At 44.6% G+C, this 132056-nt stretch overlaps 1 protein-coding gene, 2 long non-coding RNA genes and 3 pseudogenes across 3 annotated transcripts; all 6 read left to right on the top strand.

Moving 5' to 3' along the window:
• Positions 1-16768: 16768 nt before the first annotated feature.
• Positions 16769-29349, top strand: SERPINE3 (serpin family E member 3). The gene is made up of 8 exons (XM_035108668.1): positions 16769-17027; positions 18646-18882; positions 22541-22738; positions 23700-23898; positions 25550-25650; positions 27410-27496; positions 28373-28456; positions 29306-29349. The coding sequence occupies exons 1-8, from the start codon at positions 16769-16771 to the stop codon at positions 29347-29349; spliced, it is 1209 nt and encodes a 402-aa protein (XP_034964559.1).
• A 14295-nt stretch (positions 29350-43644) lies between these two features.
• LOC132591856 (opsin-5-like) lies at positions 43645-45925 on the top strand (annotated as a pseudogene).
• Positions 45926-71177: 25252 nt separating this feature from the next.
• LOC132591872 (uncharacterized) lies at positions 71178-73119 on the top strand. Its single transcript, XR_009557281.1, has 2 exons — positions 71178-71249; positions 72590-73119. It is a non-coding gene; the product is annotated as an uncharacterized LOC132591872 (long non-coding RNA).
• Positions 73120-75435: 2316 nt separating this feature from the next.
• Positions 75436-78726, top strand: LOC132591855 (opsin-5-like; annotated as a pseudogene).
• A 21421-nt stretch (positions 78727-100147) lies between these two features.
• LOC118078937 (opsin-5-like) lies at positions 100148-127847 on the top strand (annotated as a pseudogene).
• LOC118078938 (uncharacterized) lies at positions 116527-120174 on the top strand. Its single transcript, XR_009557280.1, has 3 exons — positions 116527-116630; positions 118155-118288; positions 118940-120174. It is a non-coding gene; the product is annotated as an uncharacterized LOC118078938 (long non-coding RNA).
• Positions 127848-132056: the final 4209 nt, after the last annotated feature.

The following is a 132056-nucleotide window of genomic DNA, read 5'->3' as shown; positions in this document are numbered from 1 at the left end:
TTTAATGTTTGATGTTTTATTGTGTTTTTAATACTGTTGGGAGATGTCCAGAGTGGCTGGGAAAACCAAGCCAGATGGGTGGGGTATAAATAAATAAATAAATAAATAAATATTATTATTATTATTATTATTATTATTATTATTATTATTATTGATGCACCCCCAAGTCCTCATCTTGTAAGCTAAAGAAGATCTTCTCTCTGTATCTATTCTGTTTAGGTTTGGCTCTAACTTTTAACTTGTTGATGGTTGGAGCACTACACTTAAAGTGGGGCTGTTTTTTTTATTTATTTTTGTCTGATTGGCTAGGATGCTGCCTTTGAGATAGTGAACATCATGTGTGCTGGACCAACTTCCAATAGAGAAAGGTTGACTCTCCCTAGGTGAGCAGTAGGGAGAGGATGTCTGCAGGAGAGATATGGAAAGGAAATAAAAAATTCTTGTTTTTTTCTGATCCCACTGAATCATTTTTATTTAGTGGGTCTATTTTTATGTAAGCAACTATTGGCTACTTATTTGTTATTTGTTTTTTATTTAAACACTGGAGTGTTTTTTTAAAGTGAAAATTAAGTGGATGGAGTGAGAGTGATGTAAGGAAATCATTGAGTAATTGTGCTTGTGAGGACTGTGTGTTTAGATTAGTTTTCTGTTGTGTGGATGTGTAGTTTTGTGTGGATGTGTAGTTTAATTATTTCACTTGTCATATTACCTGATTTTTTAAAATGTTTATTTAAAAATGATATACTGTATTGTTATTATGTTGCATTTTGAGATACTTTGATAAATTTGTGTGGTATGGTTTGTTTTGTGGCTTTTGTTGTTTTATGTACATTGCCTAGAGATATTTATTTAATTACTGTATGTTACTTAAACTGTGGCATTGTGATTATGATTATTCATAGTTTAATTTAATTATTGTTAGATTTTGAATCTGAAATTTGTATTTATTATATTAATTCCTTTTTGTTGAGTTTTTCTAAGCCACTTAGCGATTTCTGCTGAAATCCTAAGCAGTATGTAAATTAACTAATTCAATAAAACTCTTGAATATACTTTAGATATTAAACTTCTACCATCCAATTAAGACCTCAAGACAATTATTGTTCTTGCTCATTTTGTTTTCTAATACTTCTGTATTGTCATATAACGACTCTACGCTTTCCTGTTGAATGAAATCTTATTCCAGCAGACCTCATTTATATTTCCCTGGTTTTCCCCAGACGCCTTTTGTTTTTGTCACAATTCCTTCTATTTGCTTCTGAATTTTTCTATATTTATTCTCATACACTAAACCACAGATCCTAGGGCTTGCCGATCAGAAGGTCGGCAGTTCAAATCCCTGTAATGGGGTGAGCTCCCGTTGTTTGGTCCCTGCTCCTGCCAACCTAGCAGTTTGAAAGCACCTCAAAATGCAAGTAGATAAATAGGGACCACTACCGGTACAGCGGGAAGGTAAATGGCATTTCCGTGTGCTGCTCTGGTTCGCCAGAAGCAGCTTAGTCATGCTGGCCACATGATGAGCGCTGCAACCCCAGAGTTGTTCGTGACTGGACCTATTTATGGCCCTATTTCCCAGTACTCAGTACTGTGAATGTATTACCTATTTATCTACTTGCATTTTGATGTGCTTTCGAACTGCTAGGTTGGCAGGAGCTGGGACCAAGCAATGGGACCACACAAAAATAAGGCTTCGTTGAACAACAATAATAAATAACAATTTGCTGTTGTTTCAAGACACCCCAGGTCAGCTGCATAATAGTAGGGCTAGCCCTGCAAATTTTTTCTATATCATACAAAAGACTGCGTCAAATTACCAATAATCCTGGGGAGGAAGGAGCCCTCATAAATTAGTAATAGTAATTGAACCAGAATACAGAAACTGTTGAGGAATTTTACTTACTTTTTCTACCAAGTAGCACCATAGCTGCCAAGTTCTCCCCCTTTTTTAAGGGAAATTCCCTTATGCTGAATAGGCTTCCTCGCGAGAAAAGGGAAAACTTGGCAGCTATGAGTAGCACAACCCATTTTTATGCCTTTTATTCCATGATTCTTATGTATTATGCATGCATTTACTTTTGATTTATACTAGATTTGCCCATCTGCCTACTGTGAGTAGCACCATGTTTTTGTTTTAAATATCCTTGGTGTCTGCACCATAGTTATTTCACGACACGTCTGGTAACTTGTGCATAGATTCAAGACAGTTCGTTTCAAGCAGTCATATATTCCCTTTCCTAGTGTCTAATTTCTTCTTCTTAACAAATTACATGGAAACATACATGATGCAAAGAAACAAAACTAGGAAAATGTTGTTCTTCCTTAAATTATATTACATTAATACAAGTGGACTAAAGAAAACAGCCTGTAATGCATGGGTGTCAAACACAAGGCCCGGGGGCCAAATCCGGCCCGCCAGACCTCGTCATGTGGCCCGCCGAGCGCCCCAGCCAGCGGGACCCAGCAGCGGGACCTTGCTGCTGAAGCGCCGCGCCGACAAAGCGCCGACAGACAGCTGGGGCTGGGGGGGGGGTCCCCTTCACACTCTTTTCTGGCGCTGAATCAAGGCGGCGACCCCCCCTTCTCTTTCTTTCTTCCTCTCTCTCGTTCTTATTCTTTCTTTCCCTCTCCTTCCTTCCTTCTTTATCTCTGTCTTCTCTCCCTCTTTCTTTTTCTTTCCTTCCTACTCTTCTTTCTCTCACCTCTTTCCTTCCTCTCTCCCTCCTGCTCCCTCTTTTCTTCCTTCCTTCCTTCCTTCCTTCCTTCCTTCCTTCCTTCCTTCCTTCCTTTCTTTCTTCCTTCCGTCCTTCCCATCTTTCTTCCTCTCCCTCATTCTTATTCTTTCTTTCCCTCTACTTCCTTCCTTCCTTCTTTCTCACTTTCCCTCTTCTCTCCCTCTTTCTTTTTCTTTCCTTCTTTATTCCCTTCCTTATTTCCTACTCTTCTTTCTCTCCCCTCTTTCCTTCCTTCCTCTCTCCCTCCCACTCCCTCTTTTCCTCCTTCCCTCCTTCCTCTCTCCCTCTCCTCAGAAACATAGGATGCTGCTTTATACTTCTGGCCCTTAAACCCTGGAACCAGGAGAGCAGCTCCAGTGAGTCAACCTCAGCCAGTCCCTTTGGTGAAGGGTGGTGGCTCACTGGCAGAACATCTGTCCTGCATGCAGAAGGACCCCAGCATCTCCAGGTACTAGTAGCTCTGCAAAGGTCCTGCATGAAACCCTAGCGAGCCTCCACCACCCAGTGCAGTTACCAAAAATCATTTTTCAATAAATTGTACAATAATTGTACATTTGAATATCTACTTGCCATTATTCTGACTATGTTTCTGCTTTCAGAGCTAGTTATTACTTACATTATTACAAAAAAACTGTAATAATTGAATGCAATGACAATAATTTATGATAATAAAGAGTGGACACATAGTCCTACAGATACAACCGGCCCTTTGAGGGTGACCAAACTGCTGATGCGGCCCCCGATGAATTTGAGTTTGACACAAGGCCCGGCATGCTAATGCATGGGGGAAGAGGTTTTCAAAATAATACTGTGGTTTCTCTTCAAATCGTATAAATCCTTCTTCACCTAAAAAAATATATGATTCTATCAGCAGAACGTCAGGCTTCTGTTGTTCCCAATAATTAAGGGGACAGTGGTCTTAAAGATATTAAGGTAGCAAATGTCGACTACTTGTTTCCCCCCCCCCCTAATTCTTATGTCTACACAAAGGTCATCCATCTCCCATAGCTTTTCACATTATGCAAGGAGACCTTTAAGGTACTTAGTACTTTCTGACCTCTAGTGCCCTATTTACACACAGAGACAGGCAGTCAGCTTGAATTAATCCGACTCTAATTAAACCACACACTTCTGAAATTTGCTCATTGCAGAGTAGTGTGCTACCAGGTACATAGAGGTAAAGTGATCTGGATTATCTTACCAATGCACATGCTTCCTGGAGGCAGGTCTAACTTCTGCTTTTGTGAGCGAGTTTTAAAACTGGAAGCCTGGAAATTGTTGTATAAACCCATAGCCTCAAGTAACCATGGAACCATCTCTTCCTATAGCCCCCTTTGTGTGTGAAATCTGGGGTGCCCAAGTTAGAAATTCTCTTTCCAACCCATCCACATTTCTTAGGAATATGTTTCCTTTCTTCTGCCTCTTGCACTAAAACACAATATCTTCTTTTTCTTCTTTTTCTCCACTAGTGCATGCCAGCCTTTCTTTACACTTTCTTGTTACGTTACAGGCTGTTTTCCTTACACTACCTGTATTAATATAATGACCGCTCCCCACATCAAATGGGGGGAGCCTTTTTGCGTGGTCACGCTCAGCCCCCCCCCCCAGATCCCAGTGCGGCTCCTGGTAGTTCGGGCTGGCCTCATCCTCCCCAGGCTGGATACCTGGAAGTCTACGCCTACCTCATAGTTCAATCACCCAATCCCGCCTGGGGAGGGACTGCCCTGCCCACACAACAGAAGGTGAACCTTGCAGTGGAAACTCGGTTTATGAACACCTCGGTTTATGAATTTTCTGTTTACGAACGCCGCGGACCCATCTGGAATGGATTAATTCACTTTCCATTACTTTCAATGGGAAAGTTCGCTTCAATTTATGAACGCTTCAGTTTATGAACAGACTTCCGGAACCAATTACACCCATGCTTTGGGTTAAGTACGCTTCAGGTTGAGTACTCCGCGGACCCGTCTGGAACGGATTAATCCACTTTCCATTACTTTCAATGGGAAAGTTCGCTTCAGTTTATGAACGCTTCAGTTTATGAACAGACTTCCGGAACCAATTGTGTTCATAAACTGAGGTACCACTGTACTTGCAAAGCGGCAGTTGGCTCCAGAGCTATGATATGATATGGGAGAACAACATTACAAGAATGAGAAAATGAAATGCTGCTCCAGAGAAGCTGACACGGAGCAATGGATTCAAACTACAAGAAAGAAGATTCCACCTAAACATTAGGAAGAACTTCCTGACAGTAAGAGCTGTTCGACAGTGGAATTTGCTGCCAAGAAGTGTGGTGGAGTCTCCTTCTTTGGAGGTCTTTAAGCAGAGGCTTGACAGCCATATGTCAAGAATGCTTTGATGGTGTTTCCTGCTTGGCAGGGGGTTGGACTGGATGGCCCTTGTGGTCTCTTCCAACTCTATGATTCTATGAAATGAAGTTAAACAGCTCTTCTAACACACTTCTTGCCTCCGATCTAGAACTTGCAGGTGTCACACAAAGCTGAATGTTGGAAGATTCAGGGCAGATGAAAGAAAATATTTATTTGCACAGTGCATGGTTCAACTACGGAACTCCCTTCCACAGGAGGCAGTGATGGCCACCAACCTAGATGGGTTTAAAAGAGAATTTGACAAATTCATGGAGGAGAAAGCTGTTGACTTCTAAGCATGATGGTTGCGCTCTGCCTCCACAGCTGGTGGGCAGCCATGCCTCCGAATACCAGCTGCTGGAAACCACAGGAGGGAAGAGTTCTCTTGTGCTCAAATCCTGTGTGAGGGTTTTGCCCAGGCATCTAGTTGGCCCCCATGAGAACAGGATGCTAGACTAGATGGGCTAGTGACCTGATCCAACAGGCTCTTCTTATGTTCTTGGGCTCTTAGGGTGGTGCAACATGGCAGGTGATTGTGGGCTCTGTTATATATATGTTATACATGTGGTTTTCTTGCTTTACAAAAGTACGCGTGTTATGTACTGAGCTGAATCATAGAACAATAGGATCCAGAATCAGCAGTCTGATTGGTCCGCAGGAGCCACCCAATCCAACTCCAGGTGGAAGTCAATCCGCAACCTGATTGGCCTGCAGGAGCAGCCAATCAGGCTGCTGGCAGAAGTGAATCCACAAACTGATTGGCCCACAGGTGTAGCCCTGAAGTAGCCAACCACGCAAAGCCCATTGTGTAAATAATGTATATAAGCAGATGGTTTTGGGAAAAGGGCATTCTTCTTCTCTTCTCCTTGATGACTACGAGCTGAATAAAGAGCATGAAATTCACTCTCGACTCAGAGTATATTTCAACGTGCATTGTCTCTTTTTTCAGGTTGTAAAGTCTTAAGCATCCACACGACACCCTCCTCAAAATGCCATCCCATATTCCAACCCTCACCCCATTTAATCTGGATTTACCAGTTTTATATGGGGGGGGGGGAACTAGGAGGGTTTTCTTCAAAACCAGTAAGTGCTAATTAAATGGAAAAAAATAACATGGAATGACACTTTATGGAGGACAACACCTAGTTGACCTTGTGCAAAAGCTGCATGTGTGAGCAGAACAGACTCCATAATAAATTGCCATGTGGAAGGGCTCTGACATAGGTGAGGATCCGCTCCCAGGATCCAACATCAGACAAAACGTGCATGGTATCATAGGAACATCTTCCTCAGACAGCAGACACCATTCATTGGGACACTGGAAAGTTTACTGTGATTGTCCCCATCCTAACGAGACTTGGTGCAGTGATGGGAATACCCTCCCCCCCAAAAAATCCCTACATCTATCTTCCTACGCCAGACAAATGACAGGAAGATTTAAATTAACTAATAGTGGCTCTTCCATTGAAACACTATTTTCCTGGCCCTTTTGACACTTGTCAGCATAGATGAAACCAGACATGCAAAAGGAAAACAAGTCCCACGCTATGGTATGAAGGAAGAAGGTGGGAGATTGCATGAGAACTCCTCCGGATTTCCTTTTCCCCTTCCTTTATTTGCATCCTTCCCCACCACCAGCTTAATTTATAAGATGAAAGATGCTCAAAACTTGCCCAGTGGAGGAAGCCAAGCCCTGGTGCCTTTCTTTAAAAATGGTTTTCATTCATTCATTCATTCTATTCCCAGCCACCCTGGCTCTCAGCCAAGGCCCAAACAAACTCACAGGTCACCCCAAATTCTCTCACAATGCAAAAGGGTCCCCTGAACCTGCTGACCTCACTCTAGTTTGGCACTTTAGGACTTTAGGACAGGCAACAGCGTCTGCTGAAGGCTCCTCTGGCTGCCCATGTCCGTGTCCCATTCAACAGCTAAATTGTCTTCACACTCCCAGTTCCAGGCTGCAGCAGGATTGGTGCATTTGGGGATGTGTGCTGATGCCATATAGGACTCCCTCCACTTAACTGTTCCTTCTCTGGCCCCTTCACACCTCTCCTTTCCTAGACGTAGCTACTCAGAAAGACATAACCAAGAGTTGAAGCCACTGACAAACTGTCTAAATTAATTTCCATGGTCAACTCCTGATATGAAAGACTCCTGCATTTGCAGCAGGAAGGAAAGGATGAGCTCGATTTTTGCCTTTTATTCTAAACTAAAAGATATAGGTCAGCATCATGGGGGGGGGATGGAGAAGCATTGCAGTTTCTGGTTTAGTGGTTTAATAACTTTCTACAGTGGTACCTCGGGTTAAGAACTTAATTCGTTCTGGAGGTCCGTTCCTAACCTGAAAACGTTCTTAACCTGAGGTATCACTTTAGCTAATGGGGTCTCCCACTGCCGCTGCACTTCTGGCGCACGATTTCTGTTCTCATCCTGAGGTAAAGTTCTCAACCCGAGGTACTATTTCCGGGTTAGCGGAGCCTGTAACCTGAAGCGTCTGTAACCCGAGGTACCACTGTACATGGTGGTAAGAACCTTTTTCAGCCTGAAAATCACATGCTTTAGTGGGGAACCTTGAAGGCCCCACAGGTACAGTAGACTGATGGACGTCACTCCACCCAGGCAAGCAAGAGGCATTATTACAGTTCAAGAACACATCCTATCAGGTAAAAGAATTGGAAGTAGGTGTGGAGCAGAACCAGTGAGGGGTGTGGCTTGAGGAAGGTCCTAAGGGCCAGATGGAAAATCCTGGAGGCAGTGGCAGAGGGGGGGGGGCTGAGAGCAAGCGGGGGCGTGGTGCGCCACCCACAGGGTGGCATGGCCTGTGTCCTGGTGGCATGGCACGCTGCCTGTGGGGCCGTGGCGCCCAGCGCGGGCAGGGGGGACAGCCATGATGGCACCCCACTGGGATCATGCTGCTGGGGGTGGTGTGCTTCCCCCACACTCCTCTTCCTCCACCAGTGCCTAGAGGGCCACATCTGCCCCTGGTTCTGATATTCCTCACCCCTGATCCTCATTTGCCATTTTGTGCTTCCTGGATCCCCATTTACAGGCCAATATTTGCTACATTTCTCCTTGAGTTTATATACTTGTTGGATAGCATACCCTCCAACATTTCTCCAATGAAAATAAGGACATTCTACCGTAGGGAAGGATGCAGGTGGCGCTGTGGGTTAAACCACAGAGCCTAGGGCTTGCTGATCAGAAGGTCGGTGGTTCGAATCCCTGTGACGGGGTGAGCTCCCGTTGCTCGGTCCCAGCTCCTGCCAACCTAGCAGTTCGAAAACACGTCAAAGTGCAAGTAGATAAATACGGACCGCTACAGCGGGAAGGTAAACGGCGTTTCCGTGTGCTGCTCTGGTTCGCCAGAAGCGGCTTTGTCATGCTGGCCACATGACCTGGAAGCTGTACGCCGGCTCCCTTGGCCAATAATGCGAGATGAGCATGCAACCCCAGAGTCGGTCACGACTGGACCTAATGGTCAGAGGTCCCTTCACCTGTACCGTAGGGAAAAGCGGGACATTCCAGGATCAAATCAGAAACTGGGGGGGGGGGGCTTCTGTAAATCTGGGACTGCCCCTGGAAAATAGGGACACTTGGAGGGTCTGGGATTTTATACGTTCATCTCTGTATGAGATACAGTTGAACTATGAAATGCTTTGAAATGAGACGACGATTTCTTTTAAGGATTAAAAATACAATCAAGTTAAAATTCTGGGGTGGGGAATTGGAATGCATATGTCCAGAATGCTTTGATGGTGTTTCCTGCTTGGCAGGGGGTTGGACTGGATGGCCCTTGTGGTCTCTTCCAACTCTACGATTCTCTGAATTTTATACTAGAATTTTTGAGTTGTGGCAGCCTCTGATACTGATGCACACTTCATCTTAACATTTCTTCAACAGCATTTGTGACAGCTATCTTTCTTGCAGCTTTCCTTATATAATTTACCAGGCATTTACATAATTACAAATGTTTGTCCTGTCAGCGTTCCTTGGAGTTTCACAGCTTATTTCCCAGATAAGGTCATAATCTTCTTTCTGTGACATCACTCTGGTCACTGCAGCTAACACTGTGATGTCACCAATGCTGGATTATCGCATTGAGTGGGTCATAAGCTGCAGGAGCAGATCAACTCCGAAAAGTAAAGAGCTTGCTTTGACGTAAATGTCTCTCGTAATGAAAGATGATGGAAAGGAGGAGGCTTACTCACCCCTTTGCCTCCCACAACATATGATAGCGGAAGATTGGCCACCAATAAAACTTTCCCATGATGTATCTGTGCTTTTTTGTTGGTCTCCAGTTCTTTGCATTCAGGCTGCTTTCTTGTTCTCGGCTTTCCTGAACTTCAACTCCCATCAGGCCCAATGAGACCATGGCCAATGATCAGGGATGATGGGAGTTGTAGTCCATCAACATATGGAGGGCCACAGACTCTCCATCCCTGCTATATTGTCAGGGGCTACTTCTTAGGCAGCCAAGGTGTGGAGTGTTAAGCTGTGGGTAGACATCGCAGATGACACAGTGATTTCTTCAAGAAGCTCTTTATTTGATAGCTGAAACAGAACTGAACTAAATTATAGAGGCTGGCTCAAACAATGTATCAAACATAATTCAAAGTTCCCTCCTAAAGTTCCCTCCTGAAACAACTGCCAAGGACCTGAGGGAAAACTAAAATACATAACATGGAGCTTCCAGCTTCTAAGAGCTGTGGGCGCTATTTGTAATGTTTTGCCTTTCATTCACCCTCACCTGCAGAAATGGGTGGTGATGACAACCTGGGGTGCCAGGTCTCTTGTGCCCATCAGTCATCAGCTGGACTGTGCAGTTTCTGCTACCAGTTACGGCAGGCACCCCCAAACTTCGGCCCTCCAGATGTTTTGGACTACAATTCCCATCATCCCTGACCACTGGTCCTCTTAGCTAGGGATCATGGGAGTTGTAGGCCAAAACATCTGGAGGACCGCAGTTTGGGGATGCCTGAGTTACGACTTCATTTATGTGCGGGTGAACAAAAGAAGAGAGCATGGCTTATGTTGGAGTAGGTCCAATGGGCATTTCACTAAAAGGGAAGCCTCCCTCTCTTAAGAAATTTAATCCTTTCTGCAGCTATTATTAATTCCTAAACAGGACAGTGCTGAAAGCCCCTTTTTTCCTTTGTGTCTTTAGGCATAATATGGAAGATCCGGGAATGTTAATCTAGGTCAATAAATGAGCTAGTTGAGGAATGCCATTACTTTATATACAGATGGAGGGAAAAGTTTGCCTAGATTTTTTTTTTTTTAAAAAAAAGAGTAATTGGGGTTTTTAAAAAGACATTCCTGACAGAAACTGTTCTGAATGTTTCCAGGTGGATTCTCTCCATGTGCTTGTTTATTTATGTATACCCTTTGTTGACTGCCCAGACCTCTCTGGGTGGTCCACACAGAGTTGAAACAATACACATTTTTCAATCCCTCCAAGTGTCCCTATTTTCCAGGGATATCCCTGGCTGAGAGAAGCCATCCTGCTTTCTGATTTGATCCTGGAAAGTTCCACCTTTCCCCAGGGTGTCCCTATTTTTATTGGAGAAATGTTGGAGGGTATGGAGTTATCCGACCCCCAAGTCGTCTGAAGGCAATCCTGTTTAGAGAAGGGTTTAAAAAAAAAGTTTAATGTTTTATTATGTTTATTATGTTTTTATATATGTTGGAAGCTGCCCAGAGTGGCAGTATGATATGTGGGGTATATGTGGGGTAAAATTATCATTATGGAATAGGACGTCCCTATTTTCATCAGAGAAATGTTTGAGGGTATGATAAACAATGAACATATTAAAACTACAATTTTAAACCTTTAAAATGTCAAAGCAAAAACAAAAAAACCCCAGCCCATCTAATTTCCTGCCTAAAATTGTGATCTCAGAAAGCCACCAGGGAGGGGCCAGGAAGAGATGGTACTCTCAAGGCAGAGATACTGAAATCACCTGCACCAAATCCCAGATTTGGAATGAAGTATAAAAACAAATAATGTGCCAGGGTAACTTTTCTTGCTGAGGATTCTGATGTTCTAAGTAGCACTTCTGTTGTAAAAATACTACCTCTCTATGCCTGTTTCCAGCGCTGGGTTTTTTATCCTTGTTCAACGGACATCCAAAATGCCCTATGTATCCTGTTCTAAAATCTTACTGTTTGATATGGTTTCTCAAATGGATTGGAGTCCTTGAGCCTCTAGTCAAGGCGTGAACACCAGTTGCATAATGACCGCTCCACACATCAATGGGGGCCGACTTTTGCGTGGACACGCGCAGCCCCCTAGTCCCAGAGGCAATTCCCTGGTAGTTTGGGGCTGGCATTGCCTTCCCAGGTAGGATGCCAGGGGTCTCCGCCTACCCAAGCCCAGCGTCCAATCCTGCCTGGGGAGGTGTTGCCAGGGGATGGCCAGGTAAGGGGAGGGACTGTCTGGCTCACACAAGAGAATTTGAATCTTACCTCCAAGCACCAGTCGGTTCCAGAGCTTCTCCCACCCTCCACACCCTTCATTCATGTTCTTTTGCAGGTTAACCTTTTCTCTACAGGTTCACAGGCGCTGCTACGTCAAGGCCGCTGTTGAAGGGTCAGAAAGGAATTTCCCTGCATTGGCAGGTTTCGCCTTTCCCGTAGCAATACGTCACAACTTTGGCAGTGTCAGGCCTTGGGCAGAATTCTTTGGCAATTTTTCTAGAGGGAGGGGCGTGAGGCGGAGACCTCACCCCCTTTGCGGTAACAAGAGCGGGGTATTGGGGGAAGCCTTGACCATGCCAGTAGGCGTCATCACTTCCCCCTTCCAGCGGCAGTGAACGGGGGTGGGTGGGCTCTCTCTGCTTGAACATATGTTCTCCAGAGCCAGCCCCAACCCCCATAGATGTGGATAACCCCGAAGCCTCCCAGAACCCTGGCTGGGGACTGGGAAGGATAACGCCCAATGCCTGAGGCAAGGTCTCCCTACATCTGAATCTTAATAAAGTTGTGGCCAATTTGAATCCCATAGCACGTTGTTATGTGTCTTTATTCCGCTCAGCGGGTCACCGGGGGGGGGGTTGGGGGACTCCGCATCACATCCCTGGCCTGTCAATGTCCCACTAAGGAAACCATGCTGATGTGAACAGCTATTGGGAAAGAGTTGCGAAACACACTGAGGTGGGATGGGAATTGAGCTCTAAGACATTAAAGTTCAAACACCCTAATACTTGGGGGTGACCAATGTGGTGCCTTCCAGATGTTAGTGGAGGAAAACTCCCTTCATCCCTGACCATTGGCCATGATGGGAGTTGTGTAGCCCAGCTAGAGTGGCAGCCATTGTGCACAACTTCCAGAGGTGTCTACTGGATCATGCGTGTGGCATTGTCAATGATGTGTGAATGACACAACTCTTCTCTTTGTCTCCCTCACCGTGCCACACACAGTCTAAAAAACATTCTTGATGTACCACCCAAGCATGGGATTGCTCTTAGAGGCCCCCAACACGTGGCAAACTTGAGTAAAGCTAGTTCTCCCCTTTCTTGACAGCAGTGTGCTCATACCACAAACCCAAGCATGCTGACTAGGAACTAATTTCCACTGGGGTCAGAAAAATTTACTCCCAAGTAGAGCTATTTAGGAGGCTCAGGCCCACAGGTGCACTTTTGTGAGCAGGCGGCCACTTTCTGACTTAGTGAAATATTCATGTGTGAGAAAAGACAAAAAGTATACTGTGTCTATATATAGATTTATTTACATATTACATTTTGTCTGTATAATTCTAAGCACCATATCATGGGTTTCCTGGTGGTCCCCCATCTGGGCATTTCAGCAGACCCACCAAGTGTCCCTATTTTCCAGGGACAGCCCCAGATTAACAGAAGCCATCCCAGTTTCTGATCTGACCCCAGAATGACCCTCTTTTCCTTAAGACGTTCCAATTTTCATTGGAGAAATGTTAAAGCATATGGAATTCTGTGACCCCTGAGCCAAGGAGATAAGTAACTGTCCAACCTTTAGAAGACATCTGAAGGAGAGGGGTAATGTTTAATGATGTCGTTGTATAAATTGGAAACTTATTGGAAACTCAGAATCGTCAGCATCATAATGGAATAGGACATTCCTATTTTCATGCGAGAAATGTTGGAGGGTATGAGACATGTATAGGAGATAGCTAGTGCTCAGTAGGTGCAGGAACAACTGCAGCTGGAATCCAAAGGAATAGGCACATTTTGCATATTTATAAAAAGTTGAAGAAAAGTCATATGAGAAAACTTAGTAGTGTCACTTAATAGGAGCAGTGCTTGTGCCTGCTAGTTTTCTCGGGGCCCAGGGCTGCTGGGTCACAAGGTTCATTGTGACACCTCCCTCTGCTGGCTCATTGGTCACCAGAGTGCTAAAAGGCCTAGTGATCTCCTATGGTGCGGTCATGTTGTGTGGATGCCTGATGATCATCTTCCAAAGCAACTACTCTATTCCAAACTTAAAAATGGAAAGCGTAATGCTGGTGGTCAACAAAAGAGGCTTAAAGACCGCTCCAGTTGGAAGTACAGCCTTTACCAAAGGTGTCATGGGCTTTGAAGACACTCGAACTCAGGACGCGAGGGAGAAAGGGAGGGAAAGGGAAACAGAGGGATGGCCCAGCGGCGCCAGGGAGAGAAAGTGCCATTTCGCCATTGCATATGTCAGAGGAGCTGAAGAAAATCCCAGGAAAACATGAAGGGAATGCCTATTTCCAATGATACATTCAGTGTATATAAGAAAGTCTCTAAAACAGTTATAATTGCTAGCCTTCTCTTCTTTTTCATTGAGATGACATCATCCTAGAAGACCTGGAGGAAGAGCAGGGGCCTTGAAGTTGTCCATCATCTGTGAGCAGCAGGACAGCAGACTGAGAAGAAAGTCTTCCCTGCTAGGGTATAGTAGCCCAAAAGTGGAAAACACAAGAGATACCGACGATTGAGGAGTGGCAGACGAAAATGATAGACTATGCAGAACTAGCAAAGATGACCTATGGAATTTGTGACCAAGGAGAAACAAAGTACCAACGAGAATGGAGTAAATTCATTGACTATATGGAGAGGAATTGTAAGAGTTTAAAGACACTTGTGGGACTGAGATAAATCCTACGACGTTAGAAGGAATAACATAAGAAACTGTGGGATAAGAGTGACCAACAAAACCCAGTGAAGGGAGGGAGGGAAGTCATAGCTCGGCAGAGCGATTGAAATTAAGATTAGGAGATATAGGTAAGACTAAAATTAAGTGTTGTGTTGTTTTTGTTCTGTTGTTTTTGTTTATGTGTTGTTTGTATTTGGGAAAATTGAATAAAAAAATTTATATATAAAAAAAGTCTTCCCTGCTAGGGTGAGAGGCGCTGTGTTTCCATTATGCTAATTCTTTCTAAATTTGCATGTGTGCATTGAAACTAGCGTATGCAAATCTGTCCCCCCATTTGGCCACCCTGATACCCCCTCTTCTTTCTCTTCCAATAAAAAAAACCAGAAACAATTAGCCAGAGCCAAAGAATGGCAGTGGGGATAATAATTTAGGTGAACCGCTTTCCTCTTTGTAGTAAAGACTTTGTAGTAAAGGTTTGGGGTGAGGGGCCATGCGGCTCCTTGGAAATTGCAGAAGGGCTGTACCACGGGGGTAGGCGGTCAGATTGACATACAGAAAGCCACAGGTTCAATTCCCAGCATCTCTGGATAAGACCAGAGGAAGCTACCTTGTAGTTCCGGGATCAAATCAGAAACCGGGGTGGCTTCTGTAAATCTGGGGCTGTCCATGGAAAAGAGGGATACTTGGCGGGTCTGAAATCTCTCCTAGCTCTGCTTAGAGATGCTGGGAGTTTAACCTGAGATCTTTCGTATGCCAAATGGGTGAGGGGACTGTCCCCTGCCTGAAATGGTGGACAGCCACTGTCTCTGCAGTGCTAGGTGGAGCAATGGCATGATTTAGTGTAAGGCAGCTTCCTAAGTTTCTAACTCGTTTTGTCTAGAGTGGCTGTTTCCACCAGCCGACCTCCGTCCAGATAAGCTTCGTGTCTGGCACACAGCAGGCATGGTTTTTCCTTCCATTAGGGAATGAGAAATCTATGGAATGCATGGAAAGAGAAGCGGGAGGGAGGCCAGTGATACTGGAAGGTGATACTTTTCTCAGTTGAAGCAGGTCACACGCCTACGGAGGCTTGAATGGTGCTTGCTGGCTCTTTCTCCATCAGTACCTTTTTGTTCCTTGCCTGGGATTTGCTGGGCAGTTACATGCCTCCTCGCCTGGCTCCATACAGAGCCCATGGGAATTTGGACAGGGTGGTACAGACATCGCCGACAGAGACCACGATCGCTGACTATCCCTTTCAGGGAGGTCTTATGACTAACACCCCACTTCTTGATATATTAAAGAAGCGGGTAGACCTAACACACGGCACCGGTCTCAGCTGAAACAAAGAGAAAGGCATTGCACTGCAATCCGAAAGAAATTGCGGTGAGTAAGTCTTCGGAGCTTATTTGCTCACTAGAGAAAAAGGGTTGCGGTGGTAGACGTCTGTGTATAAAATTCTGGAACAAAACAAGACATTGTGTTTCTGAACACAGAGAACCACTGAGGTTGTTTAAATCTAGCTGGTGAGTCGGATTTGTTCGTTTGCCTAGGAAGATTTAAAAGTAATATACATTAGAAGTCCTTGTACAGTCTATAGCTGAAAAATAGCTACCTTTGCATTTTCCCTGTTCTACAACTTTGTCTAGCTTAAGGACTTTTAATAGACTTTTATCATGCACATACCAGAGTTCAGTAATAGTGAACATTTTTCCTGTTTTGTATCTTTTGTTTTCTAGGATCAATATAGCAAAAACAACACACACACACACACACACACACACACACTCTCACACACACAACTTTCTTTGTACCATTTAAAAAACAAACAAATTCATATCTTGCTACTGTGTACAACCTGACTGACCAGACATTCTGGCCAACATTCCTTATACCTGATACATGGAATGGAGTGAGAACCTTTTTGCCATCACAGATCTTGGCATTTAATAATCAGTAGGCTGGTGGCGCTGTGGTCTAAACCACTGAGCCTAGGACTTGCCAATCAGAAGGTCAGCGGTTCGAATCCCCAGGTCCTGCCAACCTAGCAGTTCGAAAGCACGTCCAAGTGCAAGTAGATAAATAGGTAGTGCTCCGGCGGGAAGGTAAACGGTGTTTCCATGCGCTGCTCTGGTTTCGCCAGAAGCGGCTTAGTCATGCTGGCCACATGACCCAAAAAAACTGTCTGCGGACAAACGCTGGCTCCCTCGGCCAATAAAGTGAGATGAGCGCCGCAACCCCAGGGGTCCTTTACCTTTACCTTTTTAGCCTGGTACTCACAGGCAACCAGAAATTCCATACAGGCGAATGAATGGACTGATGGAGAAGGGATGGAGAACATGCCCCTTCTCAAGTGGGCTGAGAGAGGAAGGATGCTTCCTCCATTCCAACCAGCATAGAAACACAGCTCTCCACCTTTCCACTGTCGGCCCCTGAAGGGCTAGTAAGACTTTTTGCAGGCTAGTAACTTTGGTGGGATATTCACAACGCTGTGTTCGTATTTGGTTCGATTGTCATTTCTGTTGGTGACTGACTTCCCCCATTGCTGGTTGCTATGCAGAGTTGAGGCCATCTTCCGGCAGATCTGCCTTCATGCTGTCCTTTCCCATCACAACCCTCCTTCTGTCGCTTGGTTCCTCGGACGTCGGAGGCTGCGAGCACAACCATGAACCACAGAACCTGAACACGGAGTTTGCCCTCACTCTCTACCAACGCTGGGCAGAGCTCAACCACGGAACCAACCTCGCCATTTCCCCAGTGAGCGTGTCTCTTTCTTTGGGGCTTCTGCAGTTTGGGGCTCAAGGGAGGACATTTGCCCAACTGCAGCATGCTCTGGGATACAGCACTCATGGTAAGGCAACCTTCTAAGAAACAGCTTTTTGGTAATGCACTGGCTGCTGTCATGAACTTCACCTTACTGCTTGGACTGTCCTGGGGGGAAGGACATAAAAACAAAAGCAAGTCATACAAGGGGACTTACTTCTGAGTTAACCCCCTTTCATGGCATTCTCTTCTCTTCAATGGGCTTTACATGTGCATGCTACACCTTTAAAGTACATTCTTCCCTCAATGGATTCTGGGCACTGTAGTTTACTCCTCACAGAGTTGCCAGTCCTAGCAACCCTTAACAAACTGCAGTGCCCAGAATTCATTAAGGAAAGACTCTGCCTCAGGGGTTGGACTAGATGACCCTTAGGGCTATAACTCCACAATTCTATGAATGCACATGGAGCCATGTATGGGTGTGTGCTGAAAGTTACCCACACTTTGGCTCTGTTGAAATCATTAAGTCCCATTGATTTATGAAAGCGTGGCTAGATTACAGCACAATCCTATTCATGCCTACTCAGAAGTAAGCCCTGTTGACTTCAACTTGGGTTACTCCCAAATAAGTCGGTACAGGATTGTGGATTCGTATCAACAGGGGAGGGGGCTTTTGATTTAACTGTCTCACCTGCTATGGACAATTTATTGGAAAAGTGACTTGACAGTATAAACTTAATGATGTCTACTCAGAACTAAGTCCTAGTTTGTTCCATGGGGCTTACTCCCAAGTAAATGGGCAAAGAAGTAATTACATGGCAAGAATGTAAAATGAATGTAAAACGAAGAGAATAATCTCAGAATAATTATTACCACTAATATTGTGGTAGCATCCAGCACAATCCTATATATGTCCATTCAGAAGCAAGTCCTGTTGAATGCAGTGGCTCTTACTCCCAGGTAAGTGCAGTTTGGATTTCACCCTTAGTAAATCCGTTTTCAGTCAGTGGTCATTCATTCTATCACAGCCCCTTATTTGCTCCCCCCCCCCTTTTCTATTTTAGCCTTATGGTTATAAATTGGCCATTCATAAATATGGATTGTATTAATCTACAAAAATTTATGAATGTGTGCAATAGTAACTACCGGTAAGCTTATAAGGCACGGTAAACAAGTAAGAACTACCGGGTAATCATGGGTGTAGCCGGGAGAGCAGGGGGGTAGGTGCCCCCCTAAATCAAGTAAATAAATAAAAATACTTATCTAACTGACCAATCGCACTACAGATAGTTTAGTTTTGCCCCCTCCAACATAAATCCTGCCCCCCCAACAAAAAATCCTGGCTATGCCCATGAGCAGGAGGTCTGAAGGATGCAATAGATTGTTAGGAGCAGTGCTTTTTTCTGGGGGGGGGATGCAGGGGGAGGCATACCCCTAAACATTTTGTGAATCTTCATACTTTTGTCCATTTACTGTATTGATTTTTCCCAATTTGAACTATAAAATGGTGGTTTTCTTGAGTCAAAATGAGAGTACCCCTAAACATTTATTTATTTATTTTAGAAATAAGGCACTGGTTTGGAGGAACACTGCCTCAATCCCTTAAATGGTCATCTAAAGATCACGGGGCTGACAGTTAAGAGCATTTTTCATCCCACTATTTGTCCATTGTCTAAGAGATTGATAACAAATTATTTTGTTCTTAGATCAGGACGTACAAGACTTCCTGCGCACTGTGTACAGAGAAGTGACCAACTCGAGCCAAAGCCCTGTCGTAGCACAGCTGGCCTGTGCCCTCTTTGTTCAAGCCGGAACGCATCTTTTGCCGCCGTTTGTTCAGCATGCCACACTCTGGGCAAACAACACAGTACACCAGGCTAACTTCAGTGAGCCTAACAGGACCACAGCTCAGATAAATGAATGGTTTGCCACAAGCACTGGAGGTAAAGTGACAATGGCAGTTATTTAAATGCAGTTTTTAAGTGCAGAACTTTAGCACCAGGACTTTGAGATGTCAGCTAAGCAGACTGCAGGGCACCTTCAGTCTGGAACCCAGCTTGATAAGAAGCACATGGGGAGACATTGCAAGAAAAGGTAACAGCTGCTATCATGGTAGGAATATGAGAAGCTGCCTTTACCGAGTCAGACCACTGGTCCATCTAGCTCAGTATTGTCTTCACTGGTCGGCGGCACGTTTCCATGATTTTAGGCAGGATTCTCTCCCACCTGTATGTCCCCAACTCTATTTGAATAGACTACAACCAAACAGGAAAGCACGTCTATTTCTGAATATCATTTTCAAATGTTGTTGTTGTTGTTGTTGTTTAGTCGTTTAGTCGTGTCCGACTCTTCGTGACCCCATGGACCATAGCACGCCAGGCACTCCTGTCTTGCACTGCCTCCCGTAGTTTGGTCAAACTCATGTTCGTAGCTTCGAGAACACTGTCCAACCATCTTGTCCTCTGTCGTCCCCTTCTCCTAGTGCCCTCAATCTTTCCCAACATCAGGGTCTTTTCCAAGGATTCTTCTCTTCTCATGAGGTGGCCAAAGTATTGGAGCCTCAGCTTCACGATCTGTCCTTCCAGGGAGCACTCAGGGCTGATTTCCTTAAGAATTGATAGGTTTGATCTTCTAGAAGTCCATGGGACTCTCAAGAGTCTCCTCCAGCACCATAATTCAAAAGCATCAATTCTTCGGCGATCAGCCTTCTTTATGGTCCAGCTCTCACTTCCATACATCACTACTGGGAAAACCATAGCTTTAACTATACGGACCTTTGTCGGCAAGGTGATGTCTCTGCTTTTTAAGATGCTGTCTAGGTTTGTCATTGCTTTTCTCCCAAGAAGCAGGCGTCTTTTAATTTCGTGACTGCTGTCACCATCTGCAGTGATCAAGGAGCCCAAGAAAGTAAAATCTCTCACTGCCTCCATTTCTTCCCCTTCTATTTGCCAGGAGGTGATGGGACCAGTGGCCATGATCTTGGTTTTTTTGATGTTGAGCTTCAGACCATATTTTGTGCTCTCCTCTTTCACCCTCATTAAAAGGTTCTTTAATTCCTCCTCACTTTCTGCCATCAAGGTTGTGTCATCTGCATATCTGAGGTTGTTGATATTTCTTCCGGCAATCTTAATTCCTGCTTGGGATTCATCTAGTCCAGCCTTTCGCATGATGAATTCTGCATATAAGTTAAATAAGCAGGGAGACAATATACAACCTTGTCGTACTCCTTTCCCAATTTTGAACCAATCAGTTGTTCCATATCCAGTTCTAACTGTAGCTTCTTGTCCCACATAGAGATTTCTCAGGAGACAGATGAGGTGATCAGGCACTCCCATTTCTTTAAGAACTTGCCATAGTTTGCTGTGGTCGACACAGTCAAAGGCTTTTGCATAGTCAATGAAGCAGAAGTAGACGTTTTTCTGGAACTCTCTAGCTTTCTCCATAATCCAGCGCATGTTTGCTATTTGGTCTCTGGTTCCTCTGCCCTTTCGAAATCCAGCTTGCACTTCTGGGAGTTCTCGGTCCACATACTGCCTAAGCCTGCCTTGTAGAATTTTAAGCATAACCTTGCTAGCGTGTGAAATGAGCGCAATTGTGCGGTAGTTGGAGCATTCTTTGGCACTGCCCTTCTTTGGAATTGGGATGTAGACTGATCTTCTCCAATCCTCTGGCCATTGCTGAGTTTTCCAAACTTGCTGGCATATTGGGTGTAGCACCTTAACAGCATCATCTTTTAAAATTTTAAATAGTTCAGCTGGAATATCATCACTTCCACTGGCTTTGTTATTAGCAGTGCTTTCTAAGGCCCATTTGACTTCACTCTCCAAGATGTCTGGCTCAAGGTCAGCAACCACACTACCTGGGGTGTACGAGACCTCCATATCTTTCTGGTATAATTCCTCTGTGTATTCTTGCCACCTCTTCTTGATGTCTTCTGCTTCTGTTAGGTCCTTACCACTTTTGTTCTTGATTATGGTAATCTTTGTACGAAATGTTCCTTTCATATCTCCAATTTTCTTGAACAGATCTCTGGTTTTCCCCATTCTATTGTTTTCCTCTATTTCTTTGCATTGCTCATTTAAGAAGACCCTCTTATCTCTCCTTGCTGTTTTTTGGAAATCTGCATTCAGTTTCCTGTATCTTTCCCTATCTCCCTTGCATTTTGCTTGCCTTCTCTTCTCCGCTATTCGTAAGGCCTCGTTGGACAGCCATTTTGCCTTCTTGCATTTCCTTTTCCTTGGGATGGTTTTCGTTGCTGCCTCCTGTATAATGTTACGAGCCTCCATCCATAGTTCTTCAGGCACTCTGTCCACCAAATCTAAATCCTTAAACCTGTTCCTCATTTCCACTGTGCATTCATAAGGGATTTGATTCAGATTGTATCTTACTGGCCCAGTGGTTTTTCCTACTTTCTTCAGTTTAAGCTGGAATTTTGCTATAAGAAGCTGATGATCTGAGTTACAGTCAGCTCCAGGTCTTGTTTTTGCTGACTGTATAGAGCTTCTCCATCTTTGGCTGCAGAGAATATAATCAATCTGATTTCGATGCTGCCCATTTGGTGATATCCATGTGTAGAGTCGTCTCTTGTGTTGTTGGAAGAGAGTGTTTGTGATGACCAGCTTGTTCTCTTGACAGAACTCTATTAGCCTTTGCCCTGCTTCATTTTGAACTCCAAGGCCAAACTTGCCAGTTGTTCCTTTTATCTCTTGATTCCCTACTTTAGCATTCCAATCCCCTGTAATGAGAAGAACATCCTTCTTTGGTGTCATTTCTAGAAGGTGTTGTAGGTCTTCATAGAATTGGTCAATTTCACTTTCTTCAGCACCGGTAGTTGGTGCATAAACTTGGATTACTGTGATGTTAAAAGGTCTGCCTTGGATTCGTATCGAGATCATTCTGTCATTTTTGAGATTGCATCCCATTACAGCTTTTGCCACTCTTTTGTTGACTATGAGGGCCACTCCATTTCTTCTACAGGATTCTTGCCCACAGTAGTAGATATGATAGTCACCCGAACTGAATTCACCCATTCCCTTCCATTTTAGTTCACTGATGCCCAGGATGTCGATATTTATTCTTGTCATCTCATTTTTGACCACATCCAGCTTACCTCTATTCATGGTTCTTACATTCCAGGTTCCTATGCAATATTTTTCTTTACAGCATCGGACTTTCCTTTCGCTTCCAGGCATATCCGCAACTGAGCGTCCTTTCGGCTTTGGCCCAGCCGCTTCATCAGCTCTGAATCTACTTGTACTTGTCCTCCGCTCTTCCTCAGTAGCATGTTGGACGCCTTCCGACCTGAGGGGCTCATCTTCCAGCGTCATAACTTTTATATGCCTGTTGTCTTTGTCCATAGAGTTTTCTTGGCAGGGATACTGGAGTGGCTTGCCAGTTCCTTCTCCAGGTGGATCACGTTTAGTCAAAACTCTCCACTATGACCTGTCCATCTTGGGTGGCCCTGCATGGCATAGCTCATAGCTTCTCTGAGTTATTCAAGCCCCTGATCCATGAAGGGGTCATTTTCAAATACAAGTGATCAATAATGTGACCTTTGCTACAGGATTAGCCTGAATGCCTGTTCTCTCTTTTCCTTTGCAGATGGAGAAACAGGTTACCTATCCTTGGAAACTCTTGATTCCCCGCTTAACCAGATAGCTGTGGTGAGCGTGATGTCCTTCAAAAGCACTTGGCAAAGGAAATTCACCTTCACAGACACTCAGATCTTGTCCTTTACAACTACAGAGGGCCTCATCCTGAAAGTGCCTACTATGTATCTCAGCGCAGAAGTCAACTATGGTAGTTATATTGGGGATGGATACAAACCACACAGACTGCACAATGCTGTCCACATGCAGTTTCTCGGCTGAAGCAATCTGCAGTGCATACAGAGTATCATAGAATCGTAGAATTGTAGCATTGGAAAGGACCCCAAGGGTCATCTAGTTCAACCCCCTGCAATGCAGGAATCTCAGCTAAAGCATCCAGGACAGGTGGCCATCCAGCCTGCCTCTGCTTAAAAACCTCCAAGGAAGGAGAAAACAATGGTGAAAGTTGTGCTCCTCTGCCCGTTTCCTCTGCAGCTGCAGAGGTGTGTGTTTTTGCTTATTGAGATCTAATGGACCCAGAGCCTTAAAAATCAGGCCTGTTTGACAGCCAAAAGATTTTATACTGACATCCGAGGAGAGGTGCAAATGGATGCAAATGATGGATATGTTGCATAGTTATTATCTTGCGTGTGTCATTGTGATGCTTCATTGGAAACTTTGTAGTTTGAGTTAAAGGAGAGAGACAAGAGAAAACCTCACTCCACATATTTCCCTTTCCTTGGTCTGGCTTGTGGTTGTAACACTGAGCTTTTAGGGAAATAACGAAGCCTCACTTACTCTGGGAGCAACCACTTCTACCTTTCGGGGAAAGAGCTGTCACTCTCAGAGTAAACAAGAGCTGCCTGTTTCTCAAAACATCTGCTATGCTTGCCACTCAACTGTATGAGTTGTGCATTGCCTTCACCTTGAATTGGCTTCATGACCTTGTAGTGATATTCTGAAACTCAGAATCCTATTACTTTGCATTGCCAGCAGACCTTTGAAAAAGCCAAAACGGCAGAGAAGCAGCTACAAAAGCAGAATGCAGGCATGGAAATGCTAATGTTGTCTTTTTTTTGTTGCTGTCATTACTACAAAAGTGCTTTCCGATTAATCTTAACCGCTGAGTGACTTGAAGAGTCCTAAACACACATTTGTTTTCCAAAACACAGGTGAATTCCTACTGGACTCTCTGGAACGGATCAGTGTGGTTGAGTTGCCCTACCTGGGGGAGGCAGTCAGTATGTTTGTGGTGCTTCCATCTGACAGGAGAACATCTCTAGCTGAGACCGAGAGATACCTCTCAGCCCAAAACTTCCCACTGTGGTCCAACAGCTTGAGAAGAACAAAGATGGACCTATTTCTCCCCAGGTAAAGGTTAGATGTACACACCTTTGCCTGGCCTTTTTGGATCATTATACAGTCATACCTCAGTTTAAGTACGCCTCAGTTTGAGTATTTTCAGTTTAAGTACTTCATGGACCTGTCTGGAACGGATTAATCCACTTTCCATTACTTTCAATGGAAAAGTTCGCTTCAGGTTAAGTACGCTTCAAGTTAAGTATGGACTTCCGGAACCAATTACACTCATACCTCGGGTTAAGTACACTTCAGGTTGAGTACTCCATGGACCTGTCTGGAACAGATTAATCCACTTTCCATTACTTTCAATGGGAAAGCTCGCTTCAGGTTAAGTACGCTTCAGGTTAAATACAGACTTCCGGAACCAGTTGTGTTTGTAAACCGAGGTACCACTGTATTTGGTTGTGGAGAGGGGAGGTGTGGGTATGCGTGAACACAACTGTAGGCGTAGGCAACATTATTATGAACAGGAAATGGTGAATAAAGTTGGGGTGGTTGGAATTGTAAAAAAAACAGAGGAGGAGAAAACTAGCTTTTATGAGAGTCAGTTGGGATGAGAGGAGAGGGGAAAAGAGTAGAAGTGTGAGGCACATAAATCAGACTCTCTAAGGCTTTCCTAATGGCTCCTTTAGTTTCAAACCATTTAGCAGACTTGTAAGTTGGGTTTTAGGTTAGGAACCAGTTTAGAAAACTGGCAGATGAAATGCTTTTGCATTCTCAGAGTTGAGACAAATAAATAAGCTGTGCAGACTAAATGTCATTTTACCTCAGCAACATTGGTAGTACAGTGGTACCTCTAGTTACGGACTCAGCAACATTGGTAGTACAGTGGTACCTCTACTTACGGACTCGATCCATTCCGGGGTGCCGTTCGCACCCCGAAAAGTCCGTAACTAGAGCGGCGCTTTTGCGCATGTGGGAAAGCACAATAGCGTGCTTCTGCCCATGCTTGAAGTGCGCAGAACGCTTCTGCGCATGTGGCGAAACCTGGAAGTAAACACTTCCGGGTTTGCCGCGTTCTTATCTTGAAAAGATGCAACCCACAGTGGACGCGACATGAGGTATGACTGTAGTCATAATGCATGTAATTTCCACATTATAGAAGCCAACTCAGAATACAAATGATCCATAGGAGCCTTGCCAGAAAGTAACTGGATAGTAACTGGATAGCTTCATGCCTGCATCCTCTTGCATACATGATGAAATCCCATTCTGGGTGGCACTTCGCTAGCACATCTTATGGTTCCATCATAATATTACATTGCTTTGTTTTTCTGTTATTGTTTTGTTTCACTGAATAAAGAAATATTGTATTTCTCAACTGATGGCTATGATAAACTGCTGGGGTGAAATTGGTCTTTTGAGAAAATGCATACAAATTAAAGGAGTAGCCTACAGCATCAAAATCTGTGAGTGAGGACGGAAAAGAGATGCAGTGACCACCAGTGTGGCTTAGTGTTGTGGGAGTGCTTCTGATTTTGTCCCTGGGTGCAATTCTCCTTCTGATTTTGAGCCCTCGTTCCCTGAAGAACAGGAGTCTCAACCCAGGGTCACATAAATTGCCATGGCTTTATTCCTGTAAACAGGTGGGTTACAATAAAGAGCAAAACAAAGAAAGGGGCAGTTTGCATGTCTAAATGTCCACCCATCACCATTTCAGGTTCAGAATTGAAAACCACTTGGACCTGAAAATGGTTTTGCCTACATTAGGAATTACAGACATGTTTGATCCAACTATGGCCAATTTTAAAGGGATTTCAGGTAAGTCTCACACGTGGATGTTGTTAGTGGATTGTATCCCCTTGTCCATTTTGTGGCAGCGATTCAGGGCAACAGGTCTTTCGAACTGGAAAAACCAAAGTCAAGGGTCCGCAGGGTTGGGCATCTCCTGAGGACCCACATCCCAGCAGAGGACCTCCTAACCAGAGCACCTCCTTTCCAGCTAGTTGCCCCCTTTCACTCTAGTTCAGACAACCAGGGTAAACGCCACTACCTGCTTGTTTCCTCTTGGCTTGTCCAGCAAGCGGAGGGAGCCTTGCTGAATCAGCCCCAAAGCCCATCTCACTCAGCGTTCTGTTCCAAGCGTGGCCTCCCAGATGCCTATGGGGAGCCCACAACCAGTCCTCTCCCTCTCAATATCCCCAGCAATTCAGAAGCATTTTGCTATTCCACCTGGAGGTAATAGAACCACGGAGATCATCTGCAGGAGGGCCTTTGGTCGTTCGCCGAGTTGGCAATGTTCATTTTACAACGAGAAGAAACCAAGTCTTTAGTGCCATTGGCCCAATCCTGTGGAACACGCTTTCTGTGCCAGTTTTTAAAAAGCATGTGTGACGAAATGTTCCACTCTCTACTACTAAAATGCGACACAGGAATCCAGGGGTGAAACCACCCACCCTCTTTTCCTGCCGCCTTAAAATAAACCCCTTTTTACTTGTGGGTTTCTTAGTAAAGAGTGTCTTCCAGCTTATGTGGCCTGGTATCTTGAGAAACTCTAGGCTGTTGGACGGAATAACCTCTTGCCTACAGTAAAGGGTCTCCCTCAGTTTGATTCCCCACTGCAAAAGTTTGCCCTTTCCACTCTGGCAACTTCGTAGCACCCAGGTTATCCCCCTAAGCCTCCTCAGTGTAACTCTAAGACACAAACTGTCGCCTCTATTCCTGAGGTAAATTTTGTCCTCTATTGAGCCACCACTGCTGTGAGTTCTGATACCCCGCTGGAACAATAAAGACGATTCTTCTTGGCAAAAAACAGATGAAATTTTATTATCTTAAAACATAGTAGTGTCTTTATCGTTTAATGTGTTTATCAGCTGTGTTTCATTTGTACAATAACTCTGTCAAACATTTAACCTCAAGCTCTCCTAAACCACATCTACATTCCCACTCTCCTGACCTCTCCACTTTCTACACATCACACCACTCCCTCCCCCTCTCCCTAACTGACCAAACCGACACTCCCTCCTTTTAAACTGGGAACAGTCCCGCCCCCATCAGAATGTTATGTCAGTCAGGCTGGAGGTGGATTAACTCTTTTCCAGCCAGGTAGGAATAAACATTTCAAAACTGTGTCAATTCGTCACAGCATGCTGAAAACTTTTCTGCTCTACCAGGCATATGATATGTAGGCAATTAAAACTACATCCCTCACAATGTTCTACTGGGTCGGTTTTTAATTTCTTTTTGCTTTTAACTTTTTATGACTTTATCATTGGGCTCCATGTTTTTATATTGCTTTAAACCACTTTCAGATACAGCAGTATATACATATTTTTAATAAATAAAATTTTAGTAGCCACTGAAGGCCTTATTTCCCATCAATTTGTCTAGTCCCTTTTAAACCATTCAGGTTGGCAGCCACATTACATCCTGCAAATCAGTTCCATCTTTCCCTGTGTTCTGAATCTTGCACCATTCAGCTGTACTAGACAAATAAGATTTCCAGTATTGAGATGAAAGTAAGCTTTGTATTGGCTTTGGGTTGACAACTTGAATGACTCGTAATGGTTTTCTTTGCTAGAAGAAGAACATCTTTATATCTCAGAAGCCACCCACAGAGCAAGGATTGAAGTGACGGAAGATGGAACAAAGGCCTCAGGCACTACAGGTAAACCAGGTGGAGATGGTTCTTGCAATAGCCTTGATAACCAACATAGGCTGATGATTTACATTTATTCCATTCCTAAACCCGTTGCCCTTCAGTCCCACAGAACTACCGGTAATTCCTCCAGGCATGCAGTTTGCCAGTAGAAGGTTCTGAGATGTTATGTCCATAATGCTTGCAAGCAGTATAGGGAGGAACTTACCCAATTCAAACTACAGTCCAAACTCCACATCCGATGATTAGTGGGTTCAGCATGAGTTCATTGCCAAAGAGTTATTTGTCAAGTAGAATAGTGCAAAGGTGGGATGGGCTTAGGGCAACTGCACAAAAGTGCGTAGCTTGATAACAAACATGCATGTTCTTCGGCCTGCTGCCCATCTCCTAAAAACCTATGCAAAAAATTGTATGTGAGGATAAGAACAAAAAAGCCACCCTGTTACCTAGGCTGATATTGGCAAACCATTTCTGGTGTGGTCCATTTCACAAGCAAGAAAGCTCGTCTTCTCAAGCCTCCCTCCCTTCAGAGGATGAAATTGGCTACATCAGAAAGCATACCTCCATGAGAGGTTTCCAACTTACCACGGGAAATAACAGACAAGGATCTACATAGGTGCAAGGGCCCAGCCAGTAGGGTATCCAACTTGTGAATATTCCCAGCATTTGACGATATGGGCTGCAAATATATGAACCAGGAAGAGGCATGGTTTTCATCAGCCATGACACCCACATTCCTGCAGTTCACCTCAACAGGTCGAGGGGTGGGGTGGCACCAACCACGACTGATCAGGACAGACATTTATTTCAATGCTAGCGTGGTAATTTTGACTTCTTGTGAGACTTCTGGCACTCCATACTTTTCCCCCTTTTTTAACCATACAGCTATGGTGTTGCTAAAACGATCCCGGGCTCCTGTCTTCAAAGCTGATAGACCTTTTAATTTTCTCCTTAGGCAAGGCAGAACAGGTAAATATCAAGTAAATTTATCCGTAGAAGTTATTATGTTGATAGCAAAATGCTATTGCCTTCTTTAACACACTATATAGCTTGGAAGTCCATAAACGTTCACAAAACCAAAGAAAATGAACATTGGGGATTGCTTTCTTGAAAGCATCACCACACCAAAGACAATGTGCCAGGCATGGGTGTAGCCAGGGAGGCGGGGTGGGGGGAAGCTGCCCCCTCTAAATCAAGTAAATCAATAAAAATACTTAATTAACTGACCAATTGTGTCACAGACAACTCGGCTCTGCCCTTACCCCCCAAATAAAGCCTGCTCCACAATAAATCCTGTTTACACACATGGCTCCTGGTATCAGTTTTCCAAATCCAGGATGGTGCTTTCAAGGACACAATTTCAGCCACATTTATTCTGATCCTTAGGAAGAACTACACTTTCTCCCCATATATCCTTACCAAATAAATTGATTGCATTTGCCTTTTCAAAGCAGGTTAAGAGAATCTCCTATTCAAACCGTTTTCTTCCTTTTATTGTTGTTGTTGTTAATAAAAATTTTAGACCACCCTTAATCCGTAGATCTCAGGACGGTTCCTTGGTTAGCTGTTATTCCTTTTGTTAACCCAGTTATATAAATATACTGTAATCTTATATAATTTTTTGTCTAGAAGTGAAGGCTGCTAATAAACATCTTTTCCCATTCCCAGTTTCCAAATGTGACTGAATTTCATTAATCACCTCCACATCCCCTCCCCACCCTGTTCTATAAAAATACCGTAATTTAAGTTGCATCAGTAGGAGCATTTATAAAATGTAGTTGAAGAAACTAATAATAATTTCTTTTTCTTTTTTTACAGGTTCAATTCTGTTTATAGGAAGACTTACAAATCCTACTGAGTAAACTTGTCCTATCCATGCTTCCATATATCTGCATTCCCATAAAATTAAAAAGCATTAATAGGACGTTTTAAGTCTTGTGACTATCAAGAGAAAGCTGTGAGAAAATTAGGGCTGTAAATAAAGAGAGATTCTTATTGTCATTTCTGTGGTGGTTCTGTTCTGTTACAGCAGTTTTAAGACTTCTGAAAAATGCCTTAGGGCTCCTGCGTTCGAATCCTGCTTGTGGGTTTCCCTCAGGCATTTGGTTGGCCGCTGTGAGAACAGGATGCTGGAGTACATGGTCTGATCCAAGAAGCTTTTCAACAGCTTAGCCCAGTTGGTTAGAGCACAGTGCTGATAAAACCAAGGTGCATTGCAGGAGGGTCGGACTAGATCAGGCACCCCCAAACTGCAGCCCTCCAGATGTTTTGGCCTACAACTCCCATGATCCCTAGCTAACAGGACCAGTGGTTGGGGAAGATGGGAATTGTAGTCCAAAACATCTGGAGGGCTGAAGTTTAGGGATGCCTGGACTAGATGATCCTCAGGGTCCCTTCCAACTCTACAATTCTATGATTCTTGTTTTCTCAAGCTACCCTGGTGTCAGCCAGGTGTGGCCACTCAGTTTCGTCAAGTACTTGAGGAATTGCAGCCTTTCATAATAGGATTACAGCTGATGGGCAGCAACAAGCCTCTCCTATCTGCTGGGATTGCCAGGTGGCATATGCTGTGCCTGTTCAAAGATGCCTGTTGCTTACAGGTATAGCCATTTAATGCAGGGCCGGCTCTAGGTAGAGCCCCGGTGGCGTGGGGTGCCAGGGCGCCGGGCGCTGCACAGTGAAACCACACCGAAGCCATGCTGCGCCCTGCAAGGGCGGGGGCACAGGAGCGATCTCTGCCCCTCAGCGCCAGGGCGCCCGACCTGCTCGAGACTGCCCTGATTTTATGCTAGTTTGCATAAGGGAGTTTCTACCCAAAGTATCTGCCAGAGAAATAAAGGATCTGGAAAGGTTTACCTCGCTCAGAGCTGCCAAGGCTGCATCACTTAGGAAGATAATACTCTTTAGTATTTCGTATCCATCTCTTAATAAACAACACAACAGGGTGTCCTTTCAACCAACTTCCGATGATAGAGAGGAGCCAAGTTTCGACAATTTATTTAGCCACTTTTGACTTTGACAAATTTAAGCAGGTGTGTTAAGTCTCTAGGGCCTTAATTATGTGCTCATTTATTTAAGGAGGCGGGGGTGGGAGTCTGCACTCAATTCAGCTTCCTTCCGCTCTGGTTGCTTGAATAGAATTGTGGCAATTTTTCTTTTCTTTTTTTTTTAAAAAAATGATTTTATATGTTTCCCTCCCTGCCGCCCAATGGTTTTAATGATTTTTTTCAGGATAGGAGGAGGAGAGATTATAATTAGGTATCATTTTAAAAAGACAGGGGGATGTGTGAAAAGGGAACTGTGTGAATAGCTTTGTTTAAAGGTATTTAAAACAGGCAGAAATTCAAGCCCATTGTGCAGGGTACATAAACATTGTATTTTTAAAGCACATTGGAAGCACATCCTTTGCCTTAAAGAATTCTGGGTATTGTAGTTTACCCCTCACAGAACTACAATTCCCAGCAGCAGCGCCCAGCATTCTTTAAGCAGGAGAAATGTACTTCAAATGTTTGTAACCACAGCCTGAGTCTTCTCCATGGAGGGTTGAAGCTGTTCATTTTCTTTCTGTTTGAACAGCCTTGAAAGGCACAACAAAATACCAATGGAGAGTTTATGCTTTCACCATTTTGGGGCTCCCCAAGCAGAACCTGTCACACACCCCACACCCCCTATGCTCTTAAAACCAGGTATAAAATTAGACGTTGGCCACAAGGTTCCTTCACTGCAGGGGGTTGGACTAGATGACCCCGGGGTCAGGGGCGTACCCAGCATCCGGCAGGTTAGGGCTCCTGCCCCTCTCTAGAAGCAATAAAATTAAAATAAAATAAACACCCGACACGGCAGCTTGCCGACCAGCTCCCTGAAAAGCGGCTCCTGCCCCTCCCTCCCCGCCTGACTGTCGGGCAAGGCAGCGGCTCGAGTCGGGAGAAGCAGCCTCCGCAAAGCTGCTGTTCTCCCTTTGGCTCCTTCCCTATCTCGCAGCCCCAGCGGGGCTCCTTCCCTCCCAGAAAAGTGGCTTCCCCTCTCCCTCCCCACCCGGCAAGGCAGCGGCTGGAGTTGTGAGCAGCAGCCTCAGCAAAGCTGTTCCTCTCCCTCCCTGACTCGCTGTCAAACTGAAGGAGGTTTTCCTGCAAGCTCTTCCTTCCTTCTTCTTCTTCCTCCTTTTTAGTTCACTTTGGTCTGGCAATTTGTGAAAATTATTACTGTATGATAAATGGCCTCAAAAGTTTTGCTTTTTAAAATATCTTTTTTGCAGCAGCTCCTCCTGTGCCCAGCCCATCGTTGTTCGTTTGAGCTCAACAGCCACATAAAGAAGGAGCTGTGAGCTCAAATCCAATTCACACCCCAAGTAGTAAAATAAAAAAATTCCTTCAGTAGCACCTTAAAGACCAACTAAGTTTTTATTTTGGTATGAGCTTTCGTGTGCATGCACACTTCTTCAGATACCCATGCACACGAAAGCTCATACCAAAATAAAAACTTAGTTGGTCTTTAAGGTGCTACTGAAGGAATTTTTTTATTTTACTTCGATCCAGACCAACACGGCTACCTACCTGTAACCAACACCCCAAGTAGATTTGCCTGGGGGCAGGGATTTAATTTGCATCTTGCAAATCCCTGACATTCTTTTGTTTCAAAGGAAGAACCTGTGTATTTCAGTTCTTCACCTCAAAGAAATGCAAGCCCCTCTCTTGAGCTGGTTTAGGTATCCAAAGCTTGCCAAATTATAGCAAACTGTTATTGTCCTTTCTTAAGTGCTCCTCTGGTTCCTGGTTTATGCTTTCTGGGCTGTAGCTCAGTATAGATCAACTGCCTTGCATTGCCCTAGGACGGTTCAGTTGCAGGCATGTCCAGGTAGAGTCAGAAACTCTGGAAAGCTGCTGCCAGTCAGTGTAGACAATACTAAACAAGATTGACCAATTGACTTAGTATAAAGCAACTATAAACAAGCAGCTAAGCAGTTTACATTAAATAATAGGATGAATGGTTGACTCAGTGGATCATGTACCTGTGAGTACCATATTTGCAGTTTATCAGGTAGTAATTGACAGCATGTACACGGAACAAAACTGAAAGGCTATGTTGCTGAAGGTTGGGTCTATGAGAGCATACTTATTGCTATGGCAGCAAAGCACATTATTGGCGGGGCGGGGGAGTGACCAATATGATCCAGGGGTTGGAGCAATTCCCCTATGAGGAAATGTTACAAAACCTGGGGCATTATAACTTTTTTAAAAAAGGCAAGTAATTGGGGGTGGGAATGAGAGATTTTTATCCTTCTCATAATACTAGAACCAGGGAATATCCAATTAAGTGGATGTGAAATTCAATCTATTTCAGCATTTTAACTTTTTGTACGTTTTAAAGTGGGGGGGGGGGAATCAAGTTTTGTAAGAACAGAAGGCACCCCACCTATCAAGTCTTTGCTGGAGAGAAAATATGTCTGAAGATCTGCATATGACCTTCTCCACCTGCCCCCCTTATTTCTCTTCTTCCCAGGAGGGGTGAGGGGTTAAAATTAGGAGCTGGGTTTGATTTGATCACTGGCAGTTTATTAATCTTTAAATCCTACCTAAGATAAAATGAATCAGCCCTATAGATAGGTATAGATAGATCCCCAGCCAAGCTCTCCTGGGCAGCCCCATTGCCACTGCAGAGCACTCCTTCAGCTCACCAGGTCTCACCTGGTGAATGGGGATTGGGCTAGAGGGTGGTTTGGCAGGGCACATACCAAACTTTCTGTGGGATGGCCGCCCCTGGAGCCCTTTCCAGTGACTGCCACAGAGAAGCCTGTTTTTATATTTATTGGAGTATTTTAATCATAGGATCACAGAACTAGATGGTTGGAAGGGACCCCTGAGGGTCCTCTAGACCAACCCCCTCCAGTGCAGGAATCACAGCACAAGCATCTCTCCCAAAACAAGTTTGCTCTATCTTTCCTGTGAACAGCCCTTCAGATACAACAGAATCATTCACATAGTTGGATGGGAACCACCAGGATCATCTAGTCCAACCCCCTGCAATGCAGGAATATTTTGCCCAACATGGGGCTTGAAACCACAACATTAAGAGTCTCATGCTTTACTGACTGAGGTTTGTTTATGTTTCCTGTTTTATTTTCCCAAGCAGAGATAATGTGTAAGCGTGGTGTCAGCTCCCTAAAAAAAGGTCAGTTTCACCTGGGCTCCGTAGCCCCGCCCACATTCCCACTTCGTGGCCCCTCCCCTCCCGTGTCTTGGCCCCGCCCCTGAATGACCATGGCTTGCCCCCCCCTAGTTTTGATCCTGGGTACGCCCCTGCCCGGGGTCCCTTCCAATTCGACAGTTCCCTGATTCTGCCTACGCATTTGTTGCATGCATGTGTTGTGCTTTCTAGATGCTCATGTAAAACACTTTGCATGGGCACACTTCCAATTCGACAATTCTGTGATTTATTGCTGCATCTCCACGTGTTGCCCCTCCACTTATTGCGAGGTATTTCAATGGAAAGAGGAATTATACCAGGGATGCTCTCCCCATTTTATGCTGCGAACCGTCTAGAGATCTTCCGACGAAGGGCAGAATACACCTTTAAATCTCTGTGGTGCAATGGTTCAGTGCGTCTGTTAACCAGAAGGCTGGTGGTTCGAGCCCACCCAGGGATCCCTGCATTGCAAGGGGTTGGACTAGAGGACCCTGGGGGGTCCCTTCCAACTCAAACTGAATAAAGGATAATAAAAGCTGCCGTTCAGCTTCCTCTGAAGCTTTTTTTTTTCCAGGGGGTGGGGCGAGGGCAAGGAGGCGCGGCTGCCTCCAAGCACAGCGAAAAGCAACCTGGAAGAGCCTTTCAAACAAAACAGGGCAAGGCGCGGACGTTCCTGCCCAACGCCTGCGGGAAACCGCGCTCGGGAGCCGGTTGGTGGCGTTGGAAAGCCGTTAGCCTCGTCTCCCTTGGGCGCCGCCCTCCCCGCTCCTGCTCGCCCCAGGTGGAGCCTGGCTCTCCGGACCCCGCCGTGCCCTGGTGCCCCAGGAGGGCGGCTGCCTCGGGGAATGGTGAGCCGGAAGGACGGGGCGCTGGCCGGGCGAGAGGGGGTCGAGGGCGCCACCCTCCCGAGCAGGCTGGCATGGCCGCAGGGGGGCGGAGGAGGCGCAGGGCGGAAGGGGCGCAGCAGGGGCGGCAGCGCCAGGCTCCGTCTCTTGAGGCAGCAGCCTCTCCTTAGGTAGTGAGGTCCAGGTGTCTGAAGTTGGTGATAGACTGGATGAGGCCTAACAAACTGAAAGTTAATTCAGATTGGTTGGTGGGAAGCCATCTGCTGAGCCTGTTCTGGATGGGGTTTCGCGCACCCATCCTTGAAAGAGAAGATTTGCACCTTGATGGTGCTTGTGAGTTTGGCTATTACAGGATGATGAACCAAAGGTAGCAGCGGCCAGTAGTTTTTTTGCCCACTACACCAGCTGAACAAACTTTTAGCCACAGAGATGCATACCACAGGGACCTCAAAATTGGACTACTGCAATGCATTCCACGTGGGGCTGCCTTGGAAGAGTGGGCAGGGTGCACCATTTCCCCTTCTTCCAGGGGTGCCTCCTCCGCCGGGAGAGGGAGGGTTCCCTTGGCCAGGACTTCTGCGATCAGCATTCCCCCCCCCCCCACACACACACCATGGACGAGTGAAGTGAGTGAAGACAAGGATGATGATGGGTATTTAAAATTCTGCAATTCTCAATTTCTTCTCTAAAGGACATAAGATGTTATTGTTAAATACCAAGGTGATTTTTAAAAATGCATAAAATTAACCCTGAAAAACTTTTGCAATAACTGAACTTTGTAAACTTTTTGTGGAATAAGCATTAATTTTTAGGACAATGAAGTTGTAATGTTATTCTTTTAAAAAGCACCTTGAGTTTACAAATTATATTGCGTGGGAAGTGTAAATAATATGAACATGATTACCTGACAGTGTGGCACTTTTAGAATCTACTTTATGTTGTCATTAAAAAGTCAGTTTTAAAATACATATTAAGAAGTAAACTACCACCATCAAATACAGTAAGGCTAAAATGTTTCTCCCCTAGCCTTCCTCATAGCAAAACCATCCAAAACGTCATCAAAATTTGTTTGTCTAAGTTTGTCACTTTCAGTGTACAGAATGCTCAGTGCGGACAACCTCTCTTGAGACATTGTGGCCCTTAATTCATTTTTTTTTTTTTGAGTCTTGAAAAACTCCTCTCTCCTGAGCAGTTAGTGACCATAAGGCTAAGAAATAGCTGCAAGGTTGCTTCCACCTTTGGAAAGGCCATCTGAATTTTTTCCTTGTATATAATTTGATAAAGTTCTGCATGAGACAGAGAATGCTCTGCTGTAAAACCTATGGCTTCGTCTCACATGCAGGTGAAAGTACAAAAGTTCATCAATAAGTTTCAGGTCAATATATTCTGGGTACACTTTCATCAACTGTTCAACACCTTGCTTAATTTCTTCTTTAGATGCTGTCAAATTAGCAAGAATGGCAAACAATTGTGCAACATCATTTTACACAGTGTTTCTTTTTAAATTGGTCTCAAGTGCATCTAATATAGGAATAAGAGATTTTAGCTTAAACCTACCCCCCGCCCCACAGTGAGCCGGGGAGAAGGGAAACTCTGCTGCCCCTGCCAGAGGTGGCGACAGGATCAGCGCCCCGAAAGCGCTCCTTTCGGGGCACTCTTTCCACCGCTGCCTCTCGCAAGAGCAGGCTTCCTCCCCCCCCCCTTTTCTCTCTCCTTTCTTTCTCTCTCTCTCTCTCTCTCCCACCCCTTCCTTCCTTCCTTCTCTCTCTCTTCCCTCCTTCCCTCTCTCTCTCTCTCTCTTTCCCTCTCACCCCCTCCTCCCTCCAACCCTTACACACACACTCTCTCTTTCCCTCTCACCCCCTGGGGGGCACCAGAAAGTGATCTGCCTAGAGCGCAAAAAACCCTAGCACCGGCCCTGGTTGGCTAGAATATATGCAAACAGTTTGTAATCATTGGGCCTATAATTTTTAACTAAAGTTATATCTGAATCTTGTTTTGGTATTAATGTTATATAGGCTTCTTTCCATGTTTCTGGGACTTCCCCTGTTTTTACAATCTCATTCATCATAACCTTTAAAGGAATCACAAGCTGTTCATTTAGTTTTTTTATAATACTTTGCTGAAATTCCATCTGGCCCTGGAGATTTACCTGTCTTTGCTTGGTTTATTGCTTCTAATAGTTCCTGCACTTAGTAGGCATTTAGTAATGTCAGCTTTCCTTCTTTTATTTTTGAAGGTTACCTGACCCTTGAGCTGGGGAAGGCTGTGCAGCTGGTTGTTGACTCTGGGCCTGCTGGCTCCGGATTCTGAGATGGAAAATTCTGAGGTGTGCAGATACTCAACAGCCTAGCTTGTCAGGGCAAAAGTCCCTGCAGGTCTCTGCGGTTAGCAGAAGATGGAAGTTCTAGCCAAATACAGGAGCAAAACAGTGGTCAGTAAACCACAATCTTTATTGTTGTGCAAGAGGTCCCCACACAGAGTAAGAACCCCGAACATGGGTTACAAGCTCTTTGAAGACCATCCCTCCCTACCCTGAATATATTTCCAGAACCATAATTGATACATCGCTGATACATCATCATCATCATGTCACAAGGAGGGAGGGGAGTCATGAGGTTACCCAAGTTCATAAACTTGCCCCAGTTATCAGATCAAGTTCCTAACACCTTAAGTACCCACCACCTAAAGAACTATTCATATTTTTGCCTTCTGGCCTTCCCGAGGATGGGCTGTGGGAAACCCATCAATGGATGTTCATTGTTCCCCTCAAGGGAGGCATGTTCTGTACTTGACTGTATATCCCAAGGATTATGGAGAGGGTGGTATCCAAGTTGAGTACATGACCTCTCGCTTAAAGGATTACGGAGGAAGGCGATGTCCAAGTCCACCTTTCCTTTTGAAGCAAAATGTCAGGTTAGTAAAAGGTTAGTAGTCCATCAGTCCTGGGACCCAGGTGGCGCTGTGGGTTAAACCACAGAGTCAAGGGCTTGCTGATCAGAAGGTCGGCGGTTCAAATCCCTGCAACGGGGTGAGCTCCTGTTGTTCGGTCCCAGCTCCTGCCCACCTAGCAGTTCAAAAGCACATCAGAAGTGCAAGTAGATAAATAGGGACCGCTCCGGCAGGAAGGTAAACGGCATTTCCGTGTGCTGCTCTGGTTCGCCAGAAGCAGCTTTGTCATGCTGACCACATGACCCGGAAGCTGTCTGTGGACAAACGCCGGCTCCCTCGGCCTATAGAGCGAGATGAGCGCTGCAACCCCAGAGTCAGACACGACTGGACCTGATGGTCAGGGGCCCCTTTACCTTTACCCTTTTGTCCATCAGCAGGTCAAGTACAAGGGGATACAATTTTGACACTTTCTTGCAACAATGCAACAAGTTTTGCCAATAGAAACCAGAAGGGATACAATTTGCGAGCTTTCTCCATTAACAGTGCAAAGGCTTATTGTCCAGGGGTTTTGAGGGAGGAGAGGTGTTGAGAGGTGACAAAAATGATTTCCAATAAGTGCCCCCCTTCCCCCCCTTTATTTGCATAAGACGTCCTTGAGTCTATACTCTGAATAGTGACACCAGGGACCTAGAAGGGGCAGGGCTTGTCAGCCCAACCCCTGCACAGTCTCATCAGGGCTGGCCTTAAGGCAACTGGAGTAATTTCGCCAAATTGGGTCCCGCGGGCCACACCAGATTGCATATTCATGCATTTTTGTAGATTCATTCAATCCATATTCATGATGGCCAATTTATAACCATAAGAAGGGGGAAACCCCAATAAGAGGCTGGGATAGAATGAATGACCACTGGCGGAAAACTGATTTACTAAGGGTGAAATCTTAACTGCACTTACCTGGGAGTAAGAGCCACTGCATTCAGCAGGACTTGCTTCTGAGTACAGTCATACCTCGGGTTGCGTTCGACACAGGTTATGAACGTGCCGATCCTGGAACATACCGGGTTTTGGCATGTGCATGTGCAGAAGCGCTAAATCGTGCTTTGTGCATGCGCAGAAGCACTGGATCGCTCCACGTGCATGCGCAGATTTGGCGCTTCAGGTTGCGGGCCATACAGGTTGCGGACAGGGCTCCGGAATGGATCCCGCATGTAATGAGAGGTACCACTGTATATAGGATTGTGCTGGATGCTGCTACAATATTAGCGGTAGCAATTATTCTGATTCTTCTCTTCATTTTACCTGCCATTCTTACATGCAATTATTTCTCCGTCCATTTACTTGGGAGTAAGCCCCATGGAATTCACAAGGACTTAGTTCTGAGTAGACATCATTAGGTTTATACTGTTAGTCACTTTTCTTTGCATTAAATAGTCCATAGCAGGTGAGACAGTTAAATCAAAAGTTGCTCCTTGTTGATATGAATCCACAATCCTATACCCACTTATTTGGGAGTAACCCCCATTGAAGTCAACAGGGCTTACTTCTGAGTAGACATGCGTCGGCTTGTGCTGTAAATTAGCCACACTTTCATAATTTAATGGGACTTAGCTAGCTGCGACTAACTGATTTCAACAGAACCAAAGTGTGGCTAACTTTCAGCACACACCAATACATGGTTCCATGTGCATTGACAGAATCATATAATTGTAGAGTTAGAAGGGGTCTTGGGGTCATCTAGTCCAACCCCTGAGGCACAGTCTTTCCTTAAAGAATTCTGGGCAATGCAATTCCTTAAGTGTTGCTGGGTCTGGCAACTATCTGAGGAGTAAACTACAGGGCCTAGAATTCTTTGGGGGAAAGAATGTAAAGGTGTAGCATGCACATGTAAAACATGAAAGGGGGTTAACTCAGAAGTAAGTCCCCTTCTATGACTTGCTTTTGTTTTTTTATGCTTTCCCATCCAGGACAGTCCAAGCTGTAAGGTGAAGCTCACAACAGCCTGAATTACTTCTTTCTATCAACAGATCACAACAGCCTGCACTGCTCACTGAAATGCTGTTTCTCAGAAGGTTGCCTTGCCATGAGTGCTGTATCCCAGAGCATGCTGCAGTTGGGCCAGTGTTCTCTCTTGTGCCCCAAAGAAAGAGACACGATCACTGGGGAAATGGCGAGGTTCATTCCGTGGTGGAGGTCTGCCCAGCATTGGTAGAGAGCGATGGCAAACTCCATGCTCAGGTTCTGTGGTTCAGGATGTCAGTATAAAAGCTGTCCTGCGCTTGATCTTCCTCCAAGTCTTCTATTATCAGGTCATCTCAATGGAAACGAAGAGAAGGCTAGCAATTGCAACTGTTTTAGGAAGTTTCTTATATACCCTGAACATATCCTTGGAAATAGACATTACCTTCATGTTTTCCTTGTTCTTTCTTCCTGCTGCCATCTTCTTCCAGATTGGGATGGCAGGAGGTCTGCAAAGCCTACAGGGAAACAAAGAACCACATGGGATATGTTTTTTTTCTGCACCTCAAAACAGGCCTCAGACAGTTGATCCATTGTCCTCCGTTGAGCCCCAAAGAAAGAGACTGGGGAAATGGCGAGGTTCATTCCGCGGTGGAGCTCTTATTTTCTTCTCAAGCTGTTGGACCACAGCGGGAAGCTTCTGAACATAGACATGGAAATAAACATTACCTTCATGCTTCCTTTTGTTCTCCATCAGAGGGGCAGCTCTACAGGGAAACAAAGAGCCACATGCGATAAGATTATTTATCTACACCTCAAAATAGGCCTCAGACAGAGACCACATGGTCTGAGGGATAAAAAAGGTTGCTGACCCTTCCTCTTCTAAATCTTCCAGGATGATCTCTTCTGAAAGGAAAAGAAGAGAAGGTGGGGTTAGACTTTCTTACACACACAGCCTAGAAAAAGAAGAAGGAAAATGTGATGAATGGTGGAGCCCTTATTTCTTCTCAAGCTGTTGGACCACAGCAGGAAGTCTTGGGCTGAGAGGTAGAGCTCTTCTGAAAGGAAAAGAAGAGAAGGCTGGCAGTTAGAGAGACTTTCTTATATACACTGAACATATACATGGAAATAGACATGACCTTCATCTTTGCTTTTCTCTGTCACGGGGGAGGAATTTGGAGCCTACAGGGAAACAAAGAGCCACATGCCATAAGATTATTCATCTAAACCTCAAAATAGGCCTCAGACAGAGACCTTTCCTAAGAAACCTTAGGGACTGGGTGCAGGGTCTTACCTTTGGGGTTTTTTGGAAGACGGTACTATGGCGGGGTAAGGCGGAGGGGGTGGGGGAGGGGGTGGGGGAGGGGAGGACTGGGGCATGGGGGAAACTTTATTACGCCGGAAGCGAAATACGCGCCTGAACCTAGAAAACCTAGAAAAGAAAAAGCAAAATGCACTGAGACAGGATTTTAGTTTAAAGGTTAATGGGCAAAATTTAGGCCACAACTTAATTGATTGGAAATAGACATGACCTTCATGTTGTCCTGCGCCATCTTTCTCCACGTGAGGAAGGGAGGAGGTATTTGGAGCCTACCGGGAAACAAAGAGCCACATGCGATAAGATTATTTATCTAAACCTCAAAATAGGCCTCAGACAGAGACCACATGGTCTGAGGGATGAAAAAGGTTGCTGACCCTTCCTCTTCCAAATCTTCCACGATGAGCTCTTCTGAAAGGAAAAGAAGAGAAGGTGGCAGTTAGACTTTCTTAGATATGGAAATAATCATTACCTTCATCTTTCCTCTTCTGTTTCACCGGGGAGGAATTTGGAGCCTACAGGGAAACAAAGAGCCACATGCGAGAAGATTATTCATCTAAACCTCAAAATAGGCCTCAGACAGAGACCTTTCCTAAGAAACCTTAGGGACTGGCTTTTGGGTTTTGTGGAAGAGGGTATGGCGGGGTAAGGCGGAGGGGGTGGGGGAGGGGAGGGGGAGGACTATGGCATGGGAGAAACTTTATTTCGTCGAAGACGAAAAACTCGTCGGATCCTGGAAAGCCTGGTTTCTGCATTCATGAATCTAAGCGCACTATCATCACAGAATTCAGTTGTGCATCAAGGCGTTGGCGCCCCCCCCCCCAATAATAAAAACGCACTGAGACAGGATTTTAATTTAAAGGTTAATGGGCAAAATTTTCTGGAACAGGGTATGGCGGAGTAAGGCGGAGGGGGAGGTGGTGGGCGAGGGGGAGGACTCTGGGATGGGGAAAACTTTGTTTCTTCTTCCTAGGCGAAGAACTCCTCTCAGCCTTGAAAGTCTAGAAAAGAAAGAGAAATGGGTCTCACAGCTTGTACTCTCTAATGCCTCTGAGCTCAAGAGGAATTCACTATCATCACAGAATGCAGATGCTGAGAGACATCCTACTTACATGTCTACCTTCTTCCTGTAACAAACGCGAAATGATCCAACCGTAGGAGCTCGCCAGGCCTTTTTGCACTCTGGTGACCATTGAGCCAGCAGAGGGAGGTGTCACAATGGCTTCTGTAAAACAGGGGCTGTCCCTGGAAAATAGGGACACTTGGCAGGTCTCCTGAGGTGCCCAGATGGGAGACCACCAGGAAACCCATAATATGGTGCTTAGAATTATACAGACCAACTTATTCCTTAAATAAATACATATATATATATAGACACACTGCCTTTTTGTCTTTTCTCACGCAAGAATCTTTCACTAAGTCCGAAAGAGGCCTTCTGCTCACAAAAGTGCACCTGTGGGCCTGAGCCTCCTAAATAGCTCTACTTTGGAGCAAGGTTTTCTGACCCCAGTGGAAATTAGTTCCTAGTGAGCATGCTTGGGTTTGTGGTATGAGGAACAGGACACTGCTCTCAAGAAAGGGAAGAGCTAGCTTTATTAACGTTTGCCACGTGTTGGTGTTTGTAAAGGGTAAAGGTAAAGGGACCCCTGACCATTCAGTCCAGTCGCGGACGACTCTGGGGTTGAGGCACTAATCTCGCTGTACTTGTCGAGGGAGCCAGCGTTTGTCCGCAGACAACTCCCAGGTCATATGGCCAGCATGACTAAGCTGCTTCTGGCAAACCAGAGCAGTGCACAGAAATGCCATTTACCTTCCCACCGGAGCGGTACTTATCTACTTGAACTTTGACGTGCTTTCGAACTGCTAGGTTGGCAGGAGCTGGGACCGAACAAGGGGAGCTCACCCCGTCACGGGGATTCGAACCGCCGACCTTCTGATCGGCAGGCCCTAGGCTCAGTGGTTTAGACCACAGCGCCACCCACGTCCCTACATATGCACCTCATTTTCCCAAAGGAAACATGAACCCTGGTAAAGGGCAAAGACTCCTGGAACCCCACACCACTTGGCAGAGACTGGGGTGGTCCATAAGAAGATGTTCTCTTCACATGTCAATGGTAGAGAAAGGGTTCTGTCGTATTTTCTGTTGTTCACCCTCCGGAAGAGATCTGTGCAAAAGGCACAAGGAGAGAAACAGCAACAGTTGTTCTGTACACAAACAGAAGTTCTAGTGCTAGTGGAACTACTTCTCTCGACACCACCTTTTCTTTTAATCCTTCTTTCAAGGTGCTCAGGACCACTTTGTGTCCAGAGCTGACAACAAACCGGCAGTGCAATCCTATAGACATCTACTGAAATGTAAGGCTAGTTGACTTCATTGTGACTTACTTTCAGGTATTTGTGTGGTGGATTACAGCCTAAATCAAGCATTTGACCAGGTGAGTGCAGATGCTACTTCATAGTTTTCTCTGAGGCCATGAAACCTTGAGCCATGGCTATCAAGGTTTGGGGTGGAGGAGGGAGAGAGCTGGAATGTTGAGACCTGAGGAAATAACTACAGTGTTGAAGATAACATACCACAGGTATCAAGACTAGATGCTAGAAAGTGACTGATTTGTGGCTGAAATAGAATCCACTTTTGATCTGACCCTTACCTGTCCTTCAGTCACAAATCCACTGATATAAATTCACAAGCTGTTTCATTTTACTTTGGGTAACACATTACCTATTGTGGAGAAAGGCCTGTGAATAAAATACCTACTTCTCTTTAAAATAGAAGAATACTATAACTTCTAAACCTTGAGTAATATAGTATTCCGTGGCTGTGGGTCATGAATTTTTGCACCTTGCAAGGTGATGAACCACACTGGTTTGTTGACTGATTATGAATGCCTGTAAACCACACTGCTTTCTTCTTCCTCCTCCTCCTCCTCCTCCTCCTCCTCCTCCTCCTCCTCCTCCTCCTCCTTTCAGGCATCCTGACAGTTCTGTGGAATTCAGCTGTCCTGGCAGTAGCTGTGAAGCGCTCCTTCCATCTCAGGTCACCTGAGCTCCTGACGGTTAATTTGGCCGTAATCGATCTTGGAATGGCCATCAGCACGTATCCCCTGGCTATTGCTTCTGCCTGGAACCATTCCTGTTCCTGTCCCCCTGCATTTATTATGCCCTGATGGGTTTCCTGTTTGGTGTCGCCAGCATGATGACCTTGTCTGTGATGGCTGTAATCCGCTTTCTTGTAACCCACTCTTCAAAGTCCAATAGTGAGTAACAAAGCGCCGGAGGGTGGCAAAGGTGAAAGAGTTTCAAAGCTTACACTTCATGTTGAGGCCAAGGGCATAATATTTTAAAGACCCTTTGTGTGAGTTTATAGATCAGATATATTCAGCATTACTGCAGTAAACAATAGGGACGGATATAGTCTGGCCATAAATATGTTTTGGGCTGTAAATTGAAACACATAATACCATGTAGGAGTTCCAACTGTGTTGCTGGTGTGAAAAACACTGTTCTTGTTTCCACTGGCTGTGTACCTCTGCTATTAGCCAAAGAGAGTTAACCACATTAACCAATAGAAATGTCCCTGAGAACACTTTAAGGAGGCTTATGAATGTTGTCAGGCAATACACACAAAGGTATCACACGAGGCGAGTGTGTTCTATATAGCCATAACTCAAGGAATTATTCTTGTACATAATGTCTCCACAGCCCAAGCAAAGGGTCATGGCTTACAGATCATGCAGATGATGCCATGCTTGGTCTTTGCCATCTCCAAATAGAACCTGGGAATCCTGAAACCCAGGAGAGCTGGACAACAGAGCTACAGGGATAATTGCCTGGCAGATTTCTAGGTTATCTAGGTGTTGGTGTCTAGAGTCTACCTTTTCTTTTCTTTTCCTAGGTAATACAATCAACGGAAAAGTCATCCATGTTTCTATTGCCTTCATCTGGCTGTTTGCAGCCCTCTGGGCCATGTTGCCTCTGCTAGGCTGGGGGCATTACAGCCCAGAACCATTTGGCACTTCCTGCACCATAGCCTGAAGCCAGTTCCACAACTCGTCTAATGTGCTTTCCTTTATTCTGTGAATGTTCATTCTGTGTACCATTCTCCAGCAATTACCACCATCATCTGTTACTTGGGCATAGTCTGGTGGGTTCCTAAAACCTCTCAAGAGATGCAGAACTTCAACAGGACTTCAAATGCAGCAAAACTTGGTGGTCTGTGTTGTTGTGAGCAGAGTATTTTTGTACTATTTTAAAGAGCAAAAGGAACACAGTGCTCCTTTGACTCAGACATTAGTTCTGTCATCCTGAAGCAAAGTTCTTAACCCGAGGGACTATTTTTGGTTAGCGGACTCTGAAGCGTCTGTAACCTGAGGTACCGGTACCACTGTTTTGGGGAAATGCCAAAGCACTAATGGATGCTATGGACTGGGCTGTTTGTGTGTGGTTGCCTTCAGTTATAGTTTGTGATCCATTTGAGTTTCAGACATTGAGCTATTCCTCTGTTTTTCATTGGTATGAAAGCTATGAGATGCTAAAGCTCTGTCGTATTCTCTTCTATAGGGCTATAATTTGAAACAGGTGGCATTCCATTATGATGTAAAGCATCTGATAAACACAAAGGATGTTCTTCTAAATTTCTTATCCTGATCTTGTGTTATTTTTTTTACTGCTAGAGGGCTGTTGTACTGCAGAGGCTACTGCTTTTGGGTCTTGGGATAAAATGAACGGACAGCCTAAAATGAATGCAAGAGATAATTGTTTAAATATCTCTTAAATGTTAAGGCACTAATCCTTCATTTCTCTCTCACCGATTTGCAAATATAAAAAGCCAGCTAGTAACTAATTCTAAGTGGTTTTTACAGTGTGGGATTCCTCAGCACATGGACACCATATGCCGCAGTCAGCTTCTGGTCAATATTTCACTCCAGTGAATCAATACCGCCCATCGTTACCTTGCTGCCATGTCTTTTTGCTAAATCCTCAACAGCCTACAACCCTTGTCATTTACTATACTTTCAGCAAACCTTTCTGGCATGAAATTAAGCGCCTCCAGTGTGGCTGTAGTCAGAAAGTTTACTTTAGCACCAAGCATCCCACCATAGCCATGTGTCAGTGATTTGGCCAGGAAGGGATAACGCACACGTTTCTTCATTCAGAAAGACAGGCAGTGGAGAAGTTCCAAATCCATCAGCTGCACCTGCAGAAGTCTTATTTGAAAACGTTGCTCCAAAGTCCAGATCATGAAATCTCCCAGGGAAACACTGCAAGGGCAGGAATTCCTATGAGGTTTATAATAACCTGCTTTCAGGATCCCTATGATGAATTCCGAGGTCTCTGTTCTTTATTTATTAAAAAAGACCTGCCAGCAAGAAATGAGGCATCTCATGGAATTTGGAGCACATGGACTAAATGAGAATTTGCTATATTCATAGCTGGCAGAGGGGGTAGTTATGCAGTTAAAAGAGATTGTAATGTTAGTGAACTTGGCATTTGTTTTTGTGCTTTTGTTGGACTGTATGTGATGTTGAGCTCAGGTGTCAATGATGGAGTCTCAAGAGGCACAGGCGTCTTGAAGTATAAGAAAAGACCTTTGCTTAATGGGCTGTTAACACCTCCCCCTTCAATACTCCTAGAACCTTACAAAAATGGACTTTTAATAAAAGGGCCGCTCTACCAGTCTACCCGTTTTGTGCATGTCATCTCAGTAAAGGATTCGTGAGGCCACAGAACTGGAAATTGCCCATATCGCCCATGAGGCCACCAGCTTCAGACTCTACAGAGGCTATTGAGCAGGAAAAGAAAAGGGTAGATTTTTCCTACCAGGGGTAGGAAAAGGATTTTTGTCAATCTGACAAGCAAACAAAGCTAGGGGAACGAGACTGGAGTGAAAGGGCAAGTGGCATGTGAACAAGCATTACGAAAGAGCAGGACATAATTTCACCATCTCTCTGTTCAGTGTCAATAAGATTTATTTTCAATTTTAATTTGCATTTTAAAAGATACAAAGTTTATTTCAGATATAATGCAGTCTTAGATGCAAAATTTTAAAATTTACTCATTTCATTTAAGATTCTTTGATAAATTTTACATACATATGTAATAATATTGCAGATGATTTCCCACTTTCTAAGCAAGCATAAGGCAAAACCAGAAAATTCCGCTTTGGAGCGCGGAACGGCACGGCTTGCGGCACACGGCAGGGTGCGGCTCAGCAGTGCAGCACGGAGAGGCTGGCAGCGTGCGGCTGTGAGCGGCTCTGGGGCAGCTTGCGGCGCATGGCACGGTGCTGATCGGCGGCGCAGGAGGGAGCGGCTACAGCTTCATCTCTGCAAGCTTTCTTTCTTTCTTTTTTTTAGAAATATAAACTTTATTTCATTTAAAAACACATACAAAATCAACATAACACAAAATCAACATAACACAAAATCAACCATAACACAAAATCAAAATAACACAAAATCAAAATAACACAAAATAAACACAACTCATGCATTCTTCAAATAATATCAAACTAAATCAAATCATAATAAATCAAGTTGAAATCATATTTAAATCACATATATAAAAAAATAATTGATCATTCATTCTAAATTATATCTTTAACATCAATTAAGACAAAAAAAGAAAAGATCCCAATTCTCAATAGATCCCCTATGCCTCCCCCCTCCCCTATATTAAAAAAAAGACTTCCAGTCACCTTATACCTTGGTCTATTATTGTTCTTTGCCAATTATATATACACGCCTATTTTTCTGAATTTCCCTGGATATCTTTTAATTTTGTGTCTTTTATATATCTGCCAAAAGGTTTGTTTTTTCAATCTGTCTTTTTTGATATTGTTTTAGCGGTCCCCAATTTTTCCCCAAACTGCTTTCTTTTATACCTTTTTGCCTGCCCTCTTTGATTGATAAATTTTGGTATGTTATTATCTTTTCTATCCATTCTTCCTTTTTTGGTATTTTTTCACTTTTCCAATTGATTGCGACAATTAGTCTGCCGGCCGCTGTTGCGTGCATAACTAAACACCTATCCTTTTCCTTTATCTCATTGCTTAACAATCCCAATATAAACATTTCTGCATCTTTTTTAAAGGGGTATTTTAAGATTTTTTTCAGTTCGTTATATACATCATCCCAAAACTTTTTTATTTTCTCACATTGCCACCAGATATGTAATTGGGTTCCCGGTTCCTTTAGGCATCTCCAACATGCATTGCTTGCTCCTTTGTACATTTTAGCTACCTTGGTGGGTGTCAAATACCATCTATATTGGACCTTTAAAATTTTTCTTTTAAATCATAATTTGAAACACATTTCAAATCCCGCCTCCACAAATTTTCCCATCTATCAATTGTGATATCCCTCCCAAAATCTTTGGCCCACCTAATCATTGTATCCTTCGTCATTTCATCCTTGGTTTCCCACTCTAATAATAATTCATATATAATTTTAATATATTTTCCCCTCCCTTCTAACAAAAAAATTCCTAATTTAGACATTTCCCTTTCGAATCCCACCTTTTTATCCAATTGAAAGCGTTGTCTAATTTGAAAATATTGTAGCCACACATTACAAAATTTTTTGATCTTATCATATTCTTTTAATTTCCATTCTCCTTCCGTTTCTTCAAATAATAATTCTTTATATGTTGGCCATCTTACTTCCGTGTTTCTTTTTCTGACTGATATTATTTCAAATGGCGACACCCACCATGGCGTTTTAGGTTCCAATATTCTCTGATATTTCTTCCTCTAGCAGTGATTTTAGATTGATGCTGGCAAACCGCATCAGATAAAAACTAGCTATCAAAACCCTCAGCTATCAAACACAACGTACAGTGCTGGCAAACCTTCCTGTACGTCAGTATGCACAAACACGCATCCACAAGTTGGGTCAGGGGGACATTAGAGGGCAGCAGGTCACTACTGGACTGGCCAGAGTTGGGAGGATCCTGATGGAACCGGTTAGAGCAGGTTAGAACAGGGGAGGCTAGTCCAAGCCTGAAGGGTCAGACCCAGGTGAGGAGGAAGACAATGGGAAAATGGCAGAGTGGTGGAAAAACCCCAAGAGTCACAAGATTGAGAGGAGGGGGATGTTTAAGGAGTAGGCATGTGACAGGGCAAGGTCTGAGGAGTATGTGAGGACCAGGCACTTCCTCTATGGCGGAGTTTTGGGGTGTTGGCAGGATGTGACCTATGCAAGAACACCACCTCTTTGGGGCTTGACCAATTGTCATTGGATGAAGGATGCACCTCTGGTTAAACATTGACAGTTCTTAAAATTTTCAATAAAAGGGGACGCCTGCTTTCATTCTGGGCGACCTTCCGGATCCACATTCTGTCTCCCGCTGTGTTCTTTATCCCGTGCTCCCCACATCTGGTGACCCAGGCAACGTGATAACAATCTGGCAATCATCCCTTCTCATACCAGACTGGAATAGTCTTTGAGCTCTCAGCATTCGTGCTTCTCGTGAGTATGGGATTTTCGATGTCAACTCCAATTAAGCATGCAGAAGAGTTGAATCAGGTTTTGAAAATTTTTAGTCAGACAGAAACTGCAACTTTGCAGGAATTGGAACAATTAGTTCAGGAAATTTGGATGCAATGTCCGTGGTATAGTGAAAAGGGGTCTCTGGACTTACGTGTCTGGGACAAAATAGGAAAGCAACTGCTTTCCCCGCCACGTGCACCCATTGCGTTAATCGCAATTTGGAAGAAGTGTCGAGATGCAATTGAAATGTTGGGGGTTCAAGGGAAGTATGACAAGGCGCCACCTCAATCTGAATTTCAGCTCTCGGGGGGGGGGGGGAGTTTCCTGACCTCCCGTCTGATGGCTCAGTCATCGTCTTTGCAAGCTCAAAACCAGTCTATCACCTCTTCCTTGCCCCATGAAAAGGCTGGGAGGAAGGTTTTCAGAATGGGTTTCTTAAAGGGACAGCTGAAGGGAATGCTAGCTGGGGAGGAATTAGAGGCAGGGCTGCTTTTGCTGCTGTTTTGTTTTTGCTTCTTCCTCTTCCTCTTTTTGCTCTACCATTCTCTCTCCTGCTGCCACCATTTGCCACCCTCTGGATGGCTTGGTCACGGAGGGCAGTGTAGCGGGGATGGTGGAGCTGGAAGGTTTTTTGATGGCTTTCTTTTCATCCTCCTTGTGTCCCTGATGGGTTTGTTTTTTGCTATTGCCACTGCTGTGGGCCTCGCACGGCTCCTGCTGCTTCTCCTGCTGCTGCTCCTCGTGCCTTTCACCATCTTGGTGGGAGCAGCAGAATCCTCCGCCACCTCAACAACTTGCAACTTGCAGGGGCAAGTGCTGGCCTCCCTCCTCCTCCTGCGGTCGCTGCTCAGGTGACATGCGAAGACGTAGAGAGGCGGTGGATGTGGACACACTGTCATGAGTGGCTTACCTTTTTATGGACATGGGTTTCTTGCATCCTGTTCAACCACTGAGAAAGCAGATTTAATAATGTGTTTATACACTGTAGGTCAGTTTTCTGAGCCAGAGTTCAGTATATTTTTGGGAACTGTTCCTCATGGCTATAGAGATTCATCTTCCATTTGCATGACTGGGGCTATGCTTGCTCTGGGGTTAACATGTTTATCAGTTTCATTTGGCTATGCCCTCACAGTAATTTTCAGAGTCCATTTAATGTGCTGGTTCTTGCGATTGAATGGTTTATGGTAACAGCCCTTTGATAAGTACCGTAGTACAGGGAATGGAGGCGCACAGTAAATCCTAGTAGCCTCCTTTCCTTGTCGAAGCTGTTGTGTGTCATCTTCCTTGCAGCTGCTGTAATGCTTCTGCGGGCGCAAGCACAGGAAACAGCTTTTTGCAGTCAGACACCTAATTTAGTTGTCTGTTTGATTCTTTCAACTCTCTGATTTGAAAGTGATGCAGACTTCCACAGGTTTTAGTTGTTTTTATTATAAATTATTTCCCCTCGTTTTCAAATGCATGATTGCCCTATACCCACTTAGATATTAATAGGTTTAGATTTGGTTAAAGAATGGGAATGCTGGAAAACTCACTGTTTACATTTGTTTTCAAGAGCCACCCAATTCATTGCCAGTAGCCCAACTCCAGAGGATTTCACTGCTTGCATTAAAATGAGTCTCCAATTGTAGAATTGGTAGCTGATTTTTGTTGTGTACTTTATTTCCCATTTATAGGTGTGAGCATGGGAGTCTTATCTCTTCTCTATGTAGTCTAGTTAAATCTGATTTCTATCTTAGTGTAAGAAATTTACTTCTGATTGCTCTTCATAGAATTTTTCCTTTTCAGACTCTGGCTAAAATCCATTTTCAGAAGGAGTTCCAGTAACACGGATGTGAGGGACAGAGGATATCGCGAAGTCCCTCCCCTCCTGAGTTCAAGCCCATCCCTGAGCACAGGGGAAAGCAGAGAGAGTTCCGATTCCAATGGGGAAGCAGGAAGTCGTGTCCGAGGCTCAGGCAAGGTAGAGGAGCCAGGGTCCCAGGTGGGACAGGAAGGGGCGAATAAGGGGGGGGAGACCCATCCCCCCAACTCCGGAATTACGCAGAAAGAGGAGGGGAAAGAGGATGGGTCTGCCAAAGCTTTTGTGTTGGAGAAAGACGCGCCAAAAGCCATTCGGAGGTTCTGGAACCGACTGACCACATCACTCCGTGTAAATAGCAATGACTTCAGCACTGTAAATATGCAGCACCAATAAAAGAATAAAATGCAGAGCTGCGTAGCGTCGTTACTCTGAAGTAGCCCACTCCGGCCACTGTGACAGCAACCTCCGAATCCTTTTTGGGGCTACTTTGGAGTTGCCGGGATGAGCGTGTCAGAGGCGGAGAGATGGCGGCAGATCGCGGAGCAAGCCCAGCAAGAACTGCAGCAGCTGTCGCTGCAGGCGCAGGGGGAATTGAAGGCAGCTAAAGAAGAGACTAAGAAGGTCCAGGACGACCGGCTACAACTTGCGGAACAGGTGAGAGCGCTACAGGAAAGAGAGCAGGAATTAAGGGCGGTGGCGGTAGACCTCCAAAACAAGCTGGATGCAGAGAAAACCAAGGCGGGAGGGGCACCCCAAGTCCAAGTGCTGCCAGGAAGGAGAGCCGGGACCCTAGTAAGCAAGTTCAATGGAGACCCGAGGGAATATCAGGGCTTTGAGACTGAGATTGTGTATGCTCTTGAGCTGCACCATGATGAGTTCCCTGATGATGAGCACAGGGTAGCGTTTATTGTGGAGCACCTTACCAGGGCAGCCAGGGAGTGGCTAAGACCGTTAATCGCAACAAAGAATCCTTGCATGAAGAATGTCAAACTATTTCTAGAAGGTTTGAAAACGATGTATTCGTCCGATAGTCATATGGACCAGACTAAGGAGGAACTTCATAATTTACGCCAAGGAAATATGACAGTTCGCGCGTATTGGGCGAAATTCACCATGCTGGTGCACAGATTGGGGTGGGAACTGGAGTCACCCCCAATGCAAGCGGCGTTCTACTTGGGGTTGCATGAGGAGGTGAAGGATGAGCTCTCGAGAGGTCCAAAGCCCAGTAATATGGATCAGCTGAGCAAAGCGGCTCTGGCGGTGGGGGTGAGACAGGAATCCCGGTGGAGCGACAAGCAAGCAATGCACGCAAAGCGGGCTTGGTTCCCACGGTCGCAGGAGAAGCCACTCCCCCAACAACCCTTTCAAGCCACGCCTGGGGCCAGCCAGGACCAGGAACCCATGCAGATTGATAGCGCGCGCGCGCGGGCTTTTCAAACCCCAGCGGCGCCAAGACGCAAGGAGGGAAGGGGTGGGAATTGCTTTCTCTGCAACTCCCCCCAGCATCTCGTCAGAGACTGCCCACATCGCAGGGAGTGGCAAGGAAAGGCGGGAACGGTTGTGCCCTCCCCCACTGACGCAGCACCACAGCAGGGAAACGGGAAAGCCTGGCTGCAGGAGACAAGGGGCAGCAGCCAGGCACAGTCAGCAGACAACAGCCCCAGCCCACCCACCCGCACAGAGAGGAGCGGAGCCAGCCCACCCCTCCCAGAGCAGGAGTGGTTCTAGAAGTGACGCTCACGCTCCCAAATGGCTATCCCCTGACGGTCCTCGCCCTAATTGACAGTGGGGCGTCAGCGAACTTCTTCTCGAGAAACTTTGCAGAAGAGCACCAGATCCAGCTTCTGCAGCTGGATTTTCCTCTGCACGTGGCGACCATTGACGGCAGAGAGCTGCTGGGAGGGGCCATCACTCATCAAAACCCCCCCCCATGAAAATGACGGTGGGAAGGCACTCAGAGACACTGGCATTCAACGTCACCACCATCTCAGACCCCCCCATCGTCTTGGGCATGAGCTGGCTGGCGCGCCACGACCCCTCCATCAGTTGGCACCAGAGATGCATCACTTTTGGATCGGACTTTTGCCTGGAACATTGCATGCAGCACCAACCAGGGGAGGGGCCTCCGATAGCCACGGTGGCCACCATGCACGTCAAAGGGGGTGAGGCGATACCCAAGCCGTACTGGGACCTGCAGGAGGTCTTCAGTGAAGCGGAGTCCGACCACCTACCCCCACACAGGCCTTTTGACTGCCAGATCAACCTGGTGCCAGGGGCAACGATACGCCCAGCCAAGCTGTACGCCATGTCAGACCAGGAACTGGAGGATCTGCGCGCTTTCATCGACAAGAACCTCAAGCGGGGGTTCATCAGAGAAAGCAAGGCAGCAGGGGGCAGCCCAGTCTTCTGGGTGGACAAGAAAGACACGCAACAGCGCCGTCTTGTGGTGGATTTTAGACGGCTGAATTCAGTGACAGAGCCAGTGGCTTTCCCCATGCCCAGAGTGGACGATCTGTTGACAGCAGCGCGCAGGGGCAAGATTTTCACCAAGCTAGACCTGAGGGGGGCGTACAACTTAATCAGGATCCGGGAAGGCGATGAATGGAAAACCACGATGTTCACGCCTCTGGGCTCTTTTGAATATCTGGTGATGCCCTTCGGGTTGCAAGGGGGCTCAGCATGCTTCCAGGCCTTCATGCACCACGTCCTGGGGTCCCTCCTCTTCAGGAAATGCTTGGTCTTCCTGGATGACATCCTTATCTATTCCGATGACCCAGTGCAGCATGTGAAAGATGTCAGGGAGGTGTTGCAGCGCCTGAAGGAGAACCACCTGTATGTGAAGCTGGAGAAGTGCAAGTTTCACACCAAGGAGGTGGACTTCCTGGGCTACAAGCTGTCAGACAAGGGGCTGGCGATGGACAAGGACAAGGTGCAGGCCATCCTGGACTGGCACAGCCCCAGGACGCGCAAAGATGCCCAACGCCTACTAGGCTTCGCCAACTTCTACAGGAAGTTCATCAAGAACTTCTCTCGCGTTACGGCTCCCATCACTGACTGCCTGAGGGGCAAGCAGAAGTTCAGGTGGACACCAGAGGCGCAAGCAGCGTTCGAAAGCCTCAAGAGGGTGTTCGCCTCAGACCAGAACCTGTTCCACGTGGTTCAGGACGCGCCCCTACGCGTGGAGACAGATGCTTCTGATAAAGCTGTGGGCGCCATTTTGTTGCAACTGGACGCCAACAGAGAGTGGAGACCCTGTGCCTTCTTCTCCAGGAAGTTGACCCAGCCAGAGCGAAACTACACGGTGTTTGATCGGGAACTTCTTGCGATCCACGCTGCGTTCCAGCACTGGAGACACTTCCTGGTGGGCGCCAAGCACCCCATCCAGGTGTGCACAGACCACAAGAACCTGGAGTTCTGGAGAACTGCCAGGGTGCTCAACCAGCGGCAGATACGGTGGGCAGAGTTCTTCTCGAACTTCAACTTCTCCATACACTACATCCCGGGAGAGCAGAATGTCAGGGCGGATGCCCTCTCCCGCAAGCCAGAGTACATGGAGGAGGAGGCGCCACCGGCACCCAGACACATTTTCCCCCCGTCAGCATGGTCCTGCGGAGCAGCAGTGGTGAGCGAGGCGGAAATCACAGCACTGACGGCAGCGGATGAATTTGCCAACCGCATCTTCAGAGAACTGAGAGGGGGGGGGAGCAGGCAAAAGACTTTGCAGAACGCAGGGGGCTGCTTTTCTACAAGGGTGCACTGTACCTGCCCACCACCCAGCTTAGACGTACGGTCCTCAAGCAGATGCACGACAACCCAACGGCGGGTCATTTTGGGAGGGACAAAACCGCTCACCTAGTCATGAGACACTTCTGGTGGCCAGGGGTGCGGGAAGATGTTAGAGACTATGTACGGGGCTGTGACACCTGCCAGCGGGCAAAGGTGGTCAGAGCAGCGCCACCGGGATTGCTGGAGCCCTTAGCCACGCCACACAGGCCGTGGGAAGTGGTGTCCATGGACTTCATCACAGATCTGCCTTCTTCCAGGGGCAAGACCGCAGTGTTGGTGGTGGTGGACCTCATGTCCAAAATGTGCCACTTTATACTGTGTGCCAGGGCGGTCTCTGCAGAGGAGACAGCCAAACTGTTTGTGGATCACGTATTCAGACTGCATGGATTACCTTTAAGGGTTATTTCGGATCGTGGCCGCCAATTTGTTTCCAGGTTCTGGCGGCGGCTCATGAACCTCCTGCAGGTGGAGGTCAGCTTGTCGACGGCTAGACACCCGCAGACCAATGGACAGGCGGAGAGGGTCAACGCCATTCTGCAGCAGTACCTGAGATGCTACGTCAGCCAGCGGCAAACGGACTGGGTGGATCGCCTGCCACTGGCAGAATTTGCCTACAACAATGCGGTGCACGTCTCCACAGGGGTGTCGCCCTTTAAGGCCAATTACGGGCGCGACCTCAGATCTTTCCCAGAGAGGGAGGGGGAGGAGGAGGAGGAGGGCCCACAGGCTGAGGATTGGGCAGAGGAACTGGAGACGGTGCACCAGCAGCTTAGAGAACACTTGGAGAGAGCCAAGGAAGCGTACAAGAAGGGGGCAGATCGCCACAGGCGACCGGGGGAGGTCATTAGGGTGGGGGACAAAGTTTGGTTGTCCTCGGAGGGCCTTCCCATCAGAGGGAGGTGCAAAAAGCTGGCGCCCAGAAGGTTGGGCCCCTTCACGGTCACGCAACAGGTCAACCCGGTGGCATACAGGCTGGCACTGCCAGGGGACATGAGGGTGCACCCAGTGTTTCATAGATCGCTGCTGTCGCCGTACAGGGAAAGCAGCAGGCTCCGAGGCAGCGAACAAACCCCTGAGGGAGGGGGGGAGAGAGAAGGCAGGGAGCAACTCAATGAGGCCACGGCCATCCTGGACTCAAGGAGGGGGGTGGGGGGCCTGGAGTACCTCATGGCATGGGAGGATGCTCCACCGTCCCAGAATGAATGGGTCCCAGCCACTCAGATACAGGAGGAATTCCTGGTAGAAGAATTTCACGCCCTCTTTCCCCATAGACCCAAGCCCTGGCACATGGAAAGGGAGGGGGAGGGGGAGGAAGCACGGGAGAGCAGTTCACCATGGCGCTGGGAAGCGGAGTTTGAGGAACCAGAGGATGAGGTATGGGTGTCACCGAGATCCACCCAGTCAGAGGAAGGAGCAGATTGGCAGAACATTTTTACCCCTACCAGCTCTGACGCCACGGACTTTTTGGGATTCCCGTCCTCCCAGGCGGAAGGGGGGGGCTCGCAGGACTGGGGGGAGGTGTTCACACCAACGGGCTCGGAAAGCACTGAGTTCTTAGGCTTCCAGTCGTCACCGACACCTGGGGGGGACCTGGGGAGGGGTGAAGGAGAGCTTGGGAGGGGGGTGGATGTGAGGGACAGGGGATATCGCGAAGTCCCTCCCCTCCTGAGTTCAAGCCCATCCCCGAGCACAGGGGAAAGCAGAGAGAGTTCCGATTCCAATGGGGAAGCAGGAAGTCGTGTCCGAGGCTCAGGCAAGGTAGAGGAGCCAGGGTCCCAGGTGGGACAGGAAGGGGCGAATAAGGGGGGGAGACCCATCCCCCCAACTCCGGAATTACGCAGAAAGAGGAGGGGAAAGAGGATGGGTCTGCCAAAGCTTTTGTGTTGGAGAAAGACGCGCCAAAAGCCATTCGGAGGTTCTGGAACCGACTGACCACATCACTCCGTGTAAATAGCAATGACTTCAGCACTGTAAATACGCAGCACCAATAAAAGAATAAAATGCAGAGCTGCGTAGCGTCGTTACTCTGAAGTAGCCCACTCCGGCCACTGTGACAACTGTATTTGTTAAATTAATGTTTTTCCCCTCCAAAATTTAATTCTTTCTTTTAGCACTGGGTGAGCTTTTATCATGTCTGGAAAGGTGTTTAAATCCTACTTCTTTGTGTGTGAGAGTTGGCTCATTGTTTTCCTTTCACAGATTTGTCCTCTGCACATGCTCAAGCAAGCACCAATTAACTGTGATTTTTTTCTCTGAAGGAAGTTCCAGGAACAAGCTTGTTTGATTAATAATATTCCTTACTTACAGGAGTCATTGTCTCTTGATTTAAAGTATTTTTATCTCATGAAGGCAGGATATTTCTGTTTCAGTTTCTCCTTTGGATAATTTCTGGAGATTCCTTTCCCAATAGTACGGCATTAGAGTTTTATTATTCATTAGAGTTTTTATTTATAATGTTACATTCTTGGACCTTTTTGTGATTTTTTGAACCTCCTTGTAAGATTAAATCAAAAATCCCTTGATAACCTCAAACAGAATGCAAAATGGTTATATTTGGCTAGATTTGGTTTACACATATGCTCACTTCCTTTTAAAATCCAGGAGTGAACCATCAAAATTAATTAAATTACCTCTTAATTGGCAGCTGATTTTTTAGGTTTGTGTCTCATTTTCAGGTTTGGAGAGGCAAACCTTGCTTTAAATCAATCCACATTTGGTTACATATTTTCTCTGCATGCTAACTTTTATTGTTCTTTTAAAAGGGTTCAGTGCAAATCATTACCCTTTGTTTATTTTCTTCTTCAGAGATCTCCAGTGATGTGTTAATAATGTTTAGCTACCCATAGAGATTGATATCTCTTGATGTAAAGTTTTGAGAGATCTAGATTTACTTAATATTATTATTCTTCTAAAGAATGAGAGAGAATGGTCAGTCTCTCCATGTCATTGCAAGGGTCTTTGCAGATCCACGCTTGCTTACCTTTATGCAGGATATTACAATTATTGCAGTTCCACACATGTCAGCTTTCAAACAAAAATAAAAAAGGAGGAATACCTATAGGATTGTCTGGTGATGGTTAAAATATTATTAAATTAAATTAACTTAAATTAAAATCATTGAATTATTTAATTATTCTTAAATATTATTTCAAAATTATTTCAAAGTTATTTACGCCTGTAGATGACCATTTTGGCCAAAGGACAAGTTATCCTCAGCCAATGGTGAGCTATAAGCTTTTGCCTAATCTGTCTTGGGTAGGACCCTCCCCCCCCCCTTTTGACATGGGGGCATGGCTACGCAAGTGTGCTTTCTCCAGCAGGAAATTGAATTTGGCTTCCAGTGTACGTCTGTGAAAAAATGGCCAAGGGTTGGAGACACCGAATCCACTGCCGGACTTCGCAGTGCTCCGGATCCGGGACTCACCACTGAGAGACCGCAACCAAGTTCTGCTTCAACATCACCAAGTGACCTGGGGAATGGTTAAATCGCTGTCCGCATAAGCTGTCATTTCACTGAGAGCACATAACATGGACCTTACCCCAGAAAACCATTTACTTGCAGTATTTTCCTGCCTCGCTGCAAATTCTGTGAGGCTAATAGACCACAGTTATGCTTGTTTCCAGTAAGTGGACAAAAGACTCTGACCTAAAAGTTTTGAAGCAAGTACCTTCCCTTCGTTAAGGGATGTAGTTTATCCAGTTCAACATTTGAAAAGGACATTACGCTTTGGAGCCCTCATATTGAGAGATTGAGCATTCTTTTTGCACTATTGCTATAGTTGGAATTGTTACAATGTCTTTTTTATATTTTGCTACAAAGTTTATATAAAGTTTATATGTAAGGTTATTTAAGTTATCTATGCTACAAGGTTTACGATGTTGCAATGCACTGGTTACTTTTGACAGGTTGCACCCGGATCCACATTCTGTGTTCTTTATCCCGTGCTCCCCACACTTCCATATCCTATATAACGATTTCCTTATTATGTTACTCAAAAATATATTGTGATCTTTCATTTTATTTTTTAACATGTAGAAGTGCCATCCTGATCCCAATCCAGCGCCTTCCAAATCCAATAGTAAATTGTTTTCTAACTTCATCCATTCCTTTATCCAAACCAGCCCTGCCGCATCATGATACATTTCTAAATTTGGTAGACCAAATCCTCCTCTTTCTTTGGAATCTATCATAATTTTATATTTAATTCTAGCTCCTTTCCCATTCCATATGAATTTCATTATTTATCTCCGCCAATCTTTAAAATATTTTCCCCCTCCTAAAATTGGTAAATTTTGAAATAAATACATTAATTTGGGTAAAATGTTCATTTTAATAACCAAAATTCTCCCTAACATTGATAATTTTAATTTGGTCCACATTTTTAATTTTCTTTTAATTTCTTTCCAGGTCTTCTCATAATTTTCTTGGAATAGATCAATACTTTTTGCTGTCATGGTTATACCCAAATATTTTATTTTCTTCTTTATTTCTCTCCCTGTCAATTCCTGCAGCTTAATTTTTTCTTTTTTTCTAGATTTTTTACTAATAATCCACTCTTTTTGCAATTTATTTTAAAGCCCGCCAATTTTCCAAATTCTCTGATTTTTTCTATTGCCCTGGGTACACATTCTATTGGGTTTTCCGTTGTGATGATCACATCATCAGCAAATGCTCATGCCTTGTATCTGTTTTTCCCAATTCTTATTCCCTCAATTTTCTCGTCTCCTCTAATACTGTTCATTAATGTTTCCAAAATGATTATAAACAAAATTGGGGACAAAGGGCATCCCTGCCTGGTTCCTTTAAATATTTTTATATCTTCCGTGAGTTTCCCATTGATCACTATCCTTGCTTTTTGCTTTTTGTATATATTTCCAATTGCCTTTGTCAATTTATCTCCCAATTCTAATTCCCCTAGCACAATTTCTAAAAACCGCCATGATATGTTGTCGAATGCTTTCTCCGCATCGACTGATAATAGTGCGGCACTTTTACTACTATCACTTTCCAACTATTCTAGAATGTTTATTATATTTCTGATGTTATCTTTTGTTTGTCTCCCTTTAACAAAGCCTGCTTGATTTTCATTTATTATCCCATTCGAAATTAAATTTATTCTATTCGCTAATACCCCGGCATATAATTTGTAATCACAGTTCAATAATGATATTGGTCTATAATTTGTTGGAGAATTTAGGTCCGAATCCGTTTTTGGTAATAGTGTTATTCTCGCTTCCCCCCAACTTTCTGGTAATTCATCTTTTGTTGCTATTTCATTCATCAATTGTTGTAGGGGTCTTAAAATGATCTCCTCTAACTCTTTGTAATATTCTATTGGGATGCCGTCTGGGCCAGGAGCTTTACCTTTTTTCATTTTTTGAATTACCTCCCTAATTTCTTTTTCCGTAAATGGTTCATTTATTAGTTTACTTTTTTCTTCTGGAATTTTTGCTAATTTATATTTTTTCATGAATTCTAGGGCTCCTTGTTCGTCAATTTCTTCTTTTTGATATAAATTAGTATAATATTTTTCAAAAAAAATTCTAATCTCTTGTGGCTAATCTACTACTCTATTTTCAATCTTTATTTTATTCATCAATCTCTCATTCCTCCTATTTTTTAATTGCCACGCAAGCAGTTTTCCTGGTTTGTTAGCCCACTCGTAATTTCTATATTTCCAGAATTCTATTTGTTTATTCATTTCTTCCTCAATCAATTTTTCATATTCTATTCTCAAAATTTTGATCTCTTGGTTTACTTCTTTTTTTCCTGATTCGTATAAAAAATGTTCTTTTCTTTTAATCTCCTCCAATAATTTAGTTTTTTGTTCTTCCCTTCTTACCCTCTCTATTTTGTTTTGTTTAATAAAATAACCTCTGGCTACGGCCTTTCCGGCCTCCCATACCATTCGCAAATTCATTTTTTTTTATTTTTGTAAATATTTTTTTATTATTTTATATATAGAAAAAGCAAGAAAATCCAACAATAAAACAATTGGCATCATACACAAATAAGATAAAGAAGAAGAAGAAAAAGAGATACAAATCAGATTCTTAATCGTTTCTAACTTCATTTCCCTCATAGACTTCCCCGTGTCCCCTATTTGGCGGTTCATTGCATATCTCTTACATGCAGGTTCTATTCATATTTCATATCTATAATTACTATTTCTCGACTTTCACTAAACTTTCCCTTAATCTCAACCTGCAACATACATAATTGCTTATATTTCTCTTCATAAGTCAATTTTACAATATTTTTTGTAATATATTCTAAATTTATTCCATTCTTCTTTCGTCTTCTCTTCTCCCTGGTCGCGTAGTCTTCCGGTCAGGTCAACGAGTTCCATATAGTCCAATATTTTCATTTGCCACTCCTCTAATGTAGGAATCTTTGGTGTCTTCCAGTATTTTGCTAGTAGTATCCTGGCTGCCGTTGTGGCATATAAAAACAAGTTAGTGTCTTTGGTCGGTAATTCTCTTCCCACCATGCCCAATAGAAAGGATTCTGGTTTCTTAATAAACGTGTTTTTCAACATCCTTTTCAGTTCGTTATGAATCATTTCCCAGAAATCCTTTACTAACGGGCAGGTCCACCACATGTGGAAAAATGTTCCTTCCGCTTTTTTACATTTCCAGCACTTATTATCATGATTATGGTATATCTTAGCAAGTTTTACTGGTGTCAAATACCATCTATAAAACATTTTCATCATATTCTCTCTTAAAACCGTACATGCAGTAAATTTCATGTTCTTCTTCCATAATCTTTCCCAGTCATCCATCATAATATTGTGCCCCACATCTTTCGCCCAGTCTATCATAACTTTCTTTGTTGACTCATCTTTCAACTGCCACTGACGCAGCAAATTATACATTCTTGAAAGATTCTTTGTCTTTGGTTCTAATAACTCTGTCTGCAACTTGGACTTTTCTAGAGAAAAACAATTTTTCTTATCTACTTTATACAATTCATTTATCTGGTGGTATTGGAGCCAATCATCTAAATCACTTTTTAATTGTTCATACGTCTTTAATTTTAATTTGTCTCCTTCCTCCACCAGAATATCTCTATACTTTGGCCATCTGGTCTCCATGTTTACCCTCTTCCGGGCCTTCGCTTCTAATGGTGAAATCCAAAGGGGGGTTTTCTTTTCTAATAAGTCTTTATATTTATTCCATACATTTATCAATGATTTCCTAATTACATGATTTTTAAATCCCTTAGGTTCTTTGTCTTGTCATACCATAAATAAGCATGCCATCCATATACATTATTAAAGCCTTCCAAATCTAATACCTCTGTTTTCTCTAACAAACACCATTCTTTCAGCCAGCAGAAGGTAGCTGCTTCATAATAAATCCTTGAATCTGGTAGGGAAAAGCCTCCTCTTTCTTTACTATCTGTCAGAAGTTTATATTTTATCCTAGGCTTTTTCCCTTGCCAAATAAACTTTGAGAGTGTCGTTCGCAAATTCACCTTTCTATATTTCCAGAATTCTATTTGTTTATTCATTTCTTCCTCAATCAATTTTTCATATTCTATTCTCAAAATTTTGATCTCTTGGTTTACTTCTTTTTTTCCTGATTTGTATAAAAATTTTTCTTTTCTTTTAATCTCCTCCAATAATTTAGTCTTTTGTTCTTCCCGTCTTACCCTCTCTATTTTGTTTTGTTTAATAAAATAACCTCTGGCTACGGCCTTTCCGGCCTCCCATACCGTTCGCAAATTCACCTCTCCATTACAATTTATCTCGAAAAATTCTTTCATTAATTTTTTTGCGCCCTCTAACACTTTTTCCTTCTTTAACAAAAAAACATTCATTCTCCATCTTTTATTTGTTTCTATTTCTCGATCTTCTATTAATGTCATTACTGAATTATGATCTGATATTGTTTTTGGTAAAATTTCCACTTTTCCAATTCTAGTACTTATGTTTTTTGAAACCCAAATTCCATCAATTCTACTTGCGGTCTTATATTGTGCTGAATAAAATGTACATTCCTTATCGACTGGATGCTTAAATCTCCATGTATCGATCAATTCCAAATTTTCTGTCATATCAAAAAAGTTTTTGGGTAATTTGTTTCCTTTCTTTTTCCCTTTGCTATTTGATTTGTCCAGCTCTGGATTGGTTATTCCATTGAAATCCCCCATTACCACTATTTGTTTATCCATATGTTCCAACATTTTTCCCTCTATTTTATGAAAAAACTCACTTTACTTCCGTTTGGTGCATATATTCCTATTATCATCCATTCCCCCCCCCCTCAATTATGATTTCCACTATTATCACCCTCCCTTCTTTATCTTTCCATATCATTTTAGGTTCCCATTTCTCCTTTATGTAAATTACAACTCCCCTTTTCTTTTTATCATCTGCTGCAATAAATTCTTTACCCAAACTTGGGTTAACCAATATCCTTTCATGTCTCTTATTAACGTGGGTCTCTTGCAAACAAATTATGTCTAAATTTAACTTTTTCAATATGTGACCCACCTTGTTTCTTTTTTTATATATCATTTAACCAGTTCACATTCCATGAGAATAATTTGAGTTTCATCTTGTTTCAAATATACTTTATTGGAAAACTTTATTCAAAATTTAATTATAAAAAAATATATCTCCCTCTAAAAAACTTTGTACTTTGGAAATGCTTCTGTTTGTCTTTGGCAAAAGAACAGCTGGCTTCCAACTCTTACGAATATAATATATACATATATATGGGGAGTTATTACCATCTTACTCTTAGTTGAAGCTAAAAAATAGATTTCCCCCTCCCTCACTTTTTCCTCATCTATTCTACAACTTTATCTCTTAGTGCATTCTTACTTCTTATATTTCCCCCTGTTCTTTGGCAGTCCCTTCTTCATCCAAATGTTCTTCTCCAACTCCATCCTCCTCCTCTTCTTCTTCTTCTTCTCCCTCATCGTCCTCCGAACTGCTTGGGTCTACTTCATCTTCCTTCTCCTCTTGTTTTTCCTCAATCAGTCTGACCTTCTCCCCTCCCAGTTCCTGCCAGTATTTTCTCCAAAAAAGGTCAGCTTCCCCCACATTTTCAAATTTCCTTCTCTTTCCTTTATAGAAGAAGGACAGACCCTCTGGATATTCCCACCTAAAAATTACTTTTTTCTGTTTCAAATGCTTTGTCAAAAAGTTGTATTTCTGTCTTTTTTGAATCAGGCGGGGTGGAATTTCTTTCAGGACCACAGTCTCTACTCCTTCTATTTTCAGCTTTTTCTTTCCTTTCGTTTATAAGATCTTCTCCACCAGCCACATAGATTTAAAGGATACTAAACAGTCCATAGGCCAGTTGTTTGCCCTGGCCTTCCTGGACTTAACTCGAAAGGCCTTTTCTTTCTTTCTTTTCTATTCCAGTTTCCTCCAGGCCTAGCCATTTCGATAATTCCATGGCAATCCTTTTTTCTGTGCTCTCGTTCTCCATTTCTGGGATGTTTTTAAATCTCAATATTTTCTCTCTGATCTTCATTTGCATCATAGCAAGTGCATCCATCTGTGCTTCCTGGACTGCCTTTTGTTTCTCCACTTCTTTCTTGGCTTTTTCCATTTCTTTCTTGTTCAGTTTTTCCCCCCTTGGTCAAGTTCTTTATTGTGCTTTCCATAGCTTGTATTTTCAATTTTAGTTCTTCTATTTCTCTTGTGGTCTCTGTACTTTTTTCATCTATTTCTTTCATGTGGGTTTTGATTTCCTCTATCTTTTACATCACAGTCCGCTTTTTGTTCTAATTTCTCTACCTTGTCCTCCAGCGTCTTGACTCTATCACTCATTTCTTTCTTTATCTCAGCTAGGTCCATCTTTACTTCTCCCATGTCCTCTTTGAGGCTCCAAATGAGCTCTTTTAAGTCCGTATCATTTTCCATTAGCGAGTTCCTTCTTTGCTGGGAGATTCCCGTTGCTCCTGTTATTGTCTTCTTGATTTTAGTCCCATTTGGCATTTTGTGGCTCTTATTTTTCTTTTCTTTTCTTTTCTTTTCAATGGCGCTTGCTCCGATTTTTTTTAAAAAAGTATTATTATAGTTCCTTTTTTTCTCCACTAGATGTCACTCGCTGGGATTTTCCTTTGCTGCGGTCGTTTCTCTTTATTAGCTTCTCTTTGTTCCTCTTCTCCCCACGTTTCCGCCTTCTTCTGCTCAGCTGTTTTGCCTAGTCATCTTGTTGTTTAAGCGTTCGCCATTTTCTTCCCCTTCTCTCCCTTTTAATCTGGCTTCTTATTCCTACTGTTTCAGCCCGCCGGCTTTCCACTTCATTTTGTTTTTTGTTTTTTCTAAAACCCTTCTCTTTTCGTCCACCAACGATGCAGCTATCCCTGGGGTTCTCCTTCAGCTGGCACAAGATTCTTTGTGTGTGTGTTAATTCAACCCAGGTACTGGTGACTTCAATAAATCTTCCCTTTCTTATACACTTTTGTGGTCTCCTCCGTTCTCCGGTAGCGTTTTAATCTCAGACCTTTCGTTTTCTTTCGTTCTTATTTGCCACCCCATTTTACAGTCTCTCCGTTACACCTTGTCTTCTCCTCTCCCTCCTCCCTTCTCTTGGGGTTCTCTCACGTTTTAACATGGGTGGTGGTCTTTTTCTTTTCTTTTCTTTACACCCCATGCTCCGGCAATGTTGTAGTTAAGTTAAAGAAATTTTACCGTTCTTGCCGCAGCTCTTACAGGAAGAATGGACTTCGCGTCTCAGTGTCCGGGCTCCCCCTCACCTCAGCTTTAAAAGCGAGGGATGCCGAGAGCTCCTTTGGACACCACCGACTGCTCAGGGTAGGATCGCCTCTTACCCCTTCGGTTTGGGGGGGGCAGGTAGCCTCCAGCTCCCCCTTTTCTTTCCTCTAAGCACCCCGGGATGCGGAGCCTCTCCGGAGCGTGGCCGATCGTGGCTGCGGTAAAACCGGAAGTCCTCATCCCTGCAAGCATTCACCTTCAAGGAAAGAAAGGCACAGAAGCAAAACTTTACAACAGCCCAGAACTGTTTGCAGCGTAATTCTATAGGGCCCCCCGGCTCTGCCTTAAGTTGTTGCCGCCCAGTCTCTTCCTGCACTTCCTCCAAGTCAGGGGTAGGCAACCTAAGGCCCGTGGGCAGGATGCAGCCCAATCGCCTTCTCAATCTGGCCCGGGAATCAGCGTGTTTTTCCATGAGTAAAATGTGTCCTTTTATTTGAAATGCATCTCTGGGTTATTTGTGGGGTATAGGAATTCATTCACCCTCCCCCCAAATATAGTCCGGCCCACCACATGGTCTGATGGATGAAAAAGGTTACTGACCCGTCCTCCTCCAGATCTTCCAGGATGAGTTGTTCTGAAAGGAAAAGAAGAGAAGGTGGGGTTAGACTTTCTTACACACACAAACACACACATACACACAAAGAGGGGGGGAGAGGGAGGGAGGGAGGGAGAGAGACTTTCTCAGTGTAGACATGGAAATAAACATTACCTTCATATCTTCTGGTTTTCATCTCCACTGGAGGGGAGGAGGAATTTGGGGCCTAGAGGGAAACATGCAATAAGATTATTTTCTTAAACCTCAAAATAGGCCTCAGACAGAGACCTTTCCTAAGAAAGCTTAGGGACTGGCTGCAGGGTCTTACCTTTTTGGTTTTTTTGAACAGGGGTCCACAGGGTAAGGCACAGGTGGAGGGGCAGGTGGTGGGCGAGGGAGAGGACATTGGGATGGGGGAAACTTTGTTTTTTCGAGACAGGCGAAGGGCTCGCCTCAGCCTGGAAAGCCTAGAAAACAAAAAGCAAAATGTGAGAAATGGGGCTCACAGTTAGTACTCTCCTTGGGGCACCACACACACACACACACACGAATAATAAAAACGCACTGAGACAGGATTTCAGTTTAAAGGTTAATGGGCAAAATTTAGGCCACAACTTTATTGATTACAGCAATGTGAGTGGTATTGGCTAAGGCTTTGGCAATAACTATACAGTGGAACCTCGGTTTACGACCGCAATCCGTTCCACGGAGGCAGTCGCAAACCGAGGCATTCGCTTGCCGAAGACATGCTCTCCGCATGCGCGAAGCGCCAATAAAGCGCTTCTGCACACGCACGATCTGCACAGATCGCTTCTGCGCACCTGACGCCGCAGAACCCGGATGTAAACACTTCTGCCTCCCAAGCAGACTTCGGACAAGATCTGGAACCGCGGATTCCTTTACTGGAATACCCTTGGTACCTGGAGGGGCAGGTGATGGCCGCACCTCACCTCCCCCACACTTCACCAAGCCAATGCCTTACAAAGTTGTGACGCTTGCTAAGAAGTAGGCGAAAACCAAGAGGCCAGTGCCAATTTGCCAAAAGGAAAAAAATCCTACTTGGCCCCTGTTCCAAAACAGGCGACCAAGCGAAGTCCAGAGCAAGGCCAAAGCACACCCCTAAATCTAGGGCGGGTTTTGGGCGGCGTGAAGCCAGGTAAATCTCCCCAACAATGCGCCACCGCCTTTTAAAGGCCCCCCTCGATCACCTATAGCCTGTGCGCAACGCGGACCCTCAATTAAGAGGATCCGATATGCTGAAAGAAATCCTACTTACATGGTTTCTCACTTCTCTCACAAGCACGGAATGATCCAAGCGTAGGAGATCCCCAGGACTTCTAGAGCCCCAACGGAGATGTCACAATGACCCTCGTGATGCCCTGAGAAAACCAGCAGCCACAAGCAGTGCTGCTCTTAAGTGACGCCACTAAGTTTTCTCACATGGTTTTCTTCCATGTTCCACTTTTTATAAATGTGCATGACGTGCCTCCTCCTTTGGATTCCAGCTGACGTTGTTCCTGCACCTACTGAGCACTAAGCTCTCTCCTATACCTGTCCCATACCAGCCAACATTTCTCCCATGCAAATAGGAAGGTCTTATTCCATTATTATTATTATTATTATTATTATTATTATTATTCTGACTGGGTTGTCCCAGCCACTCTGGACAGTTTCCAACATATACAAAAACATAACAAAACTTTAAATGTTAAGCACACCACTTCAATATCATGTCCCGATGCTCTAAGGTAGGTCTTTCCTGACCAGCGAGAGCCAATGGATTTGCATAGGTGCAAGGGCCCAGCCAGTAGGGAATGAAACTTGTGACTATTCCCTGTGTTAGAGGGTGAGGGCTGCAAATATGTGAACCAGGAAGAGGCATGGTGCTCATCCGCCATGACACCCACATTCCTGCAGTGAGGTTGGGGCTGTGCCGACACACAGGTGGAGCCAATCCAGCTCTTCCACCCGGGTCCACACCCAGCCCTCATCTCACCGCTGCACCCATTTTAGGGGTGCAGCTCTGCCGCATGGCACCAGCCACAACGGATCAGGGCAGACATTTATTTCAACGCTGGCATGGTAATTTTCAGACTTCTGGAATTGAATGAAAGGGAGGAAAAAATAAAAGTAGGCACTCCCTACTTGTTTTTTTACTACACAGCTATGGTGTTGCTAAAACGATCCCAGGCTCCTGTCTTCAAAGCTGATAGACCTTTAAATCTTCTCCTTGGGCAAGCCAGAACAGTTGGTTTCAATCAAATTTACCCATAGAAGCTATTATGATGATAGCAAAATATTATTGCTTTCTTTAACACATTATATAGCTTGGAAGTCGATAATAGTTCATGAAACCAAAGAAACTGAATATTGGGGATTGCTTTCTTGAAAGCATCACCACACCAAAGATGATGTGCCAGGCTCCTGGCAGGGGCGTAGCCAGGGAGGCGGGGGGGGGGGAGCTGCCCCCTCTAAATCAAGTAAATCAATAAAAATACTTAATTAACTGACCAATTGTGTCACAGATAACTCGGCTCTGCCCTTACCCCCCAAATAAAGCCTGCCCCACAATAAATCCTGTTTACACACATGGCTCCTGGTATCAATTTTCCAAATCCAGGATGGTGCTTTCAAGGACGCAATTTCAGCCACATTTATTCTGATCCTTAGGAAGAACTGTTCCCTTTCCTCCATCCTCTTAACAAATACAATTGCCCCTGTGGCAGGTTTGATCCCCATATGGGACAGCCATATATTTCTGCATTGCAGGGGGGTTGGACTAGATGATCCTCAGGGTCCCTTCCAGCTCTAAAATTCTATGATTCTCATGTTCTCATGCTACCCTGGTGCCAGCCAGGTGTGGCCAGTTTCCTCAAGTACTTGAGGAATTGCAGCCTGTCATAAGCAAAGATCACCAGTGTTGAAGCAATGATTCTTCAACATCAACTACGGTGAACTGGTCATGTTTTGTGGATGCCTGATCGTCGTCTTCCAAAGCAACTACTCTAGTCCGAACTTAAAAATGGAAAGCATAATGCTGGTGGTCAACAAAAGAGGTTTAAAACTGTCTCAAGGCATATCTTTTAAAATGTAGTATAAACACCAACAACTGGGAAACACTGGCTTGCGAACGCTCCAGTTGGAGAACAGCCTTTACCAAAGGTGTCATGGGCTTTGAAGACACTCAGAGAAACGTGCTAAGAGGAAGGCATGCTTGGCAAATCCACACTCCCGGAAACCAATGTCCCCACTGTGGAAGGACGTGCGGATCCAGAATTGGGCTCCACACACAGTCTCTTACGGACTCATTGTTAAAACCGTGTTTATGAAAGACAATCTTACCCAGCTACGAGTGATCGCCGAAGAAGAAGAAGAAGAAGACAGCTGATGGGCAGCAATAAGCCTCTCCTCTCTGCTGGGATTGCCAGGTGGCATATGCTGTGCCTGTTCAAAGATGCCTGTTGCTTACAGGTAAAGGTAAAGGGACCCCTGACCATTAGGTCAAGTCACGGATGACTCTGGGGTTGCGGCGCTCATCTCGCTTTACTGGCCGAGGGAGCCGACGTTTGCGACAGTTTTCTGGGTCATGTGGCCAGCATGACTAAGCCGCTTCTGGAGAACCAGAGCAGCGCACGGAAACGTCATTTACCTTCCTGCCATTTACCTATTTATTTACTTTCACTTTGACATGCTTATGAACTGCTAGGTTGGCAGGAGTTGCCTTTAGGTAAAGGGACCCCTGACCATTAAGCCCAGTCATGACCGACTCTGGGGTTGCGGCGCTCATCTCGCGTAATTGGCCAGGGGAGCCGGCATACAGCTTCCAGGTCATGTGGCCAGCATGACTAAGCCTCTTCTGGAGAACCAGAGCAGCACATGGAAATGCCATTTACTTTCCAACTGGAGCGGTACCTATTTATCTACTTGCACTTTGACGTGCTTTTGAACTGCTAGGTTGGCAGGAGCTGGGACAGAGCAACGGGAGCTCACCCCGTCGTGGGGATTTGAACCGCCAACCTTCTGATTTGCAAGCCCTTGTCTCAGTGGTTTAATCCACAGCGCCACCTGCGTCCCACTTATCTACTTTCACTTTGACATGCTTTTGAACTGCTTACAGGTAAAGCCATATGATTCTAGTTTGCGTAAGGGAGTTTCTACCCAAAGTATCTACCAGGGAAATAAAGGGTCTGGAAAGGTTTACCTCGCTCAGAGCTGCCAAGGGTGCATCACTTGTGAAGATAAAACTCATTAGTATTTCGTATCCATCTCTTAATAAACAACACAACACAATGTGCTTTCAACCAACGTCAGACGATAGAAGGGAGCTACTGGTAAGTTTCCACCATTTATTTAGACACCTGAGATTTTCACAAATTTAAGCAGTTGTGTTAAGTCTAAGAGCTCAATTCTCAATAGCCTTTCATAACTTTTTCAACAGCAGAGGTTTGGTGGATTAAAAGTGTCAGAGCCTCCGACCCTCACTCCGATTCTGCATCTTATTACAGGAGTCCTGAAAAGGAATCGTGCCTCTTAGGGCAGGGACCACACACTCAGCCGTGCTTGGGAGAACAAACAGGGAAGGACAGGTCTCCTCCTTCCACCATAGAGATAGATGAGAGGGAGAGAGGGAGAGAGAGAGAGAGAGAGAGAGAAAGTGGAGGAAATGGGGGGGATGACAATAAATCAGGGCAGGTTGACAGACGCTTTCCGCATTGCTTTACATTGCACCCTGGTTATATATACCGAGGGACGTTCAGTGCAAGAGCCTGCTTCCGCTCTGGTGCTTGATTACAAATGGGGGGGGGGAACTTTTCTGTATTTTAAAATGATTTTATAAGTTTCCCTTCCTGCTGCCCAAGGCTTTTAATATGATTTTTCAGGATAGAAGGAGAAAATAGACAGTCTAGGTGGTAGGGATAATTTTAATCTTTTAGGACAGTAAGTGTGAAAAGGGAACCGTGTGAATAGGCTGCCTTCACCCTGTCTTTTTACATTCTTTGCCTCAAAGAATTCTGGGCATTGTAGTTTTCCCCATTCCCGGCCTTCTTTCCGCGGGAGAAACGGGCTCCCGATGGGCTTCGGAGAGGCGTTGGAAAGCCCTTGGTCCCGCCTCCTCCGTCCGAGGCAGCGCGCATGCGCGGTGGGGGCGGGCTGCTCGGCTCTCTCCGCCCCTTGGTCCCCCCTCCTCTCGTCCGCGCTCCTCTCTCGGAGGAAGGTGAGCCGGAGGGGCCCCAGGGGAGAGACCGGGGACAAGACCCTCCAGAAGGTGCCCGGGTCCCTTTGGGGTCCAGGGCGGAGGGAGGGAGGGGTCTGTTCTGCTCCTAACGGCCCCCACCAACGGCTGGGTCCCTCCCTCCCCTCCCCCCCTCCAGCGCTGCCTTGGGGGGGGGGGCAGGTGGGGTCTTCATTCCTCCAGGCAAGAGGGGAGGGGCACAATGCTTGCTCCCCCCTTCCGCGGCAAGGGGGGAGGGAGGGAGGGGTCTGTTCTGCTACTAACGGCCCCCACCAACGGCTGGATCCCTCCCTCCCTTCTCCAGCGCTGCTTGGGGGGGGGCAGGTGGGGTCTTCATTCCTCCAGGCAAGAGGGGAGGGGCACAATGCTTGCCCCCCCTAGTCCTGCTCGGATTTATGCTGTGGGGGATGCAGAACTAAGCTATCTGTGGCAGAATTAGTCAATTAGTTATTTATTTACTTGATTTATTCTGCATCCCCAGAAGCGCGTGCATGCGCAGATTCGGTGCTTCAGGTTGCGGACCTTTCAGGTTGCGAACGGGGCTCCGGAACGGATCCCGTATGCAACTAGAGGTACCACTGTATACTGTATAGGATTGTGCTGGATGCTACCGCAATATTAGCGGTAGCAATTATTCTGAGATTATTCTCTTCATTTTACCTGCCCTTCTTACATGTAATTATTTCTCCGTCCATTTACTTGGGAGTAAGCCCCATGGAATTCACAAGGACTTAAATCTGAGTAGACATCATTAGGTTTATACTGTTAGTCATTTCCCCCCCATTAAATAGTCCATAGCAGGTGAGACAGTTAAATCAAGAGCTGCTCTGTTGATATGAATCCACAATCCTATACCCACTTATTTGGGAGTAACCCCCATTGAAGTCAACGGGGCTTACTTCTGAGTAGACATGCATCGGCTTGTGCTGTAAATTAGCCACACTTTCATAATTTAATGGGACTTAGCTAGCTACGACTAACTGATTTCAACAGAACCAAAGTGTGGCTAACTTTCAGCACACACCAATACATGGTTCCATGTGCATTCACAGAATCATAGAACTGTAAAGTTAGAAGGGGTCTTAGGGTCATCTAGTCCAACCCCTGAGGCACAGTCTTTCCTTAAAGAATTCTGGGCACTGCAGTTCCTTAAGTGTTGCTGGGTCTGGCAACTCTGTGAGGAGTAAACTACAGGGCCCAGAATTCTTTTGGGGAAAGAATGTAAAGGTGTAGCATGCACATGTAAAGCATGAAAGGGGGTTAACTCAGAAGTAAGTCCCCTTGTATGACTTGCTTTTGTTTTTTTATGCTTTCCCGTCCAGGACAGTCCAAGCTGTAAGGTGAAGCTCACAACAGCCTGCACTGCTCACCGAAAAGCCGCTGTTTCTCAGAAGGTTGCCTTGCCATGAGTGCTGTATCCCAGAGCATGCTGCAGTTGGGCCAGTGTTCTCCCTTGTGCCCCAAAGAAAGAGACACGCTCACTGGGGAAATGGCGAGGTTCATTCCGTGGTGGAGCTCTTATTTTCTTCTCAAGCTGTTGGACCACAGCAGAAAGTTTCTGAACATGGACATGGAAATAAGCATTACCTTCATGCTTCCTTTTGTTCTCCATCAGAGGGGCAGCTCTGCAGGGAAACAAAGGGCCACATGCGATAAGATTATTTATCTAAACCTCAAAATAGGCCTCAGACAGAGACCATATGGTCTGAGGTATGAAAAAAGTTGCTGACCCCTCCTCTAGATCTTCAACGATGAGCTCTTCTGAAAGGAAAAGAAGAGAAGGCTAGCAGTTAGAGAGACTTTCTTATATACACTGAACATATACATGGAAATAGACATTACCTTCATCTTTGCTCTTCTGTCTCATGGGGGGGGGAGGAATTTGGAGCCTACAGGGAAACAAAGAGCCATGTGCCATAAGATTATTTATCTAAACCTCAAAATAGGCCTCAGACAGAGACCTTTCCTAAGAAACCTTAGGGACTGGCTGCAGGGTCTTACCTTTTTGGTTTTTTCGAACAGGGGTCCACAGGGTAAGGCGGAGTTGGAGGGGGAGGTGGTGGGCGAGGGAGAGGACATTCAGAAGGGGGAAACTTTGTTTTTCCGTGACAGGCGAAGGGCTCGCCTCAGCCTGGAAAGCCTAGAAAACAAAAAGCAAAATGTGAGAAATGGGGCTCACAGTTAGTACTCTCCTGAACCAAATCCCCAAACTGGTATCTAAACCTCAAAATAGGCCTCAGACAGAGACCTTTCCTAAGAAACTTTAGGGACTGGCTGCAGGGTCTTACCTTTTGGGTCATGTGGAAGAGGGTAGGGCGGGGTAAGGCGGGGGGGAGGTGGTGGGCGAGGGGGAGGACTCTGGGATGGGGAAAACTTTGTTTCTTCTTCCTAGGCGAAGAACTCCTCTCAGCCTTGAAAGTCTAGAAAAGAAAGAGAAATGGGTCTCACAGCTTGTACTCTCTAATGCCTCTGAGCTCAAGAGGAATTCACTATCATCACAGAATGCAGATGCTGAGAGACATCCTACTTACATGTCTACCTTCTTCCTGTAACAAACGCGAAATGATCCAACCGTAGGAGCTCGCCAGGCCTTTTTGCACTCTGGTGACCATTGAGCCAGCAGGGGGAGGTGTCACAATGGCTTCTGTAAAACAGGGGCTGTCCCTGGAAAATAGGGACACTTGGCAGGTCTCCTGAGGTGCCCAGATGGGAGACCACCAGGAAACCCATGATATGGTGCTTAGAATTATACAGACAAAATTATTCCTTAAATAAATACATATATAGACACACTGCCTTTTTGTCTTTTCTCACGCAAGAATATTTCACTAGGTCCGAAAGAGGCCTTCTGCTCACAAAAGTGCACCTGTGGGCCTGAGCCTCCTAAATAGCTCTACTTTGGAGCAAGGTTTTCTGACCCCAGTGGAAATTAGTTCCTAGTGAGCATGCTTGGGTTTGTGGTATGAGGAACAGGACACTGCTCTCAAGAAAGGGGAGAGCTAGCTTTATTCACGTTTGCCACGTGTTGGTGTGGGTAAAGGTAAAGGGACCCCTGACCATTTAGTCCAGTCACGGACGACTGGGGTTGAGGCACTAATCTCGCTTTACTGGTTGAAGGAGCCAGCGTTTGTCTGCAGACAGCTCCCAGGTCATATGGCCAACATGACTAAGCCGCTTCTGGCGAACCAGAGCAGTACTTATTTTTCTACTTGCACTTTGACGTGCTTTCGAACTGCTAGGTTGGCAGGAGCAGGGACTGAGCAACGGGAGCTCACCCCTTCGCGGGATTCAAACCGCCAACCTTCTGATCGGCAAGCTCTAGGCTCGTGTGGTTTAACCCACAGTGCCACACACACCCCGTTGGTGTTTGTAAGTACTGCGAAATGCCTCATTATTTGCAAGGACTTTTCTGCCTTTTTAAAGCTCATTATAGTCAGCCTCACACAAGCAAACGGACAGAGGCAGGAAAATGCCCATGTGACAGCTACGGGGGCCTTGGGGAAGGGGGAACAAAGAAAAATGAAGAAGCTACACAGCACCTTCTGGATATATTTTGAGATTGAAAGTAGCCCATGAACAAAAGGACAGCTAACACAAAAGGACAGCCCTTCAGATGTCTAGTGCTTAATTTTTCCCCATGGAAAGGTTTCGAATTCACAAGTTCATTACTGACAATGAATGGATGCAAACAGCAAATATTGCACTAGGCAAACTTCGCAATTTCACCATTCAGTTTTGCTTATTAAAAGCTAGTAAAATAGACACACTAAATTAGATCACTCTCTAGGGCTGGGGTGGGGAACCTCTGGCCCACCAGAAGTTCCTATTTAGCTAAGCTGGCTAGGCTTGATGGGAGATGTGTTTCGTCAGCATCTGGATTGCCAAAGCTTCCCACCCCGACTACGGCACCAGCAAGTCTTATGGTGCAAATTGTCCTACGAAGATTGCCCTAATTTGCATAGGTTGGAAAAAATACCACATTACTGGCTCTCAGATCTGTGCACAGGAAGGATGGTAATGGATCAGCATTCCTAACCCTGGCAAGAAGACGCAGCTCACAATCAATGAACTGGCAAGAGTGGAAGTTGCAGCGCTGCGTTACAGCTTGCAGTTTGTTTGCAGTGAAACAAACCACCAGGCCAATTCCGGTGTAACATTAAGCCAAACCATGGTTTATCTCCCACTGGTGCAACAGCAGAGGGAAGAGGAGCAAAGTGGCCACTCTTTTCCAGGTACCACCAGCATGCTTGCACCTCTTTGACTTAATGTTACATGGAAGCCAAGCCAACCTGAAGTCATGTTTGATTTGTTTTCCCCATGGCCAGGTGTTATGTGCCAGCGCAGCACCTTTCTGAGCCATGGCTACCCCATGAGCAGCATCCTTTCTGAGCCATGGTTTGCTTGGCTACCCCACCCAAGACACCCACCAAGCTGCAAAGGGAAGATCAGCTGGGAAAGAAAATGGAGATCATTTGCTATGTGTGGACCAGGTCATACTACAGTATAGGGATTATTTAACTCAATAAACTACCAGGAGTTATCATATAGAACTTAGTAAACAAGAGGGAGAGGAGTCCAAAAAGTTTTAGCACCTGCAGAATCGCAAGCTTGGGAGTGTCCAGAACCATATGCACGATCACTTCCATCCATTTAGTCTTGTCTGAAAATCTGCGATTGAGCACAGAATTTGCACCAACAAGGGTGTCAGGACTGGACAGCCTTCACTCCCTCCCCACTTCTTACTACTCGAGGGATACCTATTCTTGGGAATGTCAGGCAACCCCACCATTTTCTTTTGTATGCACATTTCAATTCACCTTTTACAATGTCAAGAAAATAACTCTACAGTGTTGAAGATAACATACCACAGGTATCAAGACTAGTTGCTAGAAAGTGACTGGTTTGTGGCTGAAATAGAATCCACTTTTGATCTGACCCTTACCTGTCCTTCAGTCACAAATCCACTGATATAAATTCACAAGCTGTTTCATTTTACTTTGGGTAACACATTACCTATTGTGAAGAAAGGCCTGTGAATAAAATACCTACTTCTCTTTAAAAAAGAAGACTACTATAGCTTCTAAATCTTGAGTAATATAGTATTCACTGGCTGTGGGTCATGAATTTTTGCATCTTGCATGTTGATGAACCACACTGGTTTGTTGACTGATTATGAATGCCTGTAAACCACACTGCTTTCTTCCTCCTCCTCCTCCTCCTCCTCCTCCTCCTCCTCCTCCTCCTCCTCCTCCTCCTCCTCCTCCTCCTCCCCCTCTCCCCTCCTCCTCCTCCTTTCAGGCATCCTGACAGTTCTGGGGAATTCAGTTGTCCTGGCAGTAGCTGTGAAGCGCTCCTTCCATCTCAGGTCACCTGAGCTCCTGACTGTTAATTTGGCCGTAACCGATCTTGGAGTGGCCATCAGCATGTATCCCCCGGCTATTGCTTCTGCCTGGAACCATGCCTGGCTGGGGGGCGATGCAACTTGCATTTATTATGCCCTGATGGGTTTCCTATTTGGTGTCGCCAGCATGGTGACCTTGTCTGCGATGGCTGTAATCCGCTTTCTTGTAACCTACTCTTCAAAGTCCAATAGTGAGTAACAAAGCACAGAAGGGTGGCAAAGGTGAAACAGTTTCAAAGCTTTAGACTTCATGTTGAGGCCAAGGGCATAATATTTTAAAGACCCTTTGTGTGAGTTTATAGATCAGATATATTCAGCATTACTGCAGTAAACAATAGGGACGGATATAGTCTGGCCATAAATATGTTTTGGGCTGTAAATTGAAATGCATAATACCATGTAGGAGTTGGCACTGTGTTGCTGGTGTGAAAAACACTGTTCTTGTTTCCACTGGCTGTGTACCTCTCCTATTAGCCAAAGAGAGTTAACCACATCTGGTGACCAATGGAAATGTCCTAAGCTTCCCTGAGAACACTTTAAGGAGGCTTATGAATGTTGTCAGGCAATACACACAAAGGTATCACACGAGGCAAGTGTGTTCTATATAGCCATAACTCAAGGAATTATTCTTGTACATAATGTGTCCACAGCCCAAGCAAAGGGTCATGGCTTACAGAGCATGCAGAAGATGCCATGCTCAGTCCTTGCCATCTCCAAATAGAACCTGGGAATCCTGAAACCCAGGAGAGCTGGACAACAGAGCTACAGGGATAATTGCCTGGCAGATTTCTAGGTTATCTAGGTGTTGGTGTCTAGAGTCTACCTTTTCTTTTCTTTTCCTAGGTAATACAATCAACGGAAAAGTCATCCATGTTTCTATTGCCTTCATCTGGCTGTATGCAGCCCTCTGGGCCATGTTGCCTCTGCTAGGCTGGGGGCATTACGGCCCAGAACCATTTGGCACTTCCTGCACCATAGCCTGGAGCCAGTTCCACAACTCGTCTAATGGGCTTTCCTTTATTCTGAGCATGTTCATTCTGTGTACCATTCTCCAGCAATTACCACCATCATCTGTTACTTGGGCATAGTCTGGTGGGTTCCTAAAACCTCTCAAGAGATGCAGAACTTCAACAGGACTTCAAATGCAGCAAAACTTGGTGGTCTGTGTTGTTCTGAGCAGAGTATTTTTGTACTATTTTAAAGAGCAAAAGGAACACAGTGCTCCTTTGACTCAGACATTCGTTCTGTCATCCTGAAGCAAAGTTCTTAACCCGAGGTACTATTTTTGGTTAGCGGACTCTGAAGCGTCTGTAACCTGAGGTACCACTGTTTCGGGGAAATGCCAAAGCACTAATGGATGCTATGGACTGGGCTGTTTGTGTGTGGTTGCCTTCAGTTATAGTTTGTGATCCATTTGAGTTTCAGACATTGAGCTATTCCTCTGTTTTTCATTGGTATGAAAGCTATGAGATGCTAAAGCCCCGTCGTATTTTCTTCTATAGGGCTATAATTTGAAACAGGTGGCATTCCATTATGATGTAAAGCATCTGATAAACACAAAGGATGTTCTTCTTAATTTCTTATCCTGATCTTGTGTTATTTTTTTTACTGCTAGAGGGCTGTTGTACTGCAGAGGCTACTGCTTTTGGGTCTTAGGATAAAATGAACGGACAGCCTAAAATGAATGCAAGAGATAATTGTTTAAATATCTCTTAAATGTTAAGGCACTAATCCTTCATTTCTCTCTCACCGATTTGCAAATATAAAAAGCCAGCTAGTAACTAATTCTAAGTGGTTTTTACAGTGTGGGATTCCTCAGCACATGGACACCATATGCCGCAGTCAGCTTCTGGTCAATATTTCACTCCAGTAAATCAATACCGCCCATCGTTACCTTGCTGCCATGTCTTTTTGCTAAATCCTCAACAGCCTACAACCCTTGTCATTTACTATACTTTCAGCAAAACTTTCTGGCGTGAAATTAAGCGCCTCCAGTGTGGCTGTAGTCAGAAAGTTTACTTTAGCACCAAGCATCCCACCATAGCCATGTGTCAGTGATTTGGCCAGGAAGGGTTAACGCACACGTTTCTTCATTCAGAAAGACAGGCAGTGGAGAAGTTCCAAATCCATCAGCTGCAGCTGCAGAAGTCTTTCTTATTTGAAAACGTTGCTCCAAAGTCCAGATCATGAAATCTCCCAGGGAAACACTGCAAGGGCAGGAATTCCTATGAGGTTTATAATAAACTGCTTTCAGGATCCCTATGATGAATTCCGAGGTCTCTGTTCTTTATTTATTAAAAAAGACCTGCCAGCAAGAAATGAGGCATCTCAAGGAATTTTGAGCACATGGACTAAATGAGAATTTGCTATATTCATAGCTGGCAGAGGAGGTAGTTATGCAGTTAAAAGAGATTGTAATGTTAGTGAACTTGGCATTTGTTTTTGTGCTTTTGTTGGACTGTATGTGATGTTGAGCTCAGGTGTCAATGATGGAGTCTCAAGAGGCACAGGCGTCTTGAAGTATAAGAAAAGACCTTTGCTTAATGGGCTGTTAACACCTCCCCCTTCAATACTCCTAGAACCTTACAAAAATGGACTTTTAATAAAAGGGCTGCTCTACCAATCTACCCATTTTGTGCATGTCATCTCAGTAAAGGATTCGTGAGGCCACAGAACTGGAAATTGCCCATATCTCCCATAAGGCCACCAGCTTCAGACTCTACAGAGGCTATTGAGCAGGAAGAGAAAAGGGTAGATTTTTCCTACCAGGGGTAGGAAAAGGATTTTTGTCAATCTGACAAGCAAACAAAGCTAGGGGAACGAGACTGGAGCGAAAGGGCAAGAGGCATGTGAACAAACAGTACGAAAGAGCAGGACAAAATTTCACCATCTCTCTGTTCAGTGTCAATAACATTTATTTTCAATTTTAATTTGCATTTTAAAAGATACAAAGTTTATTTCAGATATAATGCAGTCTTAGATGCAAAATTTTAAAATTTACTCAGTTCATTTAAGATTCTTTGATAAATTTTACATACATATGTAATAATATTGCAGATGATTTCCCACTTTCTAAGCAAGCATAAGGCAAAACCAGAAAATTCCGCTTTGGAGCGCGGAACGGCACGGCTTGCGGCACACGGCAGGGTGCGGTGCAGCACGGAGAGTCTGGCAGCGTGCGGCTGTGAGCGGCTCTGGGGCAGCTTGCGGCGCATGGCACGGTGCTGATCGGTGGCGCAGAAGGGAGCGGCTACAGCTTCATCTCTGCAAGCTTTCTTCTTCTTTTTTTAGAAATATAGACTTTATTTCATTTAAAAACACATACAAAATCAACATAACACAAAATCAAAATAACACAAAATCGACATAACACAAAATAAACACAACTCATGCATTCTTCAAATAATATCAAACTAAATCAAATCATAATAAATCAAGTTGAAATCATATTTAAATCACATATATAAAAAAATAATTGATCATTCATTCTAAATTATATCTTAAACATCAATTAAGACAAAAAAGAAAAGATCCCAATTCTCAATAGATCCCCTATCCCTCCCCCCTCCCCTATATTAAAAAAAAGACTTCCAGTCACCTTATACCTTGGTCTATTATTGTTCTTTGCCAATTATATACACACGCCTATTTTTCTGAATTTCCCTGGATATCTTTTAATTTTGTGTCTTTTATATATCTGCCAAAAGGTTTGTTTTTTCAATCTGTCTTTTTTGATATTGTTTTAGCGGTCCCCAATTTTTCCCCAAACTGCTTTCTTTTATACCTTTTTGCCTGCCCGCTTTGATTGATAAATTTTGGTATGTTATTATCTTTTCTATCCAGTCTTCCTTTTTTGGTATTTTTTCACTTTTCCAATTGATTGCGACAAGTAGTCTGCCGGCCGCTGTTGCGTGCATAACTAAACACCTATCCTTTTCCTTTATCTCATTGCTTAACAATCCCAATATAAACATTTCTGCATCTTTTTTAAAGGGGTATTTTAAGATTTTTTTCAGTTCGTTATATACATCATCCCAAAACTTTTTTATTTTCTCACATTGCCACCAGATATGTAATTGGGTTCCCGGTTCCTTTAGGCATCTCCAACATGCATTGCTTGCTCCTTTGTACATTTTAGCTACCTTGGTGGGTGTCAAATACCATCTATATTGGACCTTTAAAAAATTTTCTTTTAAATCATAATTTGAAACACATTTCAAATCCCGCCTCCACAAATTTTCCCATCTATCAATTGTGATATCCCTCCCAAAATCTTTGGCCCACCTAATCATTGTATCCTTCGTCATTTCATCCTTGGTTTCCCACTCTAATAATAATTCATATATAATTTTAATGTATTTTCCCCTCCTAACAAAATTTTTCCACATTTAGACATTTCCCTTTCGAATCCCACCTTTTTATCCAATTGAAAGCGTTGTCTAATTTGAAAATATTGTAGCCACACATTACAAAATTTTTTGATCTTATCATATTCTTTTAATTTCCATTCTCCTTCCGTTTCTTCAAATAATAATTCTTTATATGTTGGCCATCTTACTTCCGTGTTTCTTTTTCTGACTGATATTATTTCAAATGGCGACACCCACCATGGCGTTTTATGTTCCAATATTCTCTGATATTTCTTACATATCCTATATAACGATTTCCTTATTATGTTACTCAAAAATATATTGTGATCTTTCATTTTGTCTTTTAACATGTAGAAGTGCCATCCTGATCCCAATCCATCTTAAATATAATTTTTATTAGATTTTAACAAGAAATACAGAAAAAAAGAAAAAAGCACAAAAAAGAAGAATACAACAATCAAAAAAAGAAAAAGAAAAAACAGATTCAGGCTTCCTCATTTCCCCTTCTTGAGTTCTTATTGTTAAAAATAGATCTCGCATTTTCCCATTCTAACTTCACATTCTTTTTTTCTAAGTTTCAACTTTTTCATTACTATTATCCATTCTCCTTATACTTTGACCTCTTTTCTATTAACATCCTCTCTCCAAAATTATTATTATCTAACCCCTAATCTCTTTCCCTTACCCAAAAATATATAAAATTCGCATCCAAATCTTTTACCCATTTACTTCCACCCACACAACAAAGTTCCCACCCCCCCTTCCCTGAAATCAAAGTCTCCAGATGTAACAGCCAGGTTCTTCATACAATCCTTAATACATTCCGAGATCGGACCATATTATTTCAAACAATAACAAATAATCCAGAACCCCTCAACCCACCCCTAGTCTGTCCCATTCCAACTTTTGCCGAACTCTTGCCCCCCTCTTCTGTAATCCCATCACTTTATATCTTTGCACCTTTTCATCCTCTTTCTGCTCCCCAACTGTTTGCATCCTCCCCTCTCTCACCGGGGAGCTGATTTTCCCAGCCTCTTTTTTGGGGTGCTTTTTTGCTTTTACCCTCTCCTGTTTCACTTCTCTCACCAGTGAAACAGTGTTTTCTCCTACTTTTCCTCCCTGTTCCACCCCTCCCACCAGTAGAACAGTGTTCTTTTCAGAAAATAAATCCATTGGTTCAGCATATTGTCCTTCAATATTATCTTTCTCCTCTTCTAGGTTTTTTACATGCGTCACTCCAGCACAGTCCTGGTCTTCCAATCTTTTTTCTTCTCCCTTCTCCTGATTTTCTATTTCGGTTGGTTCCTGTGTTTTAAAGTCAGAAAGAAATGTCTCCACAGTCTCTTCTCTCAGGAAATTTACATCAAGCTTGGAGATACTCACTTGCTTAGTAAGATCCAAAATTGTTGCCAATATTAAGTCCCACTGTGTGACTTCCTGTCCACTCTCTGGAACCTTCTCTCCTAGTCCTTTGTCTAAAACCTCCTCCATCTTTATGCAGACAGGCAGTGAAGTTGATGTTTTGGTCCAATATAAATGAAAAGTGAACAAACAAACAAAAAGCCAGGAATCTAGTCCCACTTGGTCAAAATCTCTCTCTTTACTCCTTCTTTTCCTCAGAATCAATACTGAGCAGCCTCAAAGCAAAACAAGTCCTCTTTCACTATTTGCAGCTCTCAGTCTCTCACATTCAGCCAGACACATTCCTTTCTATTGTGACGTCATTCAGCAGACTGACTGATCTTTCCTTTGACCCGACTCCAGGCTCGCAGGGGGCTTTTCTCATGCTAGATCTCAGTCTTTTGCAGAGATAAATACACCACTTACTTTTTCCTTTACTCTGCCTCAGGAAAAAGTTCTTTTTACAGTATTTCTGGGTTTTCTAAGCTTACTGCGATCTTTAGTTACTCAATCGGGGGGAGATGACTTCCCTTTTTAATCTCCGCCTCCCACTGCCAAATTCTTGTTCCGAATTGATTAGTTTCAACTTACTTCGTCTAGATCATAACTTTTTCAGGAAGAATCCACCGCTTGCAGGTTGGAGGCTCGGAGCTTCGCTTCTTGGAGGTAACGATGGTATGCCTAAAATGGCTCCCGCGACTGCCACTCGGCTGACTCTCAGGAGCTCTTGCGGGCTTCCCGGGCAGCTGAGGAGTCGCTTCTGGAGCTCCGCCAGGCAAAATTTGCCCCCTGGACGCTCAACCAGGGGTATTTTCTTCTTTATTTCTATCCCTGTCAATTCCTGCAGCTTAATATTTTCTTTTTTCCTAGATTTTTTACTAATAATCCACTCTTTTTGCAATTTATTTTAAAGCCCGCCAATTTTCCAAATTCTCTGATTTTTTCTATTGCCCTGGGTACACATTCTATTGGGTTTTCCGTTGTGATGATCACATCATCAGCAAATGCTCATGCCTTGTATCTGTTTTCCCCAATTCTTATTCCCTCAATTTTCTCGTCTCCTCTAATACTGTTCATTAATGTTTCCAAAATGATTATAAACAAAATTGGGGACAAAGGGCATCCCTGCCTGGTTCCTTTAAATATTTTTATTTCTTCCGTGAGTTTCCCATTGATCACTATCCTTGCTTTTTGCTTTTTGTATATATTTCCAATTGCCTTTGTCAATTTATCTCCCAATTCTAATTCCCCTAAAAACCGCCATGATATGTTGACGAATGCTTTCTCCGCATCGACTGATAATAGTGCGGCACTTTTACTACTATCACTTTCCAAATATTCTAGAATGTTTATTATATTTCTGATGTTATCTTTTGTTTGTCTCCCTTTAACAAAGCCTGCTTGATTTTCATTTATTATCCCATTCAAAATTAAATTTATTCTATTCGCTAATACCCCGGCATATAATTTGTAATCACAGTTCAATAATGATATTGGTCTATAATTTGTTGGAGAATTTAGGTCCGAATCCGTTTTTGGTAATAGTGTTATTCTCGCTTCCCCCCAACTTTCTGGTAATTCATCTTTTGTTGCTATTTCATTCATCAATAGTTGTAGGGGTCTTAAAATGATCTCCTCTAACTCTTTGTAATATTCTATTGGGATGCCGTCTGGGCCAGGAGCTTTACCTTTTTTCATTTTTTGAATTACCTCCCTAATTTCTTTTTCCGTAAATGGTTCATTTATTAGTTTAATTTTTTCTTCTGGAATTTTTGCTAATTTATATTTTTTCACAAATTCTAGGGCTCCTTGTTCGTCAATTTCTTCTTTTTGATATAAATTAGTATAATATTTTTCAAAAAAAATTCTAATCTCTTGTGGCTAATCTACTACTCTATTTTCAATCTTTATTTTATTTATCAATCTCTCATTCCTCCTCTTTTTTATTGCCACGCAAGCAGTTTTCCTGGTTTGTTAGCCCACTCATAATTTCTATATTTCCAGAATTCTATTTGTTTATTCATTTCTTCCTCAATCAATTTTTCATATTCTATTTTCAAAATTTTGATCTCTTGGTTTACTTCTTTTTTCCTGATGTGTATAAAAAATTTTCTTTTCTTTTAATCTCCTCCAATAATTTAGTTTTTTGTTCTTCCCGTCTTACCCTCTCTATTTTGTTTTGTTTAATAAAATAACCTCTGGCTACGGCCTTTCCGGCCTCCCATACCGTTCGCAAATTCACCTCTCCATTACAATTTATCTCGAAAAATTCTTTCATTAATTTTTTTGCACCCTCTAACACCTTTTCCTTCTTTAACAAAAAAACATTCATTCTCCATCTTTTATTTTTTTCTATTTCTTGATCTTCTATTAATGTCATTACTGAATTATGATCTGATATTGTTTTTGGTAAAATTTCCACTTTTCCAATTCTAGTACTTATGTTTTTTGATACCCAAATTCCATCAATTCTACTTGCGGACTTATATTGTGTTGAATAAAATGTAAATTCCTTATCGACTGGATGCTTAAATCTCCATGTATCGATCAATTCCAAATTTTCTGTCATATCAAAAAAGTTTTTGGGTAATTTGTTTCCTTTCTTTTTCCCTTTGCTATTTGATTTGTCCAGCTCTGGATTGGTTATTCCATTGAAATCCCCCATTACCACTATTTGTTTATCCATATGTTCCAACATTTTTTCCCTCTATTTTATGAAAAAATCTCACTTTACTTCCGTTTGGTGCATATATTCCTATTATCATCCATTCCCCCCCCCCAATTATGATTTCCACTATTATCACCCTCCCTTCTTTATCTTTCCATATCATTTTAGGTTCCCATTTCTCCTTTATGTAAATTACAACTCCCCTTTTCTTTTTATCATCTGCTGCCAAGGGCGTACCCACCATGGGGCAAGTTAGGGCAGCTGCCCTACTCTAGAAGCCAGCTGGCAGCTGCCCCTCTCTAGAAGCAAAAGGACGCAGCGAGGGAGAGGAGGGGAGAGAGCGCAACACCCTCCTGCTGGAGCTCGCCCGGGCTGCCTCCCCACAGCCTTCGGTCGTTCACCTCATTCTGCTGCTGCTCTTACTAGAGCAAACAAGGAGGGGGGAATGGAGAACCAGAATTGGAAGAGCTGGGGTGTGGATTAAAACACTGTACATAAAACACCACACTCACTCTGATGTTCCTCCCAGGGCTCGCGGTGGGAGGGAGGGGGGAAGAGAGTGAGAGCGAGAGCGAGAGAGAGAACTTGAAGCTGGCTGCTGAAGGATTGAAGTCTGTCTGTCTGTCTGTCTGTCTGTCTGTCTGTCTGTCTGTCTGTCTGTCTCTCTCTCTCTCTCTCTCTCTCTCTCTCAAAGAGAGGAGGCTGGACAGGGCGAGCCTTCCAAAGCTCCTGTGCCAGTATTTAAGATACAATTTGTTTCCTTGTTTCAGGTAGCAAATGGTCGGCACCACAGCTTTTACTCTTGTCCTTGGGGAGGGGGGCTCTTCATCAGTTTAATGAAACCTCCAGCGATAATGAGGTGTGAAAGGAGTTCCGTTTTAACTGGTTGGTTTTGCATAAGGAGGCTTGGAAGGCATGGGAATGCAATGGTGTTATATCTTTCCCAATTGTCCTCCCTCCTTTGTGTCTTTTATCATCCAAGCTGTTTGGGCAGCCACTGTGTGATGTGATCTTAAAAGATGTGTGTTAGAAAGGGTGGGCATGGATGTCTCAGTTTTCTCTTTCAGCCTTAAAGGGCCAGCACCCCTTTATTTCTATAAAGCAGGCATGTCCAACAGGTAGATCATGATCTACTAATAGATCACTGGACGTCTGTGGTAGATCACTGGCTCCCCCCAAAGAAGCTCAGCAACTTTGGCTCCCCTAAAAAAAGCTCTACATCTTTGCCCTGAAGCCCCCAAAACAGGGCTTTCCTTCCTAAATAAAGCTAAACTTTGACCTGAACCCCCTAAAACATGGATGGCTTTCCTTCCTAAAAAAAAGCTCAACAACCTCAACCTGAACCCCCAAAAGGGGGTAGATCAATCACTGCCAGTTTTTAACTCTTGGAAGTTGGCCACCCCTGCTATAAAGAGTCTGCATGTAGCTTCATTGGAAGCGATGGTATGTTGGCATTGACAACAGATATTTTTTATGTTGTTATGTATTACGGTTTTTAGTTTCTTTGCTGTCTCACCAATAGAAAAACCTGGGTGGTCACTGTCAGGGAATTTTATAGGGGGGCACCCAAACGAGGCTTCATTTGGGAATCAAGATTGGCACAAATGCCCTCAAGGGGACCCCATTTGATCCTACAACACCACTCTAGTATCGCACCAACACGAACCCCCTCAAGATCAAGCCCTGTGTAATAAAGGCTCCCTTTCCTACCCTTTCTCTGTTGCCTGAGACTCTATGTAACCATATTTCTTTATGAATGAATACAGTGTATCTTTATTTCTAAATGGAAACCCCCTTTTGCTACTCTGGCCAAGGGCTCTCAGGGATGCAGGGAACAGCCATAATCCTTTAAGCAAGAGGTCAGGTAGCCAGGGTGGTGCTCCTCTGCATATCCATAATCCATTCAGGTACCATCTCCTGCCATTCCCAACCCTCCGAAGCCAGAGGCAATACTCACACCTGGACCCATTGCCCCCCCCCCGCCAGGTACTCAAGGATCCCCTCCCAGATACTTACTGGTACTTGCTTAACAATGTCCTGGGACATGTGCATTGTTACCGTATGTTAATCCTGTTTACCTCCTGTTTACCTGTATGCTAATGCCCCTTGCCCCTTCCCCTTTTCTGACGTTTTTACCCTGTCACAAGTAATGTATGTATGATGCTTTCGATGTACATTATGGGATGGTGGTGGGAACTTTTAAAAGTTCTTGCAGCCCTGTTCATGGTGTTCAGTCTGGTATTGAACCTGCTGCGCAGTAATAAACCTTGCTGTTTGCTCCGGATCATGGCTGGACTCCTTCCTTTTATACTCTGCAACGACCACAGGCCCTTGCCTGATGAGCTGGGTGGCTGAGCATTCTCGCACCCAGAATTTTGCCCTAACAGTCGCTTTTTTATCTTTGGGCGATGCTCAGAACAAAACAGGAAGAAAGCAGGTGGTGGACTTTTGGGGGAATTGGAGTCCTTTTACTTCTTCTTCTCTCCTTTAGGAGGAATATAACTTTCCATCTCCCTCTCATAACGAACTTTGCCACTGTTTGCCATGTCTTCAAACTTGCCTATTTGTTTTGCTGACATTGTCCACCATTCAGACGATTGGGTTGCATTTCGCAGGGCAGAAGAGTCCGGACCTTGGTGTATTCAGCTTGCTAGGCTTACAGGAGTCCGGACGTATGAAAGGGGTCGGTCTTGCTGTGGGCAGGATTCCTGCATTACCGGGGGGGGGGGTTGGACTAGATGACCCTGGGGGTCCCTTTCAGGCCAGCTCTACAGGATTTCTGTGAGGGGTTCAAGTGAAAGGAGCGGCTGTAGATAGTTTCTGTGCTTCAGGCTGCTATCCTATACAGGCTTACCTAGGCATAGATTGATTTCTTAAGATGGTTGTGTGAAAATTATTATGGACAAAGTATAATTATGTAGCGCCTGTATTGTAGGCTCAGCTTATAAATATGTGTAAATAAGCAATACATCATAAAGACACCACTATCTCCACTGTGGAAATATGAACCCTGGGTAAGTGCCTGGGCCCCTGGAATCTCACTGTTGTGGATATTGGGGTGGCATGGAACAATATTAAAACTTGCAGTTTGCCCCCCCTCCTCCATTCCCTCAATACTTTTCATATAATCATAGAATCACAGTACTCCAGGTGAGGTCTGACCAGGGCAGAATACAGTGGTACTATTACTTCCCTTGATCTAGATGCTATACTCCTATTGATGCAGCCCAGAATGGGATAAGGCAAAAGATGGGATAAGGCAAAAGCAGGCAAACTTTAATTTATTTCTGTACAGCAGGCTTTGCTAAGCTGATTCCCCTCTGTGTGCTTTGGACTACAACTCCCATCTGCCTCTGGCAGCGCAGTTGTGGTCCAAAGCACGTGGAAGGTGCCAGGCTGGCAAAGGATGCTGTTCATTCATAATATGAGTGCCCATGTGCGTAGTATGGGATATGCCTTGTCCTTGCTCTTGCATAACCACAGCTGGCCCTCAGCAGGCTCATTGAGAATGTCCCTTTTTATAGCTGCTTGTCCTGACCTTTCTCTGATCCTCCTTATTATTTCCCTGGATTTCCCCCCTTTTGGTGTTATTAGACTGGAGTCAGTTTCACCTGGGCTCTGTAGCCCCACCCACGTCCCCACTTTGTGGCACCTCCCCTCCTGTGCCTTGGCCCCTCCCCTTGCCCCTCCCCTCCCGTGCCTTGGGCCCACCCCTTGCCCCCACCCCTAGTTTTGATCCTGGGTACGCCCCTGCTGTTGTGGATATTGGGGTGGCATGGAACAATATTAAAACTTGCAGTTTGCCCCCCCTCCTCCATTCCCTCAATACTTTTCATATAATCATAGAATCACAGTACTCCAGGTGAGGTCTGACCAGGGCAGAATACAGTGGTACTATTACTTCCCTTGATCTAGATGCTATACTCCTATTGATGCAGCCCAGAATGGGATAAGGCAAAAGATGGGATAAGGCAAAAGCAGGCAAACTTTAATTTATTTCTGTACAGCAGGCTTTGCTAAGCTGATTCCCCTCTGTGTGCTTTGGACTACAACTCCCATCTGCCTCTGGCATCGCAGTTGTGGTCCAAAGCACGTGGAAGGTGCCAGGCTGGCAAAGGATGCTGTTCATTCATAATATGAGTGCCCATGTGCGTAGTATGGGATATGCCTTGTCCTTGCTCTTGCATAACCACAGCTGGCCCTCAGCAGGCTCATTGAGAATGTCCCTTTTTATAGCTGCTTGTCCTGACCTTTCTCTGATCCTCCTTATTATTTCCCTGGATTTCCCCCCTTTTGGTGTTATTAGACTGGAGTCAGTTTCACCTGGGCTCTGTAGCCCCACCCACGTCCCCACTTTGTGGCACCTCCCCTCCTGTGCCTTGGCCCCTCCCCTTGCCCCTCCCCTCCCGTGCCTTGGGCCCACCCCTTGCCCCCCCCCTAGTTTTGATCCTGGGTACGCCCCTGTCTGCTGCAATAAATTCTTTACCCAAACTTGGGTTAACCAATATCCTTTCATGTCTCTTATTAACGTGGGTCTCTTGCAAACAAATTATGTCTAAATTTAACTTTTTCAATATGTGACCCACCTTGTTTCTTTTTTTATATATCATTTAACCAATTCACATTCCATGAGAATAATTTGAGTTTCATCTTGTTTCAAATATACTTTATTGGAAAACTTTATTCAAAATTTAATTATAAAAAAATATCTCTCCCTCTAAAAAACTTTGTACTTTGGAAATGCTTCTGTTTGTCTTTGGCAAAAGAACAGCTGGCTTCCAACTCTTAAGAATATAATATATACATATATATGGGGAGTTATTACCATCTTACTCTTAGTTGAAGCTAAAAAATAGATTTCCCCCTCCCTCACTTTTCCCTCATCTATTCTACAACTTTATCTCTTAGTGCATTCTTACTTCTTATATTTCCCCCTGTTCTTTGGCAGTCCCTTCTTCATCCAGATGTTCTTCTCCAACTCCATCCTCCTCCTCCTCTTCTTCTTCTTCTTCTTCTTCTTCTTCTTCTTCTTCTTCTTCTTCTTCTTCTTCTTCTTCTCCCTCATCGTCCTCCGAACTGCTTGGGTCTACTTCATCTTCCTTCTCCTCTTGTTGTTCCTCAATCGGACTGACCTTCTCCCCTCCCCTCCGGAGCGTGGCCGATCGTGGCTGCGGTAAAACCGGAAGTCCTCATCTCTGCAAGCTTTCACCTTCAAGGAAAGAAAGGCACAGAAGCAAAACTTTACAACAGCCCAGAACTGTTTGCAGCATAATTCTATAGGGCCCCCCGGCTCTGCCTTAAGTTGTTGCCGCCCAGTCTCTTACTGCACTTCCTCCAAGTCAGGGGTAGGCAACCTAAGGCCCGTGGGCAGGATGCAGCCCAATCGCCTTCTCAATCTGGCCCGGGAATCAGCGTGTTTTTCCATGAGTAAAATGTGTCCTTTTATTTGAAATGCATCTCTGGGTTATTTGTGGGGTATAGGAATTCATTCACCCTCTCCCCAAATATAGTCCGGCCCACCACATGGTCTGAGGGATGAAAAAGGTTACTGACCCGTCCTCCTCCAGATCTTCCAGGATGAGTTGTTCTGAAAGGAAAAGAAGAGAAGGTGGGGTTAGACTTTCTTACACACACAAACACACACATACACACAAAGAGGGGGGGAGAGGGAGGGAGGGAGGGAGAGAGACTTTCTCAGTGTAGACATGGAAATAAACATTACCTTCATATCTTCTGGTTTTCATCTCCACTGGAGGGGAGGAGGAATTTGGGGCCTAGAGGGAAACATGCAATAAGATTATTTTCTTAAACCTCAAAATAGGCCTCAGACAGAGACCTTTCCTAAGAAAGCTTAGGGACTGGCTGCAGGGTCTTACCTTTTTGGTTTTTTTGAACAGGGGTCCACAGGGTAAGGCACAGGTGGAGGGGCAGGTGGTGGGCGAGGGAGAGGACATTGGGATGGGGGAAACTTTGTTTTTTCGAGACAGGCGAAGGGCTCGCCTCAGCCTGGAAAGCCTAGAAAACAAAAAGCAAAATGTGAGAAATGGGGCTCACAGTTAGTACTCTCCTTGGGGCACCACACACACACACACACCCGAATAATAAAAACGCACTGAGACAGGATTTCAGTTTAAAGGTTAATGGGCAAAATTTAGGCCACAACTTTATTGATTACAGCAATGTGAGTGGTATTGGCTAAGGCTTTGGCAATAACTATACAGTGGAACCTCGGTTTACGACCGCAATCCGTTCCACGGAGGCAGTCGCAAACCGAGGCATTCGCTTGCCGAAGACATGCTCTCCGCATGCGCGAAGCGCCAATAAAGCGCTTCTGCACACGCACGATCTGCACAGATCGCTTCTGCGCACCTGACGCCGCAGAACCCGGATGTAAACACTTCTGCCTCCCAAGCAGACTTCGGACAAGATCTGGAACCGCGGATTCCTTTACTGGAATACCCTTGGTACCTGGAGGGGCAGGTGATGGCCGCACCTCACCTCCCCCACACTTCACCAAGCCAATGCCTTACAAAGTTGTGACGCTTGCTAAGAAGTAGGCGAAAACCAAGAGGCCAGTGCCAATTTGCCAAAAGGAAAAAAATCCTACTTGGCCCCTGTTCCAAAACAGGCGACCAAGCGAAGTCCAGAGCAAGGCCAAAGCACACCCCTAAATCTAGGGCGGGTTTTGGGCGGCGTGAAGCCAGGTAAATCTCCCCAACAATGCGCCACCGCCTTTTAAAGGCCCCCCTCGATCACCTATAGCCTGTGCGCAACGCGGACCCTCAATTAAGAGGATCCGATATGCTGAAAGAAATCCTACTTACATGGTTTCTCACTTCTCTCACAAGCACGGAATGATCCAAGCGTAGGAGATCCCCAGGACTTCTAGAGCCCCAACGGAGATGTCACAATGACCCTCGTGATGCCCTGAGAAAACCAGCAGCCACAAGCAGTGCTGCTCTTAAGTGACGCCACTAAGTTTTCTCACATGGTTTTCTTCCATGTTCCACTTTTTATAAATGTGCATGACGTGCCTCCTCCTTTGGATTCCAGCTGACGTTGTTCCTGCACCTACTGAGCACTAAGCTCTCTCCTATACCTGTCCCATACCAGCCAACATTTCTCCCATGCAAATAGGAAGGTCTTATTCCATTATTATTATTATTATTATTATTATTATTATTATTCTGACTGGGTTGTCCCAGCCACTCTGGACAGTTTCCAACATATACAAAAACATAACAAAACTTTAAATGTTAAGCACACCACTTCAATATCATGTCCCGATGCTCTAAGGTAGGTCTTTCCTGACCAGCGAGAGCCAATGGATTTGCATAGGTGCAAGGGCCCAGCCAGTAGGGAATGAAACTTGTGACTATTCCCTGTGTTAGAGGGTGAGGGCTGCAAATATGTGAACCAGGAAGAGGCATGGTGCTCATCCGCCATGACACCCACATTCCTGCAGTGAGGTTGGGGCTGTGCCGACACACAGGTGGAGCCAATCCAGCTCTTCCACCCGGGTCCACACCCAGCCCTCATCTCACCGCTGCTCCCTTTAGGAAAGCTGCGGCAGCACCCATTTTAGGGGTGCAGCTCTGCCGCATGGCACCAGCCACAACGGATCAGGGCAGACATTTATTTCAACGCTGGCATGGTAATTTTCAGACTTCTGGAATTGAATGAAAGGGAGGAAAAAATAAAAGTAGGCACTCCCTACTTGTTTTTTTACTACACAGCTATGGTGTTGCTAAAACGATCCCAGGCTCCTGTCTTCAAAGCTGATAGACCTTTAAATCTTCTCCTTGGGCAAGCCAGAACAGTTGGTTTCACTCAAATTTACCCATAGAAGCTATTATGATGATAGCAAAATATTATTGCTTTCTTTAACACATTATATAGCTTGGAAGTCGATAATAGTTCATGAAACCAAAGAAACTGAATATTGGGGATTGCTTTCTTGAAAGCATCACCACACCAAAGATGATGTGCCAGGCTCCTGGCAGGGGCGTAGCCAGGGAGGCGGGGGGGGGGGGAGCTGCCCCCTCTAAATCAAGTAAATCAATAAAAATACTTAACTAACTGACCAATAGTGTCACAGATAACTCGGCTCTGCCCTTACCCCCCAAATAAAGCCTGCCCCACAATAAATCCTGTTTACACACATGGCTCCTGGTATCAATTTTCCAAATCCAGGATGGTGCTTTCAAGGACGCAATTTCAGCCACATTTATTCTGATCCTTAGGAAGAACTGTTCCCTTTCCTCCATCCTCTTAACAAATACAATTGCCCCCGTGGCAGGTTTGATCCCCATATGGGACAGCCATATATTTCTGCATTGCAGGGGGGTTGGACTAGATGATCCTCAGGGTCCCTTCCAGCTCTAAAATTCTATGATTCTCATGTTCTCATGCTACCCTGGTGCCAGCCAGGTGTGGCCAGTTTCCTCAAGTACTTGAGGAATTGCAGCCTGTCATAAGCAAAGATCACCAGTGTTGAAGCAATGATTCTTCAACATCAACTACGGTGAACTGGTCATGTTTTGTGGATGCCTGATCGTCGTCTTCCAAAGCAACTACTCTAGTCCGAACTTAAAAATGGAAAGCATAATGCTGGTGGTCAACAAAAGAGGTTTAAAACTGTCTCAAGGCATATCTTTTAAAATGTAGTATAAACACCAACAACTGGGAAACACTGGCTTGCGAACGCTCCAGTTGGAGAACAGCCTTTACCAAAGGTGTCATGGGCTTTGAAGACACTCGGAGAAACGTGCTAAGAGGAAGGCATGCTTGGCAAATCCACACTCCCGGAAACCAATGTCCCCACTGTGGAAGGACGTGCGGATCCAGAATTGGGCTCCACACACAGTCTCTTACGGACTCATTGTTAAAACCGTGTTTATGAAAGACAATCTTACCCAGCTACGAGTGATCGCCGAAGAAGAAGACAGCTGATGGGCAGCAATAAGCCTCTCCTCTCTGCTGGGATTGCCAGGTGGCATATGCTGTGCCTGTTCAAAGATGCCTGTTGCTTACAGGTAAAGGTAAAGGGACCCCTGACCATTAGGTCAAGTCACGGATGACTCTGGGGTTGCGGCGCTCATCTCGCTTTACTGGCCGAGGGAGCCGACGTTTGCGACAGTTTTCTGGGTCATGTGGCCAGCATGACTAAGCCGCTTCTGGAGAACCAGAGCAGCGCACGGAAACGTCATTTACCTTCCTGCCATTTACCTATTTATTTACTTTCACTTTGACATGCTTATGAACTGCTAGGTTGGCAGGAGTTGCCTTTAGGTAAAGGGACCCCTGACCATTAGGCCCAGTCATGACCGACTCTGGGGTTGCGGCGCTCATCTCGCATAATTGGCCAGGGGAGCCGGCATACAGCTTCCAGGTCATGTGGCCAGCATGACTAAGCCTCTTCTGGAGAACCAGAGCAGCACATGGAAATGCCATTTACTTTCCAACTGGAGCGGTACCTATTTATCTACTTGCACTTTGACGTGCTTTTGAACTGCTAGGTTGGCAGGAGCTGGGACAGAGCAACGGGAGCTCACCCCGTCGTGGGGATTTGAACCGCCAACCTTCTGATTTGCAAGCCCTTGTCTCAGTGGTTTAATCCACAGCGCCACCTGCGTCCCACTTATCTACTTTCACTTTGACATGCTTTTGAACTGCTTACAGGTAAAGCCATATGATTCTAGTTTGCGTAAGGGAGTTTCTACCCAAAGTATCTACCAGGGAAATAAAGGGTCTGGAAAGGTTTACCTCGCTCAGAGCTGCCAAGGGTGCATCACTTGTGAAGATAAAACTCATTAGTATTTCGTATCCATCTCTTAATAAACAACACAACACAATGTGCTTTCAACCAACGTCAGACGATAGAAGGGAGCTACTGGTAAGTTTCCACCATTTATTTAGACACCTGAGATTTTCACAAATTTAAGCAGTTGTGTTAAGTCTAAGAGCTCAATTCTCAATAGCCTTTCATAACTTTTTCAACAGCAGAGGTTTGGTGGATTAAAAGTGTCAGAGCCTCCGACCCTCACTCCGATTCTGCATCTTATTACAGGAGTCCTGAAAAGGAATCGTGCCTCTTAGGGCAGGGACCACACACTCAGCCGTGCTTGGGAGAACAAACAGGGAAGGACAGGTCTCCTCCTTCCACCATAGAGATAGATGAGAGGGAGAGAGGGAGAGAGGGAGAGAGGGAGAGGGAGAGGGAGAGAGAGAGAGAGAGAGAGAGAGAGAGAGAGAGAGAGAGAGAGAGAGAGAGAGAGAGAGAGAGAGAGAGAGAGAGAGAAAGTGGAGGAAATGGGGGGGATGACAATAAATCAGGGCAGGTTGACAGACGCTTTCTGCATTGCTCTACATTGCACCCTGGTTATATATACCGAGGGACGTTCAGTGCAAGAGCCTGCTTCCGCTCTGGTGCTTGAATAGAAATTGGGGGGGGGGAAGACACTTTTCTGTATTTTAAAATGATTTTATATGTTTCCCTTCCTGCTGCCCAAGGCTTTTAATATGATTTTTCAGGATAGAAGGAGAAAATAGACAGTCTAGGTGGTAGGGATAATTTAATCTTTTAGGACAGTAAGTGTGAAAAGGGAACCGTGTGAATAGGCTGCCTTCACCCTGTCTTTTTAAAGCACAATGTATGCAGATTCTTTGCCTCAAAGAATTCTGGGCATTGTAGTTTTCCCCATTCCCGGCCTTTTTTCAGCGGGAGAAACTGGCTCCCGATGGGCTTCGGAGAGGCGTTGGAAAGCCCTTGGCCCCGCCTCCTCCGTCCGAGGCAGCGCGCATGCGCGGTGGGGCGAGCTGCTCGGCTCTCTCCGCCCCTTGGTCCCCCCTCCCCTTGTCCCCGCTCCTCTCTCGGAGGAAGGTGAGCCGGAGGGGCCCCAGGGGAGAGACCGGGGACAAGACCCTCCAGAAGGTGCCTGGGTCCCCTTGGGGGGGAGGGGGGAGGGAGGGGTCTGTTCTGCTACTAACGGCCCCCACCAACGGCTGGATCCCTCACTCACTCACTCCTCCAGCGCTGCTTGGGGGGGGGCAGGTGGGGGTCTTCATTCCTCCAGTCAAGAGGGGAGGGGCACAATGCTTGCATCCCCTAGTCCTGCTCTGTGAGGGGGGATTTAGAGTGGGCCAAGCTCCCATCTCCATCCCTGGAGGGCAGCTTGCTAGGTGGGGGGCAACTCCGTATTTATGCTGTGGGGGATGCAGAACTAAGCTCTCTGTGGCACAATTAGTCAATTAGTTATTTATTTACATGATTCATTCTGTATCCACAGAAGCGCTGCGTGCGCAGATTCGGCGCTTCATGTTGCAGACCTTTCAGGTTGAGAACGAGGCTCTGGAATGGATCCCGTATGCAACTAGAGGTACCACTGTATATAGCATTGTGCTGGATGCTACCGCAATATTAGTGGTAGCAATTGTTCAGAGATTCTTGTTATCATTTTACCTGCCATTCTTACATGCAATTCCTTCTCCGTCCATTTACTTGGGAGTAAGCCCCATAGAATTCACAAGGACTTAGTTCTGAGTAGACATCATTAGGTTTATACTGTTAGTCATTTCCCCCCCATTAAATAGTCCATAGAAGGTGAGACAGTTAAATCAAGAGCTGCTCTGTTGATATGAATCCACAATCCTATACCCACTTATTTGGGAGTAACCCCCATTGAAGTCAACGGGGCTTACTTCTGAGTAGACATGCGTCGGCTTGTGCTGTAAATTAGCCACACTTTCATAATTTAATGGGACTTAGCTAGCTGCGACTAACTGATTTCAACAGAACCAATGTGTGGCTAACTTTCAGCTCACACCAATACATGGTTCCATGTGCATTCACAGAATCATAGAACTGTAAAGTTAGAAGGGGTCTTAGGGTCATCTAGTCCAACCCCTGAGGCACAGTCTTTCCTTAAAGAATTCTGGGCACTGCAGTTCCTTAAGTGTTGCTGGGTCTGGCAACTCTGTGAGGAGTAAACTACAGGGCCCAGAATTCTTTTGGGGAAAGAATGTAAAGGTGTAGCATGCACATGTAAAGCATGAAAGGGGGTTAACTCAGAAGTAAGTCCCCTTGTATGACTTGCTTTTGTTTTTTTATGCTTTCCCGTCCAGGACAGTCCAAGCTGTAAGATGAAGCTCACAACAGCCTGCACTGCTCACTGAAAAGCTGTTTCTCAGAAGGTTGCCTTGCCATGAGTGCTGTATCCCAGAGCATGCTGCAGTTGGGCCAGTGTTCTCCCTTGTGCCCCAAAGAAAGAGACACGCTAACTGGGGAAATGGCGAGGTTCATTCCGTGGTGGAGCTCTTATTTTCTTCTCAAGCTGTTGGACCACAGCAGAAAGTTTCTGAACATGGACATGGAAATAAGCATTACCTTCATGCTTCCTTTTGTTCTCCATCAGAGGGGCAGCTCTACAGGGAAACAAAGGGCCACATGCGATGAGATTATTTATCTAAACCTCAAAATAGGCCTCAGACAGAGACCATATGGTCTGAGGTATGAAAAAAGTTGCTGACCCCTCCTCTAGATCTTCAACGATGAGCTCTTCTGAAAGGAAAAGAAGAGAAGGCTAGCAGTTAGAGACTTTCTTATATACACTGAACATATACATGGAAATAGACATTACCTTCATCTTTGCTCTTCTGTCTCACGGGGGAGGAATTAGGCGCCTACAGGGAAACAAAGAGCCACATGCCATAAGATTCTTTATCTAAACTTCAAAATAGGCCTCAGACAGAGACCTTTCCTAAGAAACCTTAGGGACTTGCTGCAGGATCTTACCTTTTTGGTTTTTTGGAAGAAGGTATGGCGGGGTGGGCGAGGGGGAGGACTGCGGGGTGGGGGAAACTTTATTTCATCGGAAACGAAATATGCGTCGAAACCTGGAAAACCTAGAAAAGAAAAAGCAAAATGTGAGAAATGGGGCTCACAGTTAGTACTCTCCTGATCCACATCCCCAAACTGGTTTTTGCATTCACGAATCTAAGCGCGCTATCATCACAGAATTCAGTTGTGCATCAAGGCCTTGGCGCACCACACACACACACACTCCCGCCCGACAGGATTTTAGTTTAAAGGTTAATGGGCTAAATTTAGGCCACAACTTTATCGATTACAGCAATGTGAGTGGTATTGGTTAAGGCTTTGGCAATAACTATATCTGACTCCTGTCCGCCTTGCAGGAAGTCTGGAAGGGAAAACCACCAATAGAGGGAACTCGGTCGATGGCGACCATCTGAAGCTCACCCCGGGGTTCCTAGCCTCCCAAGCAGACTTTGGACAGGATCCAGACCCGCAAATTCCTTTACTGGAATACCCTTGGTACCTGGAGGGGCAGGTGATGGCCGCACCTCCCCTCCCCCACACTTCACTAAGCCAATGCCTAACCGCCAACCCTTACAAATCTTCCAGGATGAGCTCTTCTGAAAGGAAAAGAAGAGAAGGTGGCAGTTAGACTTTCTTACACACACAAAGAGAGAGGGGGGGGGAGGGAGAGAGAGAGACTTTATGAAGATAGACATGGAAATAAACTCACCTTCATGTTTCCTTTTTTTGTTGGAGGAATTAGGAGCCTACAGGGAAACAAAGAGCCATGTGCCATAAGATTATTTATCTAAACCTCAAAATAGGCCTCAGACAGAGACCTTTCCTAAGAAACCTGCAGGGTCTTACCTTTTGGGATTTTTCAAAGAGGGAATGGCGGGGTAAGGTGGAGTGGGTGGGGGAGGTGGTGGGGGAGGGGGAGGACTGGGGCAGGGGGGAAACTTTGTTTCTCCGAAAACGAAGAACGCGTCTTATCCTGGAAATCCTGGAAAAGAAAAAGCAAAATGTGAGAAATGGGGCTCACAGTTAGTACTCTCCTAATTGTGGCACAATTTAGGCCACAACTTTATTGATTACAGCAATGTGAGTGGTATTGGCTAAGGCTTTAGCAATAACTATATCTGACTCCTGTCCGCCTTGCAGGAAGTCTGGAAGGGAAAACCACCAATAGAGGGAACTCGGTCGATGGCGACCATCTGAATCTCACCCCGGGGTCCCTGCTGGATCCTGGCATGGCCCTAGCCTCCCAAGCAGACTTTGGACAGGATCCAGACCCGCAAATTCCTTTACTGGAATACCCTTGGTACCTGGAGGGGCAGGTGATGGCCGCACCTCCCCTCCCCCACACTTCACTAAGCCAATGCCTAACCGCCAACCCTTACAAATCTTCCAGGATGAGCTCTTCTGAAAGGAAAAGAAGAGAAGGTGGCAGTTAGAGAGGGGGGGAGGGGGAGAGAGAGACTTTATGAAGATAGACATGGAAATAAACTCACCTTCATGTTTCCTTTTTTTGTTGGAGGAATTAGGAGCCTACAGGGAAACAAAGAGCCATGTGCCATAAGATTATTTATCTAAACCTCAAAATAGGCCTCAGACAGAGACCTTTCCTAAGAAACCTTAGGGACTGGCTGCAGGGTCTTACCTTTTTGGTTTTGTCGAACAGGGGTCCACAGGGTAAGGCGGAGGTGGAGGGGGAGGTGGTGGGCGAGGGAGAGGACATTTGGAAGGGGGAAACTTTGTTTTTCCGTGACAGGCGAAGGGCTCGCCTCAGCCTGGAAAGCCTAGAAAACAAAAAGCAAAATGTGAGAAATGGGGCTCACAGTTAGTACTCTCCTGAACCAAATCCCCAAACTGGTATCTAAACCTCAAAATAGGCCTCAGACAGAGACCTTTCCTAAGAAACTTTAGGGACTGGCTGCAGGGTCTTACCTTTTGGGTCATGTGGAAGAGGGTAGGGCGGGGTAAGGCGGGGGGGGGAGGTGGTGGGCGAGGGGGAGGACTCTGGGATGGGGAAAACTTTGTTTCTTCTTCCTAGGCGAAGAACTCCTCTCAGCCTTGAAAGTCTAGAAAAGAAAGAGAAATGGGTCTCACAGCTTGTACTCTCTAATGCCTCTGAGCTCAAGAGGAATTCACTATCATCACAGAATGCAGATGCTGAGAGACATCCTACTTACATGTCTACCTTCTTCCTGTAACAAACGCGAAATGATCCAACCGTAGGAGCTCGCCAGGCCTTTTTGCACTCTGGTGTCCATTGAGCCAGCAGAGGGAGGTGTCACAATGGCTTCTGTAAAACAGGGGCTGTCCCTGGAAAATAGGGACACTTGGCAGGTCTCCTGAGGTGCCCAGATGGGAGACCACCAGGAAACCCATGATATGGTGCTTAGAATTATACAGACCAACTTATTCCTTAAATAAATACATATATATATATAGACACACTGCCTTTTTGTCTTTTCTCACGCAAGAATCTTTCACTAAGTCCGAAAGAGGCCTTCTGCTCACAAAAGTGCACCTGTGGGCCTGAGCCTCCTAAATAGCTCTACTTTGGAGCAAGGTTTTCTGACCCCAGTGGAAATTAGTTCCTAGTGAGCACGCTTGGGTTTGTGGTATGAGGAACAGGACACTGCTCTCCAGAAAGGGGAGAGCTAGCTTTATTCACGTTTGCCACATGTTGGTGTTGGTAAAGGGTAAAGGTAAAGGGACCCCAGACCAGTCCAGTCGCAGACGATTCTGGGGTTGCGGCGCTCATCTCGCTTTACTGGTCGAGGGAGCTAGCGTTTGTCCGCGGACAGCTCCCAGGTCATATGCCGATCATAAATTAGCCGCTTCTGGCGAACTAGAGCAGCAAACGGAAACGCCATTTACCTTCCCACCAGAGCGGTACTTATTTATCTACTTGCACTTTGACGTGCTTTCGAACTGCTAGGTTGGCAGGAGCTGGGACTGAGCAACGGGAGCTCACCCTGTCGCGGGATTTGAACCGCCAACCTTCTGATCGGCAAGCCCTAGGCTCGTGTGGTTTAACCCACAGCGCCACACACATCCCGTTGGTGTTTGAAAGTACTGCTAAATGCCTCATTATTTGCAAGGACTTTTCTGCCTTTTTAAAGCTCACTGTAGTCAGCCTCACACAAGCATAGCTGCCAAGTTTTCCCTTTTCTCAAGAGGAAGCCTATTCAGCATAAGGGAATTTCCCTTTAAAAAAGGGATAACTTGGCAGCTATGCACACAAGCAAAAGGACAGAGGCAGGAAAATGCCCATGTGGCAGCTACGGGGGCCTTAGAGAAGGGGGAACAAAGAAAAAGTGAAGAAGCTACACAGCACTTTCTGGATATATTTTGAGATTGAAAGTAGCCCATGAACAAAAGGACAGCTAACACTGCCCTTCAGCAGTGATGTCTAGTGCTTAATTTTTCCCCATGGAAAGGTTTCGATTTCACAAGTTCATTAGTGACAATGAATGGATGCAAACAGCAAATATTGCACTAGGCAAGCTTAGCAATTTCACCATTCAGTTTTGCTTATTAAAAGCTAGTAAAATAGACACACTAAATTAGATCACTCTCTAGGGGTGGGGTGGGGAACCTCTGGCCCACCAGAAATTCCTATTTAGCCAAGCTGGCTAGGCTTGATGGGAGATGTGTTTCGTCAGCATCTGGATTGCCAAAGCTTCCCACCCCGACTACGGCACCAGCAAGTCTTATGGTGCACATTGTCCTACGAAGATTGCCCTAATTTGCATAGGTAGGAAAAAATTCCACATTACTGGCTCTCAGATCTGTGCAACAGGAAGGATGGTAATGGATCATCATTCCTAACCCTGGCAAGAAGACGCAGCTCACAATAATGGAACTGGCAAGAATGGAAGTTGGAGAGCTGCGTTACAGCTTGCAGTTTGTTTGCAGTGAAACAAACCACCAGGCCAATTCAGGTGTAACATTAAGCCAAACCATGGTTTAACTCCCACTGGTGCAACAGCAGAGGGAAGAGGAGCAAAGTGGCCACTCTTTTCCAGGTACCACCAGCATGCTTGCACCTCTTTGGCTTAATGTTACATGCAAGCCAAGCCAACCTGAAGTCATGTTTGATTTGTTTTTCCCGTGGCCAGGTGTTATGTGCCAGCGCAGCACCTTTCTGAGCCATGGCTGCCCCATGAGCAGCATCCTTTCTGAGCCATGGTTTGCTTGGCTACCCCACCCAAGACACCCACCAAGCTGCAAAGGGAAGATCAGCTGGGAAAGAAAATGGAGATCATTTGTTATGTGTGGACCAGGTCATACTACAGTATAGGGATTATTAACTCCATAAACTACCAGGAGTTATCATATAGAACTTAGTAAACAAGAGGGAGAGGAGTCCAAAAAGTTTTAGCACCTGCAGAATCGCAAGCTTGGGAGTGTCCAGAACCATATTCACGATCACTTCCATCCATTTAGTCTTGTCTGAAAATCTGCGATTGAGCACAGAATTTGCACCAACAAGGGTGTCAGGACTGGACAGCCTTCGCTCCCTCCCCACTTCTTACTACTCGAGGGATACCTATTCTTGGGAATGTCAGGCAACCCCACCATTTTCTTTTGTATGCACATTTCAATTCACCTTTTAGAATGTCAAGAAAATAACTTGTTGAAGATAACATACCACAGGTATCAAGACTAGATGCTAGAAAGAGACTGATTTGTGGCTGAAATAGAATCCACTTTTGATCTGACCCTTACCTGTCCTTCAGTCATAAATCTACTGATATAAATTCACAAGCTGTTTCATTTTACTTTGGGTAACACATTACCTATTGTGGAGAAAGGCCTGTGAATAAAATACCTACTTCTCTTTAAAAAAGAAGACTACTATAGCTTCTAAACCTTGAGCAATATAGTATTCATTGGCTGTGGGTCATGAAGTTTTGCATCTTGCAGGCTGATGAACCACACTGGTTTGTTGACTGATTATGAATGCCTGTAAACCACACTGCTTTCTTCTTCCTCCTCCTCCTCCTCCTCCTCCTCTCCTCCTCCTCCTCCTCCTCCTCCTTTCAGGCATCCTGACAGTTCTGACAGCTCCTTCCATCTCAGGTCACCTGAGCTCCTGACGGTTAATTTGGCCATAACCAATCTTGGAATGGCCACCAGCATGTATCCCCTGGCTATTGCTTCTGCCTGGAACCATGCCTGGCTGGGGGGCGATGCAACTTGCATTTATTATGCCCTGATGGGTTTCCTGTTTGGTGTCGCCAGCATGATGACCTTGTCTGTGATGGCTGTAATCCGCTTTCTTGTAACCCACTCTTCAAAGTCCAATACAGTGTAGTGAGTAACAAAGCGCCGGAGGGTGGCAAAGGTGAAACAGTTTCAAAGCTTTAGACTTCATGTTGAGGCCAAGGGCATAATATTTTATAGACCCTTTGTGTGAGTTTATAGATAAGATATATTCAGCATTACTGCAGTAAACAATAAGGACGGATATAGTCTGGCCATAAATATGTTTTGGGCTGTAAATTGAAACGCATAATACCATGTAGGAGTTCCAACTGTGTTGCTGGTGTGAAAAACACTGTTCTTGTTTCCACTGGCTGTGTACCTCTGCTATTAGCCAAAGAGAGTTAACCACATCTGGTGACCAATGGAAATGTCCTAAGCTTCCCTGAGAATGCTTTAAGGAGGCTTATGAATGTTGTCAGGCAATACACACAAAGGTATCACACGAGGCGAGTGTGTTCTATATAGCCATAACTCAAGGAATTATTCTTGTACATAATGTGTCCACAGCCCAAGCAAAGGGTCATGACTTACAGAGCATGCAGATGATGCCATGCTTGGTCTTTGCCATCTCCAAATAGAACCTGGGAAGCCTGAAAGCCAGGAGAGCTGGACAACAGAGCTACAAGGATAATTGCCTGGCAGATTTCTAGGTTATTCAAATAGTGTTGGTGTGTAGAGTCTACGTTCTTTTCTTTTCCTAGGTCAGTGATGGCGAACCTATGACACGCGTGTCAGACGTGACATGCAGAGCCCTCACTGCTGGCACGCGCCCCATCGGCCCATTTGCGCTGTTGTTGTTGTTTCCCCCCCCCCCCATTTGTTCTCCAACTCCTCCTACAGCTTGTCTCCGCTACAGCTTGTCTCCGCTGTTAAAACCCGGATCCTTTGTTGTTGTTGTTGCTGCTGGTAGCCAGAGATTGGTTTTTAACCCTTTCTGTGCTGTTTTTTCTGACGCTTTGGCAGACTATGATTGGGTGTAACAGCGCTCATTTTTTAACCCGTTCTGCGCTGGTTTTTTTGGCGCTTTGGCAGACTATGTTGGTGTTACGTGTTAGTTCCAGCGAAGGTATTATTCGTCATTTATTTCTGTTCTCTTTCCCCCTAAAAAAGTGCAGCAGCTTTGGGGCATCCCCCCCAAAAGCAAAACATTTTTGCACCCCCCCAAAAACCCTCCAAACCTTTGGTCAGCAGCTCCCCCCAAAAAGCTCAACAACTCTGGGCACTTTGTGGTAAATAAGGGTTTTTTGGTTAGGTTAGGTTAATAATTAGTTTTTTGGTTTATTAAATACAGTTATATATTACAATTATACAATTTTGTTATTTAAACTATAAATATCGCAAAATTATGGGTTTTTTCCTCGAAGTGACACACCACCCGAGTTATGCTCTGTTTTTTGGCGAATTTTGACACACCAATCTCAAAAGGTTGCCCATCACTGTCCTAGGTAATACAATCAACTGAAAATTCATCCATGTTTCTATTGACTTAATCTGGCTGTATGCAGCCCTCTGGGCCATGTTGCCTCTTAGGCTGGGGGCATTACGGCCCAGAACCATTTGGCACTTCCTGCACCATAGCCTGGAGCCAGTTCCACAACTTGGATATAGTCCGGTGGGTTCCTAAAACCTCTCAAGAGATGCAGAACTTCAACAGGACTTCAAATGCTGAAAAGCATGGTGTGGGTCTGTGTTGTTGTGAGCAGAGTATTTTTGTATTTTAAAGAGCAATAGGATCACAGTGCTCCTTTGACTCAGACATTGATTTTTGTCCCTACAAATTGAAAATTATTGTCAAAATATTGGGGAAATAACAAAGCACTTATGGATACTCTGGACTGGGCTGTTTGTGTGTGGTTGCCTCCATTTGAGTTTCAGACATTGAGCTATTCCTCTGTTTTTCAGTTGTTAGATTCATTGGTATGAAAGTTTATTGTATTAACAAGAAATATTAAAATTAATAAGAAGTAAATAAATATTTATACCCCACCAATCTGGTAGGGTTTCCCCAGCCACATACATACTGGGGACTAACTTAATGATGTGCCTGTATATTGTGAGACTCTCAGATCTTACAATACATGGGCTCATAGAGGAAGCATGTGGTGTCTATATTGCTATTCTATGAGATGCTGAGGTCCTGGCATATTTTCTTCTTTTGGGTCTTAGGATAAAATGAACGGACAGCCTAAAATGAATGCAAGAGCCAATTCTTTAAAAAATCTCTTAAATGTTAAGGCACTAATCCTTCATTTCTCTCACCAATTTGAAATAACAGATAGAAAAGGAGAAAATATAAAAAGCCAGCTAGTAACTAATTATAAGTGGTTGTTTTTACAGTGTGGGATTCCTCAGCGCATGGACACCATATGCCGCAGTCAGCTTCTGGTCAATATTTCACTCCAGTGAATCAATACCGCCCATCGTTACCTTGCTGCCATGTCTTTTTGCTAAATCCTCAACAGCCTACAACCCTTGTCATTTACTATACTTTCAGCAAAACTTTCTGACGTGAAATAAAGCGCCTCCAGTGCGTCTGTAGTCAGAAAGTTTACTTTAGCACCAAGCATCCCACCATAGCCATGTGTCAGTGATTTGGCCAGGAAGGGATAACGCACACGTTTCTTCATTCAGAAAGACAGGCAGTGGAGAAGTTCCAAATCCATCAGCTGCAGCTGCAGAAGTCTTTCTTATTTGAAAACGTTGCTCCAAAGTCCAGATCATGAAATCTCCCAGGGAAACACTGCAAGGGCAGGAATTCCTATGAGGTTTATAATAAACTGCTTTCAGGATCCCTATGATGAATTCCGAGGTCTCTGTTCTTTATTTAAAAAGACCTGCCAGCAAGAAATGAGGCCTCTCAAGGAATTTTGAGCACATGGACTACATGAGAATTTGCTATATTCATAGCTGGCAGAGGAGGTAGTTATGCAGTTAAAAGAGATTGTAATGTTAGTGAACTTGGCATTTGTTTTTGTGCTTTTGTTGGACTGTATGTGATGCTGAGCTCAGGTGTCAATGATGGAGTCTCAAGAGGCACAGGCGTCTTGAAGTATAAGAAAAGACCTTTGCTTAATGGGCTGTTAACACCTCCCCCTTCAATACTCCTAGAACCTTACGAAAATGGACTTTTAATAAAAGGGCTGCTCTACCAGTCTACCCGTTTTGTGCATGTCATCTCAGTAAAGGATTTGTGAGGCCACAGAACTGGAAATTGCCCATATCTCCCATGAGGCCACCAGCTTCAGACTCTACAGAGGCTATTGAGCAGGAAAAGAAAAGGGTAGATTTTTCCTACCAGGGGTAGGAAAAGGATTTTTGTCAATCTGACAAGCAAACAAAGCTAGGGGAACGAGACTGGAGCGAAAGGGCAAGTGGCATGTGAACAAACAGTACGAAAGAGCAGGACATAATTTCACCATCTCTCTGTTCAGTGTCAATAAGATTTATTTTCAATTTTAATTTGCATTTTAAAAGATACAAAGTTTATTTCAGATATAATGCAGTCTTAGATGCAAAATTTTAAAATTTACTCATTTCATTTAAGATTCTTTGATAAATTTTACATACATATGTAATAATATTGCAGATGGTTTCCCACTTTCTAAGCAAGCATAAGGCAAAACCAGAAAATTCCGCTTTGGAGCGCGGAACGGCACGGCTTGCGGCACACGGCAGGGTGCGGTGCAGCACGGAGAGGCTGGCAGCGTGCGGCTGTGAGCGGCTCTGGGGCAGCTTGCGGCGCATGGCACGGTGCTGATCGGTGGCGCAGAAGGGAGCGGCTACAGCTTCATCTCTGCAAGCTTTCTTCTTCTTTTTTTAGAAATATAGACTTTATTTCATTTAAAAACACATACAAAATCAACATAACACAAAATCAAAATAACACAAAATCGACATAACACAAAATAAACACAACTCATGCATTCTTCAAATAATATCAAACTAAATCAAATCATAATAAATCAAGTTGAAATCATATTTAAATCACATATATAAAAAAATAATTGATCATTCATTCTAAATTATATCTTAAACATCAATTAAGACAAAAAAGAAAAGATCCCAATTCTCAATAGATCCCCTATCCCTCCCCCCTCCCCTATATTAAAAAAAAGACTTCCAGTCACCTTATACCTTGGTCTATTATTGTTCTTTGCCAATTATATACACACGCCTATTTTTCTGAATTTCCCTGGATATCTTTTAATTTTGTGTCTTTTATATATCTGCCAAAAGGTTTGTTTTTTCAATCTGTCTTTTTTGATATTGTTTTAGCGGTCCCCAATTTTTCCCCAAACTGCTTTCTTTTATACCTTTTTGCCTGCCCGCTTTGATTGATAAATTTTGGTATGTTATTATCTTTTCTATCCAGTCTTCCTTTTTTGGTATTTTTTCACTTTTCCAATTGATTGCGACAAGTAGTCTGCCGGCCGCTGTTGCGTGCATAACTAAACACCTATCCTTTTCCTTTATCTCATTGCTTAACAATCCCAATATAAACATTTCTGCATCTTTTTTAAAGGGGTATTTTAAGATTTTTTTCAGTTCGTTATATACATCATCCCAAAACTTTTTTATTTTCTCACATTGCCACCAGATATGTAATTGGGTTCCCGGTTCCTTTAGGCATCTCCAACATGCATTGCTTGCTCCTTTGTACATTTTAGCTACCTTGGTGGGTGTCAAATACCATCTATATTGGACCTTTAAAAATTTTTTCTTTTAAATCATAATTTGAAACACATTTCAAATCCCGCCTCCACAAATTTTCCCATCTATCAATTGTGATATCCCTCCCAAAATCTTTGGCCCACCTAATCATTGTATCCTTCGTCATTTCATCCTTGGTTTCCCACTCTAATAATAATTCATATATAATTTTAATGTATTTTCCCCTCCCTTCTAACAAAATTTTTCCACATTTAGACATTTCCCTTTCGAATCCCACCTTTTTATCCAATTGAAAGCGTTGTCTAATTTGAAAATATTGTAGCCACACATTACAAAATTTTTTGATCTTATCATATTCTTTTAATTTCCATTCTCCTCCCGTTTCTTCAAATAATAATTCTTTATATGTTGGCCATCTTACTTCCGTGTTTCTTTTTCTGACTGATATTATTTCAAATGGCGACACCCACCATGGCGTTTTATGTTCCAATATTCTCTGATATTTCTTCCATATCCTATATAACGATTTCCTTATTATGTTACTCAAAAATATATTGTGATCTTTCATTTTATCTTTTAACATGTAGAAGTGCCATCCTGATCCCAATCCAGCGCCTTCCAAATCCAATAGTAAATTGTTTTCTAACTTCATCCATTCCTTTATCCAAACCAGCCCTGCCGCATCATGATACATTTCTAAATTTGGTAGACCAAATCCTCCTCTTTCTTTGGAATCTATCATAATTTTATATTTAATTCTAGCTCTTTTCCCATTCCATATGAATTTCATTATTTCTCTCCGCCAATCTTTAAAATATTTTCCCCCTCCTAGAATTGGTAAATTTTGAAATAAATACATTAATTTGGGTAAAATGTTCATTTTAATAACCGAAATTCTCCCTAACATTGATAATTTTAATTTGGTCCACATTTCTAATTTTCTTTTAATTTCTTTCCAGGTCTTCTCATAATTTTCTTGGAATAGATCAATACTTTTTGCTGTCATGGTTATACCCAAATATTTTATTTTCTTCTTTATTTCTATCCCTGTCAATTCCTGCAGCTTAATTTTTTTCTTTTTTCCTAGATTTTTTAGTAATAATCCACTCTTTTTGCAATTTATTTTAAAGCCCGCCAATTTTCCAAATTCTCTGATTTTTTCTATTGCCCTGGGTACACATTCTATTGGGTTTTCCGTTGTGATGATCACATCATCAGCAAATGCTCGTGCCTTGTATCTGTTTTTCCCAATTCTTATTCCCTCAATTTTCTCGTCTCCTCTAATACTGTTCATTAATGTTTCCAAAATGATTATAAACAAAATTGGGGACAAAGGGCATCCCTGCCTGGTTCCTTTAAATATTTTTATTTCTTCCGTGAGTTTCCCATTGATCACTATCCTTGCTTTTTGATTTTTGTATATATTTCCAATTGCCTTTGTCAATTTATCTCCCAATTCTAATTCCCCTAGCACAATTTCTAAAAACCGCCATGATATGTTGACGAATGCTTTCTCCGCATCGACTGATAACAGTGCGGTACTTTTACTACTATCACTTTCCAAATATTCTAGAATGTTTATTATATTTCTGATGTTATCTTTTGTTTGTCTCCCTTTAACAAAGCCTGCTTGATTTTCATTTATTATCCCATTCAAAATTAAATTTATTCTATTCGCTAATACCCCGGCATATAATTTGTAATCACAGTTCAATAATGATATTGGTCTATAATTTTTCTTCCTCAATCAATTTTTCATATTCTATTTTCAAAATTTTGATCTCTTGGTTTACTTCTTTTTTTCCTGATTTGTATAAAAAAATTTCTTTTCTTTTAATCTCCTCCAATAATTTAGTTTTTTGTTCTTCCCGTCTTACCCTCTCTATTTTGTTTTGTTTAATAAAATAACCTCTGGCTACGGCCTTTCCGGCCTCCCATACCGTTCGCAAATTCACCTCTCCATTACAATTTATCTCGAAAAATTCTTTCATTAATTTTTTTGCACCCTCTAACACCTTTTCCTTCTTTAACAAAAAAAACATTCATTCTCCATCTTTTATTTTTTTCTATTTCTTGATCTTCTATTAATGTCATTACTGAATTATGATCTGATATTGTTTTTGGTAAAATTTCCACTTTTCCAATTCTAGTACTTATGTTTTTTGATACCCAAATTCCATCAATTCTACTTGCGGTCTTATATTGTGCTGAATAAAATGTAAATTCCTTATCGACTGGATGCTTAAATCTCCATGTATCGATCAATTCCAAATTTTCTGTCATATCAAAAAAGTTTTTGGGTAATTTGTTTCCTTTCTTTTTCCCTTTGCTATTTGATTTGTCCAGCTCTGGATTGGTTATTCCATTGAAATCCCCCATTACCACTATTTGTTTATCCATATGTTCCAACATTTTCCCCCTCTATTTTATGAAAAAAACTCACTTTACTTCCGTTTGGTGCATATATTCCTATTATCATCCATTCCCCCCCCCCAATTATGATTTCCACTATTATCACCCTCCCTTCTTTATCTTTCCATATCATTTTAGGTTCCCATTTCTCCTTTATGTAAATTACAACTCCCCTTTTCTTTTTATCATCTGACTGCTGCAATAAATTCTTTACCCAAACTTGGGTTAACCAATATCCTTTCATGTCTCTTATTAACGTGGGTCTCTTGCAAACAAATTATGTCTAAATTTAACTTTTTCAATATGTGACCCACCTTGTTTCTTTTTTTATATATCATTTAACCAATTCACATTCCATGAGAATAATTTGAGTTTCATCTTGTTTCAAATATACTTTATTGGAAAACTTTATTCAAAATTTAATTATAAAAAAATATCTCTCCCTCTAAAAAACTTTGTACTTTGGAAATGCTTCTGTTTGTCTTTGGCAAAAGAACAGCTGGCTTCCAACTCTTAAGAATATAATATATACATATATATGGGGAGTTATTACCATCTTACTCTTAGTTGAAGCTAAAAAATAGATTTCCCCCTCCCTCACTTTTCCCTCATCTATTCTACAACTTTATCTCTTAGTGCATTCTTACTTCTTATATTTCCCCCTGTTCTTTGGCAGTCCCTTCTTCATCCAGATGTTCTTCTCCAACTCCATCCTCCTCCTCCTCCTCTTCTTCTTCTTCTTCTTCTTCTTCTTCTTCTTCTTCTTCTTCTTCTTCTCCCTCATCGTCCTCCGAACTGCTTGGGTCTACTTCATCTTCCTTCTCCTCTTGTTGTTCCTCAATCGGACTGACCTTCTCCCCTCCCCTCCGGAGCGTGGCCGATCGTGGCTGCGGTAAAACCGGAAGTCCTCATCTCTGCAAGCTTTCACCTTCAAGGAAAGAAAGGCACAGAAGCAAAACTTTACAACAGCCCAGAACTGTTTGCAGCATAATTCTATAGGGCCCCCCGGCTCTGCCTTAAGTTGTTGCCGCCCAGTCTCTTACTGCACTTCCTCCAAGTCAGGGGTAGGCAACCTAAGGCCCGTGGGCAGGATGCAGCCCAATCGCCTTCTCAATCTGGCCCGGGAATCAGCGTGTTTTTCCATGAGTAAAATGTGTCCTTTTATTTGAAATGCATCTCTGGGTTATTTGTGGGGTATAGGAATTCATTCACCCTCCCCCCAAATATAGTCCGGCCCACCACATGGTCTGAGGGATGAAAAAGGTTACTGACCCGTCCTCCTCCAGATCTTCCAGGATGAGTTGTTCTGAAAGGAAAAGAAGAGAAGGTGGGGTTAGACTTTCTTACACACACAAACACACACATACACACAAAGAGGGGGGGAGAGGGAGAGAGACTTTCTCAGTGTAGACATGGAAATAAACATTACCTTCATATCTTCTGGTTTTCATCTCCACTGGAGGGGAGGAGGAATTTGGGGCCTAGAGGGAAACATGCAATAAGATTATTTTCTTAAACCTCAAAATAGGCCTCAGACAGAGACCTTTCCTAAGAAAGCTTAGGGACTGGCTGCAGGGTCTTACCTTTTTGGTTTTTTTGAACAGGGGTCCACAGGGTAAGGCACAGGTGGAGGGGCAGGTGGTGGGCGAGGGAGAGGACATTGGGATGGGGGAAACTTTGTTTTTTCGAGACAGGCGAAGGGCTCGCCTCAGCCTGGAAAGCCTAGAAAACAAAAAGCAAAATGTGAGAAATGGGGCTCACAGTTAGTACTCTCCTTGGGGCACCACACACACACACACACCCGAATAATAAAAACGCACTGAGACAGGATTTCAGTTTAAAGGTTAATGGGCAAAATTTAGGCCACAACTTTATTGATTACAGCAATGTGAGTGGTATTGGCTAAGGCTTTGGCAATAACTATACAGTGGAACCTCGGTTTACGACCGCAATCCGTTCCACGGAGGCAGTCGCAAACCGAGGCATTCGCTTGCCGAAGACATGCTCTCCGCATGCGCGAAGCGCCAATAAAGCGCTTCTGCACACGCACGATCTGCACAGATCGCTTCTGCGCACCTGACGCCGCAGAACCCGGATGTAAACACTTCTGCCTCCCAAGCAGACTTCGGACAAGATCTGGAACCGCGGATTCCTTTACTGGAATACCCTTGGTACCTGGAGGGGCAGGTGATGGCCGCACCTCACCTCCCCCACACTTCACCAAGCCAATGCCTTACAAAGTTGTGACGCTTGCTAAGAAGTAGGCGAAAACCAAGAGGCCAGTGCCAATTTGCCAAAAGGAAAAAAATCCTACTTGGCCCCTGTTCCAAAACAGGCGACCAAGCGAAGTCCAGAGCAAGGCCAAAGCACACCCCTAAATCTAGGGCGGGTTTTGGGCGGCGTGAAGCCAGGTAAATCTCCCCAACAATGCGCCACCGCCTTTTAAAGGCCCCCCTCGATCACCTATAGCCTGTGCGCAACGCGGACCCTCAATTAAGAGGATCCGATATGCTGAAAGAAATCCTACTTACATGGTTTCTCACTTCTCTCACAAGCACGGAATGATCCAAGCGTAGGAGATCCCCAGGACTTCTAGAGCCCCAACGGAGATGTCACAATGACCCTCGTGATGCCCTGAGAAAACCAGCAGCCACAAGCAGTGCTGCTCTTAAGTGACGCCACTAAGTTTTCTCACATGGTTTTCTTCCATGTTCCACTTTTTATAAATGTGCATGACGTGCCTCCTCCTTTGGATTCCAGCTGACGTTGTTCCTGCACCTACTGAGCACTAAGCTCTCTCCTATACCTGTCCCATACCAGCCAACATTTCTCCCATGCAAATAGGAAGGTCTTATTCCATTATTATTATTATTATGATGATGATGATGATGATGATGATGATGACTGGGTTGTCCCAGCCACTCTGGACAGTTTCCAACATATACAAAAACATAACAAAACTTTAAATGTTAAGCACACCACTTCAATATCATGTCCCGATGCTCTAAGGTAGGTCTTTCCTGACCAGCGAGAGCCAATGGATTTGCATAGGTGCAAGGGCCCAGCCAGTAGGGAATGAAACTTGTGACTATTCCCTGTGTTAGAGGGTGAGGGCTGCAAATATGTGAACCAGGAAGAGGCATGGTGCTCATCCGCCATGACACCCACATTCCTGCAGTGAGGTTGGGGCTGTGCCGACACACAGGTGGAGCCAATCCAGCTCTTCCACCCGGGTCCACACCCAGCCCTCATCTCACCGCTGCTCCCTTTAGGAAAGCTGCGGCAGCACCCATTTTAGGGGTGCAGCTCTGCCGCATGGCACCAGCCACAACGGATCAGGGCAGACATTTATTTCAACGCTGGCATGGTAATTTTCAGACTTCTGGAATTGAATGAAAGGGAGGAAAAAATAAAAGTAGGCACTCCCTACTTGTTTTTTTACTACACAGCTATGGTGTTGCTAAAACGATCCCAGGCTCCTGTCTTCAAAGCTGATAGACCTTTAAATCTTCTCCTTGGGCAAGCCAGAACAGTTGGTTTCACTCAAATTTACCCATAGAAGCTATTATGATGATAGCAAAATATTATTGCTTTCTTTAACACATTATATAGCTTGGAAGTCGATAAAAGTTCATAAAACCAAAGAAACTGAATATTTGGGATTGCTTTCTTGAAAGCATCACCACACCAAAGATGATGTGCCAGGCTCCTGGCAGGGGCGTAGCCAGGGAGGCGGGGGGGGGGGAGCTGCCCCCTCTAAATCAAGTAAATCAATAAAAATACTTAACTAACTGACCAATTGTGTCACAGATAACTCGGCTCTGCCCTTACCCCCCAAATAAAGCCTGCCCCACAATAAATCCTGTTTACACACATGGCTCCTGGTATCAATTTTCCAAATCCAGGATGGTGCTTTCAAGGACGCAATTTCAGCCACATTTATTCTGATCCTTAGGAAGAACTGTTCCCTTTCCCCCAGCCTCTTAACAAATACAATTGCCCCCGTGGCAGGTTTGATCCCCATATGGGACAGCCATATATTTCTGCATTGCAGGGGGGTTGGACTAGATGATCCTAAGGGTCCCTTCCAGCTCTAAAATTCTATGATTCTCATGTTCTCATGCTACCCTGGTGCCAGCCAGGTGTGGCCAGTTTCCTCAAGTACTTGAGGAATTGCAGCCTGTCATAAGCAAAGATCACCAGTGTTGAAGCAATGATTCTTCAACATCAACTACGTTGAACTGGTCATGTTTTGTGGATGCCTGATCGTCGTCTTCCAAAGCAACTACTCTAGTCCGAACTTAAAAATGGAAAGCATAATGCTGGTGGTCAACAAAAGAGGTTTAAAACTGTCTCAAGGCATATCTTTTAAAATGTAGTATAAACACCAACAACTGGGAAACACTGGCCTGCGAACGCTCCAGTTGGAGAACAGCCTTTACCAAAGGTGTCATGGGCTTTGAAGACACTCGGAGAAACGTGCTAAGAGGAAGGCATGCTTGGCAAATCCACACCGGGATCAACTCCCGGAAACCAATGTCCCCACTGTGGAAGGACGTGCGGATCCAGAATTGAGCTCCACAGTCTCTTACGGTCTCATTATTAAAACTGTGTTTATGGAAGACAATCTTACTCGGCTACGAGTGATCGCCGAAGAAGAAGAAGAAGAAGAAGACGACGACAGCTGATGGGCAGCAACAAGCCTCTCCTATCTGCTGGGATTGCCAGGTGGCATATGCTGTGCCTGTTCAAAAATGCCTGTTGGTTATAGGTAAAGGTAAAGGGACCCCTGACCATTAGGTCCAGTCGCAGATGACTCTGGGGTTGCGGCGCTCATCTCACTTTACTGGCCGAGGGAGCCGCAGTTTGTCCGCAGACAGTTTTCCGGGTCGTGTGGCCAGCATGACAAAGCCGCTTCTGGCGAACCAGAGCAGCGCACGGAACGGCTTTACCTTCCTGCCTACCTACCTATTTATCTACTTGCACTTTGATGTGCTTCCAAAGTGCTAGGTTGGCAGGACCTGGGACAGAGCAACGGGAGCTCACCCCATCGTGGGGATTCGAACTGCCAACCTTCTGATTGGCAAGCCCTTGTCTCAGTGGTTTAATCCACAGCGCCACCTGCGTCCCACTTATCTACTTTCACTTTGACATGCTTTTGAACTGCTTACAGGTAAAGCCATATGATTCTAGTTTGCGTAAGGGAGTTTCTACCCAAAGTATCTGCCAGGGAAATAAAGGGTCTGGAAAGGTTATCCTCGCTCAGAGCTGCCAAGGGTCCATCACTTGTGAAGATAAAACTCATTAGTATTTCGTATCCATCTCTTAATAAACAACACAACACGATGTGCTTTCAACCAACGTCAGACGATAGAAGGGAGCTACTGGTAAGTTTCCACCATTTATTTAGACACCTGAGATTTTCACAAATTTAAGCAGTTGTGTTAAGTCTAAGAGCTCAATTCTCAATAGCCTTTCATAACTTTTTCAACAGCAGAGGTTTGGTGGATTAAAAGTGTCAGAGCCTCCGACCCTCACTCCGATTCTGCATCTTATTACAGGAGTCCTGAAAAGGAATCGTGCCTCTTAGGGCAGGGACCACACACTCAGCCGTGCTTGGGAGAACAAACAGGGAAGGACAGGTCTCCTCCTTCCACCATAGAGATAGATGAGAGGGAGAGAGGGAGAGAGGGAGAGAGGGAGAGAGAGAGAGAGTGAGAGTGAGAGTGAGAGAGAGAGAGAGAGAGAGAGAGAGAGAGAGAGAGAGAGAGAGAGAGAGAAACTGGAGGAAATGGGGGGGATGACAATAAATCAGGGCAGGTTGACAGACGCTTTCCGCATTGCTTTACATTGCACCCTGGTTATATATACCGAGGGACGTTCAGTGCAAGAGCCTGCTTCCGCTCTGGTGCTTGATTACAAATGGGGGGGGGGAACTTTTCTGTATTTTAAAATGATTTTATAAGTTTCCCTTCCTGCTGCCCAAGGCTTTTAATATGATTTTTCAGGATAGAAGGAGAAAATAGACAGTCTAGGTGGTAGGGATAATTTTAATCTTTTAGGACAGTAAGTGTGAAAAGGGAACCGTGTGAATAGGCTGCCTTCACCCTGTCTTTTTACATTCTTTGCCTCAAAGAATTCTGGGCATTGTAGTTTTCCCCATTCCCGGCCTTCTTTCCGCGGGAGAAACGGGCTCCCGATGGGCTTCGGAGAGGCGTTGGAAAGCCCTTGGTCCCGCCTCCTCCGTCCGAGGCAGCGCGCATGCGCGGTGGGGGCGGGCTGCTCGGCTCTCTCCGCCCCTTGGTCCCCCCTCCTCTCGTCCGCGCTCCTCTCTCGGAGGAAGGTGAGCCGGAGGGGCCCCAGGGGAGAGACCGGGGACAAGACCCTCCAGAAGGTGCCCGGGTCCCTTTGGGGTCCAGGGCGGAGGGAGGGAGGGGTCTGTTCTGCTCCTAACGGCCCCCACCAACGGCTGGGTCCCTCCCTCCCCTCCCCCCCCTCCAGCGCTGCCTTTGGGGGGGGCAGGTGGGGTCTTCATTCCTCCAGGCAAGAGGGGAGGGGCACAATGCTTGCTCCCCCCTTCCGCGGCAAGGGGGGAGGGAGGGAGGGGTCTGTTCTGCTACTAACGGCCCCCACCAACGGCTGGATCCCTCCCTCCCCTCCCCCCCTCCAGCGCTGCCTTTGGGGGGGGCAGGTGGGGTCTTCATTCCTCCAGGCAAGAGGGGAGGGGCACAATGCTTGCTCCCCCCTTCCGCGGCAAGGGGGGAGGGAGGGAGGGGTCTGTTCTGCTACTAACGGCCCCCACCAACGGCTGGATCCCTCCCTCCCTTCTCCAGCGCTGCTTGGGGGGGGGCAGGTGGGGTCTTCATTCCTCCAGGCAAGAGGGTAGGGGCACAATGCTTGCCCCCCCCTTCCGCGGCAAGGGGGGAGGGAGGGAGGGGTCTGTTCTGCTACTAACGGCCCCCACCAACGGCTGGATCCCTCCCTCCCTTCTCCAGCGCTGCTTGGGGGGGGGCAGGTGGGGTCTTCATTCCTCCAGGCAAGAGGGGAGGGGCACAATGCTTGCACCCCCTAGTCCTGCTCGGATTTATGCTGTGGGGGATGCAGAACTAAGCTATCTGTGGCAGAATTAGTCAATTAGTTATTTATTTACTTGATTTATTCTGCATCCCCAGAAGCGCGTGCATGCGCAGATTCGGCGCTTCAGGTTGCGGACCTTTCAGGTTGCGAACGGGGCTCCGGAACGGATCCCATATGCAACTAGAGGTACCACTGTATACTGTATAGGATTGTGCTGGATGCTACTACAATATTAGCGGTAGCAATTATTCTGAGATTCTTCTCTTCATTTTACCTGCCATTCTTACATGTAATTATTTCTCCGTCCATTTACTTGGGAGTAAGCCCCATGGAATTCACAAGGACTTAGTTCTGAGTAGACATCATTAGGTTTATACTGTTGTTGTTTTTCCAAATGATTTTTATTAATTTCTCAGATATAAGCATAACAATATATTTATGAAATACAAATTATACCAAATAAAATATACAAACCATCACCAAACAATTATCTATATAATCCCACTCCCCCCTACCTTCATACCCAATTTTAGTTCTGCCGAACCCAACTTCCCTTTCACTTCACATTTGGTTTTACAACTTGTCTTAAATCTTGCACTTTTCTTTTTCCCTTATTTCCATAAGTTTCCTTCCTTGTCCATATTCTATGTATAACTCTATATTTACTGTTGTAGGTATTATTTCAAACCTGTTAGTGTCTTTATAGTTTTACAATATGTTTCCAGATATTCCACAAATTTGCTCCACTCTTTTTGTGATTTTTGATCTCTTTGTTCCCTTAACTTCCCAGTCAATTTGGCCAATGGATCCCGTATGCAACTAGAGGTACCACTGTATATAGGATTGTGCTGGATGCTACCGAATATTAGTGGTAGCAATTGTTCAGAGATTCTTCTCTTCATTTTACCTGCCATTCTTAAGTATGTAAGTATTTCTCCGTCCATTTACTTGGGAGTAAGCCCCATGGAATTCACAAGGACTTATTTCTGAGTAGACATCATTAGGTTTATACTGTTAGTCACTTTTCTTTGCATTAAATAGTCCATAGCAGGTGAGACAGTTAAATCAAAAGTTGCTCCTTGTTGATATGAATCCACAATCCTATACCCACTTATTTGAGAGTAACCCCCCATTGAAGTCAACAGGGCTTACTTCTGAGTAGACATGCATCGGCTTGTGCTGTAAATTAGCCACACTTTCATAATTTAATGGGACTTAGCTAGCTGTGACTAACTGATTTCAACAGAACCAAAGTGTGGCTAACTTTCAGCACACACCAATACATGGTTCCATGTGCATTGACAGAATCATATAATTGTAGAGTTAGAAGGGGCCTTGGGGTCATCTAGTCCAACCCCTGAGGCACAGTCTTTCTTTAAAGAATTCTGGGCACTGCAGTTCCTTAAGTGTTGCTGGGTCTGGCAACTCTGTGAGGAGTAAACTACAGGGCCCAGAATTCTTTTGGGGAAAGAATGTAAAGGTGTAGCATGCACATGTAAAGCATGAAAGGGGGTTAACTCAGAAGTAAGTCCCCTTGTATGACTTGCTTTTGTTTTTTTATGCTTTCCCGCCCAGGACACTCCAAGCTGTAAGGTGAAGCTCACAACAGCCTGCACTGCTCACCGAAAAGCAGCTGTTTCTCAGAAGGTTGCCTTGCCATGAGTGCTGTATCCCAGAGCATGCTGCAGTTGGGCCAGTGTTCTCCCTTGTGCCCCAAAGAAAGAGACACGCTCACTGGGGAAATGGCGAGGTTCATTCCGTGGTGGAGCTCTTATTTTCTTCTCAAGCTGTTGGACCACAGCAGAAAGTTTCTGAACATGGACATGGAAATAAGCATTACCTTCATGCTTCCTTTTGTTCTCCATCAGAGGGGCAGCTCTACAGGGAAACAAAGGGCCACATGCGATGAGATTATCTAAACCTCAAAATAGGCCTCAGACAGAGACCATATGGTCTGAGGTATGAAAAAAGTTGCTGACCCCTCCTCTAGATCTTCAACGATGAGCTCTTCTGAAAGGAAAAGAAGAGAAGGCTAGCAGTTAGAGAGACTTTCTTATATACACTGAACATATACATGGAAATAGATATGACCTTCATCTTTGCTCTTCTGTCTCATGGGGGGGGGAGGAATTAGGAGCCTACAGGGAAACAAAGAGCCACATGCCATAAGATTATTTATCTAAACCTCAAAATAGGCCTCAGACAGAGACCTTTCCTAAGAAACCTTAGGGACTGGCTGAAGTCTTACCTTTTGGGTCTTGTGGAAGAGGGTATGGCGGGGTAAGGCGGGGGTGTGTGGGCGAGGGGGAAACATTATTTCGTCTGAGACGAAACACTCTTCTGATCCTGGAAACCTCGAAAAGGAAAAGGAAAATGTGAGAAATGGGGCTCACAGTTAGTACTCTCCTGATCCACATCCCCAAACTGGTATCTAAACCTCAAAATAGGCCTCAGACAGAGACCACATGGTCTGAGGGATGAAAAAGGTTGCTGACCCTAAATCAGCTGACCCTAAATCAGCTGACCCTAAATCTTCGATGATGATGAAAGGAAAAGAAGAGAAGGCTGGCAGTTAGAGAGACTTTCTTATATACACTGAACATATACATGGAAATAGACATGACCTTCATCTTTGCTCTTCTGTCTCATGGGGGGGGGGGAGGAATTAGGAGCCTACAGGGAAACAAAGAGCCACATGCCATAAGATTATTCATCTAAACCTCAAAATAGGCCTCAGACAGAGACCTTTCCTAAGAAACCTGCAGGGTCTTACCTTTTGGGATTTTTCAAAGAGGGAATGGCGGGGTAAGGTGGAGTGGGTGGGGGAGGGGGATGTGGTGGGGGAGGACTGGGGCAGGGGGGGAACTTTGTTTCTCCGAAAACGAAGAATGCGTCGTATCCTGGAAATCCTGGAAAAGAAAAAGCAAAATGTGAGAAATGGGGCTCACAGTTAGTACTCTCCTTAACCACACCCCCAAACTGGTTTTGGCATTCACGAATCTAAGTGCACTATCATCACAATTCAGTTGTGCATCAAGGCCTTGGCGCCCCCACCCCCCGATGATAAAAACGCACTGAGACAGGATTTTAATTTAAAGGTTAATGGGTAAAATTTTCTGGAACGGTTTGGCGGGGTAAGGCGGAGGGGGAGGTGGTGGGCGAGGGGGAGGACTCTGGGATGGGGAAAACTTTGTTTCTTCTTCCTAGGCGAAGAACTCCTCTCAGCCTTGAAAGTCCAGAAAAGAAAGAGAAATGGGTCTCACAGCTTGTACTCTCTAATGCCTCTGAGCTCAAGAGGAATTCACTATCATCACAGAATGCAGATGCTGAGAGACATCCTACTTACATGTCTACCTTCTTCCTGTAACAAACGCGAAATGATCCAACCGTAGGAGCTCGCCAGGCCTTTTTGCACTCTGGTGACCATTGAGCCAGCAGGGGGAGGTGTCACAATGGCTTCTGTAAAACAGGGGCTGTCCCTGGAAAATAGGGACACTTGGCAGGTCTCCTGAGGTGCCCAGATGAACCCATGATATGGTGCTTAGAATTATACAGACAAAATTATTCCTTAAATAAATACATATATAGACACACTGCCTTTTTGTCTTTTCTCACGCAAGAATATTTCACTAGGTCCGAAAGAGGCCTTCTGCTCACAAAAGTGCACCTGTGGGCCTGAGCCTCCTAAATAGCTCTACTTTGGAGCAAGGTTTTCTGACCCCAGTGGAAATTAGTTCCTAGTGAGCATGCTTGGGTTTGTGGTATGAGGAACAGGACACTGCTCTCAAGAAAGGGGAGAGCTAGCTTTATTCACGTTTGCCACGTGTTGGTGTTGGTAAAGGGTAAAGGTAAAGGGACCCCTGACCATTTAGTCCAGTTGCGGACGACTGGGGTTGAGGCACTAATCTCGCTTTACTGGTTGAAGGAGCCAGCGTTTGTCTGCAGACAGCTCCCAGGTCATATGGCCAACATGACTAAGCCGCTTCTGGCGAACCAGAGCGGTACTTATTTTTCTACTTGCACTTTGACGTGCTTTCGAACTGCTAGGTTGGCAGGAGCAGGGACTGAGCAACGGGAGCTCACCCCTTCGCGGGATTCAAACCGCCAACCTTCTGATCGGCAAGCCCTAGGCTCGTGTGGTTTAACCCACAGTGCCACACACACCCCGTTGGTGTTTGTAAGTACTGCGAAATGCCTCATTATTTGCAAGGACTTTTCTGCCTTTTTAAAGCTCATTATAGTCAGCCTCACACAAGCAAACGGACAGAGGCAGGAAAATGCCCATGTGACAGCTACGGGGGCCTTGGGGAAGGGGGAACAAAGAAAAATGAAGAAGCTACACAGCACCTTCTGGATATATTTTGAGATTGAAAGTAGCCCATGAACAAAAGGACAGCTAACACAAAAGGACAGCCCTTCAGATGTCTAGTGCTTAATTTTTCCCCATGGAAAGGTTTCGAATTCACAAGTTCATTACTGACAATGAATGGATGCAAACAGCAAATATTGCACTAGGCAAACTTCGCAATTTCACCATTCAGTTTTGCTTATTAAAAGCTAGTAAAATAGACACACTAAATTAGATCACTCTCTAGGGCTGGGGTGGGGAACCTCTGGCCCACCAGAAGTTCCTATTTAGCTAAGCTGGCTAGGCTTGATGGGAGATGTGTTTCGTCAGCATCTGGATTGCCAAAGCTTCCCACCCCGACTACGGCACCAGCAAGTCTTATGGTGCAAATTGTCCTACGAAGATTGCCCTAATTTGCATAGGTTGGAAAAAATACCACATTACTGGCTCTCAGATCTGTGCACAGGAAGGATGGTAATGGATCAGCATTCCTAACCCTGGCAAGAAGACGCAGCTCACGATCAATGAACTGGCAAGAGTGGAAGTTGCAGCGCTGCGTTACAGCTTGCAGTTTGTTTGCAGTGAAACAAACCACCAGGCCAATTCCGGTGTAACATTAAGCCAAACCATGGTTTATCTCCCACTGGTGCAACAGCAGAGGGAAGAGGAGCAAAGTGGCCACTCTTTTCCAGGTACCACCAGCATGCTTGCACCTCTTTGACTTAATGTTACATGGAAGCCAAGCCAACCTGAAGTCATGTTTGATTTGTTTTTCCCATGGCCAGGTGTTATGTGCCAGTGCAGCACCTTTCTGAGCCATGGCTACCCCATGAGCAGCATCCTTTCTGAGCCATGGTTTGCTTGGCTACCCCACCCAAGACACCCACCAAGCTGCAAAGGGAAGATCAGCTGGGAAAGAAAATGGAGATCATTTGCTATGTGTGGACCAGGTCATACTACAGTATAGGGATTATTTAACTCGATAAACTACCAGGAGTTATCATATAGAACTTAGTAAACAAGAGGAGAGGAGTCCAAAACATTTTAGCCTGGGAGTCCAACTCAAGGTAGCCGCTACCACCTAATCCTTTGTGCAAGATCAGGCAGAAGGGGTTTCTCAGGTCTCAACACGGTCCAGAGCAGAAATGACACAGGCTTATTTATGCACAGGCTTCAATTACACCAGGTAGCTTTTCAACAGTTCCCTTCAAGGACTAGCTAAAGAGCAAATCAAGCACAGCAAGAACAGAAGTAGAAGGGGTTTTTATTAGCCAAACCTCTGACAAATCCAGGGGTAGACCAGAAAAGTCTTAAAAGGTGGATTATTTTTAGAGGGGCAAGGTCATAAGAAAATAGGAAATCCATTCTTCAAAGCATGCCTTGGCTTTGACACAGGAGTCTAGAAAAAGCAATATGTATATTCCGGCGTATAAGACGACTGGGCGTATAAGACGACCCACAACTTTTCCAGTTAAAATATAGAGTTTGGGATATACTCGCCGTATAAGAAATACGACCCAGCATATAAGACGACCCCCGACTTTTGAGAAGATTTTCCTGGGTTAAAAAGTAGTCTTATACGCAGGAATATACTGTACTTGCAAGCTACATAGTCAAGAGATATTATCAAGCACTGTTTTGAAGCAAAAAAAGCACAGTTCTCTGATTGCCTTCTTGCACACTTTTTTTTTAAGTGTGCCCAGGCAAAGTGTTTTACACGAGCGTCTAAAAAGCATAACACATGCATGCAACAAATGTGTACGCAGAACCAGGGAACTGTAGAGTTGGAAGGGACCATGAGGGTCATCTAGCCTAACCCCTGCAGTGCAGGAAATGTTTGCCCAACGTCGGGCTCAAACCCACAACCTTGAGATTAAGAGTCTCAGGCCCTATCAAAGGAGGGGGAAGGAGGTATAAATAATAAATTATTATTATTATTATAAACCTTTTTATATATATAATTTTTATTAGTTTTCACATAAACACACAAATTAAACATTTAACAAACACACCCACTAACCACTACAAAAACAGAAAAGGAAAAAAAAAGAAAAATCGACTCCCCTCCCTCCCGTCTTTCGGATTTGTTTTACCGGCCTTATCGTGCAGTTTCTTTTACCTACTTATCCAAAGTCAATTCGTAGGATTTATTTTAGTCCTGCCAATGTCCTTAGACTTCTACAGTTCCTCTCAATATATTCCACGAATTTACTCCACTCTTTTTGGAACTTTGCTTCTCCCTGATAGCGGATCCCGTGGGTCAACTTAGCTAGTTCTGCATAGTCCATCATCTTCGTCCTCCACTCCTCAACTGTCAGTAAATCCTGTAGTTTCCATTTTTGGGCCGATAAAGTTCTTGCCGCGGTTGTAGCATACATAAAAAGTCTCTGATCTTCTTTAGCTATTTCCCCTCCCATTATACCCAATAAAAAAGCTTCAGGTTTTTTGGGAAAGATATCTAAAATCTTTTTCAACTCATTATATATTTGTTCCCAATATTTTTTTTAACCTTTTCACATGTCCACCACATGTGATAGAAGTCACCATCTTTCTCTTGGCATTTCCAGCACTTTATACTACCTGTTCTATACATTTTTGCTAATTTAACTGGTGTTAAATACCATCTGTACATCATTTTCATAACATTTTCTTTCAATGCGGTACATGCAGTAAATTTCAATGTTTCATTCCATAATTTCAACCACGCATCATAATTAATATTATACCCAAAATCTCCTGCCCATCTTATCATCACCTCTTTTGTCAACTCATCTTTTGTACACCATTCAAGCAGCAAATTATACATTTTTGACCATAACTTTACTCTGCCTCCCAACAATTCTGTTTGAAATTTGGACCTTTTACTTTCAAATCCTAATTTCTTGTCTTTCATCAATACATCATTCACCTGATGATATTGTAACCATCCTGTCAAAACCTCCTTAATTTCATTCTTAACCATCATTTTTGTTTTTCCTCTGTTCAACTTAAATCCAGCCAACTGTCCAAACCTATCAATTTCTTCTAATGCTTCTGCAACACTTTCACTGGGGTTTTCCAAAGTTAACACCAGATCATCCGCAGTTTGGTTTCACAGGCCGATTGAATACAAGTCATACAACTGACTGATCTGTTCCCAACAGACTTCTCCAGACTAAGTTTCAGATGCAATGCCCATGTGTACAGTATGTATGTATATGTGTATCTAGATGTATAGACAGTGTGCATAGTACCTGAAATAAAATGGGCACCATTCACCTAATAAACCATATCAACAAAAGCCTTGTACAAGGGCTTCTGCTTTCATAATGGAGGGTTAAGGTTAGGGTCTTTGGGGGTGGGGTGTCAAGGCATGCAGAATAGGCTGTTTGGAAGCAGGTTGCAGATTAAAGTCAGCTAAAGCTCATAAGCAGGTTGGGATGAATGCACATATTTTTTAATGGTAACAGCTAGTGGGTGAAGGATTTCTGTGTGCAGCAAAGTTTGTGGACAGGGGCATGACCATGAGGCATGCTGAGGCGCAAGTATCCTACATGGATCCCTTCACGCATTCTCTTAATGGTGTCTGAATTTCTGTTCGATGAGTTGGCACAGACTTGTGGAATGAGTGCAGAGACTGAAAAGGTCATATGAAAGCTTTTATCTGTGGTGGTTGCAATGGTCCTCTCACCTATCAAAGCCATCACTAGATATTGTGGTCATAAGCTAGTTTTTGAAAGCTATAATGGGAAGACTTTGCCCTGAAAAGATGGCAAAAAATACATTCCTTCCATCAAGGTTAAGGTGTATGTATATATATGTGTGTAAGCAGGTGGCGCTGTGGGTTAAACCACAGAGCCTAGGGCTTGCTGGTCAGAAGGTCGGGGGTTCGAATCCCTGCGACGGGGTGAGCTCCCGTTGCTCGGTCCCAGCTCCTGCCAACCTAGCAGTTTGAAAGCACCTCAAAGTGCAAGTAGATAAATAGGGACCGCTACAGCAGGAAGGTAAACGGCGTTTCCATGTGCTGCTCTGGTTCACCAGAAGCGGTTTTGTCATGCTGGCCACATGACCTGGAAGTGTACGCCGGCTCCCTCGGCCAATAATACGAGATGAGCGCGCAACCCCAGAGTTGGTCACGACTGGACCTAATGGTCAGGGGTCCCTTTACCTAAGTAAAAGGTAAAGGTACCCCTGACCGTTAGGTCCAGTCGCGGACAACTCTGGGGTTGCGGCGCTCATCTTGCTTTACTGAAGAGGTGCTTCAGGTTAAGAACAGTTTCAGGTTAAGAACGGGCCTCCAGAAGGTACCACTGTACCATGTAGGAGTTGGCACTGTGTTGCTGGTGTGAAAAACACTGTTCTTGTTTCCACTGGCTGTGTACCTCTGCTATTAGCCAAAGATAGTTAACCACATCTGGTGACCAATGGAAATGTCCTAAGCTTCCCTGAGAACACTTTAAGGAGGCTTATGAATGTTGTCAGGCAATACACACAAAGGTATCACACGAGGCGAGTGTGTTCTATATAGCCATAACTCAAGGAATTATTCTTGTACATAATGTTTCCACAGCCCAAGCAAAGGGTCATGACTTACAGAGCCTGCAGAAGATGCCATGCTCAGTCCTTGCCATCTCCAAATAGAACCTGGGAAGCCTGAAAGCCAGGAGAGCTGGACAACAGAGCTACAGGGATGATTGCCTGGCAGATTTCTAGGTTATTCAAATAGTGTTGGTGTCTAGAGTCTACCTTTTCTTTTCTTTTCCTAGGCAATACAATCAACGGAAAAGTCATCCATGTTTCTATTGCCTTCATCTGGCTGTATGCAGCCCTCTGGGCCATGTTGCCTCTGCTAGGCTGGGGGCATTACGGCCCAGAACCATTTGGCACTTCCTGCACCATAGCCTGGAGCCAGTTCCACAACTCGTCTAATGGGCTTTCCTTTATTCTGAGCATGTTCATTCTGTGTACCATTCTCCAGCAATTACCCCCATCATCTGTTAGGTACTTGGGCATAGTCTCCTGGGTTCCTAAAACCTCTCAAGAGATGCAGAACTTCAACAGGACTTCAAATGCAGAAAAGCTTGGTGTGGGTCTGTGTTGTTGTGAGCAGAGTATTTTTGTATTTTAAAGAGCAATAGGATCACAGTGCTCCTTTGACTCAGACATTGATTTTTGTCCCTACAGATTGAAAATTATTGTCAAAATATTGGGGAAATGCCAAAGCACTGGGCTGTTTGTGTGTGGTTTCCTCCCTTTATAGTTTGTGATCCATTTGAGTTTCAGACATTGAGCCATTCCTCTGTTTTTCAGTTGATAGAGTCATTGGTATGAAAGCTTATTGTATTAACAAGAAATAATATTAAAATTAATAATAAATAAATAAATATTTATACCCCACCCATCTGGTAGGGGTTCCCCAGCCATATACATACTGGGGACTAACATAATGATGAGCCTGTATACTGTAAGACTCTCAGATCTTACAATACATGGGCTCATAGAGGAAGCATGTGGTGTATATATTGCTATTCTATGAGATGCTGAGGTCCTGGCATATTTTCCTTCTATAGGACTAATTTGAAACAGGTGACATTCCATTAGGATGTAAAGCATCTGATAAACACAAAGGATGCTGTTCTTAATTTCTTATCCTGATCTTGTGTTATTTTTTTTACTGCTAGAGGGCTGTTGTGCTGCAGAGGCTACTCCTTTTGGGTCTTAGGATAAAATGAACGGACAGCCTAAAATGAATGCAAGAGCCAATTCTTTAAATATCTCTTAAATGTTAAGGCACCAATCCTTCATTTCTCTCTCACCGATTTGCAAATATAAAAAGCCAGCTAGTAACTAATTCTAAGTGGTTGTGTTTACAGATGGCTGCACTGATCAGTGTGGGATTCCTCAGCGCACGGACAACATATGCCGCAGTCAGCTTCTGGTCAATATTTCACTCCAGTAAATCAATACCGCCCATCGTTACCTTGCTGCCATGTCTTTTTGCTAAATCCTCAACAGCCTACAACCCTTGTCATTTACTATACTTTCAGCAAAACTTTCTGGTGTGAAATTAAGCGCCTCCAGTGCGTCTGTAGTCAGAAAGTTTACTTTAGCACCAAGCATACCACCATAGCCATGTGTCAGTGATTTGGCCAGGAAGGGATAACGCACACGTTTCTTCATTCAGAAAGACAGGCAGTGGAGAAGTTCCAAATCCATCAGCTGCAGCTTCAGAAGTCTTATTTGAAAATGTTGCTCCAAAGTCCAGATCATGAAATCTCCCAGGGAAACACTGCAAGGGCAGGAATTCCTATGAGGTTTTTTAATAAACTGCTTTCAGGATCCCTGTGATGAATTCCAAGGTCTCTGTTAATTAATTAATCAATTTTTAAAAAGACCTGCCAGCAAGAAATGAGGCCTCTCAAGGAATTTTGAGCACATGGACTAAATGAGAATTTGCTATATTCATAGCTGGCAGAGGAGGTAGTTATGCAGTTAAAAGAGATTGTAATGTTAGTGAACTTGGCATTTGTTTTTGTGCTTTTGTTGGAGTGCATGTGATGCTGAGCTCAGGTGTCAATGATGGAGTCTCAAGAGGCACAGGCGTCTTGAAGAATAAGAAAAGACCCTTGCTTAATGGGCTGTTAACATCTCCCGCCTTCACTACTTCTATTAAGGCTGTTGAGCAAGAACCTTACAAAAAATGGACTTTTAATAAAAGGGTCGCTCTACCAGTCTACTCATTTTGTACATGTCATCTCAGTAAAGGATTCGTGAGGCCACAGACCTGGAAATTGCCCACATCTCTTGTAAGGCCACCAGCTTCAGACTCTACAGAGGCTATTGAGCAGGAAAAGAAAAGGGTAGGAAAAGGATATTCGTCAATCTGACAATCAAACAAAGCTAGGGGAACGAGACTGGACTGAAAGGGCAAGAGGCATGTGAACAAACAGTATGAAAGAGCAGGACATAATTTCACCATCTCTCTGTTCAGTATCAATAACATTTATTTTCAATTCTAATTTGCATTTTTAAAGATACAAAGTTTATTTCAGATACAGATATAATGTAGTCTCAGATGCAAAATTTTAAAATTTCTTTGAAAGATTTTACATACATATGTAATAATATTGCAGATGATTTCCCACTTTCTTAGCAAGAATAAGGCAAAACCAGACATTGTAGATGATTTAGCATGAGTTACTTCTTTCTATCAACAGATCACAATGCAGCAACACAAACTATAAGATTCAAAAGGAATTGCAAAAATTACAATAAAATGTTTGTAAAATTCCGCTTTGGAGTGCGGAACGGCATGGCTTGCGGCACACGGCAGGGTGCGGCTCAGCGGTGCAGCACGGCTGTGAGTGGCTCCGGGGCAACTTGCGGCGCACGGCACGGTGCTGATCGGCGGCACAGGAGGGAGCGGCTGGCTGCTCGGCACAGAGCGCTGTTCCAGGTCGACACCTAAAAAACCTAAAAGAGGGAAAAGGCCAGCAAAAGTTTGCAGATAGCTGGCCTGGGTAGTGACGCAACTGGGATTCCCCCAACTGCCTTTGAGAGATGTTCTGGGCCACCCTTTGGCTAAATGCACAGCATTTCCCCCAATAGCTACCTTGCACATGCTGCTTCCCAGAGCAGCAAGACAACGCTGCGCTACTACAGCTTCATCTCTGCAAGCTTTCACCTTCAAGGAAAGAAAGGCACAGAAGCAAAACTTTATAACAGCCCAGAACTGTTTGCAGCATACCGTAATTCTATAGGGCTCCCCGGCTCTGCCTTAAGTTGTTGCTGCCCAGTCTCTTACTGCACTTCCTCCAAGTCAGGGGTAGGCAACCTAAGGCCCGTGGGCAGGATGCAGCCCAATCACCTTCTCAATCTGGCCCGGGAATCAGCGTGTTTTTCCATGAGTAAAATGTGTCCTTTTATTTGAAATGCATCTCTGGGTTATTTGTGGGGTATAGGAATTCGTTCACCCTCCCCCCAAATATAGTCCTGCCTACCACATGGTCTGAGGGATGAAAAAGGTTGCTGACCCCTCTTCCAGATCTTCCACGATGATCTCTTCTGAAAGGAAAAGAAGAGAAGGTGGGATTAGACTTTCTTACACACACAAAAAGAGGGGGGGGGAGGGAGAGAGAGAGACGTTATGAACATATACATGGAAATAAACATTACCTTCCTGTTTGCTGTTCTCTGAAGGGGAGGAATTTGGAGCCTACAGAGAAACAAAGAGCCACGTGCCATAAGATTATTTATCTAAACCTCAAAATAGGCCTCAGACAGAGACCTTTCCTAAGAAACCTTAGGGACTGGCTTTTGGGTTTTTTGAAAGAGGGTATGGCGGAGTAAGGCGGAGGGGGAGGTGGTGGGCGAGGGGGAGGACTCTGGGATGGGGAAAACTTTGTTTCTTCTTCCTAGGCGAAGAACTACTCTCAGCCTTGAAAGTCTAGAAAAGAAAGAGAAATGGGTCTCACAGCTTGTACTCTCTAATGCCTCTGAGCTCAAGAGGAATTCACTATCACCACAGAATGCAGATGCTGAGAGACATCCTACTTACATGTCTACCTTCTTCCTGTAACAAACGCGAAATGATCCAACCGTAGGAGCTCGCCAGGCCTTTTTGCACTCTGGTGTCCATTGAGCCAGCAGAGGGAGGTGTCACAATGGCTTCTGTAAAACAGGGGCTGTCCCTGGAAAATAGGGACACTTGGCAGGTCTCCTGAGGTGCCCAGATGGGAGACCACCAGGAAACCCATGATATGGTGCTTAGAATTATACAGACCAACTTATTCCTTAAATAAATACATATATAGACACACTGCCTTTTTGTCTTTTCTCACGCAAGAATATTTCACTAGGTCCGAAAGAGGCCTTCTGCTCACAAAAGTGCACCTGTGGGCCTGAGCCTCCTAAATAGCTCTACTTTGGAGCAAGGTTTTCTGACCCCAGTGGAAATTAGTTCCTAGTGAGCACGCTTGGGTTTGTGGTATGAGGAACAGGACACTGCTCTCAAGAAAGGGGAGAGCTAGCTTTATTCACGTTTGCCACGTGTTGGTGTTGGTAAAGGGTAAAGGTAAAGGGACCCCTGACCATTTAGTCCAGTTGCGGACGACTGGGGTTGAGGCACTAATCTCGCTTTACTGGTTGAAGGAGCCAGCGTTTGTCTGCAGACAGCTCCCAGGTCATATGGCCAACATGACTAAGCCGCTTCTGGCGAACCAGAGTGGTACTTATTTATCTACTTGCACTTTGACGTGCTTTCGAACTGCTGGGTTGGCAGGAGCTGGGGCTGAGCAACGGGAGCTCACCCCTTCGTGGGATTCAAACCGCCGACCTTCTGATCGGCAAGCCCTAGGCTCGTGTGGTTTAACCCACAGCGCCACACACATCCCGTTGGTGTTTGTAAGTACTGCGAAATGCCTCATTATTTGCAAGGACCTTTCTGCCTTTTTAAAGCTCATTGTAGTCAGCCTCACACAAGCAAAAGGACAGAGGCAGGAAAATGCCCATGTGGCAGCTAGAGGGGCCTTAGGGAAGGGGGAAACAAAGAAAAAGTGAAGAAGCTACACAGCACCTTCTGGATATATTTTGAGATTGAAAGTAGCCCATGGACAAAAGGACAGCTAACACTGCCCTTCAGCAGTGATGTCTAGGGCTTAATTTTTCCCCATGGAAAGGTTTCGATTTCACAAGTTCATTAGTGACAATGAATGGATGCAAACAGCAAATACTGCACTAGGCAAGCTTAGCAATTTCACCATTCAGTTTTGCTTATTAAAAGCTAGTAAAATAGACACACTAAATTAGATCACTCTCTAGGGCTGGGGTGGGGAACCTCTGGCCTACCAGAAGTTCCTATTTTGCCAAGCTGGCTAGGGTTGATGGGAGATTTATTTCGTCAGCATCTGGATTGCCAAAGCTTCCCACCCTGACTACGGCACCAGCAAGTCTTATGGTGCAAATTGTCCTACGCAGATTGCCCTAATTTGCATAGGTAGGAAAAAATTCCACATTATTGGCCTCGGATCTGTGCAACAGGAAAGATGGTAATGGATCAGCATTCCTAACCCTGGCAAGAAGACGCAGCTCACAATAAATGAACTAGCAAGAGTAGAAGTTGGAGAGCTGAGTTACAGCTTGCAGTTTGTTTGCAGTGAAACAAACCACCAGGCCAATTCCAGTGTAACATTAAGCCAAACCATGGTTTATCTCCCACTGGTGCAACAGCAGAGGGAAGAGGAGCAAAGTGGCCACTCTTTTCCAGGTACCACCTGTTAGCATAAATCCTCTGCATGGCACAGATACTGCATGTGGATGAATGTTTACTTTATATGATTGCTGTAACTTTCCCACACAGGAGCTCAA

Source organism: Zootoca vivipara, chromosome 3 (assembly GCF_963506605.1).
Source record: "Zootoca vivipara chromosome 3, rZooViv1.1, whole genome shotgun sequence".
In the NCBI taxonomy this organism is placed as follows: domain Eukaryota; kingdom Metazoa; phylum Chordata; class Lepidosauria; order Squamata; family Lacertidae; genus Zootoca; species Zootoca vivipara.
The sequence above is the reverse complement of the archived record's forward strand: the minus strand, read 5'-3'. Positions and strand labels throughout refer to the sequence as shown.

Excerpts from the sequence above, each read along its gene's own strand:
- SERPINE3 (XM_035108668.1), top strand. The coding sequence starts at position 16,769 with ATGCTGTCCTTTCCCATCACAACCCTCCTTCTGTCGCTTGGTTCCTCG. Across the intron at positions 17,028-18,645 it reads TCTGGGATACAGCACTCATG|ATCAGGACGTACAAGACTTC; the intron begins GTAAGGCAACCT and ends TTTTGTTCTTAG. Across the intron at positions 23,899-25,549 it reads ATGGACCTATTTCTCCCCAG|GTTCAGAATTGAAAACCACT; the intron begins GTAAAGGTTAGA and ends TCACCATTTCAG.